Here is a 121,896-nt window from a genome sequence, read left to right on the forward strand (position 1 = left end):
AGAGAGATAGCCAGTGAGACAGGGAACACAAGCAGGGGGAGTGAGAGAGGAAGAAGCAGGCTCCCAGCAGAGGAGCCTGACGTGGGGCTCGATCCTAGAACGCCGGGACCACGGCCTGAGCCGAAGGCAGACGCTTAACAACTGCGCCACCCAGGTGCCCCGGGAGAGGGAGAATCTTAAGCAGTCTCCACACCCAGCATGGAACCCGATGTGGGGCTTGATCTCACAACCCTGAGATCATGACCCAATCAAGAGTCAGACGCTTAACTGACTGCGTCACCCAGACACCCCTGCAATCTATATTTTAAACAAGCTCCCAAGATCTGCTTGCTCATTTACTTACAAATATCTCCTAAGGTCTTGCTATGGGATAGACACCGTTCTGTGGGGGTGTAATGGTGAACAAAACCCACAACATCCCTCTCCTGAAGACACTCACATTTTGGCTCAGCTCTTTGAAGGCTGGGGTTTGACAACAATACCTACTTTAAAATTACGCAGGTTGCTGTAAGACTATAAGGATCGATACAGAAGATGGAAATCTCAAAGAACCCCAGAACAGACACTCCACGGGGTCCAAGTGCACCAGGAAGAAACGCAGTTTGGAAATGGAAGGATGCAAGGTGGAGTCCTCAGTATCAGGACTCCCTGTTGTGGCTGTCCCAGTTATCCATTGCTGGTCACAAACCACTGCCAAGACAGTGGCTCAAAAATGACAATTTTTTTTTTAACATCTCATGATTCTATGTGTTGGCTAAACAGTTCTTTTACTGGTCTTCTCTGAGTTCAGCTGAGACAAGCCTGCTGTAGCGAGCCCTCTCTCCTCTCTCCTGTCCGTCCTGGGCTTCTCAACAGTGTGGTGGTCTCAGGGATCCAAGAGGGCCGCTCCTCATGCACAAATGTCTATTAAACACCTATTGGGTCCTGTTCAGTGATGTTCCATCAGACAAATCAAGTGACTTTGGCTGAGCCTCTGTGTGGGAGCAGACTGCATAGGGGTGTGGACCCCAGGAAGTCAGTTTTGTGCAAGTCATCTGTGTAACATTCAACCACAGTTACTCTGGCTGTCTCTTGATCTTGGGCTTTCTTTGTGTGTCTTCACTTTTTTTTCCTGCTGTGTCCTCCAGTTGAAATTCCTACATGAAGGAATCCAATTGCTCTTACTAAGCACTTCCATGGCTCATGGGCTTCCTAACTCACGGGGATTCTAGGACTCAGAAGGACTCCCAGCAGGGCTTGTATAAAGGAGATGAGGTGACCATGGGTATCGGAGGTACCATAGTTAAACCTCCCACGGAACAGTCATGAAATTCCTGTGGTCACTGCTATAGTCACCCGGATATAAAAATATCTTCCCATACGATTATCTGGGAGCAAAAGTTTTGTGTTTGTATTGGTTACATAGATTTCTTAAAATATTTCCTTCTTATTTTTGAAGTGCTATACGTCTGTTGTAGAAGATTTGAAAAATACGAAGAAAATCACCAGTTGTTATAAACTGAATGTGTCCCCCAAAATGTCTATGTTGAAACCTAATCCCTAATGCATTTGGAGGTGGGGCCTTGGGCAGGTGATTAGCTCATGAGCGTGGAGCCCTCATGAACGGGATCAGTGGCCTTATAAAAGAGACCCCAGAGAGCTCCCTCACCCCATTCCATCATGTGGGAACAAAGTGAGAAGACAGCTGTCTATAAACCTTGGAAACACACCCTCACCTGACACCAAATCTACCAACACCTTGATCTTGGACTTCCCAGCCTCCAGAACTGTAAGAAATAAATGTTTGTCGTTTGCAGGCCACCCAGCGTATGGCATTTTGTTGTAGCAGCCTGAACAAACTAAGACACCGGTCGTATCATTATCTAGGAACAATTACTCTTAACATTTTACTATACTTTCTTTCAGGATTTTTATGTTCACGAATGTGTTTTTCTTTACAAAGTTATGCTACGAATACAGCTTTTATCTTATGCTCTTTACCTAAACTACATCACTAGCATTTTCCCAGGTCATTACAAACTCTTTGTAAAATAATTTTAAGAGTTATACAATAATTGGTGGGACATAGGGTTGTGTATTCATTCGGTCCCTTATCTTTCTTAGCAATTATCAACAGTGCTAAAATAATCCATTTCTGCTCATAAGACTTTATCTACATTTGGATTTTTCCTTTGAATAGATCGGGTCCATATTTTTTCCTTATATAGCACGGTTTTCAAGATTATTTTGGTGTTTCTTAATAAATAGTAAAAGAGAGATTTTTCCTTCTGAATGGGAAGGACACTCTCCTCCGCTCCATATGCCAAGGCTGGCTTTGCAGAGTAGGTCCACTTCCTCTTCCTCTACAGTCCTGTCTATCCTCATTTCCGTGTGGGTGCACAGGATAGCCAGGCTGGGTTGGCTTTTCAATGACTTCACCAGGACCAGAGACAGAGCTGTACATGTTCCCACGGTCACCTCTTTATCCAAACCATGGAAAACTGACTTTTTTTTTCATAACTGGCACAGGCTGTGTTTGGGTCAGGAACCCAACATTAACTACAAAGACTGACCTCAACCCAGGGAACTTGAGAAGAAACTAGATAACACTGTTGGGAAATTGTTCTCTCATGTGAATTGGCATTTGAAATATGTACTAGTATTATGTATGTTTTTTTATGCCAATGAACCAAGTGTAATGGAAAATAATATGCCGGCCTTAGTAAGTCAAAGGACTTGGGCTGACTGAAATGTATCAATAAGGCAATCCAATTTCAACTAATTTTCTCACTCTTCACACCCTGTCTAGGTTTCTAGCATGCAAAGAAATGATGTGAGTTCACAGTGGGGGCAGCTGGCTTGCTCAATTGTACATAATGTGTTAAACGTAAATCTATGGAATCTAAATGCAGAAGGAGGGGCTCCTGGGTCTGCCTATGCAGTCAAAGAAAGCTGATTATTCAGATTGTATAAGACTGAGAGAGAAATGAGGACTGCCCTCGATGCTTTGGACCTTATAATGCAAGGATAAAATATTGTCATGGGTGCTGACAAAATTGGGGCAGCTTCCCATGGTTGAGACGGTACACGATTCTAGATTACAATGAAATTGAAACCACAAGGCACTAAGAAGGTTTTAGGCCCCCCTCTATTCCCCGGTAATTTCTATGATGGATTTCATTCACCCTGTCGTTGCTGGTCCTACTGCCCAAAGATGAAGGTCACGGGACCCCGAGCTGCTTTGGGATGAGCTCACTCAGCAACACAGGTAGACAACAAAGGGGTGTGTCCTTGACCTGTAGACCTTCTGCCAGCACCACCAGGTGACTCCCAGGTGTGGAGAGGCAGGGGCAATGTCCTAATTCCTTTAATTGATGCACACAGAAATCGAGAGTGCATAGTGATATCTAATCACAGATTAATTAGACCTTATTTGGGACACCACTGCTCATGTTTCTCCCTTAGCTTATCTCCTATATCTTCTTATACTCCCTGTGTATCTACATCTGTCTGTACCTCTTTTCCGTCTATTGGTCAATTAATTATTAAGCTTGCAAGCAGAATTCCAGAAGGAACTCCAAAAGGACTTTAGATACAACATAACTTCTTGCTCACTGCAGAAAGGCAGGCAATTTTTGAGAGGAGACTCATGGCCCTTTGCATACCCTGCTCAGAAATAATAGTCACAGCCTACATGGCATCATGGCATCATGACCCCATTCAGGGGATTTTTCTAAGAGCCTTCCAAAAGGGGCATGTACGTTAATAACTACATGGGAGTCAGCATGTGATGAGAAGCATGATAGAACAGACCAAATCCACAGGGGTGCAGGAATCAGACTGCACATAACCAGTTGGGATAATCTAGAAAGAGGTAGCTTGTCAGAGGAGCTTTAAAGGATGGGTAGGATTTCAAAGGCAGCGACGGTCGGAAGATCTGTTTTAGGTTTATGTGGTTCACCTTCATTCTTCATGAGGAAGCAACAAAGAGATTTGTGCCAGTGGTTGGGCTAAATAACCTCGGATGGGCAAGGTGGCAGCAATGAAGAGCAAACAGAGAAACCCAAGAAGACGAAGAAATGGACAGAGGGTAATGTTTTCTGATACAATAGCTGGAGAACTGCACACTGGAACAGGGAGTTTTAGATGAAGAAAAACAGTATCTGGGTAGGCCTTGGTGGCTGCCACATGAAGCCGGTCCCTGATCACTGCTCAGGCATGTTGGCAGAAAATCATATGACTCTCATCAACCCATACCCTGTATGTGGAGATGGCTTGCCTTAGGAACTCTGATGTCCCTGGCCGAACATGGATTCCTTAAACTCTACGTGTGACTCGTGTTTACGGAGGCATCGCTGGACAGTCTGTTTGGACTTCAATGCAGTGACTGTGTGTACTATGGAAAAAATGAGAGCAACATCCTAGCAGGACGCCGGGGCGCAGTTGAGGAAATCCTGTGGTGTGTCATCCACGCAATACTAGAAGGTCACCAGAGCACAGGGCAGGCTGAACGGTGCCCCCTGTTCTTGAAATGTCATCAGGGATTGGAAGCACAGTTCTCTTTTGGGCCCAGATCAGGTTTCCAGTGTCTCAGGGATGGAACGGTGAGCCAAGCTAGGACAGATTTCAGATGATCGCCTTTCCATAGGGCTGTGACTTCCAGTCAAGGCGTGCGTAGCTGAAGTACTCTGACTTCCCGGCCATTTTCTTACCAGCTGTGTCAGGAAAGCATCATTCTTGATCTCAAGATCACTGAAGTGATTTTTCTTACTCCTTTACCCTCATCCGAAGCTCTCTTCCTGTTCCATCCCTCAGCCACACGCATTGCCAGCAGGAGTAAGAGCCCTTGACCTAGGGCTGTTTCTTTAAAGTAAGCTGTACCGTGTTGTGCCCTGGTCTTAGTTATAGCCTTGATTTGTCAAGTAACCTGGGCTTTGTACTTAGTCAGTAAAATTTTGAGGGAGCCAAAATGTAAAACAAAATGGTTTTTTAAAAAAAATATCATGCATACATCATTATATTTTTCTCCCACAGGGAATGTACTTTTAAATAGGTTACGCATCACCTGGTACATAATTCAGAAGGTACAAAAGGGTTTATGGCAAAAGGCAAACACTCATCCCTCCCCTGCCCCCACTTGTCCAATTCCTCTTCAGGAGGTAATGACCTTCTCAGGTTCAGTTTTGTGTGTACTCTACACACGCCAATGTGTTTATTTTAGTGTCTACTCCTCTTAGCAAACATCACCACCACTGTGACTATCCCCATTACCACCTCCTCTCCAGTCACATGGTTAGCTTCCTCCTGGCCCCGGGAGAGCATGGTCAGGTGGATGGAGTCAGAGATCCAAGGTCAAGAACAGAAAGCAGAAAGCCTGATAGCTCACTACTAGGGGTCCCTATTAGCCTGCAGGGGATGCCCTCTCTCCATCTCCTGTCTTCTCCCCTTCTACCCCTCTAAATGGTTAAGAAGCTGATGCTGTGGCTCTTCACCCCATCCATCCAAGCATCAGTAATACCTACAAGTCCATGATTATCTCTTGGTAAAATTTCCCATCCTCTTAGTTTATCAGACTAGGTTCTTAGTGTACATATATTGGAGGCTACAGGACAGAAGTTATAAAACTTCAGTGTACATAAGATTCTTTTTTTTTTATGATTTTATTTCTTCATTTGAGAGATAAAGATTGAGCACACAAGTCGGGGGGGAGGGACAAAAGGAGAGGGAAAAGCAGACTCCCCGCTGAGCAGAGAGCTGGACTGGATCCCAGGACCCTGAGATCAGGAGCTGAGCCAAAGGCAGACACTTAACCAACTGGGCCACCCAGGCGCCCCTTTATAGTTAATTATAAAATGTAGGTTCTTGGGGTCCACAAGCAGAACCAGAAGGTCTGAGCTGAGGCCAGAAGTCTGCTTTTACACAGATCTTGATACATGGTTCCTGGATCAAAGTTTTAAAAATGCTGCTTTCAGTATTTTCCCTGACTCTTCTCCCTAGAATCTTCTATTAGGGTATTCCTTGAATGTGTCCTTTATGGTTGCTGATTTTCCGAAGCCATGACCTCTGTATGACTATCCTACGTTGCCTGGGTATTCTTCTCTCTCTCTTTCTATTGTTGGACATGTGAACCTCAGAGGTGTGGTTGGGAGACTTGACAAACCCATTCTCCCTGGGTTTTGTAAGATGACACCACCCATTGCTTAAACACCATCAGCCAAGTTCAGGATATCAACTCTCATTCCCTGCATTTCCCATCATTTCTCTTTGTTTCTAAAGCCACACCCTTCCGCTGAGTTTCCCCGAGCAGGATCTCAAAATCCCTAGACTTACCTTTCCATTTCTTGTGTAGCAGCAAATCCATGTGGTGATGGGTGGGCCTGTTAGGTTCCTTCTGGTCCTCTGGCATACCTACAGCGTGTGCGCCAGGAAATTGTTTCTCTAACTCAGGTCTGTGTATCCCTAAGGGTTCACTCAAGTGTTCTTGAAGGTCTGAGAACCCTCTGAGATAACTGGTTATGTTATTTTTGCATTTACATGATAATATTAAAAATGTATACATACTCTGGATCATATGACTGACTCCCTTATAAGAGAGGCCTGCTACATGATTTCAGTTCCCTTATTCAAATCTGTGTTTACTGTCAGGTTGCATCTGGTCACCATCTACAAGGACGACATTTAACTTTCGATTATGTTGAGAAGCCCATTTGGCAGCCATCACATTGGCTTGCCTTCTGTCTAGCTCACGCTGAAAGGCTGAGTCCTTCCCGGGACGGACAGGGGAGGACCCTCAAGTTCTTGCCCCTGGTAACTCTTTGGCATTACACTGCCCCACCAACCTCCTTATTCTAGATATGCTTCCCTAAGGGCCTTTGTACTGGCTGTTCCCTCTACCCGGAGTCTTTTCCAGGTATCTACATGAGTAACTCTGTCATTTTCTTCAGGTGTCTGTAAGAATTTGCTTAAGTGACTAAATTTTTCAGTCCTATTTAAAACTGCAATTCCCCACCCACCTCACCTCTAGTACCCTTTCTATGAGCCTTACCCCTGGTCTCTTAACATACAACACAATGCACTCGCATATAATGCTTGCTGTTCCTTGTCTGACTTGTCCTGGTGGAAGGCTCCCATGCCCATGAGAGCAGAAATTGTTCCTTTTGTGCACTTATGTCTCCCAAGCCCTTAGAGCAGTGCCCAACATATAGCAGGTACTTAATAAATATGTGATGAATGAATGAATGAATGAATGAATCCACAACACTGCTCTTGTACCCATGCTAAGTTTGTTCACTGGTTTTACACACAAACCTCTTTTGGCAGTGATAATTTGCAAGGAAAAACATTTTTCGATGCATAAAACTTCAGGCTAAAAATTTGTGTTCCTCGCAGTGAGATCCATGAAGTCCAGGAGCGCTAAGAACACAGGCTGAGGGGATGAACAGGGTCCCAAGTCAGATGAACCCGCCCCCCTACAGGCTCCCGACTAGACCACTGATCAGTTCATCCTCTCCCTCCCTCCTGGGCCAGGAACAGACATTCTGTCATCTTCTGCCAGCGCTGGGACAGGGCAGGGTGGGCTTCACTCTCTGTGAAAGGAACTTCTCCCATTCGTGTATGATTCCAGAGTAGCTGTTTTCCCTGTCTACATCATTTTGTTTGGCTTGCCAACTTTTAAAGTTTGTTTCACTTTTCCTGATCATGAAAGAAATACACCATAAAATAAGATTTAGGGAACTATAAAGACATAGCAAAGAAACAGGTGCCCAAAGACTTGAGGTTCTCTGGATTTATAAAAGATACCTTCCATATCTTGTTTCTCTGCTTGTAAATGCAATGCTCAGATAGTCACCATCAACATTTCGGTGCAGTTCTTTCTAGTCTTTTTTCTATGCATATGCATCACGCTGACAGAGAGGAAGTTGCCAATGTTCAACCATCATTGACCCACATGACGGCAGCTTCGTATGGTGTAACTTAGTAATTCAGAGTAGAAGCCATACTACGTATATAATTTTGCATTGTGTTCTTTTCACTTGTCATTACAACAGCACCACTTGCCCATGGATTTGCTGATATTTGGCCCTTCAGGAGCCTGCATTAACAGTACAAATAATTGATGAGCATTAGCATTGCAGCTGGGAGCCCTGCCCTGTAAATCACTGGAACAGTCCACGTGGTGCCCAGACTTCCTGAGTCTTGATGTGAATGACAATCCTCAGTGATTCTTCCAGGAAACTCTTCCTATAAATGCCCCCAGCCAATTGCTTGTGTATGGTGCTGGGCACCAGACTTTCTGCCGAATGGCAGCTTCTGGGAATATGCTAATAACTGTGTCCAGCTGCCCATCTTGCATTCCTCTTGTACGAATCTGGCCCATTGCCAGTGATGCGTATAGGGTTTGTGGCATACCTTCCTCTCCAACGAAATGACCCTCTTTGGCTTTTTGTGTTTGTTATTGTTTAATGATTTCTGGGCCAAGAAGAGTCTACCAGCTCTACTGAAAGAGAGAGCTGGTTTTTTGGGGGTTTTTTTGTTTGTTTCTGGTTTTGCTTATCAGCAGGAGGGCTGCTATTAGGGCCCTGGCTTTCTCTTGGCAAACATCATCGGGACTATCGGCCCTGTATCTTTTCATCACAGCAAAGTTCTGAGGAGTCTGTGGACCAGGTGGCTCTATTATGTTGTGATTCCAACTCCAAAATGATTATCCAGGGAGAATCATCTATGTCTGGACTGGCCTCATTATCTGAGACTTTGGGATAGCCTTACCCCTAACGAGGCCTCTACTTGCTCTCGATTTGGTGGGGTTCAACTACACAGACTAAGAAGATTATGTGTCCATCCAAATGCTTCATTTCCATAAAGTTTGGGAGCTTATGATATAAGATCAACTGTCACTGCTGATAATAACATCATGTCACTCCAGATGCAACAGCTGAAAAGGACGGACTTTAACATTTTGGCTCCAACAATAAAATAGTAACAGGAGACCAGAACATTTAAAGTCAATCTGCAGCCTACAAACACATCAAACAGTAGAGAAAATAAGGCAAAAAAGACACAAAATGAAATGATATGTGGTTTCTCTTCTCATCAATACATGGTAAGCTACTGCACAGAGAGGCAGTATTATAAAACCTAACACCCTGGGCTTTGAGGTCAGACCAACTGTGTTCAGTCCTGACCCTGACTCTTACTAGTTGTGAATGGCTCCTAGATTGTTTCCTCTTCTGGAAAACTGAGCTAGAAACACCGATTCTGGACAGTGACTGTCAGGATAAAAGACACAATATGTGTAAAATATCGAGCACACTTGAGCTTGATAATAGTAATTATTATGATGATGATTAGCCTTTACAAAACTTCACAGATTTTTAATTTGGTCTTTTAATGTTTATTATTGCAAACACAACAGTGTGACAGTAATAGACTTTTTTTAAAGTAATAAATTTAAAAAGAGAAACCAACCACACTACCCCCCAAAGTTAAAGTATTTACATTTTCCCATATTTCCTTCCAGTCTGGTGAATGTGTAGACATAATCTTTGTGCAGTGTATTTGTGTTTTCAGCCTTTTTTCCCACTTAACATTGTATTGTAAGTTTCCCCCTGTTGCAGTATGGTCTAACTTAGTATAAACTAGTTAATATTTCAACAAATATACCATAACCTAACTAACAAATCATTCCACTAATTGTGGACGTTCATTTGTTTCCAGTTTGGGGAATATTCTTTCCTTTTCTTCCTGCTTCTGTTATGGTGATCGAAATGCATGATTTTGAAAAGATTTAGGTCTTTTCCTTAGGTGTGCAGATATTTTTTAGCTCGAATTTAAGAACACTGTTTAAGTTCATGACTGTTGCATGTGGGGAAAGAAAGGGCAGTTTCAGCCTATTTTGTCACATAAGGCAAATTGAGACAACTCCAAGAATACGCATGTCCATTAACTTACGTTTCCTCATATTAGCACTTGGCAAACTGGTTTGCAGATGACAGATAACTGAGGTAGGCACTCATGAAATGGATCTTTGAAGTGGATTAAACATGCTCACGTTTTTTATTTCATTCAGTCCCCACGTTCTACCTAGATCCAAGTGATGGGTATTCGTGTTATCGGAAGCACAGAGAGGGTAAGGTGCTTGGCCCAGATCACACAGCGGAGAGGGCAGAGAGCGCCCTTCCCGGACTCTGAATCCCCAGCTATCTTACTAAGATTTGAAAACAAATGCCCCCAGACCCTCCAAGAGGCGTCGGGAACAAAGCGGGGGCTGAGCGTCCAGCGGGGCTCTGCGGGGGCGTCGCCGGCCCCACCAGGAGACTCCTCCTCCCGGGGAACTCGGGCGCCGCCCGGCTCCGAGCATGCCCAGTGAACTCCCCGTCCGTCTCAGCGGGGCTGGACCGGCGCCGCCTCCAGGTTTTGCGAGCCACCAAAGGGCGGGGCAGGGCGCAGGGCGGGTCCTGTTCCTGGGACTCCTTGACACCGTCGGAATTCGCCCCCGACGCGACGCTCAGGCGGCGCCCGCTGCAGTGGCGCTACCCGGGGACATGCAATTCGGGGACAACCAAAATGAGGGACCAGGTGCCGCCGGCGGCCACCGAATGGCCCTGGGCAGACCGGCCCCCTGGACCTCGGGCACCTTAGTCCGGACCGGAGGGCTCCAGACATCAGTCCATACCTTCATTCACATATTCATTCAACAAATAGTTTTTGAGCACTTACTGTGTGCCTCGTACAGGACCTGGGACACTGCAGTGAAGACAGGCAGGGCTATACAGCTCCAGCAGTTCCCTAGGTGAATACACAAGAAGTAAGCAAATGAGAGGAAAAGTCACTGGCCGACCTCATCTCCAACTGCTCCGTCCTTCTCAAAGCCCAACTTGTGTTGCACCTTAATGTCTTCGCGCCGGCTGTTCCTTCTAAGGGGCTGAAACGTCACCTTCTCAGTGTCACTCTCACAGGCTGATCAGCCCACTGCATTGAAAACTGTACTCCCTAGACCTTCATCTCCTTACCCTGTCCTTTTTCCCGTTTAGGACTTAAAACCTTCTAATATACTATACAGCTTGCTTATTTACATGTTTATTGTCTGTTGCCTGCCTCTCTTTCCCCAAACTCCACCAGGGGACAGGATTTTTGCCTATTTGTTCACGACGCCTGAAGAACCAAAGTAGATGATCAATAATTACTTGTTGAATGAATTAATGGATAGTGATAAACGTGAAGGAAATAAAACGAGGACATGGAGAATGTCCAGGAACAGGGTGTTAATGTAGTAAGGTGCTGAGGCAAGGCCTCTCAGATAAGGAGGACATAGGTACCATGAGAAGGTGCCAGCCACGTGAAAAACTGGGCAAAGAAGTCCCACACAGCAGGGGGGGGGAAGCATGTGCAAAAGTCCTGAGGCTGGCCAAGTTCTGAGACTTTGGTGGACAGAAAGGTGCCCGTGAGGGTGCAGGAAGGCGGGTGTCCGATGAGGTGGAAGAGGACAGCAAGAGCACAGATGGGAGGAGGGGGATAATGGCGGGTAAGAAATTTGTGGAAGAAGGTTTAGGCCGGTAAGCTTACTATTGGAACGCGATGAGCACTGGACTGAAAGTCGGCAGGACCCCAGCTGGGCAAGACTTGTCCTCATTTCAAAGATTTGTTGAACTTTGCTTGACATTCCTGAGCATAAAATCACTCAGGGCTCGGCACACAGTAGGTACCCAATGAATGGTTATGGAACGAATGCCTGCGTGCCGGCGCGAGGGGACTGGGGGCTGCCAAGAGCTCGGCAGGAGAGCCCCAGTGGCCCTGGGCGGTGCGTCCGAGCGCGCCAGACCAGGGCGGAGCAGGGGCGCCCCGCAGGGCGGCCCGGGCGCCCGCCCCCCGCCCAGCGCGCGGGCCCGTCGTGGCCAGCCCGGCCGGCGGGAGCCGCCCGCGGGCGGCACTGGGCATGCTCAGACGGCGGCCAGGTCGCGCCGCGAGCGAGCTTCCGCGCCGCCCGCTCGCGCGACCTACCTGGGCGCCCTGCGCCCCCGGATGCTGCAGGTACGGGCGGGCGCGACCCCAGCGGGCCGAGGCAGGGCGCGGGGCTACCGGGGGCTGGGGGCGCGCTCGGCGCCGCCCCGCCCCCACCCGTCCCCGAGCGCGCGGCGACCGCGCGGGCGGGCTGGTGGACGCCGCGGCCCCGGGGTCCCGACGCCACGTCGGGGCGGGGAGGGGGCGCCCGGGCCGCGCTCACCTGGCGGGGCCGCGGCGGGAGGGAGCAAGCCGGGCGGGGTGGGGCTCAGTACCGGGCGGGCGTTCGGGACGCGGCGGCGGCGGGGCGTGGGCGTGCGCTCCGACCCGGGCAGGGGTGGACGTGGCCGGCGACCCCGGAGGGCCCAGCGCCGCGGCGACACTAGCCCCGGGCGCCGAGGGGGCGCACGGCCCGCGGGGAGCCAGCCAAGCGCGGCGGCCAGACCTCGGCTCCCAGGGCGAATCCGCCTCTCGGCTTTCAAAGATGGCATTTCCTGGGCCTGGCACGAACTCCAGCGCCAATAAATCCTCCCCGTTCCGCGGGCGATATAGAATGATTTATCAGGTACCTGCGGTGAGACAGCTGCAGTGGGGGAGTGTATGTGAGAACGCCCAGCCCCCCGGAAATTCCCATTTTCAGCAACCTAAACTTGCTGAGAAGTTGCGGTTGCCTTAAAAATTCATGGGAAGTTGAGACAACTTGACACCTGGGTTTTCCGAGCTGGTGGAAAGAGCTTGTGACTTGGAAACTGGAGACCTCCGTTCAAGTTGGGCTCCCCCTGGCCAGCTGGTGACCTTGGGCGAGTTGTTTAACCTCTCTGATCTTCAGTTTCCTACACTGCAAACAGCCGGTAATAATGCCCACCTCACTCGGTGGTTGGGTGGATTAAGTGGGATAAATTATGTGGAGGTGTTTGGCTCCGTGCCCGGCACAAAGCAAGGGAGCAGTTGGCGTGATGTGAATTTAATTCGTTTAGAGACCCTTGTGGCTCCCATCTGACCAGGAAATTAGAATTACGAAAGCATCTTCAGGGCCTAGTGGCAGAGTGACAGACCCTGCCTTTGTGCCCTGGAGAACTGCAGAAGTCAAGGGCTTTGGAAAAACAATTTAGCCGAATTGTAATCGGAGAGCATCTTAGTTGAAAGCAGTTTTATACATTCAGAAACTCCAGAAGTTGGCAGTTGAGCTTTACTTACAAAAGAGCTGTTTTGCAAGATGATCCATCTTGCAAATGTTTAAAGAGATGATGGGAGGAAGTACAGCCTGGTTAGAAGGATTTCTGTTGGAAAAACCTCCCCTACCCAACTTTCCTGATTATTTAGATCAGAGTTTCTTAACCTCAACACTGTTAACATTTGGGGTTGGATCATTTTTTGTTGTGGGGCCTGTCCAACTCATTGCAACATTTAGCTGCATCCCTGGTCTTACCCAGTAGATTGTAGTAGCAGTCCTTCTCCCTCAGTTGTGCCAACCAAAAATGTCTCCTGCTGGGACCAAGTGTCCCCTGTTGGGGGGGGAGGCAAAATATCTCCTCTCCCTTTTAGAGTTATCCTGCTTTCTGTCATTAGCCTACCTGAGTTGTTCAAGAATTTCATCTTGTGTTTAACCTTCGTATAGCCTTCTAGAACTGTGCAGAGTGCATCCACATACATCAACTCACTTAATTCTTACAACTCGCCGCTGAGGCCAGTGTTATTCCCATTTTACAAATGAGAAAACTGAGGCCTTGAACAGCCGAGCCTACGGTATTGGCCTAGGTGCGATAGAACTCAGGTCTTCTGCTTCCTTGGGCGGGTCTTTTTCTTCTGCATCAAACTGCCCTTTATTGTGTGGAGACTTTCAAATAGATGACTTTACTGGCAATTAAATCAACATGTAAAGGAGACTGGAAGCAGGAACCCTTTCTGAGATTGACTAGTTGAAAATTAACAACGGTAAGCTATTATCTGACAGAGAGTAGGTCGTTGTAGTTAAATATTCTAGTTTATAGTGAGCTCCCATAAATCCCACATACACTTAATGGAATACCAATTTGCAGAGAATCAAAGGAGAATAAAACATGCCTACTACTCTGTATTGATCCTGAGTTGTCTCTGGTGACTTGCCATCTCCTAAAACTGGACTCCTATATGCAAATCAGGCATTAGCTGAGGAATATAAAAGGTCAAGTTACTGAAGGCATTTTCCAAGTGGCCTTCTGTTCAGCAAGCACTTAATGACCTGCTTCCGTATATCAGATGCAGTGCTGGGTGGGGATGCTGAGTAGGCCGATGGATCCCAGCAAACCCAGGAGGCCTGGGGGAACTTCCCTGCCAGGAGGGGGCAGGTCCTCAGGGACAGCTGGGAGTGGCAGAACGAACCTAAATTAACACGGTCAATTTCAGGATTCCTCACGGCTTCACCACTCCTGTTTTGGACCTCCTCTTTGACCTTTTTTCATAGAGAAGAATTCTGGTAGCTTTTAACCTCAGGCAGGTGGCAGGAACCTGGTTAGAGACAAATCTTACCCCTGAAAGAAGCTGGGATTCCCAGCGGGTAACTGGCCTCAGGGGATTGGGACCAATTCCTTGACTGTTGACTGTGAACTGGGAGGGTTCCTTTACATTGTTTAATTTCAGTGCTGTTCTCTCCCACTCTTGCAGTTGAGGAAACTGAGCTAGCAAAGGTAGTCTGGGGCCAGGAGCAAGAGTGACCAACTGTGACCTTCTGAACCTTCGGTCCAGGCACAGAAGGAATTCTCTGACATAACCCACCCATAGGGCTCAGCTTTGGGGATTGGAGAGAGCAAGAAGGCCTGGCCCCCTACTTCCCCGCTGAGCCCTCAGGGTTTGTGATAGGTTGGGAGGGGACCTGCAACTTTGACGGTAATCCCGTTGCTCAGCTTCCTTCCACCAGACAGCAGTGGTTCCTGGAAAGCAGGGCCAGTCCCTCTTCATCTGTTCCCAGGTCTGTTGCAGGGGCTGAAATGCCTAAGGCACTCTGCACTTGCCCTGTCCTTAACGGGCTGGTGGTGGAGGCAGGGCAGCCTGATGGTGTTGCTTCCCAAGCTCAGGCTCTTCTTAACCAACTCTCTTAGAGACAGGCCAGGAGCTGTGCAGTGTCCACGCTGCTCGGGTCTCACAGGTGTCTTCTTTCATCCCCCTGAAGGGGGATGAAAGGGAATGCTTTGATAGGCCGCTGTCTAAATCTGATCTAGTCGTGGGTTCCAAGACCCAGAGATCTTGCAGCTACGTAGCTTCTGGTTATGTGTGCACCTGAAGCTACTTTCTGCCTCCTGGTGAAGACCAGCTGAGAGCACAGGTTTTGTTTTTTTTTTTTAAGATTTTATTTATTTATTTGACTGACAGCCAGCCAGCCAGCGAGAGAGGGAACACAAGCAGGGGGAGTGGGAGAGGAAGAAGCAGGCTCCCAGGGGAGGAGCCTGATGCGGGGCTCGATCCCAGAACGCCGGCATCACGCCCTGAGCTGAAGGCAGACGCCCAACGACTGAGCCACCCAGGCCCCCCTGAGAGCACAGGTTTCACAGCAAATTCGGACACTTACTGAGCTGTGTGTCAGGCCCTAGGGTTACAGAGACAAAAGTCAGACCCTTATCTTGGAAGGATGCATGGTGGAATTGGGAAGACAGTGAGGCGTGTGTGTATGTGTGTGTGTGCAGCTCTATATCTACTTATCGGTCTCACAGTTACTTTAAAAGAGGATAAAGCCAGATGCAAGAGAGACCAGTGGAGGCAGCCATTCATGCTGATAGGGATCAAGGAACACCATAAAGAGTAGTTGGCATTTGAATTCAGCCTTGAAGGTAGAAAAAGATGGTATTGGGCGGGTGGACAGAGCCCCAGGCGCTAAGGCCCAGAGACCACGTGTGTATCAGGAGTGGTGACTCTTCCCCAGGTCCAGCCTCCTGACCTTGGTTAATGCAGGACCCACCTCCCGGAGTCAGGGTACTCCCCCATGTCTGTAAGGGGACCCAGCCTCACTCAAGCCGGGGTAAGTGCCCATTCTCCTTGTTCTCCCCTGATAGAAGTGAGGCCTGTGGGTTGTCTTTGAGCCATGAGCACCTTCTGCCAGGGATGCCTTTGGTCTTCGTTAGGAAACACTGTTATGGCCCTTATTGGCTGCCAGGCACTGTTCTGAGTGCTTTCTAAATATTAACTCATTCAGTTACGCCTTGGAGCAACCCTTTGGCCATGCTTCCTACCTGGGTACTGGCAGCTTGCTGGGTAGGTGGGGGCAGAGCTCATCTAACCAGTCTGTGTCCCTCTGTGGGTGATGCCCTGATCATGGGGCGACTTCTCCTGGCTGCAGTTTATACCAGTGTGCTGGGAAGCAGCGGAGTCGGAGTGGGATAGAGTTCCGGCTGCCATGACCCTCTTTCCATCAGGGGGCCAGCCAGGTTGCACTGACTACATTTTCTGAACTTTCAGAAGACTGGGATCTGTCGTCTGAAAAAGAATGTTTGTGCTGCTTTTTCGTGTAAGAGGAAGGCCTGGGAGGTGTTGTTTGGATACTGAGAGAGTGGAATTTTTGAGGCAGTTTGATGCTTTATGTGGAAAGTTAGGACAGAGGATTTGAAATGGGGATAGTCCTGGAAAATTCAGGTCCCATGATTTACTGTCAGGATACACAAGGTTTTAGTAAATATTTAAGTGATGTGTAGTTTGGAGTGGATTTTCTGTACAGAGCCCCTTGGTGCCTCAAAAGGGAATAAATAGTACTGTCTAGTCCCACATTACTGATAGGGTGAGAGAAACCGAGACTCAGAAGGATGGAGTGACCACCCAAAGGGCACGTTGCTCATAAGCAGGAGCCAAGATGCTTTTCCCGTACAAGTCGTTTAACTGTAAAATGAGGATAATAAGGGAACCTGTTTCCTTTAAGTGGACCATTTTAAAGGAGCTAATGAATGAAAACCCACTAGGACAGAACTTGGCATAGCCCCTCCCTTTGTGGTTAGGTCCCTGACCCTCCAGACAAATGCTTTGTTTAGTGTTCAGTGCCAGGAGTCACTGTGGGTGAGTAATGGCTCACTCCAAGGACCAGGCTATGGGGCCTAGCTCTCAGGGCTAAAGGGACATTCCAAGGGGCAGGATCCAGGACCAGAAAGGGGCCATGGCCTACTGGATGCTGTGTGATGGAAGGCACTGGGCTGACTTTGGGAGTAGAGTGTGCAAACCTGACCCCCAGCACCTTGCTTCCCTAAGGTGGAGTCAGCCTCAGTCCAGACCCGGGGTCCTTGTGAGCGAGGCACCAGCCAGCTCCATCAGCCGTCCCTTGACCCTAATCCCTAGTGGGCCTGGAGAGAGGATGTGACAGTCGGAGCCCACTTTGCTCCCGCCAGCCCCCTCCCCTAGTCTGGTTATCAAATTCATACATGGCTGCTGTAGAAATCAGAGTGTGCGGAAACAGAAGAATCCTCAGTGATGCTCCTTCTGGAGGTTACAGTCAGCACCACCGCCACAGTGGACCCCACATGCCTTCTCACCTGCCAGCCTATTCTCTTCAGTCAGGGGGGGTCTTTCAGAAACACCTCCTATGGCTCGGAGAGTCGATGAGACTGATGTTGGCATCTCCCACGCCCCCACCCCCCCCACCCCGTGCGCAGGCTCTGGTCTGCTCACTTCATCTGCCACAGGGGCTGTGAGAGCTCCCCCCCCCCCTTAACTCCTGCTCTGGGTGTTAGCCCTTGATTGCACTTGATTTGGGTAAAACTGCCTGCTGTAAGCGCTCATGCCTCCGGATCTCTCTCCTTTCACAGCGCTTTCACGGTTGCAATTTTGCAGTTAATGAGTGTAATTATTTGTATTAGTACCTGTCTCCCCAGCGACACGGGGAGCTCTCTGAAATCAGGGTCGATCTGGCTTTCTTTTCAAAAGAAAAAAAAGAAAAAAAAAACACCTTTCTTTGAGACTTATTTTTTTTCTTTTAACTTTTTATTTTGACCTAATTCAGACTTAAAGCAAGGTTCTCAGAATAGAACAAAGAACTCTCATATACCCTTCACCCAAATTCAGCAAATGTTACCATTTTATCACATTTTTTTATTCTGCTCTTTATGTATATATATTTTCTCTTGAGTCATTTGAGGGTTATTTATAGTCTTCCTTTCCCTCAAAATACTTCAGTGTTTCCTAAAGGCAATGACATTCTTCTATATGACTACAGCACAATTTTTAGAATCAAAAAGTCTTTACTGAAACAATACTATTCTCTAATCTGTAGATCTTACTCAGGTTTTTGCCCGTTGTCTTGATAGTGTCCTTGGTAGCAAAGAAACCCCCAGATCATGCATTTCATAAGGTCATCCTTTCTCTTTAATCTCCTTTAAACTGGAACTGTTACTCAGCCTTTCTTTGCCCTTTATGACCGTGACATTTTTGGAAAGCACAGGCCCATTATTGTATAGAAATGCCCTTCAATTTGAGTCTCTTTTAACTCACCATTGTGTCCCCAGTACCACTGGAACATCAGATGCACTCAGTAAATATTTATTGAATGGAGAGACATAAGATGGAAGGAGGTGGAAGGGGAAAGCAGGTTTTCTAGTTTTCCCCACTGCCACTCCTTTCCTTGCTAAAGGATCTTGTTAGTTGCAGTCATACTGTCTATAGGTTTGAATCCTACTATTTTTATAACACAGCTTTTCCCAGAAAAGAGAGGCTTCATAGAGCTAGCGAGCCTGCTGTCCCTGGAGGTATACAAGCAGACGCCAGGTGATGGCTTGGCAGGGGTGCTGGAGAGGAAAATGGAGCATTTGAGGAGGGGTGAGACTCAGCCTGGGCGTCCCTCCTCGTTCTCGGCACCTTTCTCTATCTGCGACCCCTACTCTGCAGGCTTAGGGGCCCAAGAATAAAGCGATGAGAATTCATCACCTAAACCAGAACATTTTGAGATAAAAGTGCGGCTATTAACAATTGCATCTCGTGAACTAGCCTCAACTGGGACTGCCCTAGGCAAATCAGGAGGTGTGGTCACCCTACCCAAATGTGACTTCGAGGTTGGAGATCAGCCTGGAAAACCCTCCAGCACTAGGTGTCCTCTGCCTGGATAAAGACAGAACTAACCTAGCACTGCTTGTCCAGCCCCTGTTCGTGGCTCTAGTACCTGCGGTGAGTCACACCTCCCTTGCCCTGCCCAACTTGGCTCCTGCTACACTTTACTTTGGCCCTCCCCTCCCCTCCCCTGCGCCTTCCTGCCACTGGGATTACTGTGAGAGCCTGGAAGGTCATTTACATACCCAGGCTGGAAGGAGGAGGAGGGCCTGGGTCTACGGTAGATGCACAAGGGGGACCAACAAGCCAGCCGTGTTTCCCACTGATAAATTCTGATGGAATTTAAGAGCCAGGGTGTGTTAAGTGAGGTGGGACAGGAGACCAGGGGCTCCCTAGACCTTATCTTTTTTCCCCTGGTGCTCACACTTCCACTGTCCTTCCTGCACAAACACCCACATCCCTCTCCCAACCCTAGTTCTGAGATCAGAACCAAGTGACTGGCCTTTGGCAGAAGCAGGGAAGCAGGTGGCACTGGGGACCCGGGCACAAGAGGATGAGCATTGGATGACCAGTAGGTGTAGACAGGGAGTTGGATGCAGAGAAATCAGGCAGGAAACCAGCGTCTAGGGATTCCGGTAACAAGGTCAATACAAGGCCATTTATCCGGAAGCCTAGACTTGCAGTGCCGCGTCCCCAGATACTCGGGTCAGAGGGGGCAGGCACAGGGGTCTGTATAGTACAGCTCTTTAACTCATTTTCTGCCTCGCAAAAAATAACAAACCCCACCTTCCTGGATTAAAAAGTATCATAGGATAAGAATGTGAAGGTTGGCGATATTTTCTGGGTCATCCCAGTCATGTGGACTTCATGAATGTAGGCCAGTGCAGTATAATATTTTTATAACTCTAGGCATTGGTCGCTTTAATGGCAAAGCCAGTCAGGGAGTGTTCTCGTTCTTCGAATGCAAGATACTAGCACTTACTGAACTTTGGAAAGGTTTTCTAGTTAACTGTGATATGATGTCTTACCAGTTAAAGATAGTCTTTCTCCCCTGCCGAGGCACAGCTATGTAAAAGCACTTAGTCTGAGGTCACTTTTTTTTATGGGACAGAAGGAATCCCACGGTGTCAGAATTGGAAGAGACCTCAGAAGAAGTGTTTCCAGCTCCCTGGTTTTGTAGACGGGTAAACTGAGGCCGTGAAAGGTCTGTGGCATGCTCCATGGCACACACGTAACCAGTTGCAGAGCAGGGACCAGTACCCACATTTCCACCCCCAGATCTTGGGTGTGTCTACCAGATCTCCTCTAAGGATGTTGATGAGATGGACTGCATCTTTCTCTTGTTAACAGCAAGTTTGTTCACTACAGAAATACGTTGTATTGGCGTTGAAGCCAGTTTTGCATTTCTGGCTCTTTTATGTGGAAGTTGCTTGGCTGATTTTCTGTTTTTATACGGAAAATGATACATATCTTCCACTGAATCTCTGTAGTATATACTAGTGTTTCTCAGATTTTATCACACCAGAATCACCTGTTAAAACATGGGCTGTGGGGCCCCACCCCTAGAGTTTCTGATTCAGTGGGTTTGAATCAGACTCAGGCGGGGCCTGTAAACTTGCATGTCTGACAAGGCCCCAGGTGCTGCCGCTGCTCCCCACACCAGGGACCTCACTTTGAGGACCGCTACTGCAGGTCCATGGTAGTTTCAGACAAGTGCTCTGCTCTTTGCAGCCAGCTTGTCTCCCCCGCCTCCCTCCCCTGCCCTCTCCTGCCACCCCCGCCTTCCAACCAGCTCTCCCTTGTTACTCCCACACCAGCCAACCTGACCATCCCACGCTCTCCAGGTCTCCTACCTGTTGTCCTCACTTTGCCTCTCCAGAGGGCCCGTGGCCCCAAGATGCTGGAGCTCCATCCCCTTTCCCTGTCCTGTCCTTCCCTTTCTGGCTCCTCTCCTCTTTCTTCCTGTCCTCCAGTCTGAGAAAGTGAGTGTTCCTTTGGCTCGGGCTTGCCTCTCTGCTTACAGCTGAAGGCTGTCCTCCCGTCACCCAGGGAAAAAAGCCTTCTCCTAGCCCAGCCTCACCTTCAGGTCACCACCCAGCTACTCCCTTCCCTGTCTGTGGCCGCCGAAAAAGATTTACTTTCACCTCTCAACGCAGACCTACTGCTCCGTTGTGGGAGTTCAGATTTTCTCTGTCTGTGATGAAAGACATGATTGTTCTAATTGCAGTAAAATGGACGTAGGGGTACAGCTCAGTGGCATTAGGTGCAGTCACATTGGTGTGATACCGTCACCCCCATGCACTGCAGAACTCATCTTGCAAAACAGAAGCTCCGTACCCATCAAACACTAACTTCTCAGCCCCCCGCAACCCCCCTTCTACTGTCTGTCTCTATGTGTGAGATGATTCTAATAACCTCCCGTACGTGGACTCACACAGTATCTGTCATTTTGTGCCCAGTTTATTTCACTTGGCATGATGTCCTCAGGGTTCAGCCGTGTTGGAGCAGGTGTCAGAATTCCGTTCCTTTTCAGGGAGGAGTGACGTTCCGTCGAATGCATGTGCACCACGTTTTGTTCATCGTGTCATCTGTCAGTGGACCCTTAAATTGCTTCCACCTTTTGACTCTTGCAAGTAATGCTGCTGTGAACATGGGTGTACAGAAAGACATCACTCTGATTGGTTGGGACTTGCAAATGCAGGCGGGGTGTTGAATCATTTGTACAGCAGTCCTGACTTTATCTACCCCAGCACCCCCCCAGCACTCACCTCTTGACCAACACCACCCTCGCCATCATGCTCAGAGACTGCTCACTCATCAAGACCAGTGGCGGGTTCTCATGTCTCAGCCCACTGGGTCTCTGTGCCGAGGGCAGATTGCCCTTCCCTCATACCAGGGCTTTTATGATGTGGCTCCACAACCCCCCACCCCATTTCATCCTCTGCCTTTGTTCTCTGTTCTTACCATTCTGCAGGCTTTACTGGGTAGACTCACCTGATGCCATCATCAGGGACCCACAGGGCCTGGTCATCTCTGGGCAGTTTGGGTCATATGTATATCATATCTGAACATCTCCATGAGTGTCCCCGGCTCCCTCCTCTGCACCTTTTTCCCTAGAAACACCCTCTCCATAAGTGAAAGTCTGCCAGCTTAGAAACCCAGGATCACCCTTCGCTTACCCGCACACCTGCCCTGGACAGTTCCTGCCCCATCACACCTCAGACATTCCTCCTCCAGCCTGCCCTTCCTCCACCCCCCCACCCCCACTAAAACTGGGTTCATCCCTGTGCTGCTACCGTTTGCCTCTACTTTTGCTTCCTCCCCCGCACCCCCGTCAGTAGGCCTCTCACACCTATACCTCCTTCATGGTGCTGCCAAAAACTGTTCCCTACAAAAGCACCTAAGATCACCCTGTTCTCTGCAGATTCCATCTGGCCTTGCTTCCCCGTCTCTAACCCCAACCCCACAAGCCATATGCTCTAAGCCCGGGCTTCCCAAGCTTTAGTGTTAAGTTGCAGATTCTGCTTCTAGGGTGTCTGGGGTGGGCCTACAGTCTGCATTTGTTACAGGCTCCTGGATGGGGTTGAGACTGATCCACAGACCAGACGTGGAGAAGCCAGACTCCAGAATAGATCTGTGTCTCACAAATAAAATCTCTACCAACATGTTTTCAATCTATAAATAATGCAAGAAATTTTTAATGTTGTGGGGTAGTTTTAATGTTTTCTTTTTTTCTACAGTTAATCTTAACTTTTTTCGATCATAAAGGCTGTTGCAGTGAGGACTTGCCACTTAAAGACATTTTAGAAGGTCTTTGAGACATTCTAAACTAAGGCTTCCGTTTTTAAGAATCACCAAACAGGTCAAGGTGTGTGAATGTACAGGGGGTTGTGAAATGTTTTCCTCTTAAAGAGGCACATACTCGAGGTCAGGGCTCCCTCTTAGGAGCAGAATTCTGCAGGGCAGGGACTGTCTCTTAAAGAGCTCCATCCCCAGGGCCTGGCCCGGCTCCCCTTAAGATGTTGGCTGAAGGGGAGGAGGAGTCTGGGTCTTCCTCTAAGAGGAGCTTGGATGTGCCACGCCTGGTTGGAAGGGGAGCCTGTGCCTCCAGCCCTCCTGGGGAAGGCGCTATCCATCCTAGAGGGAGGGAAGGGATTCCTGGCAGCTTGTCGAGGGGCATGTTGGCCCATTTTATGACTCTTAATAAGGCTTTGCGCAGGGGAGCCGGCTGGGAGAAACGTGCTGGTGGAGGTTTTCCAGGAACTGGGCTTTAGCCTGGGAGGGAAGGGAGGAGGTCGTGGAGGGCTGAGGGCTCAGGAGGAGGGCCGAGGGTGAGCAGGCAAGAAGATGCAGCCAGAGTACCTGGGAGAGTCTGACTGTGTTTGCCACACCAGGAGGGTCGGGGAAGCAAGTACCACAAAGCAAAGAATGAGGTTCATGGGGGGTGAGTAGTGGGAGGGATGTCAGGGAAGGATGTAGCCGTTTTTGACCAGCCTGCTCCAAAATTTTGTTACCTTCCTATCTCCCAGTAAGTCTAAGCTCTGTAGTCTGTAAAGGAAGGGTTTCGTGACTTGGCCTCCGCCTGCCTCTCCCACTTGTTCTCCTACTTTCCCTTCTTTCTAGGTCCTGGCCCAGTGCAAATGGGCTGCCTCAGGACTAAACCCCTTTCCAGAGTTTTCTCTGCAAGGCTCCGGGACTCCTTGTTATCTCTTGGTTCAGGTTGTAAGACTGGGGGGGGGGGTCCTCTCTGCTCCCCATCCCCACTAACTCTGTGACCCTTGTTGAGCTCCTGATGTCTAGATTTCCTCATCTCCGCACCGGGAATGACCTGTATCTCCAGCTCACGAGGTCTGGGGAAGTGCTTCTCCCAGTGGCACATGATAATTACTTAGGAGCTGCAGGCCTGCAATCGCTGTCTGCCAGTCTGTCTGTCTCAGTAAGTTTGACAGAAGGCCCATAGTGACGTTCGTCCACAGGTGGAGCCAGAGGTCTCAGCTGGGAGGGCTGTGCCCCGTGCGCTCTGCCCTGGGCAGCCTGGGGCTGAGGTGGTGCTGCCGTGGGGTGGATGCGAAGGTCTGTGCAGCTGACGAGGCAGACGCTCTGGAGGCTGGGTATCTGCTCGTGGTGTGGATGTTAAAAATGGCAGCTGGCCACCGTAAAGAGGAGGAAGCTGAAGACCAGGGCAAGTTGGTTGGGGTGGAAAGCAGGGTCCCTCAGACTTTAATGTGCATATGAGAAGATTCAGATCTCTAGGTCTGGGGTGGGGCCTGAGAGTCCACATTTCTAACAAGCACTCAGGTGATGCTGCTGCCCGCTGTCTGGAAGCCGCACTTGGAGGGGCGTTGGTCTGGAACGTGACCATGGTAGGGAGGAGGCTCGTGGAGAAGAGCTTACAGAAAAAGCAACCTAAGTACAGCTGCAGCCCTTTCTGTTCAGCTCGTGGAGATACCCTGGAGTGGCAGGTGCACTCAGGTGTCTGCAGACTGGCATCTCCTCCTGAGCCAGATCGGAATGGGGTTGTGGGTGATGGTGGAGAAGGGGCAGTGGGGGACCCTGAGAGCTTTGAGATAAGTATTGAGTGATTTGATTTTATTGTTTGATAGTTCATCCTTCAGGGTCTAGCTTTGCCATAAGAATCCCCTTAGAAGCTGTTTCTGTCCCTGGCTGAGCTGTGGTCACCGCCTGGACAAGGCCCCAGCAGCCAGGGGCACCCAGCTGTTTCCAGAGCACTAACCACACCAAAAGGTGATTATTTGATTATTCATGCTTTTCTGCCTCTGACCAGCCTATGAGTTCCAGGAGGAGCTGAGACAGCCTCTTACTCACCTGAACCCCAGCACCTGCCGTGGAGCATGGCTGCAGGTGAGACTCATTAAATGCCTCAGGGATTAGAGAGGGATGAATGCAGAATGTTCACGAGGGAAGAATGTGTAAATCCCTGTGACTGAAAGAGCAGGAGAAGCAAGCACTGAGCTGAGACTTGGAGAATGTTGGTGTGGGTGAGGGAAGAGGATTTAAGGAGTCCTCAAGACCTTAAGTAAAATACCGGGAATATCTTCTGAAGATAGAATGGGGCCTCACGAGGGGCAGCTGCTGGGGATTTGGGCATCAGCTCTGAGAGCTGGATTGTGTGGGAGCAGAGGCTTCAGCCAGGGGAATAGGACTTTCAGCCAAGCATCCATTGTGTTGATTTGAGATCCAAGAGCAGACCTGCTTTTCTTGTCCCTTCAGGAGAGGACAGGTGCCCAGACTTAGGCAGGTAGAGGATAAAGAACTTCGGCTTCATGAGCCTGGGTAGAAGCCGCAGACTGAGACTGCACACGCGGCAGGGCTAGAGCACATTCACAGCCCTTAGCACGTCGACCCTCCCTACAAAAGGGCCCTGCCACGTGGGGGTCCATTAGCTTCCTGGACCTCAGGTGCCCTGCAATGTGGGGGTCCGTTCGCTCCCTAGACCTTCAGAGGCTCCCATGAGTTGGGATCAGACTCATTTTCCTGAGTTGGGAATGCTGTGTCAGAGAGGTTCAGTAACTTGCTCAGAGCCCCAGAGCTGGGAAGTACAGGAGCAAGCCTGGGGTCTGTGAGCCGGGAGGGTGTTGGGTGGGGCGGCTGAGCTTTAGAGCAGGATTTCTGGGGGAGGAGTGGTTGCAGGTGTGGCTGACAAGGCCCAAGCACTGGCTGACGGGGGTTGGGACGGCAGTTGGGCAGAGGAAGAGGAAGAAGCAGGGTGGAGTGAATGCAGAAAGGAGGGGGGGTTGGCCAGACAGAGGTTTAAGTAGTTACACACCCTGGGGGCCAATAAAATATCAGGTGACAGCTTTTTTTTTTTTTTTAAGTTCTATCAGTTTGATTTTCTTCAAACTCATTATTGCTGGTTGTAATTTAGGAAATACAGAAAGGTTGAAAGGATAGGAAAAACTAGCAATTATATTTATGGTCTTGAGTTCCTTTCTAATTATCTTAAATGGTTGTGTTCACTGTAGATACAATTTTATAACCAGCCTTTTTTACTTAATGTTCTAACATTTCCCATTATGTCACGATGTCGTTATGAAGTCTTCATGGCATCCTGTGGCTATTTTGTGATTTACTTCACTAGCCCTCTACAGTTGGAAATCAGCTTTTTTGGTTTGTAATTTTCAACGTGAAGTATTGTTTGGAGGAAAATCTCTGCAGATGGCTTCGTTTCACGTCTGGATACATCCTGACAGTAGGTTCCTAGAAATGGAGTTCGTCAGACCACCTCCCAGCTTTGTTGGGATGATCGTTCCTTACCGCTGACACAAGCCTTCTGAAAGTGCGGGTGTGAGCCCTGTGTACATTAGTTGTTTGTTCATTCATTCCTGTGTGCATTTCACAAGCATTTATTAAGCGCCTGTGGGGAAAGACTCCATTTTCTATGGCCTGGTCAGCAGAGGAACGGCTGCCAGCATCTCTGGCTTGACTGAGATGTGTGGGCGTATTTTATCACACACGGCATCCCAGCCCCGCCTGCCCCAGTAAGCAGGGACAGCCCGTGGGTCCAGAAGTAAACTTGCAGGCTTCTGTGGCTGCAGGGTCCGGTGAGCGCTAACCATGAGTTTGGAGCTGCCTGTGCCTTTCCTTCTGTAATAATGCTTGGCGGTATGGTGAATACAGAGTATGGTGTTCTCCGTTTACCTTCTATTCATGCATCCCACAGACACCTGTTGAGTACCTCATGTGTGCTGGGCATTATCTCAGGATTGAGGGTAACCGTTAACTAACAAAGTGCCTGACTTTTAAGGAACGACCATTCTAGTAGGAGGTGGGGATGTGGGAATAGGGCGGAGACAATAAATACTTAATATGTCCGGCAGCGATAAATGGTAAGGAGAACTATAGAGTGAGGGAGATAGAGTGCCGGGAAGACCTCACTAGATAGGTAAAAGTTGAGCAGACACATGGGGGGGGGGTGGAGGATGTCTGGGGGAAGCAAGCTTCCAGCACTGGGAACGGACTGGGGAGCGGAGTGAGAGCAGTGACGTGCTGCAGTATTAGGGCAGGAGATGGGCCTTGTAGCAAAATGAGATGTAGGACCCAGGGTTCCACTGGAATCCAGACAGCCGCTCCTGCCATTTGAAGCATTTCAGACTAACCTCATACCTTTTTGTTGCTTATCTGCAGTGGGTGATTGCTGAGGCCTCTGTTAGGCAGGGGAAAGCCCTGAAAGTTGAAACCCAGACTTTGGGAAGTCGTGGCTTTTGCTGGCCCTTGGGTCTCCTCTTCTGTGCAATGAGGGACTTGAGCTAGGAGATTGGTAAGGAAATGAGGAGCTTTCCAGGGCTAGGACTCAATTAAGTGCCATTAGTTAAGTATGCTAGTTAAATCCTGGTCATTTAAATTAACTGTTTGGAGTGTGTAAATGAAATTGTTGATAGATACTTAGTTCTAAGATTTATTTTTATTTTTTTAAGATTTATATTTTTGAGAGAGAGAACATGCACAAGTGTGCAAGCGTGAGCAGGGGGAGCGGCAGAGGGAGAGAATCTTGAAGCAGACTCCTCACTGAGCTTGGAGCCCAACACGTGGCTTGATACCATGACCCGTGAGATCATGACCTGAGCCAAAACGAAGAATTGGGTGCCCAACCAACTGAGCCACTCAGGTGCCCCAATAGATACTTAGTTCTTAATAAGTGTAGCCCGTCGGATTTATTTGTTACAAACAGTTGCTCAGCCAGCTGGGTGCTTGCAGTAATGGTAGGCAGGTGGGAATGGGGCATGCCCCCGATAGCTTATCCATTTAGTCATCCATCCATCTGGCAATTACCGAGCACCTAATGAGTACCAGGCACTGGGCTGCCTACGTCACAGTGGTGATTTTTAAGAGACCCAGATTCTGCCTTCATGAAGTTCACGGTGTAGTGCAGCAGTGCTAGCCCTGGCAGAGGATCCTGGTGGGGAGGGACCCTGGTCAGAAAGGCCAGGGCAACCCCTACCTCACACCATATACAAAAATTAACTCAAAATGGACCAGTGACCTAATATACCAGCCAAAGTCATAAAACTCATAGAGATTAAAAAAAAAAAAAAGGAGTAACTCTTCATTCCCTTGAGGTTAGCAGTAGATTCTTAGATATGATAAGAAAGCATGAGCAAAAGAAGACAAATTGTATTCATCCAAATTAAAAACTTTTGTACATCAAAGGACATTATCAAGAAGGAAAAGACAATCTACAGATTAAGAGAAAATACTTGCAAATCTTATGTCTGGTAAAGGTTTATTCAGGGTAAATAACGAACTTCTATATTTCAGTCTAAATTAAGATAACCCAATTAAAAATATGGACAGAGGACTTTGAATAGACGTCTCTGAAGATCTGCACATGGCTAATAAGCACATGAAAAGATGCTCAACATTAGTCATCAGGGAAATGCGAATCAGAGCCACAGTGAGATACCACGTCACACCTGCTGGGATGGCTATTACTGAAAAGGGTAAAAACATGGATGGAGATGTAAAGAAATTGAAACCCTCTTCTATTGCTGTTGGGGATGCAAAATGGTGCAGCCTCCATAGAAAAAGTCTGGTTTCCTCAAAGAGCTAAACATAGAATTACCGCATGTCCCAGCAATTCCACTCCTAGGCATATACCCAAAAGAATTGAAAGCAGGCTCAAATAAACGCTTGTACAGAGATGTTAATTGCAACACTGTTCATAATAGCCACATGGGAAACCGAGTGTCCCACAGATAAATAGATGAACAAAACGTGGTGTCTCTGTACGATTGGATATTATCATTCAGCCTCAAAAAGGAATGGCATTTTGACACATGCCCTGACATGGAGGAACCTGGACGATACCATGCTGAGTGAAGTAGGCCAGACACAAAAGGACAAGTGTTGTCTGATTCCACACGTATGAAATATCTAGAATAGGTAAATTCATAGAGACGAAGTTGAGGTTGCCAAAGTTGGGGGAGGGAAGGAATGACGAGTTATTGCTTAACGGGTACAGAGTTTCTGTTTGGAGTGACAAAAAAGTTTAGGAAATAGTGGTTGGTTGCACAACGTTGTGAATATAATTAATGCCCCTGAATTGTATGCTTTAAAATGGTTAAAGCGGCAAATTTTGTGTTCTGTTTTGCCGCAAGAAAGACTGGAGAGAAGCTGTGTGAGGGTTGATTTCCCTCCGATTGCTCTCCGCACCGGGTCACCTCTGGCTCGAGCCTGGCCGCCTTTAGCCTGATTCTCTTTTGATGTGGAAGTCAAATGAGGTGACAGGTGTGGAGTGTGGGTCGTGGGAGACGCCTTTCCGTCCCCTTCAATTCCATCCATCCCAAGTGTAAAAAGTTTGTTCTGTCTGGTGGAAAAGACAGAAAACAGTACATCTGGTGGTTTTGCCAAAATCGTCATCAATTACCTGCTCATCTGTTTTGCCATTTTCTTCCAGATTGGGGGGGGGGGGCGGGTGTCTGCCCCTTCCTGTCACCTTGCTGCCACACATCTTTGGTGCTTTTGCCCTAAAGCAGGGCTCCCCTGGGCCCCACTCCCCTGACCTTTGTGGCAGCCCTTGGTCATGTGCTCCTTCTTCCCCTTTATATTTACTAGGAGTCTTCCAGAAGTTGGAGCCGCACAGACTAGAGGTCACTCAGACCCCTAGCCATGCTGATGATTTCACCAGGTGGAATATTGTAAACTGTAACCAAAACATGCCAGTGAAGTGTTTGGAATACCTGGACAAATGTTTGACAGTGGGATAATGGGAACAAGGACAACTTAAAAGAAAAAGAAAAAAAAAAAAACCCCGTCAGGACAACACTGTCAGCTGGCTTGTTTTCTCTGATGTGCATGGATCAGAGCTCATCCTGCCTGGCAACAGGTCTGTGTTACTGCCCTCTCCTTCCCCTCCAGGATTAGCTCCCTTTGGGCGATGGGGGCCAGCTTGTCCTTCACAGCCATGGAGCTAGATTCTGCACGGTGTGCGTACCTCCCACAGCTCGCTGAAAGAACAGCAAGGTTTAGATACTGCTGGCACACCTCAGCTGCCCCACCCCATTTCTGTCCTCATGAGATCCTGGGCTTAGGACTCCCCCCCCCCCCACCCCATGCAGGTGAAGGGGAAAGGGTCTAGTTGAGCTCAAGTTGACTAGGAAGCCCTGCCTTCCGAGGGCTGCAGTGAACCTGGGCTTCCATCTGGAGTCCTCCAAGTTCTAGGATCCCTGGAGGCAGGTGTGGTGGAAGAATGGGGGAATGGCTGGGTTTGGGACTGGCCTGTCACTCTCAGGATCTCCCTAGAAGGAGAGCTGTTGGTCACAGGGTCAGAGAGGCCCGAGGCCACACTGAGGGCCTGGCCTCAAGAAATGAGGTGACCTCCTCCTGTTTTCCCACTGCTAATAATTAACCCGGGGTGGCTGCCTGTAGAGCTGGAAGGGCCTGCAGATGTCACGCGCCCACACTCCAGCCCACGCCTTCTGCAGAAATGAGAGGAGGTCCTTTACTATGCTTCCTCAGCCCTGAGAGATGTGTGCCATGTTTTAACTCCTCTCTCATCAGCACGCCCTTGGCAATCCAAGGGTACTTTGTACTTTTCCTTTAATTTTGTTTGAAACACCTCTTAAATCAGTTGTGTCATCTTAGAGGGAATAGGGTAATAAATACCCAAGTCGTTACTCAGGTTTCTGATGCTGCAGAATTAGGGGGAAAAGGTCTTCTGGACCATTTCCTCCTTAAGAGGAAATCTTCGAACATGTGAACTGTGGGGAGTGTTTACCAAGATTATCTCAAAAGGTAAGAACATACCTCTAGTCAGTGAATTACAGAGACCACAGTGCTTAAATGGGGCCTTCCTCCCCCCCACCACAGTGAACCACCTGTAATTCATCTTCCTTCCCCACCATGTGGGCCAGTGGACTCAGTGGGCAGGTGTGTGATGCCCTGCACTGAGCTTGGGATCATGACCCCATTCAGAGGCTGACTGTGACTTGGGCGTGGCTCTTGGAGTTGACTCTACCAATCTGTAAAATGGGAACAGGAGTACTGCCCACCAGGCCCCATCAGAGTGAATGGAGTCAGGAGGAATGGGGGCAAAAGTATTTAGAGAACTCTGAAGCCCTGTGGAACCTTTGGCTGTGATGGCCACGGCCCGGGGACCTGGGGTGAGGTGACAGAATGGATAGGCCCATCGGTACTCCTAGCAGCTGCTGGTGTCTGCTGTGGGCCAGGCAGGAGAGCATTGCTTCTCAGAATCATTTACATATGAGGAGACTTACCAGAGTTCTTCGGACCAAGGTCCCCTCATCTTAGGAGTGGCTGAGGAGAGACTGGAACTCACTGAGGTCTGGCCTGCTCCTTCTGGCCACCAGGAGCCCCGGGGCAGTGGTGTTGCTCTTCCCCTTCCCCAAGCACTCCTTGACAGCAAAGAGTGGATTGTATTTCTGTATTCCCAGCTCCCAGCGCGGGGGAAGCCTCGCACAAATAAATGTAACAATGGCAGCAACAAGATACATTATTTGCATTCAAATATTCCTAAACGCTGTTACCTTAATTAGCATTTTGGCATGCCTTTATAAATCTTTTTTAGAGGCTATGCAGTTTCCTTTCAGTAATCTTCTGACTCCTTCTCACCAAGTGCTAAAGCCCTGGCTTGAGAAAGCTGTGTAAAAATACATTTTATCTTGGTGTCTAGAGTCGCTGGGTTACTGTACCTAATGTAACCCGAGGTGGCCTCTTGGGTTAAAAACCTTACAGGCAGGGGGTTTGAAAGCTGGAAAGAGACTTTGGAGGGCTCTGAGCTGGGAAATCGATGGAAGAAAACCAGTGAAAACTGAAGAAAAATGGAGTAGCAGCTTCCTGGGTCACTTGGCTGATTTAGTGACAAAGGGGGTGATGCTTTTCCGAGGGGAGGGTCGGAGGCTATTTTTCTGTGTTTCCTTGAGATGAAATTATGGCGAGGGCTGCTGGTGGTAAGGATTGGGTTTCTCTGGCCGGGCTGCTGCTGGCCACAGACTCCTTGGCAGGAACAAAGTTGGCAAGACGGCCCTGTTCTGAGAGTCCAGCTTTTCGACTGGGATGAGCTGCGATTAGCACATCTCAAACCTTTCAAAGTGACTTTAGTTGTTTTCTTTTCTGAAGGCTTCTGCTACTTTTGGCTGTAAAGGGGTGGGGGCTGGAGCCCAGGATAGAAATATCAGGGACTGACACTCAAATGGGCATGTCTGTGCCCCGAGGGCAAATATTAGCACAGTATTTTTGTAAAGTTTGTGCAACTTGATTCACGTCCCTGTAGAGTAAATTTATTCCATCCTGTTTTCCAGTCCGTTTGGGGCCTCTTGAAGCTATCCAGAGGAGGAATGGAAAGAGATCGGTAGCTTAATTTTAGGTGGAAACGGCTCAGTATAAAACGTTCTGTCATCTGTGTTTTGAGCTTTATGTGTTGCTTTTTGTCCTTTCATATTCTTCTATCCCCTGTTTCAGTGATGGGCCATTCTAGTTTTTTTCAAGAGTGAGGTATCCTTTTAGAATTCTTTCCCATGAGAAGTCTGTGTAAGGAATCCAGTTTCAACGGTGCTGCTTTGAGAGGGCTTACATGTACAGAAACTTAACCTTGACATTGTTGAAACAGAAGTCATAATGGAACCTTGGTCTTGGAAGCTCGGAGTGCACCCATCCCCCCTCCTTGCGTGCCAGCCTGCCCTCTGCAGCCTTCTCACCAGAGGTCTTGTCCAGCTTCTCTGCTTGATCACCTCTGGTGACGGGGATTTCACTCTCTCCTGACATAGTCCCTTCCATATTTGTGCGGCCTTGACTGTTCAAAAGCTCTTCCTTCTATTGAAGGAAAATCTGTTTCTTTCATCTTCCACCCATGGAACCCTTGGGGTTTAAATAAATCAGTCTAACGGTAGTAGTAATGAGTACCATTGATTGGACCCAGCTAGGTGCCAGTTAATTTGCATACATATTCAGTGCTTAAAACGTCGGAAAGCAAAGAAAATTTCCCCCCTTTTATAGGTAAGGAAACGGGTGAGTGATTTCTAAGTTCACGTAACTACTAAGTGGTTAAGCTGGGGTTCCAGACCACGTCTGATTCCATTGTTGCTGACCTTCCCATAACCTCACACCATACCTTACTGTGGGACGGCCAGTTGGATTTTTGAAACACCTCATCTTCTCCCTGAGATTTCTCTAGGATACCACTTATTCCTTAGACGCTCCTGCTAAATCTCTCTCTTTGGAGTTCTTAACATGTGTTTCCCCTCCTGGCTTTTGCAAATGCACTGTGATGTTGGAACCCATTCTACCTAGTGGACTGTCTTTTATCCTGCAAGATTCCCGATGAGACCTTGGTGAACTGGTCCCACTGCCCACCACAGCCAAGTTAGGAGCCCTCCTCCTGTTCCTCTGGTGTCTTGGGTATTCATCTCCCTTAGAAGCTGAAACTCCAGGCACCTCCGTCTCCCCTCCCCGCCCCTCCAACCCGGCCTGACACAGAGCAGGTGCCCAGTAAATGAATATTGAGAAATGGTCCAGAACTCCTTTGCCAAAGTAGTAATAAAGGCTAAAAGTAATTATAAACAAGATTAAGGGTCTGTGAAATTGTAGTCCTAGTCCAATGTGGGACTTCGGCCAGTTGTTGGGAGGATGTAAGGACAGCTTGTCTGGTGAGGAGTCCTGGAAGTCTTTTTCCTCAACATGGTTTGGGTCAGTCCCTCTAAGGGCTAGCATGTGCCCCCTCTTTCTTCGAGGAGGCAGGCTTGCTGGCCTCTGAAGTTTCTGGGTTCACCGAGGTGGCATCTTCACAGGACACTGTTCAGAGCCGTCCTTGGGGGGAGCCCACATCCCAGCCTTCTCATTTCTCTGTAGCCCACACTGCACAGGCGCCAGATACATCCACACGCATGCTGAAAACAGCCCTGGGAGGGCTGAGTCCTGGGAAATTGGGGACAGGGGTGCAGTTTAACACTGCACCATGATAACCTTTCCCAAACATGTTAAAAAAAAAAAAACAAAAAAAAACTTATAAAAATCTCACTTAAAAAAAAATCTCATAAAGGGGCACATCTCTGGCTTGGTTGGTAGAACATGCCACTCTTAATCTCAGGGTCATGAGTTCGAGCCCCGTGTTGGGAGTCAAGTGTACTTTTAAAGAAATCTTAAGAAGATGGTGTTAAAAGTCAGAAGAGTGTTCACCTCTGGGGGAAGTCATGTTTGCAAGAGGGCAGGGTCGGGGGGCAGCTCGTGCCAGCCCTTCGTGAGAGCTGTGCACTTAGGATTTGTGCTTTTTTCCCCCCTCTGTGATCCTTCAAGAAGAGGAGGGGGGCGGTAATGACTTCATTTAATAGACTCACAAGTCTAACAAGAGTTTTCTCATCGCTTGGGGGCAGGCTTTGTGTTGAGTTCCTTAGCTTCGCAGCGCCGCCCTGAAAACTTTGCCTCATGGAACTTAAGAGGTTGGCTTCTCTTGATAGCCCCATTACCTCTTTCCCGAAGCTGTCTACAGCTCTGACGGAGCTCTTTATCTTGCCCTTCAGGGAGCTTAAAACTACTCCTTGTTATCCTCCCAGTATCAAGTATAACTCTCTTATTTTGTTAATTTTGCAAGTGTCATGGTGTTGAACCTATAAATAAACCCCGACTCCATAATAAGAAAAGTATTTGGCATTTTGAAGTTGCAGGAGAAGGAGGGTGCTAATTACCGGTCTCTGTTTGAATACAACTAATCCTACAAATTACTCCACCCTGCTTCCCGGGGGCTTCAGTTGGGAGATCCAGTCCCTGAACAAATTACAGGATCTACGGAACAAACGATTTGATTCCAAGCCTGTACTTCTGGAGCGTGAGGATTAATAATTGCAAGATAATTTGAGTATTGAGCTGTGCTATTGAAGGGACTCGGATGAGCATTTTCTCCCATGTGGTGGCAAATAATGTGAAATGTGAAAGTTAAGAACTTTCGTAAATGTGTTCACAGAAGCATTTTTTTTAATAAATATGATATTAAATACTCTTATATATGCATGCCCAAAATTAAAAATAAGTCTCGTACACCAATACTTCCATTGTCAGCTGTGATTATTGTTTTCATTAACAGGCTTTAAGCTTTAAAAATGCTGTTGAAAAATTAGTTTGTCCTCAGCCTCTCTGCCGAAAAATTAGTGCATTGGTTGTAACACTGAATTAGCAATATGAAAATGCCATCCTTAATAGACTTTTTTTCTAATTGAGTGACATTCATAGTGATTGTTTACGTTAGAAACTAGTTTTTAAAAGAAGTCTGTGTATTTATCTTCGTATTGTTATGCAGTGTTGTACTTTGGATATTAAAAAAGCCAAGTGGGGGGGGGGGTGGGGAGGTAATTGCCAGAAAGCAGTGTTGATAAATTTATGGAAATTAGCCATGAGGAAAATAAAGTTTCATGTACCAGTTGTAATTTTATCAGCTGCACATAATTTAAAATTAATATAAGTGAGGAGCACCTGGTGGCTGAGTCAGTTAAGCCTCCCACTCTTGCTTTCAGCTCAGGTCGTGATCTCAGGGTCCTGAGATCGAGCCCCAGGTTGGGCTCTGTGCTGGGCATGAAGCTGGGTGTGGAACCTGCTTCAGCTTCTCCCTTTGCACCCCCTCCCTTGCACGCAAACATGCTCGCTTTCAAAAAAAAAAATTAATAAAGTGAAGTAGTATATATGGCAGTGTTTTTTAAGGTATATGGGTATTTTCGGGGCTCTTGGGTGGTGCAGTCATTAAGCGTCTGCCTTCAGCTCAGGGCGTGATCCTGGCGTTCCGGGATCGAGCCCCACATCAGGCTCCTCCGCTGGGAGCCTGCTTCTTCCTCTCCCACTCCCCCTGCTTGTGTTCCCTCTCTCGCTGGCTGTCTCCCTCTGTCAAATAAATAAATCTAAAAAAAAAAAAAAGGTCTATGGGTATTTTAAAAATGAACTGAAATCACTGATAGGTTGGGCTGAGTTCCATTAATAACATTTGCAAAGCCTAATAGATCCCAGATGCGTGCATCTCTTTTCCCTTTGTTTCCTTCCTTCCTTGCCACAATAGTAGTTGACTGTCCCTCATTTCTGAGGAAGAACATTAAAGAAGGCACTGCTGTCTTTTTTATAACTTGGATATTAGGAATTGTTAAGAGTCACTGTGTGAAAGATGTGAACTAATTTGAGGAAATGAGCCAAGACATCTGGTTACGTAATATCAAGTGACAGGATTCTTTCTGAACTAACATTATTTTCGTGTTGCTTTCTTCCTCTGTTATGACAACAGTGCTAATCCCAGCACTGACATATAGACTGGAAAGTCTGTGTTGCTTCAACGGTGCCTTACAAAGGGCTTCCCCAGACTGAGTAAGGGGACAGCTGCTAAGCTGCAGAAACTCCTTTTAGCTCTGGGAAGTGATCTGTAATGTAGGAAAGCTGACGTAGGGTACAGTCCTAACCAAGCCCCTGGCTGTAGACACACAGTGAAAACCGAAGGGATCCCTGGGATCATCGGGTTGAGTATTTTCTACTGCAGGGTGCTCAGACCCACTGTATCTGAGTCCCCTGGGGATGCTTACGAAAAATGCAACTTCTGTCTGACCACTAAAGCAAGGCAAGGGCCTGGTTTGGATCTTGGATCAGGAGGAAAGAAATAAAGGACATCATTAAATAATTTGCAAATCTTTAATATGGGTTGTGTATTACATAAGTGCTTTATCAATGTTAAATTATCTCAGTGCAATAATTGTACTGTGGTTTGAAAGGTCCTTGTTCTTGAGAGACATACTAAAATATTCAGAGGTAAAGGGGCGTGGTATCTACACCTTGCAAGTGTTCAGTAAAAAGCATGAAGCGGGGTGTGTGTGTGTGTGTGTGCATGCGTGCATGCGTACAGGAGAGAAAGCGTATGTGGCAAACTGTTAATTAAATCCAGGCCAATGAGGGTGTATGGGAGTTATGTTTTCCTTGCCATTTTTCTATAAGTTGGAAAAAATTAACTTTTAAAATGCAGTTTCCTCGGTCCTTACCAAACCATAGTTCCTGTGGGTGGTGCCCAAGAATCTATTTTAACAGGTTCTCCAGATGATTAAATCAAGCACATTCAGGTTTTATTTAAGTCTTTGGTTTAAAAAGTCTCATTTTAATCGATGTTTCTTTCTTAGCAGCTTAATTACTAAGCATACATTCTTAAACAGTTTGATCTGATCTTAATCTAGTGCTTAATCCATAAATCCCCATCCAGATGTTTATAAATCTTGAGAAGGGAATACGCCACTTCAGAGGAGTTTAAGGAACACGTAAGCCTGGCCGTAAAACAGACCAGAGCTAGAAGCTGTCCTACGTGAGCTGCAGTGGGCAGTCAGAAGGTGGTTTATGTTCTCCTATGGGTATGCAGTGGGGTTGTGAGTGACGTGCGTGTGTCCCCTGAAGACTTGGTTAAGCCCTGAATGCAGCCTGACTGCTGTGTATTTACAGTGAAAAGGAGGAGATAGCAGTATTGGTATTTGGTGAGTCATGTCTCTAGCATGGCTGATTATACATGAGTGTTTATTACTTCTCCGTGCTGGAGACGTTCCACTCTAGCTGATCAGACATCTGTTGGGACTTATAAATATCCTCCCCACGCCCCAGAAGAACCTCTCCTGAGTTCACTAGGGAAGAAGAGTTAGGAGAAGGAGGGAATTGGGATACAAAGAAGGCCTTCTATATTGTGAGAGATTTTTTGAAGTTGAACTGGGATAAGAAGGGAGCTTGGCTTGCAGGAAGGAAGTAGGAAGTCATAGGTAGGAGGTGAAGTGTTTTCCTCTGGCGGCCACTAGGTGGTAGCATCAGCCTGAGTCAGCTTGTTGATTATTCAGGTTGATTCCCTTATCAAGCTACCTGTGGTTCATTTGTAGGGTTTATTTACAGATAGGTGTTAATAAATCAGGATTGCTTTCCTTTTCTTTTTTTTTTTAACTGAAACTTGCAGTCTTGAATTAGAGGTCTAAATTCTTATTTTTGAAAAAAGGATATGAAATAACTTTAACACTTTCGTTTAAAATGACCAGAATGGAATTGAGTTGCTTTCTGACTTTGTCTAATGGAGAAGAGTATAGTTCCCTCCTTCCTTTGTGTCTGTGGTTCATGGGCTTGTGAAAGAACAGAGCTCTCCAGGTCTGCGTGTAGACTCTTAGGAAATAAAGCATTACCTCTTCCCTGTCCCAAGCTCCAGGGCAGACAGGGAGCTCAGAAGGGATAGTGGTTGAAGCCTCGTTATCCAGGCCTACCCATGAGGGCTCTGGTGTCCCACAGGCCCCAGATTGCCACACCCCAGGCAGTGTGCTCCTGGGACCCGAGTTTGTAGAGCAGCTGATAGGTATGTCACACGTCCGTTGTATCTTTTAACCTTACAAGCTGTCTTTATTAAAAATTTAAGAAACAGAATATTTACATATCTATAAGGTATTTGAAATCAGGATTGCCTACAAAATCCAGAATCTAATCGGCACCTGATGGATTAGAAGTTTAGCATTATAAATAAAATGCCTTTTTTATTGTTATGACATAAACACTGATTAATGTCTCTGCCATGTCATAAAAGGCACTTTAATATTAAAATCTCAATCCACTGAAACACTGGTATGTAGCAACAAGGGATAATTAAAATAAATATTTGATAGGAAAAAATAAAAAAATAAAATGCCTTTTATTGGGCACCTACTACGTCTCTCACATTGTGTAGACACTTTACCCGTGCTAACCCTAACCCTCATGGTATGTACTGGACCCCTCCTGTGCATCCAGTGAGGCGCGGCCTCTTTCCTTATGTCCAGCAAGTACAGTCTGATAAGAACTATAGTCACAGTAGAACCTCTGTTGTGCAGAGTAGATACTGAAGCTATTAACTGATTGCTTTTGTTTTTAAAAATGAAGAAGGAGCCTGGCTTCCATATTATAAAATGCATCAGTTGCCGCTGTAATCACTTGTGGTTGGGGAGGCGGGTGTGTTCCTGGTTGGGTTGCGGCTTTGTTCAGCATGAAGAGGCTTATAAAGGAAGCCATAGAAAGCCTGAGTTCTCCAATTGCTGTGGTACAGGAAACAGTGCAATCAGTCAGTATCCATTGTCTTGACCCGATTGTTTAAGATAGAATTTCAAGACAATCTGAAAACACATGGTTCAATTACATGGTTATTCATCATGAGGCTTGCTCTTATCAAGGCTTGCTTAGGAACAATGGTGGGAAGAACATTTCTGCGACTTCCATGAGATTCCTCTTTATGACATTGTCGCTAGGTGTCAGACCTTTTTATGGAGCAGAGATGGCTGTGCGGAGGAAGAAGTCTCTCTTCTGGGCTGCTGATGTCCTTTGTCAGCTGGTTCCCTGACTGTGCCGGGGGGTAACATTCATCATGGTCAAGTTAATAAGTCCCACTGGTACCCACGCTTGTGCCAACTACGCCGGAGCTGCTCAGGTGAGGAGCAGTCTGAAGATCAGTGCCTGTGAAGAGCTCATCAGCCCGTGGTACTTTCACTTGGCAGCTCTTGTCTGAAGTCACCTTTGGCTTTTTCCGTCCAGTGTCATGGCATGACGAGCTCTTCATTTTAGCTGTTTCACGCGTGCGCCCTCAGTGAATGGCTCAGACTCCGTGGGACCTATATTCTGAGCATGACCGTCCGAAACACATCCTGAGGTTCCCTGAAAACCCACTCCTCTGGCCATTGACTGCCTGGCCCTTCCTTTGAGGGCTTCCCAAAGGGACAGTCATTCTGTGCCACACCCCAGGATGCTGAATCACCATCTCTGGGTGTGGCCAGGACAGGCCCTTTTTTTTTTTTTTTTTTGGAAGGCTCCCCAGGTAATTCTGCTGTGCACATCCCACTAAGAACCACCCTTAGAATGATTCTGTTGTATCTCAAAAAAAAATTAGAGCCCGCCTGAAATTCTTAGACAAAGATTAAACAAGAAGTTTGACATTTTAAATGCAGTGTGGTTCAGGGATTACTGAATGCATTTGTTGTCTTTTGATAACCTTCGGCATTCCTCAGAAAATGCATCCCTGCTTCTGATGACATTTTTGTTGGAAAGGGCAAGGTGGAGGTGGTGGGGTGGGTGGAATTGGATAAGCGACAGAGTAAGTTTTCCTCCCCTGCCAGTCCCAGGGATTTGTTTTATTAATATTTGAGACTTCCCCGTCCCTGACTGCGGGAGAATGGAAGTGTGTCCGGAGCTCCTTCAGTAGGTGAGGGGCCACGTGCCCTGCTGTTCAGCTGTGCCTCCGTGGTTCCCTGCGGCTTGATTCTCAAGCTCCAGTCCGCTTTGTCCTCACCCCTTCCATGCTGCTGATCCCCAGATCTGGATCTCTGGCCCTGCCTGACTTTGAGTGCTGCTTTTCCAGTTATCTGTGACTTGTTCCTCACTGTGGGGACCCCACATCAGAGGCTCCTGGGAACCCGAGAAATGCAGGCTCCAGGGCCTCACTCAGCCCTGCTTGAATCCTAGTTTGCATCTGCTCAAGATCCCCAAGGGGTCTGTCGTGTGCACCTTACAGTATGAGGAGCCCTGGTCTACAGGATGTCCCCACCCTCGTTCCATCCTCCTGCCTGCTCCCACCAACCCAAGTTCGTCTGTCAGGTAGCACTGGTGTTTTGGATTTTGTTTTGTCTTTCTGTTTTGTTTTGTTTTTAAGATTTTATTTATTTGTCAGAGAGAGAGAGAGCACAAGCAGGGGGAGCAGCAGAGGCAGAGGGAGAAGCAGGCTTCCCACTGAAAAGGGGAAGAGGAGATCCTTAACCAACTGAGCCACCCAGGTGTCCCAGGTAGCACTGTTTTTCCCATGCTTCATTTTTCACTTCATTCTTCCTTGTGCTCGTTGATTTGTTCAGCTGTTTATTGCCTGCCTCCTACAACCAGGTGTTGGGAGATGCAATGAGCACAACCAGACCTGGGTCCTACCCCTGTGAAGCTCAGCTTCTAGGGGCAGAAGCAGGTCTTAGATACATCATCAGCTTCACTGTGGAATGCCGACCAGCATCATAGAGGAGAGCTTGTAGCCATCAGGGAAATTCAAATCAAAACCACTGAGATACTACCTTATGCCAGTTAGAATGGCAAAAATTGACAAGGCAGGAAACAATAATTGTTGGTGGGAATGCAAGTTGGTACAGCCACTCTGGAAAACAGTGCGGAGGTCACTTAAAAAGTTAAAAATTGAGCTACCCTATGATCCAGCAATTGCGCTACTGGGTATTTACCCCAAAGATACAGATGTAGTGAAGAGAAGGGCCTTATGCACCCCAACGTTCATAGCAGCACTGTCCACAATAGCTAAATTGTGGAAGGAGCCAAGATGCCCTTCAACAGATGACTGGATTAAGAAGATGTGGTCCATATATACAATGGAATATTACTCAGCCATCAAAAAGAACGATTTCTCAGCATTTGCTGCAACATGGACGGGACTAGAGGAGACAATGCTAAGCAAAATAAGTCAAGCAGAGAAAGACAATTATATGGTTCCATTCATTTATGGAACATAAGAAGTAGGAAGATCGGTAGGAGAAGAAAGGGAAGAAGAAGGGGGGGTAAACAGAAGGGGAAATGAACCACGAGAGACTATGGACTCTGGGAAACAAACTGAGGGCTTCGGGGTGGGTGGCGGGGGAATGGGATAGGCTGGTGATGGGTATTAAGGAGGGCACGTATTGCGTGGAGCACTGGCTGTTATACGCAAGTAATGAATCATGGAACTTTACATCAAAAACCAGGGATGTACTGTATGGTGACTGACATAATATAATAAAAAAGTAAAAAAAATAAAAAGAATTATATAAAAAAAAAAAAAGAAGAGAGCTTGTAATGCAAATAGAGAGTAGTTGGGGCACCAGGGAAGGCTTTGCCAAGTAAGTGACGCCTGTGCTGGGTCCTGAGTCCTGAAGAGGAGCAGAAAGAACTTTCTTTTTTTTTTTTTAAGATTTTATTTATTTATTCGACAGAGATAGAGACAGCCAGCGAGAGAGGGAACACAAGCAGGGGGAGTGGGAGAGGAAGAAGCAGGCTCATAGCGGAGGAGCCCGATGTGGGGCTCGATCCCACAACACCAGGATCACGCCCTGAGCCAAAGGCAGACGCTCAACCACTGTGCCACCCAGGCACCCCCAGAAAGAACTTTCTAGGCAGAGAGAATAGCACACACAAAGGCCCAGCTCATCATAGAAAGTTTACAGAGAATTAATTAAAAAAGAACATTAAATTGCACCCAAGTCCTTCATCTTTATCTGTTTTTCCATCCAACTTCGTCAGATTTACACCTTTTCAATTGCCTAAGCCGAGGACCCTTGGCTTTCCTGCGTGCACGCTGCGACCGTGTGCTTGGTTGCACGCTTCCTCAGTCTTTGCTGGTCTACTGTTCTACAGTTATATTCGCTAGGAAAACCTCTTTCCTCGCTGTTCCCTGAATACACCGTAGTCAGATTTTAAACCAACTCCCTCTGCATACATGTGTTATTTTAAGTGAACTTGATATTGAAATATACAGAAAAGTACACAAATAAGTATAGAGCTTGGTGAAGCTTCACAAAGTAAATACACCAGTATCATCAAAACCCAGATCAATAGAGTATTATAAGCATCCCGGAAGACTCCTGTCTCTCTCTCTCTCTCTCTCTCTCACACACACACACACACACACACACCCATCACTTCGCACAGCAGTAACCACACTTCTGTCCTCCTTTAGCATTGATCTGTTTTGCCTTTTTCTGAACTTTATGTAAATGGGTTCATGCTGTCAATAATCTGTTGTATCTGGCTGCTTTTGCTTAGCATAACATGAGAAGAATTCATTCGTTTTTGCCTAATGGTAGTTCATTTATTTCCTTTGCTGTATAGTCGTGTGTGGTTGGACTCTGCCATAATTTCCCCGTTCTGTTGATGGGCATTGGAGTCTTTTCCAGTTTGGGGCTGTTATAAAAATTCTCATGCATGTCTTTTAATGGATAAATCTACATTTTTCTGTTGGGAATATGCCTAGGAGTGGAATTATGTCACAGAGTATACATATGTTCAGTTCTAGTAAACACGGCCAAACGGTTTTCCAAAGTAATTGTGCTAATTTCCATTCTTACCAACAGTGCTTCAGAGTTCCAGTTGCTACACACTGTGGTCAACACTTGGTTTTGTCAGGTTTTGTTGTAGCTACTGTGGTGGGTATGTGGTACTATTACTTTGTGATTTTAATTTGTATTTCTTTGACAACTCATGTGGTTCCCATTTTCTACCAGATTCCTTGTTTTTTCTCATATTGATTTGTAGGAGCTCTTTATATATTCTATAGTATTTCTGTGGGTTGTCTTTACTTTTAAATGGTGTCTTTTAGTGAATATAAGTTATTTAATGTAGTTTATTTTACCAATAAGCGTCTTCATATTTTAGATCATTTTTACACCACATTTAGTTCTGTAAAAAAAATTAAAAATAGGATAATACACAAATATACTTTTTCAAAAAACATAAAAAATTAAAAGCCTGGGAAATATAAATTAGATTTAGACCAGGGAGATAAGACACACAAATAACCCATATAATTCTATTAATAAATTAATAAATTAAGCAATAAATTTTGCTTAGAGGCACTTAGAAGTCGGAACTCAAATGGAAACATGGTGGGTTACCTGGTTCTCGTTTATCTGTGAGTTCTTCGGTTTATGAGGGTCAGAGCAGACAAGGGATGGGTGGACTGTGAGGAGTAGCCACGTGTAATGGATAATTTGCATGTCAGAGAGCTAACAGGTCTACCTTCTGTTACAGGTTATTCAGCGATAGTTATGACCTCCCGGTTACGTGCGTTGGGTGGAAGAATTAATAATATACGCACCTCAGAATTACCCAAAGAGAAAACTCGATCTGAAGTCGTCTGCAGTATCCGCTTTCTAGATGGCTTGGTACAGACCTTTAAAGCTAATGTAAGTTCTCCAAATTTAATTTTTTCTGAATTAATGCCACTAAGAAATAATTTTTCTTCATTTTATAAACCAAGAGATGAAAACTATTTTAAAATGAGAGCTTGGGGGTTGTCTGGGTGGCTCAGTTGATTAAGCGTCCGACTCTTGATCTCGGCTCAGGTCGTGATTTCAGGGTCCTGGGATAGAGCCCCGCCTCGGCCCCGTGCTCAGCACGGAGTCTGTTTGTCTCTCTCCCTCTGCTCCTCCCCCTGCTCATGTTCTCTCTCTCTCATAAATAAAATCTTTAAAAAGTAAAATAAAACAGGGGGCGCCTGGGTGGCTCAGTCGTTAAGCGTCTGCCTTTGGCTCAGGGCGTGATCCCGGAGTTCTGGGATCGAGCCCTATGTCAGGCTCCTCCGCTGGGAGCCTGCTTCTTCCTCTCCCACTTCTCCTCCTTGTGTTCCCTCTCTTGCTGACTGTCTCTCTCTCTGTCAAATAAATAAATAAAATATTTTTTAAAAAAGTAAAATAAAAGCTTGCAGTCTCAGACCTTGTATGTTGAAATTGGACTGGAAATAACCCTGAAAACTTTGCTCACATTCTTGTTCACCTGGAGTGTCTTTCCCCCTCTTCTTGGTGACATGAACTGACTCTTTGGTGTTACTACTTCTGTGACATTTTCGTCAGCTTCCTGAATTAGTTCTCCCATAATGGTCCCCTCTATGCTTTGTTAGCGCCCATGTCACATTTCATTAATAGTAGTTATAATTCCTAGGTTATATGTTCTTTAAACTGAGCTCCTTGAGGACAGGAATAGTGTCGTTTCCCCTGGTCTTGATGCTGAGCCAGGCACACAGCAGGTGCTTATGACGTGTGTGAGTGGATGGCTGCAATCTAGAGGGTGGTGAGACGGTTCCTCTCATAGATGGCAGGGCTCAGGGAGGGCCTGGCTTCTCCCACCTCAAGCCCACAACAGAGGCAGGACTGGAAACATAGCCTCCATGCTGGACGAAGATGCCTGAACTCTAGCAGTCCATGCTTCCCCGCCCTGCCCGTCACTGCTTAGGCCAGTGCCCTCTGCCTGTCTCTCCCAGCCTCTGTACTGGCTGCCAGCACCTGCCCCAGCCTGGAAAGTTCAGTGTGCAAGGAAAGGGTCAGAAGGAGAAGGCTGGGTACAGGAAACAACTACGGGTAATAGAAGGCCACAGGACTGGAAAGGGTAATCATAACTGGCCCCTGGGTCTTCCACCCCACCCCTAAGTTTGCCTCCCACTGACCCCAGGTCATTATGGACCTTGATGGCTGAGAGGACAGGAGGAGAGGGCAGTTTGCATGAAGTCACAGCATGGTGGGTGCTCTAAAAAGGTCACAAGTGTCTCTTCCAGAAGCTGTAAACTGACAGTATGTGTCCAGCTCCTTTGCTAAAATGTATGTTGTCGGTTTGGGAGCTATTCCTTTGCTATTTATCTTCTTCCTGGCAAGAACATGAATGTTTATCCAACAAATGCTCCCTGAGCCCCTACTGTGTGCCAGGCTTCATGCTGGGTATAATGAATATAGCAGTCAACAAAACGGCAAGGTATCTGGCCTTTTAAAGCTTACATCCTAGTGTGAAGAAATGGACCATAAAGAAATGTATACTTTGTCAGGTGGTATGTGCTTAGAAGAAAAATAAAGTGGGATGAGGAGGGTAGAGAGGCCCAGAGCAGGACAGGGGTGGGGTTGTCAATCTACAGAAGTGATCAGGGAAGACGTCACCTAAAAGAAGTGAGAACCATGTGATTCCCTGCAGGGGAAGCACATTCCTGGTTAAAAATAGCAGTGCAAAGGTCCTGAGGCAGGATCCCACTCAGTGTAGTTGCAGAACAGTATGGAAGTTAGCGTGTCTGGAGTGGAACGAGCAAGAGGGGTCAGAGGTAATTGGTGCGAGGGTGGTCAGGGGGACTGTGGAGAGCCTTTTAGGTCACCCTGAGGGCTCTGGACACTGGCTTTATTCTGGAGGAGGAAGAAAGCATTGGTAGGTCTGGGCAGAGACCTTACATGATCTGACTCAAGTATCACTCTGGATACTCTGTCAACAGTAGACTGGGTAGTGAGGGAGGCGGGGGGTGGGGGCAAGGGCTAAGAGACTATTATAACAGTCCGGGGGAGAGGAGGAGGAGGGTTGGACAGCATGGTGGTGATGGGAAGGTAGCTTAGAGTAAACCAACTCAAACTATTTTTGAAGATGGAGCCTGCGGGGTTTGCTGATAGATGAAATTTGGGGTGTGCAAGAGGCCTCGCAGTGACTGTCAAGGTTTTGGCCTGGGCAACTGGCAAGATGAAGTTGCAGTTGATAGAGATGGGAAAGGCTGTAAGCAGGGCAGGATTAGGGTTCTGTCGTGGACATGTTGAGTTTGAGGTGCCTGTTACCCACATAGAGACGGTGGTCACTGTACGAATGAGAAGGTTCAGGGACGGGTCTGGGCTGGGATACAGATGGGGGGCTTACTAGGGTAGAGGTGGTATTGCAAGCTACGAAACTAGATGAGGCCACCTGAGAAGCGAGGACAGAGAGGGTACGAACAAGGTTCAGCGTTGAAAGGTCTGAGAGACGAGGAGTAGGCAGTACAGGAGATGAGGACGGACTGTCCTGGGAGGGAGAAAGAGAGCAAGAGCCGATGTCCGAGAATCCCAGGTAGGAACTTCTTGAAGGAGGAGTGATGAGCCCCATAAATGGGGATAAGGAAAGCGCCTGCCCAGAGTGGGGATCCTAGAACACAGCCTGGCACTCAGCAGACAGCCTGTCATTCCTAGTCACGAACACTGTTGGTCACGTGTTGCTTCGCCAAGCCTCCAGCAGTCGGGTCAAAGCTGACTCACATTGAACTTGAATCTGAGGGTCTGGTGGCAGCTTAAATCCCATTCACTTGAGATTTTCTACTTGTAGGTATCATTGGCACTGACTCTGGAGCCTGCACTACCGCCTCGTGGGCCGGAGCGGGCCTCAGCAGGAAGCTGGCCTGGACATCGGTTGCTCTCAGCCTGGCTCAGGGAGCGAGCCGGTCCCGGGAAGTGACCTGGCGTAGCAAAGATGACCTCTTGTAGGGTGGGGAGCTGGGCTGGAAGCCTTGTTCTTTATAAACGTGTCCTTTAGTATATTTCAGTTCCTTTTGAGAACTGGGAAAAGTTGAGCAGAATATACTAGAATGGGTGAATTACACACTCTACAGGGGAGATGCCACGCAGTGGGGCCATGCAGGCTTTGGCAGCCAGTGGACTGGAGTCAGACAGGCAGACCATCCATCATCAGCTGCGGGCATACAGCATAGAGCCTCACGGCCAAGGGGATGCTGCTGATGACTTCACAAGTAGCTATAGAGATTAGAGGGCATATATAAAAAGTGCACAGAGTTTCACATCTGGTTTGTTGTGGATGTTCAATAGTAATTTACCTTTTAAATATAAAATCCTGTAGAAATGTTAACGAGGGGAACTGATCGCTCTTTGATGCACCGGAAGAGTATCTGCTAACTTGGAATATGTGGCCCAGGCCATCTTTTCCACACTGTGGTGATGCCCCTGTGAAGGAAGCTGTCCTGGGTAGAGAAAGCAGCAGGTGCAGGGCCCTAAGGCAGGAAGGGGGAATGTGTTCAGGGGAAATGGGCGTGTCACATGTTCCCACACTTATGACCAAACAGTACGAGATCATACCAAAGAAGAGGCTGCAGGAGGGGGCCTGACAGCTCCCTAATTCTCTTCTTTCTGGTCCCTGTGGCCTGTTTCCAGGTGTATTATATGCTCTCAAGCACTCAAAAAAGGAGCTGTCTTTTGCTTGTTCTGTATAGTCTATTTCTGAGTCTTATTGTTCTTACGTCAAATGGTTCGGTTCAAAGGATTCCTGAGAAGTCGGCCTGATAAAGGAGAATTTGTGAGTTCCCAGAGGCACCATGCTGTCTCCCTCCTTTATGTCTTTGTGCCAGGCTCTCGGCTTAAAATGCCTTTTCTTAATTTCACCTGGAGGGGAGCGGTGACACTCAGCCCTGCTGCCCTCCCAGACCAGGTCAGGAGCTGCTTCCACTTGTCCCCAGGTTGAGTGACCATCTGTGTTGTCCTCTGTGTGTTTATCATGCCCTGAGTGTTTCAGCATTTGACACACCACCTTCCGGTCCCTGCTTCCACGCCTGGCCTCTCTGGGACATGTACGGTGGCTCTGTCCCCACACCTAGCACTGTGCCTGCTCTGTAAAGTCTGAGTGGCGATGGTGGCTGAGTCCTGCTCTGGATGTGAAGTGTGGTCGAGTGTCTCCACTGGCTTCTCACTTCAGATGGCGGGGAGCAGAGAGGCAGATAATCCCTCTGGTTGTCACCTACCAGGTCACTTTGACGGTGTTTAGGATGGCATTTTCGTGTTCTTAGCCATCTTCCTTCACGCTGTGAGTAGAGTTTTGTTCCCTGTACACACTTCCGTGGCTCCCACGGAGTCAACTAACTGCCGTGGGATTAGCATTTTGCTGTGGATAATCCACGGGTAGGTCATGGAGAGTTTACTCTCATTGTGGTATCTCGTTTTCCAATTCAGACATCACTTGGGAATCTCAGCTAAGGAGAAGGAAGAAGCCTTAGAAAGTTAAACTATGCTGTCTTAAATCCTATGTATGTGGTTTTTCGTAGCCCTACTTCCCATATGTACCATTGTGACTTCTTGACAGGATACTTATTAAAGCATTTCTTATTAGCATTTCTTATTATGAGATATGAGTGTGCATAAAATCTCTAAATGTTTTAACACCTTTTCTGTCTACAATAAAGACTTTTTAAAAAAGATTTATTTATTGGAGACAGAGAGAGAGCATGCATGTTCAAGCAGGGGGAGGAGCAGAGGGAAAGGGAGGATTCTCGAGTGGACTCCACACTGAGTGTGGAGCCTGATGCAGGGCTCAGTCCCAGGATCCTGAGATCGAGACCTGAGCCAAAATCAAGAGTTGGCTGCCTAGCCGACTGAGCCAGCCAGGCGCCCCTGCAATAAAGATGTTTAACCATCGGTTCTTGGTTCGTTTTAAAAGTTTGCCCACTAGACACTTTTTCTTGTAGAAACAAGATACCGGTCAAGTTCTTCTGGATATGGCCTACAACCACCTGGGTGTGACTGAAAAGGAGTTTTTTGGTTTGCAGCATGGAGATGACTCAGTCGACTCTCTCGTGAGTACCATCCCTTTAAGACATGCTGGCCTCCTACGTGGTTTGGTTTTATAGCTTCTGTTTTCTTACCCGACAGAGATGGCTGGAATCAAGCAAACCCATCAGGAAGCAGTTGAAAGGTGAGTGTGACCTCTCATTTCAGTTGAACATGGGGTGTTAGTGTATCGTAGCCCATTTCTGTCCTCCAACCATCAGCGTGCTTGTAACATCTGGGACCTGGAGTCTAGGTGGTCAGGCGATGTGAGTGAGCCGACTTCTCCCTGACTTCTCAGTGAGCAGAGATGCTTCCAGATCAGCCCTCACCAGCAGCGAGCAGGGAAGGGAAAGGGAAAGGTGAAAGAAGGCAGCCAAGAGCCCAGGAACTTACTTTCTTACAAGGGAAGGAGGATAGCCTTTCTTAGCCCAGTGTGAGAGCCAGGGTGGGAAAGACACATGTGTATGCACACGCGCACGCCCGCGCGTGCGCACACACACGCACACACACTCCCTCCCACTGGAACCGAAGACATAGGTAGGTAATATCACAGATAGAACATAGTGCTCCCCAGCCAGCCGTGAGTGGGCCCCACACTTCACAGTGTGCCCTGCCCCACCCTCCACCCAGATCTGTTCTCAGCCTGGTTTTCTAGCATTGCACTGTCTGTTCCCCTTTATGCTGCTTCTGCCCCAGACAAACCTGACTGACCTGCCAGGCCGCACACATTCATTCCTCTGTGCCTTCCCTCAGTCTGTTCCCTCTGTTTAGAATGCTTTTCCCTCTTCTCTATATCCAAATCTTGCTGTTCTTCCAAGCCACTCAGACTCCCATCTCTTCTATTAGAAGCCATGCCTCCCACGACCCTCCCTTACATTTGTCATAACTCTCCATCATCTCATAGTTGCCTGCCTTAATCTTCCTTGGAGACTGCAGGCTCCTTTGGGGAACGGTGCTTGCCACATTTTCTCTGCATTTCTCCCTATGCACCCCCTCCACAGGAGGTGGCCAGGGAATGGCTGAGGGGTAAACAGCAGGTGGATTTCATACAAGTGGACACACACGTATGCCACCTGCCCGAGCACCTTGATGGGAAGGAGTAGAGACAAGGAACCATGGCTGTGATCCCACCGCTGCTCTCGCCTAGAGCCTGGGCCTCCAAGCCCTTACCTCCCTTAGCATTCAGAACTGCCTACCCACGGGGAGCCGCAGAGCCACTGTGCAGATAAATACCTGCCCCCTATTTGAATTATCAGAGCACCAGAGTCCATAGACGCATGAAGTCCATAGAGTTCATAGACACATGGAAAGGTGCTATCATTCATTCTCTCACTAACTCGTTCATTCTGGAGGCGTGTCCTGAGCTCAGATTTTGGCAGCACACTGGGCTAAGCTCTGGGAATCTGGACCAAATCAGATTTGGACCCTGCCCTCAAGGAGCTGACAGCCAAGCGTGGGGATGTAGACAAGGAGAGTGACGGTTCTAGGATAGTTCTGAGCACATGATAGGATGCTCTGGGTGCACAAAGGCGTCCTGAGACACACAGTGACAAGTTATGGTGAGGAGGGGAGCTGAAAGGAAGTCCCAAGGCAGTGGGAAGACTGAGCTATCCCCTGGTGCGCAGGTGGTCAGACCGTACCAAGTTACAGGCCACCCACTGGTACCCAGGCACCTGTACAGAGGTCCCTTCATAGGCGTACACACACCGCTCATATCTTTGACACAAGCCGGAGAGATACTAACAGAAGGTATGAAAGAGAGGGAGGGTGGGGTGGACAGCTCCGTGGCAGGATCAGTGAGAGGAGCAGGCTGGAGAAGGCTTGAGTTTCAGAAGCAGCAAAGTGCTGAGCACATAGATAGGGTCAGCGAACATTTACTGAGTAATGGGCGAAGTTGACCTGAAGAAGAGCACGGAATCTTAGCAACACAGTCCGATCTTCTCCGCTTGCCATAGCCAGCAAAAGAAATGGGCTAATTTTATCTGTACAAGCAAATCGACTCTTGGTATCATTGCATAAAGCCATATTTGAGTATGTTAATGTGTAATATGTGCTAGTATGTTCATCACTTTGGGAATTCACTTTGCTTTGAAAGCATGAACGGTTTCCCAGTATCAAATGATTGAGGTGTGGCATAGCTGAATCAGAAACCTAAGTGCTTGAGTTCTAGTTTTTGTCATCAGCTGTGTGACTGAAGGCAAGGCTCTGTGCCTGTTGGTTTATCTGTAAAACAATGCCATCAACATCATCGTAGTCATGGCAATGTTTAAGTTCAAGAACGTACATGAAAATGTTTGGGAAAAGTATAAAATCGCTATCTGTGTGAGATTATGTCCTTATGAATGTTGTATAATCTGTTGATTTAAGGATTTTTAAAATTCCTGCTACGGTAACGGAGTGCATTGTTTTGAACATAGCCCTAAGTTAAACCTGTAGTAGGGAGGGGATAGTACTGCATTCTGTGCTCATGTTGCAAAATACTTGACTCTTTGCAGACTTGGAGATCTCTAAACAATTATCTTGTGCACTCCTTTTTTGAAATTAGTGCTTTTATTGATGAAAAAAGCTGTGGTCTAGTGAAAAAAAAAATGCATCACTTATGGAAGAGTTGCCGCTTACCTGCGTTGACTTTTTCAAAGGGAAAACTTAAATTTGTTTTTGAAAAATGTTGTAGGAGGTTTCCCCTGTACTCTGCATTTTCGAGTAAGATTTTTTATACCTGATCCCAACACACTACAGGAAGAACAAACCAGGTAATCACATTTTTTTTAAGTTTCCTTTGTAGTATATAAAAATGAGTAACCACTAAAAATGTACTCTTTTATCTTATCACTGTGGCCATACACTTCCTGTGGGTATAACCACACCAGCGGTTATGAACCAAGTAAAAATCGGAGGGGTACATATTGAAATTTTCATCCGCTAATTAGCTGTGTCTGGGGCCTGCTTAGTTCCTTATTTGGTGCCATTTGGAGTCCACTGCCATCCACTGCCTCCTACCTCTCCCGCCACCCCAGCCCCTCCCGCCATCCCAGCCCCTCCTGCCCGTGGAGCCTGCAGGCGCTCAAAGAAAGCACTCCGTTCATTGGCTAATGCAGGCAGGGGTTTGGAAGACCAGTTTGCTGAGACAGTCTACACTCCAAATAACACGGTATCTCTGCGGGGCTAGAACAGAGGCCCTTTAGGATAACAAGAGGTATCTGAACTGAGCGTTCTCTGCCAGATCCCCAGTTGGTAGAAATAGAAAGGAATGCAAGCTGGACCAGCTTCTCTCCTGGGTGAATCAGACTGTGCAGGCAAAATGTGAGCCAGATAAGGGAAAGAGAGCTGAGATAGGATTGTTTACCCCTCAGGGCTTGGTGTAGGTCCTGGCCCTTGTTTTGTACTGGCACGTGGGTTTTCTGGGTGGGGAACAGGGTTTGGAATGGAGGGGGCGGGCACAGGAAGGTTGTTGCTGTTTGAACGGTGACCCTGCCTCTACTTCCCCTCCCCCATGGCAACGTTGAGCCCTTTTATTAATGATATGTTTATTTTTCATAGGGAGGGAAATTTCCAGAGGTTTGTTTTTTTTTTTTTTTTTAAACTACGGGGTTGGGGGGCCTTCATGGATTTTCAGGAACATAGACTCCTATTCTGTGTTCATTGTGCCCATGAGACCATCACCAAGAAGGTGACATTAGCTCAGGCATTGAGTATTGTTTTTTGTTTTGTTTTTGAAGGTAATCACATGATGACATTTTAACTTTTAGTATGTTTAAAGGTAAATACTAGTCTATTATTCTGTTTTGCCTTCTTTGTGCACCTTTTCCCTCGCAAGAGCAGACATCTCAGATTTGACTGTTTACTGGTAAGTTGAATTTTAAGCCAGAGTAAGAGATGTCCAGGAGGGCTCATTGGGTCACCATGGGAAGTTCACAGGTGCTTTGAGTTTGCCCCATAATGGCTCCTTATGCTGGTGGACTAAGGGGTTAGTGCAGCAGCTCAGTTCATGAGCCGATGGACACAGAAGGGTAACATAGCTATAAGACCAGGTGTTTGAAGTCACCTTACCAGGCTTCCCCCAGGCCATTACTAAATACCAAGTTCTGTTCAAGGGATGCTTTAAAAACGTTATGATGGATTATATATGCGTGTGTCTATACACGTGTGTGGTTTTAACCAGTGGATTTTAAAATCACAACCACACAGTAAAAATATATTTTGCTTCACAGTGCAGTCCAGACAGATGTTACGGAAGCACATGTTTAATAAACCAAGAGCAAGTGCCGAGCACTCTCACGTTCTCTGTTCTCAGTTTCCTTCCTTTAAAATGCCAACTGTGACCCATTAAATGTATGAGCAACTGATAGGTTCCAACACCAAGTATGAACCGCTCTGCCTAAGCTAGTAATTGTCACCCTTGGTTCTGTCTGACCCCTGTGATGCTGGGGCTGCAGGGTGTGGTGGCCAGCGGGCATGGCAGAGTTCTCCAAACAAAGAACTTAAGTTGTGGGGATTGCTAGGGCTGGCCTAACCCAAGAGTCCCTCTCCAGGGCTCCTCTTGGTCATTGGGCATCCACTTCCCTACCCTCCCCCTAGCCCCCCAGAGAGAAGCTCACTTCTCCTGCAGAGGCTCCCTGTCATTTGAGGGGCATTTGAGGAAATGTAGGAAGTCTGGGATGGAGGGAGGACTTGGGGAGAAACAGGTTGCCTTGGGATCTGTAAGGGTTGTCATGGGTAAGGGGAATTAGACACACTCGGTGAGGGGAGGATGCCAAGAGGCAGATTTGGGCACAAGATGAGTAGTAGACGAATTTTTGTTCTTCCTTAAGTCCAAGATACAATTCAGTTTGTTTGTATCCCTGCTAGAATCCACTGCTTTAGGACTGATACCTGACCCTACCACCCCACCTCCCAATTTAAGATGGGTGGTATCCCCAGGGTTGGAGTAGAGTGTAGCTGTCACCTCCTGGGATTTTGGGCACCAGCTTTCAATGCAACAGGAGCCATAGCAGCCACCCACATGGCTCCTATGGAGCTGGTGGGCAGCCAGGACTGCCAGATCTTTTTCTTATGCCAAGCTAGACTGCCACCATTAATTCACATGTCTTTTTTTTTTTTAACTTAGAGTTTTGCCTATATTCCTGACACACAGTATCCTATTAAGCCCCAGTTCTGTTTTAAATTTTAAAGAAATTTAGCTCTCAAGTGTCAGAGAAAATGGTATTTGTTGTTTTCTCTTTGTTTTCTAAAATTCCAGGGAGGCATTCGTTGCTTTTTTTTGTGAAGTTGAGGTCACAAATGGGATACACTCTAGGAGTGATCTTTATATTTCTGAAGTCAGGTGTGCTGACGTCTCTTCTCTATGATTTTTTTTTCTAATTGTTAGACCTCTCCTTGCCTGGGAGCCTCCACAATGGCTGTTCCTGATAAATCTAGGTCATTGTACACAGAATTGCATTTACTGGCGGTCTCAAAATGAGGCTCCTTCAGGATTCCCAGGAGACCCCCTAAATTTGGCCTCCTTCCACTGTTACAGCCTCTTTGTATGATGTCATGAGGTTGACTCAGGCAAGGTAGCCTTTGATGAATGGTGATGTCCAGGTTCATATTCTCATTTCTATCCCTAGGAAGATACACTGATTAGCCAGGCTCATCCCTGGAGAGCCAGATTTACCATCGGATTATCTAGCATTCCCTCCCTTTGTTTTTTCCCAGTAGCATTGTAGGAGGAGAGAACACTTAATTCTGGTTGAATGTCAGCTTGGATAAACATGGGAACAAACTAGAAAGGACTAATGATGTTCTCCTAGGTGAAAAAGACAGTCTCCAGTACAGAGTAAGGGTGAATCAGCAAATGTGTGCTACGTGGTATCTCAAGGCTGATCTTCAACAGTGATAACTACAGTCTACGTAAGAATATCAGAGTTAGGAAATTGACCCTAAGCCTGAAGTCATTAGATACATTAGATATATTAGATACATAAGAAATTTGTAGCATAGTCAGGTTTTTTCATAGCGTGAGCGTCCAGGTTAAAATAAGATCTAACTGACCCCATGTTACCTATCTGAATGTCTGTTTCCTCAGAAAGAGGAGGTGGCGTTATCTACTTCAGAGCTGGTAGGAGGCTGAAATGAGGCAGAACGTTATGAATTCCCCGCTCCCGCCCATGTGAAGCATTCATGTCTTGGAACACCAGCACCTTGACCTTTGAACGTATAAACCTGAAGGACTAAGGAGACCCCGTGTGTTTCAAATTGCCAAAATGATTGCTCTCCTGCCCCAGAACACTTCTGCTGCATCTGTATTATATTTCAAGAAGTTTCCCTTTTGTCCTCTTGGCCAGACACTGGAATGTCTATCCCATTTGAATCTGGGCTTTAAAAAAGAGTGGGAGCTAGCAGCCAAGTGGGTGTATGCTGCATCCCTAAATATAAAGCTTTCCATGGCCCTCGGTGGCTGGCGCAGCACTCTTGCTGCTGTCTCTTACCCAGTCCCTGGATGGGGGGCAGATTCACAGGGTGTGGGGCCCAGGATGGGTTCCCAAGCACCGCCCACAAATCAGGTCCAGGGTTTTGACATTGCTGGTGGCTCACAGGCAAGTGCCGAATTCAGCTCGGAGGTCCTGGCAGCTGGGAGCTGACTGATGTTTATGCTTTTGCTCGAGTACCCACAGTTCCCGGGACATAGGAAAAAACTGAGCTGGGTGTTTGCACCCAGCCAAGGAGGTGTCCTCACAGACCCACCTCCTCTCTGCAGCTTCATGCAGAGGGAATGTGGGTGTGTTCTGAACCACTGCCCCCCAGCAGTGGGGGCTGCCTGTGCATGATGCCCGTGGGGCCTGGTGCTCTCGGATGCCCTGAGTTTGATGGGGAATGTCCAGGGTGGGGGTGCCCACTGGCAAGAGCCCCGGCTGATCGTTGGCGGGCTCAACCATCCCTGGGACGGCATGTGCTGGCGTGAGGCTGGTTGGAAATCAGCAGCCACACGGAACCTTTGTTACCAAAGGGGCAACTTTGCAATGTACAGAAGAGCGCCTGAGACTTCAGACGAAAATGTGTGTTTGTGTATTTTGTTTTCCAAATGTACAGATCTTGTCTTTGACTTATCACCTTTCTTTTTTGTATTTCAATTTGAGTACTATGCATTAACAAAAACAATTGTTTCGTAGGCATTTGTATTTCTTACAACTGAAGACGGATATTTGTGAAGGAAGGTAATGAGAATTTCACGTTCTTTCCCTGTCAGTTGCCAGACACTAAAATTCCTGGTTTTAATCTAATGAGCGTGTATTTCTGGAAACAGTATTAAATCTAAACAAAGGGTGGATATTGAAAGCAGCATCCTGTATGACATTATGCTCTGGACATCTGTTTTTAACTCAGTCTTGATTTGGAGAAGCTGAGGACAGATAACTTCATGTTTCAGTTTTACTAGCAAAGGGACAGTTATCTTTCTGGTAAAGACCTGAGAAATGTCACAGGGAGAATGTGAGCCACGCTTCATTCAGGAAGGCAGATCAGGCCTCATTTAGGTCCACTTCCAAGCCCCTTAGTACCTATAGATGATTCATTTTCTCTCCGGGAGACTTTGTGCTGGAAGACGTGAGCGTCTGCCTGTGATGCGGCGCGTCTTGAGTGGCAGGACCATTGCAGGGGCTCGGGAAGGGAGGAGAAATGCCAAGCCTCTCGTCCCTGAGCGCCACCTCCAAAGCCTGACTTTGCCCTGACTTAAAGGAGAACCTGCCGCCCGTGAACTGGTAGAAACAGTCACAGCCTCTTCCCATTCTCCTCGTTCCCTCCTTCCTCCCGCCAGCTCCCCCGAGGAGGGTCTTCAGGAGCGTCTGTGAGGAAGCCCGCCATGTGCTTGGGGGCAGTGGGACAGGAGCCCGTGAGACAACTGGGACCAGTCTGGGCTGTGCAGACTGCAGTTGCCACGAGGGTTTAGAAGGAGGAGTGCAGGCTGGAAGGCTTTGCCCTGCCCCACCCCCTTGGTCCCAGCTGAAAAGCACATGTGGGAGGCTTCCAGGAGAATAGGGGAAGGGGGGGGCGGGTGTCTTCATTCAAAGCTAGACAGGCGTCTTGTGTCCGGCAGGCAGAGGAGAGCTGTGGAGGTTTTTAAGCAGGAGGCCTGTGGCCGGAGCAGCGTCTACAAAGACAGTGCCATGCAAGGACAAGAAGGCTGGAAGAGGCTGGGGGGCTTCTTCTGGACGGAAGGGAGATTCGTGGGCAGGGCCGTGAAGATCCTGGGGTGAGGGAGGGGGAGGAACATTGAGAAACAAGTCACATGTTGAGTTCTGGACTGTCAGAACTGGTGACTGTTCAGAGCTCCTAGAATTAGAGAAATTGTGTGATTTAGCTCCTTGTCTCACTCGGAGGAGGGGGGACCCCCTTCTCTAGCACAGCCACAGGCCTTGGGCCTCTGCTTAAGTGCCCCCATAAACGAGCCCCCCCCCTTGTGAGATAGACTTCTCACATGTGAGGGTGACTCTAGAGCGAAATTACTCACCCCTCTCCTGGGTCCAGGCTGTCCTCTGCAGCAGTAGAAACTTGTCTCTCTCTCCTACGTGCTCATTTCTTTTCCCAGTGAGCATTTTGCAAGCACCTGTTAGGCGATGGGCTCTGTGCTGTGCTGGTCAGATAAGGCAAGGCCTTCACCCCCCAGGAGCTCTAAGTCCAGTGCTCCCCATAGTGAGAATTGGCTGTCTTCATTATTTCTTCTCCCAACACAATACCCCTTGTTAGTTTTGGGTGACACCTGTTGAGGGGCATATCCTGCCTTAAATCCCTGGCATTCCTCGTCAGGTCTGCTGGTGGCCTTCACCACCTCTCTCAGGAGAGGGTCTCATGCTACCAGACACTTCCTGGGTGCATCAGAGTGGGTCTGGCCATTTGTACCTGTGGCTCTTTTGACAGACCGGATGGATCTGGTTAGCCTTCTTCCTGGGTGCCCTGACTTGTTCGAACCATCAGTGGTAGGCAGTTCCCAAGGCATCCTCTCCTTCCAGCTGAGATAGGTGACCTTGGCCATCAGACGGAGACCTTAAAGCCTAGAGGAAAGAAAGGGATCTCTCTAGGGGCCACATTGAATGGCCACGCAGGCTTTCAGCATTCTTTTTTAGTTTGTATTTATACTATTCTTTGGAAATGTTCATTTCTGACATATTCATAGGATTGTTCCTTCCATGTAGATGGAACCTCCTTAGCCTGTCTCCTCAGGTATTCCCCAAATCCCATTCACCTGCTCAGCCTCTAGCAGGGACACTGACTTAGGTTTCCTTGGAGCCCATCTTGGTAGGAGAGCGAGTGGCTGGTGTTTGCTCTCCCCACGGGCACTCTGGGTCTCCAGATGAACAAACAGATGGTGAGTGTCCCTGGACATATCTCCCAACTTGGAGAGGTCATTTAGAAGTTCTGGCATGGAACACCTAGTAACTTGAGGAAAGTTGGGGGCCCCTCACATAGGGAAGGCTACCTTTTTGTGTGGCCTTAGGACAGCACGTAGCACAGCAGACAGGAAGGGGAACCCTGCGCTGGCCAACCTGATTAGTCAGAGACATGGGGGTGACTCACATCTTGGGAATTTCATGAGCTACCATGGAAACAGCACTTTTTCTCCACTTCCCCTGGGGCTGCTGGGAAGAATGCTCTTAAAATCTGTGTCTCCCCACCCTGCAAGCCTTCATTCTCGCTGCTTCTAGTCAGCCCCTCCACAGTGTGTTTCTCCACCTGGCAGGGATCCCTGGCCCAGGTCTGCTGGCCGAGCTCCTAGGCAGATGGTGAAGTTCATGGTTGAACAGAGAGAAGGGAGCAACCAAAGGATTCAAAGTCCGAGTAAGCTGGAGATAGTGTCGTTGGCAGAAACAGGGTGCTTGGAGGGCAGTGAGCCCGAGAAGAAGAGAGCTCAAGTCTAACTAACGTCCAGTCCATGGGTTTCTGGCAGGTGGAAGGCAAACTGGGAGGCGGACAGACCATTCCCTGTAGATCGGAAGCTTCTGGAGGGTAAATAGATTTAGGAATTCTAAGTAACTGTTACTAAGTAATTTAGAACTCAAAGGAGTTTTGAAATTTTAAGATCCTTTTCTATTTTTCCCATCCAAGAGGATGTCACCTTTCTAGAAAGTGGATAATCAAGATTCACGGAGTCTACAGAAGTCAGGGTTTAGTTAGCCCTACGAAAAGTCTCACGTCTTTACTAAAAAGATACGAAGGCTGCCCATTGATCAAAGAGTATAGTTTTTCTCACTTTTCTCTTAGTGATATGAGCCTGACGTTTCTTGACCAGCCAAAACCTCGGCCAACATTAGGCCTCTAGCTTCATGGTATTTGTATTAATGTGTATTACTTTAAACATGACAAAGTTCTCTTTTAATTGTGAATCTTTAGCGTTAACTTATCTTTACTATTTGAGGTATACCCTAAAATTATCTTTATTATGACTTATGATGTTTTTTAATGGTTAATCCAAGAAAGAAGACAGGCGTTCCCCATCATGGCTCTTTCAGGCTGTTGTTGGCTCTTGCGACTTTGCTAATATGTTTTTCTCCTGACAGGTTAACCTGCCCTCTTAACTCGGCAGTGGTTCTAGCATCCTATGCAGTACAATGTAAGTCACCCAGAGAGCGTTTCACAGATGGACAGACTGTTCTGACCCATGTACTAAGAAAGTCACTGGCTTTTCCGTTGGACCAGGTCGCTTCCCCTCTTCCCAGGAATCCTGTTGAGCAAGCTTCTCTCCGGTTGTCTGGATAGTCCCACTTTCACCCTGACTGACACACTCCACCAGCACAGGGATGGTGGTTAGGGAAGGTGTGGATGAGCCCATACAACAGAAGTCACCTATCGCACACTGCATCATGCAGACCCTCGCTTACGTGTTGGATCTCGTAACAAACCCCAGTGGGGCAGATATTTCTACCCGTCACCTCTTAGAGACATGGAGACCAGGTCCCACGGTTAAGGAATTTGCTGGAGGCCCCTCACGCTACTTTCATAGGATCTTAGGGATTTATTTGTAGAGTTTCAGTAGAGCTAATGGGTCATTTGTGGGTCTGTAGCAGCAGTGTCCAATAGAAATATAATGTGAGCCACAGGTAGCATTTTAAGTTTTCTAGTACCCAGTATTTAAAAAGGTAAACGAAATAGGGGGGATTGGCTTTAGTATTTTAACTAATCCAGTATATCCCAAATATCATCATTTTCATATGTAGGCAATGTAAGAAACTAACAAGATATTTTACATTTTGTTTTCATATGAAGTCTTTGAAAACCAGTCCCGATGTTATACTTACAGCACATCTCAATTTGGACCAGCCACATTTCAAGGGCTCAGTAGCCGCATGTTGCTAGCGGCTGCCACATTGGATGGAAAGCCCATATGGAATTTCCCAGCAAGGCCTGTTTAAGCTTAAGAATTCTCTCATTCAGCAAAACTTTGTGGAGAATATATACCACATCAGGCCCCATGGTAGATGCCAGGTGTGCACAATGCCAGAAGGAGGGTGAAGTACCACTGCATGTGGTACCATGTGACGCCAGTGCAGCATACTGACCTAGAAGTTGGGCAGACTTAATGGGAGCCCAGGACTTAAGAAGGCCCCTCTACCTTTCTGTGAGCTCCACACCGTCTTGGCCTGTCCACCTTCTTGGCTGACTATGTGGTAGGGGGCTAAGCGGGCAAGATGGTCAGAGCAGGTGCTGGCTGAATTACTCACTCTACTTTGGTCTCAGAAGCAAAATAGCAGGAGGAGGCTGACAGGGACTCCTGAGGTAGCCTTCAGTCTGTCCACACCCCCGGCTTCAAGGAACAGGAATAGGAGAGGTGAAGAGCAGGGTGGCTGGGCCTGCAGCTCGTCTGCCCACCTGCATGATACCAGGAAGTGGAAGACAGACTTTTAACAGTGACCCTACTCATTAGTCAGTTAAGACCTAGTGTCAGTCTCCCCAGTGAGCCTGCATCTCCTCCCCAGTGGGAAACTGAGAAGAGGTTGCACCAGGGTGGGCCTGGGTAGATTGGAAAGTTCCCCTCTCCCTACAATGCCTCGGAGACAGACCCAGCCACATTGCATCCAGGTGGGAAGTGACACAGCCACAGTCAACCTGTATCCTTGCTGATCTCTAGACCTCATGGCCTCCATCTCCGCCAGACTGATCGGCTGAAGAAACAAGCTTTGCCACATCCCAGAGGGCCGGGAACACTTCTAGAAAGGACATAGCTGTGGGTGCAGTCAGGCTCAATTTAAAGCCTGGCTTCTCCATTTGCCACTTATGTGGTATTACCTCCCTGAATTTCCATTTTTTCATCGGTAAAACAGAGGTGAGGACGGTGACTGTGACAACTCAGAATTGACTATTTGAGTCAGACCACACGTGTGAGGTAATCTGTAACTAGAAACTGTACAGTTGGACCCTTGCCGTTAACTGAGTTGATGAGAGCACACCTGAAGCCATGTTACCTGGGTTTTGGCTCTTCCCCTCATACGTGCATGACCCTGAGCCTCCCCAGGGCTCAGCTTCTTCATCTGTCCAGTGGGGAGGATAACAATGTTTACTTCATGGGGTAGTAGTGAAGATGGAATGAGTTATTCTATGGAAAGCTCTCAGAATCGTGCCTGGCACATGGCGAGTGTTAACTCTCACTCTGTTTTCATGTCTGCCCAGAAGAAAGCTTTCTAAAGAACTGCTGTTGTAAACAGCTCTACTTAGAGGAAAATGTAAGAACCAAATAAGAAAAAACCATTCTAAGCTTCAGTGGTCAGGTTCCCCTTCGCAAACGAATGCTAGACAGGGGGCTAAAGGAATTTATTAGCACCTAAAAAGTACAAACTAGTTTCAGTGGAAATATTAGCATAATTATCATGCTAATAAAATCATGGGTTGTCAGACAAGCATTTTTAAGTATAAGCTCTTTATTCCTTCACGCTCAGGAAGTACATATGTATTTTTCCTCATACTTCTGTGCGTGCATTCCTGCAAGATTAATTCTTGGGTGGGATACTGCTGGATGTCAAACTTGTATCTACTGCATTTCACCAGATTGTCCCAACAGGGATGTGTCATGGGGAGATAAGCCCTACCAGTGATGAGCAAACAAAAAGCACATTTTCTTACTAGGTAAAAAGTAATATAGGCAAATACCTAGAAAGACTTTAGGTTGCCTGTGGCCTCAAGTATTGATGAGGCTCAAAGAATGAAATTTTTAGGAATACGTATTTACCCCATATTGTCCATTGACCTCTGTCACGTGCACCCGCCTCAGGGTTGCACAGACAGACAAAGCACCGCCTCTCTCTGCAAGGGGTCTCCTGCCCGGTGGGGAGGCACAGGTGGGCCAGCGGGTGCTGGCAGTGAGGGTGAGCACCGAGGATGCACTCCATCCTGCGTGGGAGAGAAGCGAGCGAGCCCAGGAAAGCTGCTTAGTCATGACCCCTGAGGAAAGCCTCCAGGGTCAAGTGGGAGATGGATAAATGACATGTAAGGGGCTTATATTACGTTAAGGACTTTCCCGAACAGAACAGTTTAACCGCTTGAAATGCTGCACGTCTGAGTGCCTGGAATATACTCTCTCTTTCCCGCAGAGTATAAAATATTAGCCAGAAGAATGCATGGAACTCAAGACAATGTATTTCCCACATAAACACTCATTTCCTTTTCTTCCTGCTATAATTAGCTTTTGCGTGTGTTGCTTCTCCACAGGGAGGAAAGTGTATTACTCTGGAGGTTGGGGCATGTGGCATAGGAAGCAGATGAAGAATATGGACTGCGGTCAGATGTAGGCTCCAGGTTGCCAGCTGAGCAAAGTGGGCAGGTCCCTTCCTTGAGTCTCCCTTCCCTTAACTGTTTCATGGGGATAAAAGCAATGTCTGTCACTGGGTTGTCATGTGCATCTAATGGGTCCATGGCTTTGAAACCATCATGGGAACCTCCCTGCGCTTTCCGGGTGTTTGCTGATGACTGTTTGACTTTGTTTCCCCCTAGTGGTTAGTATAGCACTTTGCAGAGAGTAGCCCACTAAGATTTTAAGGGAAAACCACCCCACAGGGAGGTTCATTATTCATTTAAGTTCAGATGTTTGTCAATGACTTGACTAAAGACAACCTTGCTCTTCATGTTTGTGGAAAGGCCCAGGGGCTGGGACTTGTTAGCTAATGTGGATGACCAAATCAGGATCCAAGAGGATCTCTATGAGCTAATGAAACCAACAGTAAAATTCAACAGGACTCTGCCTTGAGGCTCAGGAAAATCTCTTGCAGCATTTGGCTGCTTTCTGGGGACATGACCGCTGTTCTCAGCAAATAGCCGGCCAGTAGCCGCTCGGACCTGGCAGGCAGGCTGGTGGGGATGGTGGGAGTGCTTGGCTGGGGCATGGATCACCCAGGTTCTGGTCTTGACTGCAGAAAGTGGCTTCTGTGATGGGGAAGGCCCTTCTCTGGACCAGTTTCTTCCCTTACTTTTATCTGTTTGTTTCTTCCCTTTTAAAATGAATTTACACAAGGTAATTTTAAGGCATTCTCAGACTTTCCTCATTGGGGACTCTGTGTCTGGGCATCTCAATTATTTCCTATAAACATACTGTTGTACACTTCACCGTGTACAGACTCACCTGTAAGCCCCACGTGTGCTCGCCTAATCCAACCTTGACATTTCTGTCCCTAGCTTAGCTGCATTTGGCTGGCCTGAGCAGCCTGTGGTCTCCCCTTGACCACGTCTGCCTGTGTAGATCACTTGGCTTCCTGCCCTCTTCCCCTTCCAAAATTGAACTTGGAGTAGCCTTTTTGGTGTTCGTTCCAAGCACTGCATCCATGAGCATCTGCTGTGCACCATGCATAGGAGCTGGGCCCCTCAGATGAGTCTGCCTCACTCCCAGCCCTCAGGAAGACTAGAAGGAGGAAACAGATCCCTCCGTTACAGTGTGGATCTCAAAGGGCAGCTGTTACGTATGATGTCAGTTGAGGGGGCATGGGGCCACACGGATGTAAAGAAAGACATGCTTGTGCCTCTCCTCTCATCTTTGTGATGAAATCCCCTTAAGCAGCTCCCCGGCTCCTCTCCTTCCCTTCTGAGATTGGCCATGAAGCATCACCGCAGCTTCTCCCAGTCCCCATCCTTGTGACACAGAAGGAGCTATTTGAGTTAGAAATCTGTGTCGAATGGGTACTGTGAAACGTCAGTCCTCAGAAGCCCCCTGGCACTGAAAGCAGCTGCAGGAAGAAATCATCGAAACCTTTGGAAAGATCAAGGTTAATATTTTTAAGAAAAAGATGAAAGTGTCTCATTAAGAAAATGAAATACTAGATCATTTGCCCATCAGAACTAGAACTTGCTTTTCTCCTGTTTTCATAAAGCAGGAAAAACAATCTTGGAGAAGGGAAGCAGGTGTCCTTGGGTCCCCCAGCCGGATCCTTGGCTGCTCCACCCAGGGTCTTTTTCCCAGTCTCAACAGTCCAGACACCCAGATTGTTTGAATCCTCAGGGCAGCCATGTACACTTGAACAAGTTGGCTACTACGCCACTCGTAGGCATACCTGTAGCACCATAGACAACAATAGGTCATGTTTGTAGAATGGTAGTCAAGGCTCTTGAGGGAGAGGTGCTGTTTGGACCAGGATGTATCTGGTAATCCCTCTAGAAGGCCCCCTTCCTCTTCCCTTTGCAGTTGCAGGTTCCCAGTGTTACCCTGACTCTCCTAAGAAGGTTTCCTTCTTCCCAAGAACTCTGCTCTCAGCCTTGCCAGGGCCCAGATCCATCAGCCCCACCCACTCCCATCCTGCATGCCACCCCCCACCCTCCCACTGTGCCACCAGACACATCCTGGTTCTATTTCTTTCACACGTTTCCAAATTCCAGGAAGCTCGTCAAGGTGCAGAGAGTAGACAGGTCAGCATGACCTCTCTTCTGCCCACACCCATTGTTTTAGAGCAGGTTGGTCCAGTGTCGTAATCACCTTGGGGTATTAGAGAGTCTGTCTGCACAGTGCCTGGCGTGGAGGGCGTGGCGTTGTTGAGTGGGCTCCCTTCCGGGTCTGTGTCCAGTGGTAGGGTACAAACTCCTGAGCTCACACAGACTGTGGGTTGAGAACAGGACCTAGCTTAGACTGTTCAAACGTCTGGCCTCAGGGAGAGAGCATTCAGCTGAAGCGTGTACAGCAGTACCTAGCCCATGTAGGGTTCCCATAAAAATGTAGAATCTGGAGAAATGAGCAGCTCTACTGCATGTGGTGGTAGAGCCTCTTAGAAGATGCTCCCAGTGCTTTTCTTGTGATGCCGTCGATGCTTGTAAATACAGACCATACTGAAAAGGCGATTTCCTCCTCATTCTGTCTTGATAGCTCATTTTGGAGACTATGATTCTTCCATTCATCATCCGGGCTATCTTTCCGATAGTCAATTTATCCCAGATCAGAACGATGACTTTTTAACGAAGGTGGAATCCCTCCATGAACAGCACAGGTGAGAGGAGGGGTGGGGTGGCCTACTTTGGGAGCCCGGGTCGGGCATTTCAGACCAGTTCCCTTAGGTTTGATGTGTTGGCTTCCTTTTGCTCACGAGTCCTCTTTTAAGCTGTTGGGGGTTTGTGAACCTTTGCGCTGTTAGGAGGGCAGATATATTTGGCATAACTAGCATTTCTGTAAAGTGCAAAATCCAGTAAGAGTTTAGGGGGATTTACAGTGTTCTTTTTATAGGATGTCGTTAAAATCCGTTAACTCCTAGGGGAAATGCCCTTTTTAAATCTGACTGCCCCACAAATTGACCTGCCCGGCAGACCTTTGAACGGTTGACCACACTTAATAAAACGGGCGGCTCCTTCAGGCGGTCGCAGAACAGAGAGGCAGATGGACAAATGCCGCCAGGCTCTGTGAATCCCATGTCCTCTCTGGGCTCAGGTCACGAAATGGCCTTCGTTCCAGAAGGGAGCCCCAGTCTTCTGCAGCTGCCTCAGGCCCAGCCTGCACTCCAGCAGACGTGCCTGCTTCCGGCCCCTCGTCCTTTGCCTCGTTTTATCAAAGCTGCAGTGGCATCTGTTCGGTCCAGGTCAGATAAGGGCCCTCCGACCGGGAAGGCCAGGGCTCAAGGGACCTGCCATTGTTGGGAAGGCTGGAAAAACCAAGGGCAAGCAACCAGCGTCCCTTCTAAAAGGCACTGCCAGTCCTCCCTCCCGGAATTGCTTCCCAGGCAGAAGCCAGCGCCCTAAAATAGGACAGTGATGTTTGGGTGTTTGAGGCTGCCGGAAGAATAGATAAAGGTGGAAAGACCTGAAGAGCGCCTGTCAAGTAAGCAGCTTGGAACAAGGAGGGTGGGAATTTCAAAAAGTGGCCGTCTTCTGAATCTGAGGGCTGAGAGCCTACCGAGTAAGAAGTAGGATTTAGTAAAGGACTGAGCGGGCTAGATGAGGTCCTCTTCAGTGGACGAGAGAAAGACCTGGTGTAGTAGAATTCAGGGTTAGATCGTTTAAGATTAATAATACAAGGCATTTAAGGACCTGACAGAAATGTTACCAACTTGGAGGGGATTTTTATTTTAAAAATTGGAGTTCTATACTCTCTTGATTGGCAAACTCTGCATCTTCTCTCCTCTTCTGTAGTGGGCTAAAACAATCAGAGGCTGAATCTTGCTTTATCAACATAGCCCGGACCCTCGACTTCTATGGCGTGGAGCTGCACAGTGGTAGGGTAGGTACCCTTGGCCCACTCGGGTTCAGAAATTAACTTCCCAAAGTTCGAAAACCTCTTACAACTGCCTTTGCTAGTGTAATAAAAAAAAAAAGACCTTTTTAAACAATATTGAGAAAATATATAAAGTAATGTCGAGTTTGGTTGGTTATTTATCCAGTGGCTTTTTTCACGTTTCATGTTTCCAGGGGGTGGGGGGATTAGAAACGAGTAGTTTTTGTAAGATGATTTCATGTTTTGGTTAAAGAAACAAAAAAATGTATATATCCATTTTCCAAGTGATACTTTAGTGAGCCAAGGTTTTTGTTGTTTCATCTCAGTGCTGCTCAAAATACAGCTAATAGCTCAAGTATGACAGCTTTTAAAAATCATAATAGTATGATCATGCAAATCAATAAATATTTTAAATTGATTGTGACCTTTTAAATAAAATTGACTAATATCCATCATCTACTGAGAAATTTCTATCTGCCTGACACAGTGGCTTGCTTATTTCCCACAGTAATGCCATGAGGTGAGTATTACCATTACCCCCATTTTACAGATGGAGAAACTGATACTCAGGGACTTCTCAAAGGTCACATAGCAGCTTCAGTACATGACCCCGGCACTGTCTAAGTGGCATCTGACCTTTATATTTTCTACCAGTAAATGGCCCACATCATATCCAAAAGGAAGCAAATACTGGTTGAATACCTAGTAGGTACTAGCCATTGTTCGAGATGCTTTTCTCAAGACCCCAAGGTCTCGTTTAAAGATTATAGTAACCTTGTTAAGTTGGTATGCTAATCATCCCATTTTACAGTGAGAAGATGGAGGCTCAGGGAAGTTGAGCAAATAGAATATTTTTGCAATTCATAGACACACTTTCATCTCTTTTGTGTCCCTTCAATCCTATAACTGTGTGATAGGCAAGTTATGACCTAAGTAATAAGGTAGGGAAAATATATGGGATCTTAGAAAATACCAACATTGGGGGGCGCCTGGGGGGCGCAGTCGTTAAGCGTCTGCCTTCGGCTCAGGGCATGATCCCGGAGTCTTGGGATCGAGCCCCACATCGGGCTCCTCCCCTGGGAGCCTGCTTCTTCCTGTCCCACTCCCCCTGCTTGTGTTCCCTCTCTTGCTGGCTGTCTCTATCTCTTCAAATAAATAAAAATAAAATCTTTAAAAAAAAAGAAAAAGAAAATACCAACTTTGGGACTTGATGGTTAATTTTTATTACATTTGCAAACAATAATTTGTCGTAGAATGTTGTGGAGAACTTTCTGCGGTGGTGAAGTGGGCTTTCTGTGTCTCTGAGTTGATCTGTGCTCTCCCCACCACCTGTGTCCCATGAGAGACCTCAGGCCAGATGATTACCTGCCTGGCTGACACCTCCCAAGGTATCAGAGGGAGTTGGGTTACCTTTGGCTATGCTGGGTCTACCGAAAACCCCCTAAATATCAATAACTTGATACCACAAAGTTCATTCCTCAGTAGGTCAAAAGCTGTGATGGGTCCCAGCCACACTCCAGGGCAGCCTTCCTCCATGTCGCAACTCGGCAGCCAGACTACTTCCTTCCGTCTTGTGGCTTCACCAGCTCCACACGTGGCCTCATGCCTGTGGCGAGCGAAGAGGAAGCTGGAGGGTCGCACAGCAGTTCTTAAATGATTCAGCCCAGAAGAGGCCCATCACTTCTCCTAGAACATTGACCACGACTGGTCACGTGGCCCTGCCTTCTGCACGAACAGCTGGGAAATGTGGGGACAGCATGGGAATTTAGTGAGCAGTGACCGTCCGGGGATGAGTTGCATGGGATTTCAGCTGGGTACAGTAGTGAGTGTTCTCTGGCCTGTCGCCGGCATCAGCACTGTGTTCTTTGGCCAGTTTCTCTAATTCCCCGCGTTCACATCACTGTTCACAAGTGATTTGCCCCACCACCTCTTGGAAGGCAAAAGGGAATGAAAGTTTATTACACCTGCCGCATGTTCTGTAATTTCAGCCCGATAAAAACCCTTGGAGAGGTGGCTTTGGTAATTCTTATTGTACAAAAGGAAAAAAATGAGGCTCAGTAGCCCAAAGTAACACAGCTAGTAAGCGGCAAACCTAACATTCACGCTCAGTGCTAAGTCCGACGGTGCCCCCCCCCTTTTAATATAATTACAAGTATCTGATTGGGTAAATGGGGATATAGATGACTCAAGGGAAGAACCATTTTATTTTTAAATTTTACTGTACTCACCTTGTTCTCAGATGAATTAAAATACCTTATAGTCGCTCTGTCTTCCTGTATTTTCATTGTCTGTGGCAATGCGTAGCACACAGGCTCTTAATGTCGAGTGTATTGGATTTATAGGCAATACTTCTTTATTCGCTGGATTTAAAGTCAGCAGTCTATGCTTCACGACAGCAGATAGCTAACACCTTTTCAGTGATGGGAGTTGAGATGGGTGGAAAACTGTGCAAAGGGCAAGGCCTTTCTGGCGCTAGCATGGTATCTAATTGTTGAAAATGTACAATTGGATGCTTGTGGCAAGAGTCTGTGGCATGATGAGTGGGCCTACCTGGTAACTGTCTAAGCTGGTGGGCCCCAGTTATTGCTCTCAGGCCACATGTGTTCATTTAGAAGAGTCTGCTAAGAGTAGCTAAGTACTTGGGTCTGAAGTATCCTGTGCCTGTTTTCCATAACATTTTCCCTTTGGAGCATATACATACTGCTATTTATAAAAGCGTGGGTGTTTGAGTTACCGGAGGGCATCAGCATGACTGTGCCATGCTGTGAATCTGAGCTCTTCCCTTTTTACAGGATCTGCACAATTTAGAGCTAATGATTGGGATTGCTTCTGCGGGCATTGCCGTGTACCGAAAATATATTTGCACAAGTTTCTATCCTTGGTAAGTGCAAACCAGTTCTAATTATTTTCTGAATCATGCTTTAAAAATATGCTGAACAAAAGAAATGTTATCTCTAATTTTAAACTTTTATTTCTGAAGGAGGATGTGGAGACTTTACCCCTAGGTTTTTACCTCTGACCTCTGGGGTTGACCCAGATTCAGTACTTGGGAAAAGTAGCTGGGTTTTCACCGGCAGCCCCTTCCCCCCCCAGTCACCCTGTGGTCTGGGATACTCTGTGGAAACATGGATAAAATGGTGCAAGGCGGGTTTTGGAGTTAAGGAGTCCTGGGCAGTGCATTGGCCAGAAGTCAGAGAACTTCCTCTGGGCAGAAACTGTATTGTCATTGTGGTTCCTTGGTTATTAGTTGGACTTTTACCAGCTGTTCAGACTTGGATCCTCACAAGACCACTCTGAAAAAAGGCAGTGCTTTCCAAGGACTGCATGGCGCAGGACTTGAAAGCACAGGCTCAGATCTTCGCATTCCTAGTTGAATGATCTTGAGCACTTAGGTGAGGTCACTGAGCCTCAGTTTTGCCATCTGAAAACTGGTTATAATCATACATTTCAGGACTGTTGCAAGGCTTCGTTGAGGGACTGCTAGTAAAGCTTTTAGTGGGGGACCTGGTATATAAAAATGCTGTCTGTAAGGGGCTATAATCGTATTCCTGTGCAAACAATAGAGGAGCTACTTGACACATGGCTAGTAAGTATCGGAGCTGGGATGTGGTCACCCAGGTCCGGCTGGCTGCTGTCTGTCCTCCTGCCGTTCCGCGCTGCCCTCAGCCGCCCTCCCCAGGCATACACCAGCTCAGACAGAGCTGCAGCCTCACCAGAGCAGCTGACCACAAAGAGAGCACGTTGCCCATGGCTCTTATTATTTAAAAGTTACATTGTAGGGGCGCCTGGGTGGCGCAGTCGTTAAGCGTCTGCCTTTGGCTCAGGGCGTGATCCCGGTGTTCTGGAATCGAGCCCCACATCAGGCTCCTCTGCTATGAGCCTGCTTCTTCCTCTCCCACTCCCCCTGTTTTTGTGTTCCCTCTCTCGCTGGCTGTCTCTGTCAAATAAATAAATAAAATCTTCAAAAAAAAAAAAAAGTTACATTGTAATCCAGCGGCCCTCATGTGATGCTCCACTTCGGTCAGCTCCTTGACATCTGGCTGAGGCAACGAGGCCGCCATCATTCCTACCCTGAGGTAAAGTCTAGGAAGGCGCGAGCCCGCGCTCCTCGTGCTCACGGAGCAGAGGGCACACGTTGCGAGGCATCAGCGGTCACGCGGCTCATCTCCAAGTTGCATTTTGTGTGCTTTCTTCCTTGCAGGGTGAACATTCTAAAAATTTCTTTCAAAAGGAAAAAGTTCTTCATACATCAGCGACAAAAACAGGTGAGTTATGTCCACACTTGCTTTGTCTCTTGGGTTTGTAGCCACTTCGGCCATTAGTTCTGCAGCCGGGGAGGGCAGCTGGCCGTCTGTGTGACTGGGGAGAAAGAGCTTGGCATGTGCTGGACAGAAAATGGAAGCCGGAGCCCAGAGTTCCCTGTTGAATTCACTGTGCTTATCAGGTTGGAGACGTAACTTGCTTGGGAGTCAGTGACGATGCGTTTGGATCCTCGCTGTTCCACCTCCACTGACTAGCTGGGCCGGTTCCTTAACGTCCCCTCGCCCAAGCTTCCTCGTTCCGGGAATGCAGTAGTACCTGCCTCTCGGGGACTCCAGAAGATTCAATAAAAGAGCATTGGTCAGAGCACTTGGCATGAGCCCACGCAGAGTAGCAGTAAATGTCAGCAAGATCACTTCCTTCCCTTGATGTGTTTAAAATGCACAGTAAGGCCTGGTGGCTCAGTTGGTGGAGTGTCTGACCTCGGTTCAGGCCATGATCTTGGGGTCCTGGAATCGAGCCCCGTGGTGGGCTCTGCGCTTTTTCTCTCTCTCTCTCAAATAAAATCTTTTAAAAAATGAAATAACATAATAAAATGCACAGTCACCTTCACATGTGTCTCCTAAGAGGAGACCACCGCTCTCCAGATGACTCTGAGTGAAGAAGAGGACCTGAAGGTTTGGAAGCTGAGGTTCCCACAGCCACCAAGGGAGGAGCTGGAATTTGAATCGGAGATGCCCGCTCTTTCCACGACAGCACGCTCTGTCCTGTTAGGCTCTGTATTTTTCCACTTACTGTCACTATGTTCATTTCCCAGGGTTTCAGAGATAATATGTTCTTAAAATGGCTTCACCTAGCCTGGAATGAGGACACTAAAGTACACATGGAAATGAGGCCACTAAAGCTCAGAACAAACTGGGACTAGAATCTGGGTCTCCTGACCCCCCGTTGCAAGATCGAAGGTGGCCCCAAAATGCACAAGGTGGTAATTTAACATGAAAACAGAAAACTTAGGTAGGAAGAAGGTCAAGGAAGTAATTAAAGTGATGATATGTGAGCACTTAATTTAACTCCATGCTTGGGGAACAAAGAGAAATCCAAAGGCTTTTATAAAAATCTCCAGTTTCAGATAAATGGAAGAGTATTTCTTCAGGAGAGATTTTCCCAGAGCTAAATTTTAAAAGAAATACATCACACAGCCTTTTTCTGGTTGCTCCAAATATATCCGACCCAGGAATGTAAGCACATTGGAAATCAGAGTCTTCCTGAAGGATCCCAAGTGATAATAAAGAATAGAGTCAGGTCATCTTTACCACGTTAATAAGGTGGGTAGCAGATCCTGCTCCTGACTATTCCTGTAACACTGGTTTGTGGCCTCAGGCATTTCAAAGCTGGTTTTCTGCTGTCCGTCGCATCTTACCCGACGACCACTGATGTGGGTGTAGAATGCCTGTGAGCCTTTGCTCCTTCGTCTGTGCAGATAAAACCTCTACTATGTTTTTCCTCCCAGACTGAATCCAGGGAACATATCGTGGCCTTCAACATGTTAAATTACCGATCTTGCAAAAACTTGTGGAAATCCTGTGTCGAGCATCATACGTTCTTTCAGGCAAAGAAGCTACTACCTCAGGAAAAGAATGTTCTGTCTCAGTACTGGACTATGGGCTCTAGGAACCCCAAAAAGTGAGTATTCTTTAGGGACGCCGTCCACATCGGACTGAGATGTAAATATGTCCTGGTCACCACCGGGTAGGGGACATCCTTGCGGGAAGGGGATGCTGTCATCCAGGGGCCCCAGGCATGGGAGCCGGAGCTGTGTGGCTGAAAGTGTCTCCAGAGGCAGCCGCATCTCCTTCCGTGCATGTTCAGCCACTGCTCATGTTCCCATCCTTCCTTTCTGCGTCTGCAACTCGGCTGCCCTGGGAGCGCCCGCCCAAGCAGCCCGAATTAAAACTGCTCCCACACCATGTCACAATAAGGGAAGCATGTGGCCGTGACTCAGGGTCGTCGTGCTCCTAGGATAGCCTCTCCCGCAGAATGTTAGTTCCATACAGTGCTCCCAAATAATGAATGAGCAGGAATAAAGCTTCCCAGAGTCCAGTGACTTTGGGATACACTACATGTCACTATTAAAAAATAACAGTAATCACAGAAACTGGCAGTTGAGCACGCACTTCGTACCACGCACATACTTAATTATATTTACATTATATTTAAATCCCATGTGTACTAGTATCTACAGGAATGATAATCGTAATATTTGATGAGTAGTGCAGTGAAGGAAATCACTCTTCTAAAATTTTAACTTTTTAGATGAAGGTGCATTTCCTAAACTAATCCTGCAGTTTATCTTTCTGTGTATTTATTCTAAAACTGCCCTCTGAGTCCAAGATCTAGCAGAAATTATCAAGTAACTATAAACTGTTGGTTGGTCTGAAAAATGGTTTTCCTAATTTTGCATTGTTGTTGGTGTGGCTGTTACTAACGAAACAGTGCCCCTGTCTGAGCCATTACCTGATATGGGGACTGTATCAGACTGTTCAGTGACGTTCCTATTATGTTAATAATCATTAGGTAGCTTTTTATAGATTCAATAAGCAGTGAATTTCTGTTAGTATCAGTGATAGTATTTTGGTGCTAAGTGTTCTCTCAGCTTCTGATGAACCAAGGACAAATACATTTTCTAAGTTTCCAGCTCCTGTAATATTTATCTAGGATTTTATACATTCAGTGGCTCTTACTGAACATGTCACAGACACAACTTTATGGGAATTTACTATTCACTTTAGTCGAACCTAAGCCTTCGGACCAGCTGACAGGATTGGATAGTGAGCCTTTGAAAGCATGGACTTTGTTGAGAAGACTGAGTTCAGATCTTGCCTGTGTCACTTTTCATTTGAATTTACTATTTGAATGTCCTCATTTCTGTTAAATACAGCCAACACAGAGTTGGGGGTGAGGTGGGCAGGTTGTGGTTATCCGTTGTGACAGAATAAAGTACCCCTATTTTGGTACCGTGAAACAACCGTCTTGGGGCGCCTGGGTGGCTCAGTCGGTTAGGTGTCCAACTCTTGATTTCAGTTCACGTCATGATCTCAGGGTCATGGGATCGTGTCCCGGGTGGGGCTCCACGCTCAGTGCAGAGTCTGCTTGTCCTTCTCCCTCTGCTCCTTCCCTGCATGCGCGCTGTCTCTCTCTCTCAGATAAATAAAATCTTTAAAAAATAAAACAAAACCGTTCTTTCTTGAGATTTTGTGGATCGAGAATTTGGGAAGGGCTTGGCCAGCCACCTGTTCTGCTCCATGCAGTATAGACTGGGGTTTCTTAGCAATGGGCAGCTGGTGGCTGGGCTGGGCTGCAGATCCAAGACGACTTGGCTCCCATGCCTGATGGAGTGATTGGAAGGCTGGACTCACCTGGACCCCTTACTTCTCTCTGTTCTCAGAGCCTCTTCATGATGGCTCTCCAGCAGGGTATTTGGGTGTCTTATGCAGAAATTCAGGGCTCTGAAGGCCTAAGGCAGGAGTAGCCAGTCATCTTCCAGGCCAGGCCCAGAACTGGCATAGCTACTCTTGGTCAGAGCAGTCACAGGCCAACCTACCTTCAGGAGTCCAAGAACTTGAGCCATTTTTAATCTGCCGCTGGGGGGTTGAATGGGATATCGGTGACTGGGGGGCATGGGTCAACAGTTCTTTACTACTAAGACCAACTTCATTGTATTGCAAATTTTCACCCTCACTGTGTCCATTTTATAGATGAGAAAATTGAGGATAGTTGCCCAACCCTAGAGTTACACCTACGTATTTGCATATGGGGCCTCCTGATAGATGTTCCACATAAAAGGAACTCATTCAGTATTTTGCAAGCTTAAGGAACAATAGAACACTCCCCCCCCCCAGAGTATCTATTAATAACCTATGACACATACTTTGGGGAGCTACAACATTAAACGTTTAAATCCTCTCACTTGGTCTCCTTCTCTGGGGCAGTGTTCTCAATCAATGCCAATTTGCTTTCTGATGTAGATTCTCTTAGTGATGCTGCTATGAACGTTTTGATCACGTGACAGAGGTATTTCTTACTGTGGATTAGTACATTGATATTCTAGGGAGAGTTTCATGTTCTGGGTTTTATGTCCTGTTCTTTTTGTTTATTTGTTTGTTTGTTTTAGGCTACAAGGAAATGCGTGGAATGTTTTGATAAGACGTTAAAACATTGTTTAAAATGCAGGAATGGCAGAACTGAGTTTCCTTTCAACTGACTTCAAACCCCATCCTTTCAAAGAATTCATTCCTTCAGGGGTCTAGATAGCTAAGATTTAAATTCTCTAGGTATAAATAAAATACGAAGGTTAGCTTCAGGGAGGCCCATTCATAAAGCACATGGCGTGAAACTCCACCGCCAAAGCATCTTCTCAGGGCTTCTTTCAGAGAGTTTTCTGTGATTTATAGCTAATGGCTTCTGCCAGCTGGGATGACGAAGAGCACCTTCCTGGAAGGATAGTTAATGTTTGTATTCATGCCATTGTGAGTGACGTGAAAATTCCTTGAAGTTACTTGAACTGTATTTCTGTGTTATCCTGAAAATGCCTTCTCATCTCGTGGAAAGTTTGGTTATATTCTGAGAGCAACTTCATCGCTCGCACTAGTAGGGCCCAAGAAAATATTTTCACCAGAAAAGAAGAAACAACAAGGAAAGGCCAGGGTAGAAGGGAACCACTTTGGGCCTCATACCTGTATTCCTTGTAACCTTGGCTGGTGTCACCCAGGTGCTAACCAGCCCTCCACCGGGGAGGGAGTGTGGAGAGACTGTTTCTTTTATGGCGTAATGTCTTGTTGAACACATCTGTCTGTGTAGAAAGTGAATCTTGCTTCTGGTTTTTCAGGTCTCTAAATAACCAGTATTGCAAAAAGGTGATTGGAGGGATGGTGTGGAACCCAGCCATGCGGAGATCATTATCAGTGGAGCACTTAGAAACCAAGAGCCTGCCTTCTCGGTCCCCTCCCATCACTCCCAACTGGTACGTCCTCCTTTTTTGTTGGTATTACCCACCAGTAAACACTTTATCTCTCCTAAAAACTCAGCTTCGTGAGTTTTCCCAATATAGGTGGCCTGCAATCAGAATTTATCTTTGCGTGCTTGGCTCTTTCAGAATGAACAGTTTACTGTTTCCATGACATGCCCAAGCCCAGCTAAACATTTTCCTTAGTGTGTGATGCTGAGATGTTACTTGGTCTGAATTTGAGAACTACAGCCTCCTGAAGTGCCCCTCTTGGAATTAGAGTACTCACTGGCATGTTAATGTTCTGGGAAGTCCTGTGATAAGGAAGCACACTGAGTTTTACTTCATCTGGGTTCCGTTAACATCGCACAAAATAAACTCGGGGAAAACCTAGTGAAGGTGTGCGGTGTAGGATGCGTGGCCCTCGGCAACAGTAGCAGGTACAGAGTGGGGTGTATGTAGCCTGCCGGCATTTAAGAGGATGGCTTAAAAGGAAGAAAGTGGTTGTTGGCAAAGTGGGTTGGACAGTGTGGAGCTCTATCACCGGGACTCGGATTTTGGCTCTTTTCTTTACCTCTCTGGTCTCAGTCTTCCCATCTGTCAAAGGGTTCAAAAAATCACCACAAATGATTTAACAGTGTACAAATGTTTGGTAAGTGGGGGGAAAAATCAGGTGGAATTCTTATTGTTATTGCATTAGAATGTTCCTCAGGAACATCAGGCCAGTTTTGTGAATGGGTCCAAAATGACCAGGCATCGTCTGCAGGAGGGGAAACCAAGCCAGAAGCATTGCCCCGGCTCCACACTGGACTGGAGAGCATGACTTTGTATTCATTTCATAAAAGATGCGTGTGGACCTATAAATTACCAGGGAGGGATCGACTAGGACTTAGGGAGAGTCTAACAGGCGCAAAACGGAGCTGCTCCACAGGGCCAATGGGTGAGGACCACCCCACCATCCCCCCGCCCCGGGCCAAATGCTCTAGGCAGAGGTGCTGATGGTATTTAGGGTTGGAAATCATAGCACGACTGAGTAGATCTGTTTCTTAGTTTCCCAAGATTTAGGCCCTTCATCCTAGAGTGGTAAATCTATACTGTAAAGTAGCAGCTTCGTTTGTCTGAAAGCCTTTGAGGCAGCGATGCCAGGGCCCTGGAGCCGAGGCCCAGGACAGCATCCAGGAGAACAGCAGGGTTTGATGTCGCCACACCCGTGGCCTGGAGCTCTGACTGCTATTTATAGGTCCCCTCCTGAGGAGTCACAAGCCTTTCTCCGCTACTCTGGACACAGTATTATTGATTATCTGGGCCCGGGGGGAATGGGAATAGTGGAGGCCCTGACAGTGTCCGGGAGAAATGGCTAAGGAAGAAGAAGGTGGAAAAACGGAGAGAAAATAGAAGTAAGAAGGCTCAGCAGCCTGGGGTCACCACTGCAGGAGCCAATGCCCAGGGGCTGCGCCAAGCGTCCAGAGAACACTGCTTCATTTGGTTCATTCTCAGGAGCAGGTAGGTACAGCTGAGGCCCAGAGAGGTGTTGTGACTTGCCTAAAGCCACACAGCTGCTGCTGCTATCGGAAGAATGGGGTGGTGCTGCCGTGCCGTCTAATAGGGCATAACGGATATTATTTTTAAAAGCAAACATTTCGGGGCCCCTGGGTGGCTCAGTCGGTGAAGCGTCTATCTTCGGCTCAGGTCGTGATCTCAGGGTCCTGGGATCAAGCCCCACGTTGGGGTCCCTCTCCTGCTGCTACTCCTCTTGCTTATGCTCTCTTGCTCTCTGTCTCTCTCTCTCTCTCCATCAAATAAGTAAAAATCTTTTAAAAAAAGCAAACATTTCTTCTTGGATTAAGTGAAATTCACATGAAGAGATGTAAGTAAAGTAAGGTTTCAGTTTTGCCAGAAACTGTACTTTGGCTTCTAAACCCTTTACTTAATACTGGTGTTTAAATGAATCCGAAGAATTGATCAGTAGTCAGTACGGTCTATTATTTGTGCATTGAGAGCTTGAGTCTTCCTAGAAGAATAACTCACCCTAAATCAACACTTACCACTTACCAAAGAGCATAAATTAATCTCATCTGCCTGTTTTTATAGCCGAGGCTGCCGTTCTGGAGGCTACAGCGCCGGGCTGAGAGTACCAAGGACTCGTGCAGCTCTGGGTGGATTCCCGTGTAGTAATGGGTTAACTGGTTCTTATTTTCCAACAGCTCAGCCAAGGCATCCTTAGAAAGGTCAGGGCACAAAGTTAGATCCCTAATGCCTGATAAAGTTTTTAAGTGGAATTTGCTTTCAACACTTCACACTCAACCTTTCCCCCACACAGGCGAAGTCCTCGGCTCCGGCACGAAATCCGAAAGCCTCGGCACTCTTCTGCAGATAACCTTGCGAACGAGATGACCTACATTACCGAAACCGAAGATGTATTTTACACGTACAAGGGCTCCCTGTCCCCAAAAGACAGTGAATCCGAGGTTTCTCAGAACCGAAGCCCGCACCGAGAGTAAGCAACATGTTCTCTTCTTTGTATCTGCTTGTTTTGGCTGTTGAGGAATTTGCTCAGGCCCAGAGATGGCCATTTAAGTCAAGGGCTGGAGTCTGCAGCCAGCTCCCTAGGCTGCTCTCTGCCAGGATGACAGCAAACATCAGACTGACCCTTCCGCCACGGGGGGGGACAAGAGCTTACACTCTGTTTTGTGTATGACAAAGACCTACTCTCCGCAGACGTGTGAGCTCTCTTGAATGTCTCCAGTTCATGAGCAAAGCCCCTTTTAAATCAGTTTACATTCCAGAGCTATAGATATGTTAACCTTAATAGTAGTATTTCTCTAGATTGCCAAAGTTTTTAATCCATGCGAGATTTCTAGATCGTTGGAGATAGGCTTACTTGTACCCGTCCGCAGAAAGCCTTCTCAGACCCACAGTGTGCCCTCAGGTTTTATGGGGAGAGGAGGTGGTTTTTAGTGAATTGTTAGTGTAAAGCAAAAACATCCGTGGACCATCTCCTCCATTTTTGTTACATTTTTGTCAACAGTTTGCGTTAAATTCTTTTATGTCCGCACTTTACTTTTTTTAAATGTGAAACTCCCTTTGCATCTCAAGGAGGGGAAATGTCTTTCCAAAAGTACTGTCTTGAGTTCTTTTATTATTCAGTAAGCTGTATCGAATTCACTGTTCACTAGTTCTCAGAATTCTGTCTTGGTTAGCAGGGAACTCAGAGCTCCGTGGTGGCTCCATTGCATTGGCTTCCCTTACTCCAGTTTCTAAGAGAGTCCTTACTCTTCCTTGCCTTATTCATGGGTCTTATTTTTCTCTCTTAATGAATTCACAGTCCTACCCAAGCCATACATTTTAGAGTAAGCGATCTTAAATCAAGTTTTTGAAGTGGGCAAGACGTAATCGTAAATAAAATGACATTTTAAGCTGAAATATGAGAGGACCAGATCAACCATTAGGAATTCAACCGTAGGCGTTGGGTATCGATTCTGTTTAAGTGCCATACTATACCCGGAATATAGAAACATAATGCCTCCCTTAACGGCACAGGATTAGCGAGAAGGCACTTTAGTTAATCTGTAAATTTTTACCACTCTAGCTGCTAGGCTTAACACATTCAACGCACCCTGATTGTATTCTAGACATCGCAGGTGAATTGCAAATCTGGCTTCCCCCTTCCTTGTGAGGTTATTACCTCTCTGTTGTCTCTGACCGCAGCAAACATGGTTTCCAGCTTATCTCTGTTCTTAACACCTCTGGTTAAATAATCCTCTGGTCACTGTTTCCTTGTGGCCTGAGCTCAGATGATGCTTTTGCTGAAATGATCACTATCTCTTGCTCCAACTTACAGCCCTGTTGAAGTGACTGTGGAAGGGTGTGAGTTCCTTTGTGCGACACCATAGTTTTGCAAGTCTAGGTAGCCAAGGCAGGAATGCAGGCATGCATGACTTGAGCCAGTTCGAGTCTGTGATGGGGTTCTGTGGCTTTGGGGAAAGGAGCAAGAGGGTTTGGGAAATGGACCAAGGACTCTGGGAAGCCCAGTCTCACACCCTCCATGTCAGCCCTTCCTCTTGTGGTTTGCAGTCTCATCATGGATTTGTGGACCATCCAGACTCCTGTGGTCCAGTGCAGTAGCCACGAAGCATGAGTGGCTATTCAGATGTAGGTTACTTAACATTTAAAGCCCATTTCTCAGTCATCTGAGCCTCATTTCAAGTGCTCAGGAGCCACATGGAGGTGGTGACTACCGTACTGGACAGAACAGCTAGAGTACATGTCCACCATCACAGAAAGTGCTCTTGGTAGCACTGACCAGTGCCGGGTAGAGAGAGGTGGATTCTGTCCAGTGGGGTGTGGATGCTTTCCGGGGCTACGTGCGTGGCTGAGTACAGCAGCATACCGTATGCACCCGTTGCTGCTCGCGGAGGGAACATCAAGGCAAATGAGACCGGTCTTTGCCTTAAGGGGCCGCCGGGCCAGCCAGGCAAATAGCACATTGTCAGCCTGCTCATCACTGCATCTTCTGCCACTTTGGTAAAAGGAAAGAGTTCGGGGAACGTTCTGAGGGTCCTGAGAAGCCCAGTTACATGTCCCATATGAGATTTTCCTACTGTGGTCTGCCGCCCACATGATGGCATCAAGCAGCAGCGAGACCTTCACAGTCCAACACAGAAGCCACTAGCCACATAGGGCTATTTAAATTTACATTCGGGGCAGTCTAGGTGACTCAGCTGGTTAAGCAGCTGACTCTTGCTCTCAGCTCAGGTCTTGATCTCAGCTCAGGTCTTGATCTCAGGGTCATAAGTTCAAGCCCCACGTTGGGCGCCACTCTAGGTGGGGAGCTGACTTAAAAATTACATTCATTAAAATTATATTCAAAATTCTCTTCCTTAAGTCTTGTTTGATTCAAGTAATTTTGGGCCCTGCACACCCCTGCGCATAGCACATCCATTCTTTCTGAAACTCCTCTGTGAGACCTTGTAAGATGTGTCATTCTGGGGCACTTTTTATCTTGCAGCTAAATGTTAAAAGTAGCAAATAATGGTGATTCGAAGGCAGCCTTCCTTGTGGCTCTGCAGGTGCTCCAGTAGACATCTCACGGAGTCACGTTAGCGGCCGTGCATGGCAGGTGGGGTAAGCAGGTGAAAAATGGCCGGCCCTACCACCTCAGGTGGGGGACCCCTTCCTGTTGGTGGGAAGCTGCCTCCCTCTGGGTCTTCAGAGGCAGCTGCCCCCCCCCCTAGAGTCCGGGGGCCCTCCACTGCCCAAGGCAAGCAAGAAAGATTGGTCTGTGCTTGGTGAAAGAAACTTGGGGTGGTTACTTGAGTGAGTATTTATTTGCAAGGCGTTGAAGAAACGTCTGGCATGTTTTATACAGCCCGTTTGTGCTAAGAGGCAAAAAGAAGTATTCTGTCAGAGAAATCAAATGAATAATATCACAGTCTGGAGAGTTCCTTGTAGAAAGGAGAATTAAGTTTAACATTCTGTACCCATGTAAACAAGAAGAAGAAAGAGAAAGGAAGAAAAAGAGCAGATAGACTTTGGCTCTCAACCCAGAGTGGCGCGGCCCAGGCTCTCTGAACATCATCTTAGCGGGTGAGTCACCGGCCGGGTTGTTCCGTATTTATAGCAGCACAGCGAAGTTTATGATTAGGGTTATGAATCCTTGGCAGTTTGCTTTGTGCCTGAGTCAGCTGTACTCCTTTGTTACTCCCAGGGTTCTCTCAGCCCTTCCGTGTTCCTTTGCTTGCTTCAGAGCAAAGGCCGAACTCTGCAGGAAAGGAAGTTTCCTTCATGGCAAAAAAAAAAAAAAAATTTTAAACCCACCACCCAGAAAACGTGGGAAGGGAAGTTCCCTAAAGGAAGTGACTTTGCAGAGCAGAGACTGGGAGAAACCCCACTTTGGTGCAGGGAAGGGTCATACTTGAAGACCTTTGTTGTTGTTGCTTTTTCACAGTGTCCTGAAGGGTCCTCAGAGGGAGTGGGGCTTTGTGTTGTGATGCTTCGATATTTGCTTGCCTCTCTCTTAGAGCCTGCCTTGTTCCAGGGGGGACACGGGGCGGCTGTCACTTTTTATCTCAAAACTCTGCAGGTGACAGTGGGAATGCGCTTAATGCTACTGAACTGTACACTTCAGAAAGGTTGGAACGGTAAATTTGATAGTGTGTGTGTTTACGCACCGCTATTAAACACTTCTAGAAAGAACTTTAGGGACTCTGGGAACGCCCTCTGGAGCCACATCGGGTATGCGGGAAGGCCCCCGGCCCTGCCACCCAGGTGCCCTGCTGGCAGCCAGGAGCTCTCCTGCGGTGTGGCAGCCTGTCCTGGTGGTGGGCAGCCCCGTTGTCCAGCAGGTGCAGGAAGCCTTGTCCTGGACGCCGGCCCAGCACGGGCCCTGCCGTCCACAGATCCCTGCCCGGAGCCCCTAGAGCGACACAGGTAGCGTCCGTTTCTCATTCTCCCCAACAACCCCAACTACTCTCCTTTAAAGTACTTCCCGTTCCGTCGGCCATTGTCCACCTTTCAGCCTGCTAGTCACCGTTCTCTGCACGTCAGCCCTGGACTGGAGGGTGACACCCGGATTGGGACATGGTGACAGGATCAACGTACATCTAAGGGTCTCTGTCAGAGGAGGCCAGCCCGCCATGGGGCTGCCTTAGCAGTTCTGTGTTCGTTTTCTCTGTGCCTCACCTGTCCTCCCCCAGGCATCTGACCACTTGCACATGGACATGTGACCAGTACTTTAAACCCAGGGACCCCAGTCTCCACTCATCGTCTCCCTGTCCCACCTGTGGCTCCTGCTGGGTCTTGGTGGGTAGGGACCATGTTTCGCTACCACCCTGTTTGCACCCACTGGGAACTTCAGTCATCCTAGGCTCCTTTTCTTTTGCCTTCCGTGAGGTCCTCACCTCGGTAATCTTCCTCCCAGACCACTCTTGAATGAGACCCCTGCACCATGCCACTGTGCGGCCCGAGGTCAGCCACCGTCGTCGGTCACGGGGACAGTCACGATCGTGCCCTTAGTCTTGGGTCTCTCCTCCTCCCAAACCATCCCTCACAAGCCGACAGCTTTTCTTGTGAGATCTGTGCCCCAGCACGTCATGCCCCTGTGCTTTTTCAGAGTTTCATGCCTCTGCATATGCTGCTGTTTTGTCTTTTTGATTATTAGTATTTTTCCTAGACCACCTCTCCTTCCCTCTCAACTGCCCGTTCAGACTCCTGCGAGTTCATCTCTCAAAACTCCAGGTCTAGGCCCCCCTCCTCTCTGAAGGCCCTCCTGGCTTCCCACTGCATCCCAGACATCTGAGCATCTCCATTGCAACACGATGATATTCTTTGATTATTGTTATACTTTCATGTCTTCTCTTAAACTAGAGTGTGAGCTCTCTGAGGGCAGGGATAGTGCCCTATGCACCTCTCCTTCCCCGGACCTGGCATGGCGCCTGGCACTTAGTACCTATTCAGTGAGTACTTGCATGTTTGGACAGACGGACGGACAGATGGTTACAGAACAAGCTCCCACACTTTGACAGTGGGCTGTCCCTTCTGCCACCTCCACGTTAGGTACCCATATCCTATGAACAGCATCACACGGGATTTATATGCACACAAAGAAATCAAGCAGACCTCCTTTGGCGAGGTTGGCTTAACTGTCACCTGTGAGCAGAGCCATGTGGTAGGTGCTTCTACAGGGCATATGGCAGGAAGCTGTCATCAGAGACCTAAAGCATGAAGTGACTGAAATGTATGAGCTTTCTTGCTTTGAGGTGTCTTCATGTCTGAGGGGGCAGCCGGTGGTGGGGGTGGATGCACGACCATGATTCCGTTAGTGTAGAAAGCCCAGAAAGCAATGCGTCTGCGCCATACTCCCTGAGCCACTTCAGCAACTTAAGTTTTGATCTTGGGCCCTTGGCATTTATGACAGAGATCAGAGTATCACGTGAAGAACGTCTCCATGTCCCAAAAACCCACACTTGAAAAGAGTATTCTGTTTTTCATTCAGTGACCTTGATGTGAAGATAAGATCCGTATGAAAAATTTCTCCAGGAATCTCATGCAAAAGAAACATTGCTCTGGGAGTGAGCTGGTATCCTTTCTTCTAGCTCCTCACACTCCCGTTTCGGCCACAGCTGGGGAACATCAGCATCTCTTGAGAGCTTGCTGGAAATGTGAACCTCAGGCCCACCCCATGCCTGCTGGCTCAGAGTCTGCCTCTTAACAAGATCCTCAGGGACCTATATGAACGTGACGATCTCAGTAGCTCTGAGCTTGCAGAAGCGGAGAACTATGTAGCCCACCTTTTCCCCTCCGCTTCCAGGTGACCGAGTGAATTCTGTGCTCTTCCAGAGTAATTCAGCCAAGCCCAGCTACTTCAGTAAGGTGGTTTTCTTCTTCATTCACTCAGCACCTTGCTTGAGCTCTCGTGGCGTGCCTGGCTGGGTGTTACATGCACTAGGATAGGAGAAAAGAGAGGAAGAGGGCGAAGGTCTCTCCCAACCTGAAGAGAAGCTCATAGACTCGAGAGAGAAACAGGACAGCAAATGGCCCCTGTTCTGTCATACCACACAGCAAACGCCTCCTCACAGGGCACCCAGTTAGAGCCGGGATGCCCTCCGTGGAGCACCGCTTTGCTCCCTTTAACAACCTTGAGGGTGCAGGTCATTGTCCTTTTGTAGGGTTTCGGGAAGCATGGCATAAAAGCATCACGATGCAGGAGTCTTTCCTTCATGGGCAGTCCTACCATTTATAATTTCCTTAGCATTGCTTCTCTTCTGAGAAATGAATTCTGGCATGGCTTTGTTTCTCATACCTGTAGTCGGTGGCCCAGTCCGGAAGCATCTGTTTCCTGAAGGTGAACACCCTTTGGTCTGCCTGTCAGTCTGTCCTTGCCCCTGTCTCCTCAGGGAGCTGGAGGTGGGCAATCCTTCCCTGGCTGCTCTGGCTCCCAGACAGCAGTGACAGTCCCCCCCCACACTGCATCCCCCCTCCTCTGACAGGTGCCCCCTTCCTGCCTCGGGGACAGACCCTCTTCCCAGTTATTGGCTTTGTCAGCCCGCACTGGCTTCTTGCTTTGGCTCATCCTGCCCTTTCTTCACTCCTTTCCCTGGAATCCAGGTACCCCTGGGAGCTCCCCTCGTCCCTGCTCACCCACGAGGCTCTCTCTCAGGAGCACCTCACATTCTGCCCCAAGGAGGGAGGAAGCCCACTCGGTTTGGCGTCTTGGCTCCTGGTATCTTTGTGCTGCATCCAGCTGCCACGTTCTTGTTGCTTCTCGTTAGATGTCCTCCTCACCATCTGTCTGTCCATCCTCCACGCTGAGCAGAACGTTACTGCAGCCTACAGGGAACGTCTGTACATAGTTGATCAGCCAAAAAAAAAAAAATCGTCATATGTTTAATAAATTGCTCTCTAAAAGTAACCTCTCCATCCCTACTTAGAAAATAGGTTTGGGCACATAATGACTTGGAATATATTATTTTTAGCACTGTGGGCTGTGTTAGATAGACCGTTACATTTTATACTGAAAAAGAAAAATACTTTAAAACTTTATGTAATGTAAGCCACACATCCAAAGTGTAGAAATTAAATATAATGAATACAGAATTAGACTTTTCCTGAAATTAGTCTGTTCTCTTCTGCTTTGTCACTTTGTTCTTCTGTTTTTTTGTTTATATGCCCTTCACCCTTTCTGTCGCCATCACCCTCCAGAGTCGTCCAAACATTTGAAGTGTGTTTGCTATTTGCAACTTCATATTAAAGGTTCAGCTCCACCCCTAGAACTGGAAATAGTGTTTCCTAAACTGGGTTTGGCTTGATTTTTGTCTGGCGACTGCCAACAGTTGCCCCTCCTGCCACTAGGGGGCGCTCATATAAACATGAACCGGGCCGAGTTACCCTATGTGGGGTAATTTTTTTAAAGCTTTGAGTAAATTAAAGATTCGTTCATTTTCACTCTGAAAATTTACCACTGGTATACAGCTTCACTTCAAAAATATCCTGTCTCTGAAATTCGTTCCCATCCGTAGCACCACCCTTCCCTCACCAGCAGCTCGAAAGCCATAAGGCCAAACTCTTGTCTTGCATATTGCTGTTATTTCTACACTGGTCTGTCACTGAATTTTTATATTCACATAAATTGAGATTGTGAATTATTGTGTGAATATGATACAGATTTTATATTTAGAGTAAGATAATTCGAACTTGCTAGGAAATAGAGAAGCCCCAGTTTAATGAAAAATCCACAGAGAAGGGTTCGAGATAAAAATTTAATGAGGCAGCAGCAACCGTCTCTTGTCTATTATGTGTCACTGAATGCCTTGTCTCCTCTCCTCTGTCATCTTTTAAGTCCATTTGAGGTTAGAATGTGGCAGAGTCTGTAGAAGGTAAGGAAAACCCTGTATTCTTTAGGCATTTTAAGGCATCTTTTGCTAGGCCTGTGACTCTGGAGGGGGTGTGGTGTGGGTGTGTGTGATGCAGAGAAGTCAAGTGTCCTACACAGTGACAGCCAACATGGTTAATCCCTGTGGCCCTCTGTGGTGGGGAGGAGGGGGTCTTAAGAACACACTTGGTGTGGCCTGGAGAAGAAAGAGATGCTCAGGGACCCAGGTCCATCAGATTCTGTATGTTAAGTGACTTCCCCCTTGGGCAAGTCACTCAGCTTCTCTAGACCCTAGTTTCTTCATCTGTAAAATGGAAGTTGGACCAGAGGACTTGAGAGGTCTGTTCAGTTCTCATAATCTGTACGAAGACAGCACTGTCTAGTAGAACTTCCTGTGCTGGGGACGCCTAGGTGGCTCAGTTGGTTAAGCGTCTGCCATCAGCTCAGGCCATGATCCCAGGGTCCTGGGATCGAGTCCCACATTGGACTCCTTGCTTGGAGGGAGCCTGCTTCTCCCTCTGCCTGTCGCTCCCACTGCGTCTGTTCTCTCTCTCTCTTTCTGACACATAAATACATAAATCTTAAAAAAAAAAAAAAAAAAAAACTTCCTGTGCTGATGGAAATGTTCTGGGGGCGCCTGGGGTCTTCAGTTGCTTAAGCATCTGCCTTTGGCTCAGGTCATGATCTCAGGGTCCTGGGATCGAATTCTGCATCAGGCTCCCTGCTCAACAGTGAGTCTGCTTCTCCCTCTCTCTCTCCCTCTGCGCGCTCTCTCTCTGTCTCGAATAAATGAATAAAATCTTTAAAAATAATAAAAGGTAAATAAATAAAATCTTTAAAAAAAAAATGTTCTGTAACCGTGCTGTCCAGAACAGGAGCCACAAGCCTCGTGTGGCTTTGAGATGTGACTGATGAACCAAGGAGCTTCCTAATCTTCGTTTAAATGTGAATGGCCGCAGGAGGACATGTATTAGAGGGAAAAAAGTATAATCTCATTGGAGGCAATTAATGGGGATCACAGGCAAATAATGCAAACTAGGATTAATGTGAACTGTCTTGGATGTGGAACATTAGTCCCATTTGGCAGGGGGTGGGGGTGTTAGCCAAGAGTCCTCCTGACACAGAGCTGCCAGCAGGAATGGGATGGAAGGAGAAAGCTTTCAGAAAGGATGGAGGCATGCATCTGAGTGAGCTTCAGTAATTAAGCCACTAGAGTAGCTGGCACATCTGTCACCTTCAGACCAGCTGGGAAGGGAGCTGAGTTTTCAGCAGCTCCTGGATCCTTCTTGCCCTCCTGCCCATTTTCCCCAAAACTAAAGGTGATGATACTGAGGTCGGGCAAGGGCGGCCCGTGGACCCCAGGTGTGCCAGAGCCCTGGGATTGGAGCTCTCCTAAGGTCACAGGGCTTCATGACAGCCTTGGGATGCCAGGCCCCGACAGTCAATAATGCTTGCTCTGCTAAAATGTTAATCCAGTTATTAAGATATCTCCTCCTTCCCCATAATGAAGGAGTATATCCGAGAACAATCCAGCACAAAGCTGCCTGACCCAGAAGTCATCCAGTTCTGTGTCTCCATCTTCAAATGCTCCAGGCTCCTGCTCACCAGACGGCGTCGATCAGCAGTTCTTAGAGGATTTCCACAGGGTGACCAAAGGGGGCTCCACCGAGGACTCCAGCCAGTACTACTGTGACAAGGTGGGCGAGCTCGGGTCCTGGGGCACCGGGGTGGCCAGGCGACCAGCCAGGCTTCCCTGCGCCAAGGCGCCTTATGGACAATTTAAGTAATTAGAACCAAGAGAAAATACCTCCTCACCACCCACAGGAGAGAGAAGTAACATAATTAATCATTTTTTGCCATGTTTTCCAGAATGATAATGGTGATGGCTACTTAGTTTTGATCCGTATTACACCAGATGAAGATGGAAAATTTGGATTTAATCTGAAGGTATGTTGTGTGTCTTTATAAGGAAGCCGTCTTTAGATGGCTTTTAAGTTTCCATTAGGAGTGTGCTGCATGTGTAAGACTACATTAGGAAACTGGCTCAGCCCTCAGAATCGGGCTTTTTTAATGTGGCCACAGCACTGCCTCACACCAAGGGCCTCCTCTGTGCTTGGTGCTCTCTGTGCCTGTCTTTATGTTACCTCACTGAGTGCTTATAATGGGTGAACGCGGTTTTTTTTTTTTAAGATTTTATTTATTTATTTGACAGAGACAGCCAGCGAGAGAGGGAACACAAGCAGGGGGAGTGGGAGAGGAAGAAGCAGGCTCACAGCGGAAGAGCCTGATGTGGGGCTCGATCCCAGGACTCCGGGATCACGCCCTGAGCCGAAGGCAGATGCTTTACGACTGCGCCACCCATGAATTTGATATTTTTAAACCCATTTTATAAATGCATGAATTTGATATTTTTAAACCCATTTGATAAATGTGTACTAAGACTCAGAGAGATGACACACAGTTGGCCAAGTAGATCTACCTCCAGAAGAAGGGTTTTTGAGGGAACCCATCAGCATCACTAAAGCCAATGAGAGAGAATAGCAGCGCAAGTTACAGGGCCATTTATAGAGCCTTCACCCACCTCTGCCTGCTTTGGCCCACAAGTCCTGTCCCATGTTTGTGCAAATAAAGTTTTATTGGAATGTGGCCACACCCATTCATTTACAAATGGTTTACAGCTACCTTGACACTTTGGTGGCAGAGTTGGGCTGTTGGAACAGAGCCCTCTCTGCCATACCTAAAATACTTAGCCTCGGGCCCTTTGCAAAGTTGACTAACCCCTCTCTAGAACAGAATGAGGGCAGGTGGTCTCCGCTGCCCATCCCCACAGCTGCCGCCATGGACTCCCCTTCCTGTACCCCAGCACCCCGCTGAGGACCTGCCCTCGCATCCTGTGACTTTTCCTACAGCTTCTCTCTCCGATGCTGAAAACTCCCTTTCCAGCAGCACTGTGCTTTTGGAGTCCTCTGGGGATGTTTGCATTTTTAAAAAGAAGCTTGACCCTCCAAGCATATCTTTAGTTCATGGAACGTGGGGATGGCAGTGAGAGGCTTCTGAGCAGTCCTCTGGTTATCCCACTAGACCCCACGGGGTCAGAACCCTTGTAATCCCGAAAGGATGCCAACCCCTGCGGTTAGATTAGGTTAAAGTGAAGTTTGAGCCCCCCCGTATCAGCGATATCTGCGTGTCTTTGTTGCTATGAGCTATTCAAGTGTTCTGTTTTTTAATTTAACATGTTTATAGGGAGGAGTGGATCAGAAGATGCCTCTTGTGGTGTCAAGGATAAACCCGGAGTCACCTGTAAGTGAGCACATTTTGTTCTCTCCTACGTTTGTTTTCTGTTAAATCTAATGTTTCTATTTCTGTGTGCTATTTCTTGATCAGCAACAAAGAGTGTGTGTCAGTGCATGCATATAGATGGAAAGAAAGAATGGAACCCATGTTTTTTCCAGAATTTTGCTGGTCATTGTAGCACCAACATCACCTGAGAACTCATTAGAAATGCAGAATCTCAGGGTCCGCCCCAGACCTCCTAAACCAGAATTTGCATTTTTAACAAGATTCCTGGGTGATTGGTGTGCACATTAAAATTTAGAAGTACTCTCAAGAAAAGGAAACTGAGGCCCAAAGAATGTTGCTCTGCTCGCTCTGTGCAATGGACCCACCATCCTACCACCAGGTGGGATGCCCTCTGACCTCTGTCTAGGCCTCCTCAGAAGAGGATTTGCTTTTCTAGAGCAGTGAGCAGCAAAGAGTCACTGCGTCTCCTAAGAAGGAACCAGGTTGGAGGTTACTCGTAAGTGGTCCTTAAGCACGTAGTTTACTTTTTCTTACTGCTTATGGCCTCTTCAAATTAAGAGGCTTCTGTTCCTACACTGTTCAGTGCATTGCTTTTCTCCATGCTCGTTTCTGCCTTTGGTGTTATGCTGACAAAGGCTTTCTCCATTGCAAGGTAGACAAACACTCACGTTTGGCTGACAAATCATTTTCTAACAGCACATCCAGAAAACAAAAGCTCAGAAGCCTCACAGTTACTATGTTACAGTAATACGTGAAGGTTGGCTATCTTAGAGAAGTGGCTTCGGTAAGTTTCATAGCTTTGTTTTGAAATGCTGCATGACCTACGTCGTAACCGTTTACAATCCCACAACCGGCGACCATGTCAGCACAGCAGCGGATATAAAAGTAATGGCGCGGTCGCACCCGAGGGAGAAGAGAATTTGAACATGGTCTCAAGTGTCTGGGCTCTGAGAGCATCCGTGTCCTGCCCTTGAGGATTGTGTTATGGTAACCGAAGAAACTCGCTTTTCCTCTCTACCCAGGCAGACACCTGCATTCCTAAGCTGAACGAAGGGGATCAAATCGTGTTAATCAATGGCCGGGACATCTCAGAACACACCCATGACCAAGTGGTGATGTTCATCAAAGCCAGCCGGGAGTCCCACACGCGGGAGCTGGCCCTGGTGATCAGGAGGAAAGGTAACCGCCACCGCAGGGGAGGAGCCACGGGGCCGTGGCGAGGTGGGGCCCTGTCTGGCCCGTTCCGTGGTTTTGAAAATGTTGAGCTTGTAGCCAACATTGGAAAATCCAGAACTTTCGCCTCACAACCAGGATGTGGGACTCCTCACTTGAAAAATGTGAAGATCTGCCCACGCGGGGCCCAGCCCCTCGTGGCCAGCCCTCTGGAGGTAGGCAGCACCCACCCACCCCCTTTATGCGGGACATGAGCCCTGATCCCTGCCAGGCCGGCCCCCCAGCATCATGTCCCTCTCTCAGCTGCCCGGCCCTGCAGACTTTGGCGTTTTCGGCCCCTTCACAAAGGGTCGGGTTCTGCTGAAGTCAGTAGAGCAGAGTAGGGCGGGAGTCTGGCTGTGCCCCGGTTATCCTACCTCCACTGCTACTGGGTTGAGGGACCTCGAGCAAGTTTCTTGCCCAGCCAGTGCTTTGGCTCCCTCTGATGCAGAGTGAAGGTGCAACGACAACTCCGTCACGGGGTTCTTGTGAGGACGAGCTGATGCTTACACTTGGAAAGCACCTAGAATGCTTCCTGATACCTGGCGGGCGTTTGAAGGACGGCTTCTCTTAAATACCATTGTTGTTGTTGTAAAACAAGCCAAGTCTTTGAATCCTTCTGCCCAGGTTTAAAATACTGAAGGGAGATGAAGTGTGTGACTCGAGGCCCAGCTGCGCATCTGGGTTCCGCTGCACAGGTGTCTCCGCCCAGCCCCCAGACCCCGGCATGCCTGCTGTCCCTCTGTCCCCATACACGTCCGAGCCCAGAGCTGGCCTGCGTCTCTGAGGCCTCACCCGATCTCTCCAGATCCCTCCCGCCCCACCCCCGCCAACTGCCAGTGCCACGCCTGGCCACGGCCGGTGTTCAGGAGCCATAGCTGCTGATGGCTGTGCAGCACTGGCCAAAGGGCCTTGCGCCCTGCGCGTTGCTTTACACCACACTCTTAGAAGGTCAGGACGTGTCCCCAAGGGAGGGAATAAGGAAACCAAGTCACAGCCTGGTTAATTTGCCCTGCTGCCAGGTGACGGGAAACAGAGGAATGGGGAGCAGGCCTCCTCACAGGGTGCACCCCAGGCGTGTGGGCCATCCTAGGGGCCAGGACTGCAGTCCTCGGGCCAGGCCAGCGATGGGAGTCCTCCACCGGCCCGTGACAAGGGGCTGGCACTGGTCTGAGAGGAAAAAATGGATGTTTGCAAACTGTTAGAGCTAAAAGGGCAGTGCCACTGGCTGTCTAGAACTAATGATAATAAGTTCATTCTTTAAATAAACATTTAAGTAAAAATGAATTGATTGAAAGAAAGATAAGTCAACAGCATAGCGAGTAGCAGACATAACAAATCATATCCTCACAAAACAGCAGAAGATATGTGCATCCAGGGTCTGTGGAAAGAATGTGGTCTTTTGGGTCAGAGACATGTGGACTGACTGGACTCCTGTGTGTGTCCCCCTCAGCCCCCTCATAGTCTGGGTCACTTTGGACACTTCAGACAACTTCTTCACCCTGATAGTCCATTTTCCTCATCTGTAAAATGGGGACAATGGCAGCTAGTTCAGCATTCAGTTCAACCATGTAGGGAAAATGCCATGGTTGTTATTTTCCTTCTCCTTTCTTGTTGTTCTGAAGGCAGTAGGGAGCCATTGAAGGCTTTTGAGTAAGAGAGTGACTTCCCTTCCTGGGTAGAAAGGGAAAATTCAGAGAGGATCCCAAAGTTTCCGGTTTGGGAGATTGGAGAAGAGAGTGGCAGTGGCCAGAAAGAGACATGTGACTCTGGGGAGGAAGTTAGTGCAGGGGATGGGGGAGATCCCAGGTTTGTCTTTACCCAGAGGAGTCTGATGTGAAGGGAGAATGTATACTGACGAGGTAGGACTGAACCCAGAGGAGGTGTTAGGACTTGATACATTGACTTGGGAGCCTCCCACCTAAAGATGGCGTCAAGGGAGAGGTTGACTGGGCTCTGTGGGGCAATGGGGTCATAGAGTGCCCATGAGAAATCCTTGTTTTAAGGGAGCAAATGAAAGGGACCTGAGAAAGAAGCGGGGAGGGGGAGACAGTTGGGTAGAAGAATAACCTGGTCAGAGAGGACAAAGGTGGAGAAAGTTAGGTTTCTTTAAAAACATGCTTTCCCTTCCTCCCACCTTTGTCAAAAGGCTCTGAGTACAAAACGCCGTCATTTAAAACTAACCAAAGAGATTAGTATGTCATTTTGTATAATTAGCACTCACGGAATCATTGAAGAAGTAGTGTCTTTGGTGAAAGTGATTACCGTGAGCTTAATCGTTTAATAAGCTGTTTTAAACCATCTGCATTCAGGTGCTGTAAGTATAATTTTTTTTTTTTGAGGAAACGGATCAACCAGAACCTTCCTACCCCTGCCACACACACTCTTTCTTGTTCACTGCAGCTGTGCACTCATTCGCTGACATCAAATCTGAAGATGAACTGAACCAGCTTTTCCCAGAGGCCATTTTCCCCATTTGTCCAGAGGGTGGGGACACCTTGGAGGGATCCATGGAACAGCTAAAGAAGGGCCTTGAAAGCGGGACAGTGCTGATCCAGTTCGAGGTAAGAGACCTCGAGGGCCACGTCCTGGGCCTGTGGGGAAGCCACAGCAGCCTCAGTGCCTCAGTGGGCTGCTCAGTTGCTGGTGCGTGACCAGAGTCACCAGGCAGCCCGTGCTCGTCGTGGGAACACAGTGCGGGCCCCGAGCATAGGGCAGCGCAGCGGGCCTGGAAAGCCGGGGAGGGGACCACAGCCTGGTGCTGAACTCTGCCTCACCCTCTTGTCTAGTAATGCTCGGTAGTCATGGAGAAACATGTCAGAAATCAAGGAGGAGGGACTCTTGAGTGTATTTAGCTGCCAACACAGAAGCTCGAAATGCTCAGCTGTAGAAGGTGCTGGAGAGGCAGTGTGGGTGAGGCCCCACCAGACACCCTCTGTAGTTCGGAGCAGGCAGCGTCATGGATGAGGGCAGAGTGGCTGGCCTGCCCAGGTTCCCCCAGAACCGTGTGACCAGGAGTAGAATCCAGAGTCTGACCCTGTCTTCCTTCCCCAGGAGGGGCCTCTAATCACGGGATTGAGACTGTGACAGAGGCAGATGCAGGGCCCTCGCAGAACGAAGCAGGAACAAAGCCAATTCTGTTTTTAAGTCCGTTGTGTTGATCACTAACAGAGTGAATGGAGTGTGTTTATCTCCCAAATTTTTTAAAGGTAGAAGAAGTGTCGTTCACACAATAAAAGATAACAGAAGAGCGCAAAGAAGCCTAACGTAGACCGTTAAAATAGATCATGATTAACGACAGCATACACAGCCTGGATTCATAAATTAGGAAAGAGTCCAGGTTCGATTCAAAAACACATGTCCGCAATGCCATTTTTAATTGGAAAGCTGTAGAAAGGGAAAAGTCACAGGAGAAAAACTAAGAAGTTTGTCAAATGCACGTGGTCACATATTGATTCAGAAAAGCATGAGTGATGTAACTATCAAACAGGAAACACTGTAAACAAAGAATCTTAAGGGAGAGAAGAGTTTATAATGGCATAAGGAATAGAATGTAAATAATATATGTTATTAGAGCGGTGTGTGTCTGAACAACAGTAGAAAGTGTAAAAACCCGCAAGTAAAAGGCGAAGATAATAAACCCCACCCCGAAAAACAAAAAATAACTTCGTATCTCGTGGAAATGAAATCAGGGTAGGAGGGGAGGAAAAATACAATTACTTGGTAGAATTGATAGACATATACTGAGTATCTACAGAGAGAAATAGCCCTTTCTTCCGGCGTCCTGCAGGAGGCTGTGTTGACTTAAGGTTTTGAATGAAGAAAATGTAGAGGTTGTCTGGCCGTGAAATTGCAAAAAAAGTTCAAAATTGAAATATATATTTTAAACACTGTAAAGCTCAACATTTTTAACACTCTCCAAAGTAATGGAAACAAGGAGAAGGTAAAAGGCAGTTACAGAATATGAATAAATGTTTAGCATCAGAGGGGACAGGAAAGGCAGGGAGGCACTGTGGAGACACCCGTTCAGCGAGTGTGTATTGGGTATTTACCGTGTGCCAAACACTGGGTCAGGAACATAATTAGGGAAAGAGAATTTCTGGCTCCAAGCAGCCAAAGGTCTGATATTGGTATATTTGGAGGACGTATCATGAGTCCCAGAAACAGCTGAAGACCAAGGTAGGGGGGCGCCTGGATGGCTCAGTCAGTTAAGCATCTGCCTTCGGCTCAGGTTCGAGCCCGGCATCGAGCTCCCTGCTCAGCAGAGAGCCGCTACTCCCTCTCCCTCCGCCTGCTGCGCTGCCTACTTGCACTCACTCTCTCTCCGTCAAATAAAGAAATAAAATCTTAAAAAAAAAAAAAAAAGGCCAAGGTAGGGCAAGATTTCCTTACATAGTAGATGTATGTTCCGTAGGAAATGGAGGTGAGGGGCTTCGAGGAGGTCGTCTGGGGTGAGATGTATTAAGATGGACGGGATTAAGTGTGGAGAGAAGGTCATTCCAGGAAGGTCACAGCATGAATGCCGACTAAGCTCCTACAGTGTCAGGTAGCACAGGGAAACACGCCTACCTGGGTTGAGCAATGCCCCAGGAGTCCTGGAGAGTCTCCAGGTGTTGGGAGTCCTGCCATCACACACTGTTTGTCCTTGATCGGATTGTCCACAAGGAGGCACTGTGGGCTCTCAAAGAGGGAAAATGCTTAACTGTGGTCTTACACTGTGCTCCAGAAAACCCCCTCCACTCAGCTGGCTCCACTTTGGTTTCACATGTGGGAATCCCACATGAGATTTTCCTTGAACACTGTCCACTGACCTTCATTGAGAAGTTTAAAAATACTTGCGAGAGGAGTACCCACTACGCCCTGTGGCTTTGAGTAGCATCTCTCAAAGGCTGACCCACGGACCAGTATGGGCATCGCCTGAGGAGCCTGTGAAACGGGGCCCAGCCCGCAGCTGCTGGGTGAGCCGCATGGGGACAGGGCCTGGCTGTTGGTCGTCCTCACAGGGAGGGCAGGAGGTTCCGAAGCACAGGCTGACCCGGGGAACTGCCGCGTGGAGATTGCACCACCACTGTCCACGCAGAGTCTCGTCTTTAGAGCTTAGAGTTGGACTGCAGCATAAGGAGCGGAGAACATAGAAATGTTAGGGTTAAATTTTAGTGTGCGCACGTTTCATTTAGTCTGTACGTTTCCTAGAGATGGAGTAGGAAGACCCTCTCTTTGACCACTCTCGTTTGCGGAAGACAGAACGCCAGACCCGCTCTGTGCTGGAGCTGGTGGGGTGCATGGAGCCCTGCCTCCCCAGTCTCCCCACACGGCCCCACAAGGAGCCCTAGAGTGTGGAACGTAATGTAACGACCCCCCCATTACAGAAGGGGAAGGACGTCTCCCCCGGGTGCTAGAGGGGAGCAACGCAGGATCAAACAGGAGACTACGACAGAGGGAAACCTTGTATTGGGCACTTGGTATGTGCCAGGTGTTTTATGGGCAGAACTGTCGTCCCCGCAGTATAGATGGAGAGTCAGAGTCTCAGAGAGTGTGTTGCACGGGAAATGGTTCGGCCCGATTGGAACCAGACAGGCTAACTCAGAAGCCTGTTCTCTTAACAAGTATACAACTTTTGGAAACAACAAAGTGCTGTTTATGTGTGGGAGTTGTGATTAGAATAGTACAGCGTGAGAGCTAGAAAAGATCTGAGAAGCAATCTACACAGGGCCAGACTTTAAATCCTGTGTGACCTCAGGCAGCATGTCCCTTTCACCTGTCTGTACCCCCTGCTTGCCCATCTGTAAATTAGGTATCTCATGGGTTGGTTGTAAGGGTTAGATGAGATAAATAGTGCATTGCTTAGCGTGTGGTAGGAATGCCATAAAGAGTAACGACTGTAATTATTTATGGGGGAAAAAAAATAGGCTCAGTCTCCGTACAAGAAGTGGTCACGTCTGCTGGGTTTGGAACCCTGGGCCGTCTGACTCCGGAATCTTGGCTGTTCTGGTTTTCCACCTGCTCCCCGGTGCCATGGGCAGATGGCAGCATATCTGACAGGGACTGTACCCTGGACAGGAGCAGAAGGAAGGGGCTGGTCCCTAGCAGGTGCCCTTGCCACCCACGTCACTACACCAAGAGCCTGCCCTGGGGTAGCTGGGCGGTGGATGGAATTCCCCCACCCCACCCCCGCGGTGGCCAAGCTGGTTTTCAGCGAAGCTTGTTTTAAAGTATTTTTTCGTTAGGGGAATTCCCCGTCCCTCCCGTGGCTTTTGGTAAACAATTACTAATGTGTTCCAGAAAGCATTTGGTCCCAGCTGTAATAAAATCACACTTAATAATTATTAGCATTTGTGTAGCACTTTGGAATCTGCCAAGTATGTTTCACATATGTTGTCTCTGTTGATTCTCGCAACTTTAGTATGGCGCCTTTATAGATGGAGAAAATGAGGCTCGGGGGTTGGGGACTTGTTTGTGTTAAATAGCTGGTAGGATAGAGGTGGGATTAGCGTCTGTGTCAAAATCTAGTCAGTGTCAGAACTCACCGTCGCCGGGTGCCCCCCAGTTCCTCACCCAGCCTCCAACCTGAGCCCTTCCCTCCTGGAGCCACCCCGCATGAGCTACCCCATGTGAGCAGAGTGGCATCAAACTGCCTGACTCCTCTACGTGGTTCAGCCAAGCTTGGGCGTCGCTCTGTCTCATGTCAAGGGGAAGATTTAGGGTTTGCATGGTTCCAAGTCTTACCATCTCCGGGATGCTGTTTTGTTAAGGAAATCGTTAAGTTGGCTCCAAGTTCATGCTTCCTGAAGGAAACCTGTGGCTCATTTCATGCTTTCCCTTTGTTGACCATTCTATTTAAGCAAGGGAAGGGTTCCTTTGAGAACCAGTTTTCCCAGCAAAGCACCTTTGTGCCCATCTCCATCCAGTGACCAGGTGGCTTGCAACTTCCCTGCCTCCTTGTCCAGTGAAGACAGGCTTTTGGAGTGAGATTGATAGGAAGTGAACCTCTCTCCTCCCTCTCCGCACTGACAGGAGCAGAGGCTACAGGACTCCACCAGAGACCACGTCCAGCTCAGAAACTGCCACCCACTCCACTCCAGCATCTTCCTCCTTTACAAAACTAGAAGCCCGTCTTTTTCTCTCTTCTGATCCATCTTCCCTGAAGTCCCTCCTATATCACTCTTATAGGAAACATCCATTAGTGTCAAAACAAGTGACTCACTGGCTCCTACGATTACTATAAAAGTTGATGTGGAAGGACTAAGATAGCTGAAGACTTAATGAGAGGTTTAAATTGACACACGTAGAAATTAGTGAAGGCAATTATACCTTCAAGATTAGAATTCATACCTTAAAAACATTTAAGAATTTTTCCAGATTTTTTTTTCTTTAAGGAAAACAGTCTGTAATGTGTGGAATACCTGGAGCAAGTGTGAGGGCTTTACATTTCAAATTCCGGAAGCCCATTTTAAGGGAGGTGTCCCCCCAACTCATTATCATGTATTTACCTGTGAAAGGGACTGGAAAGAATACTTAATTCTGCAGTGGGATCTACATCGGGGACTGTGCGTTTCAAATAGCACTTTTGAAGGTCCCCAAATTCCTAGCAATAGCGCTAGTTTATTTCAGCAGACCTTTATGGGAATGTAGGGGGAGGCTCCAGGTCCCCTCCAGACAGTGTCCCTTGCCCTTTGGCTGGGTCAGGTACAAGTGAAAGGGGGAGTCCCCAGTGTAGACAAAGACCCCTGAGTAGTGAATTACATCTACAGAGTACTACTAGGGAAACAGCCTTTCAGGGTCTTCATGAGAAAGGAGTTACCCCTGAACGGCCCCAAGGCACCTCTAGTCGTGCTTTTCTCAGTGGTCTGCACCCTCTGTTCAAAGCTGCAGGGCCCGCTCTTCCTTCACTCTGCACTTTTGGATTGGGCACATACCGTGTGCCAGGTGCAGTGCTGGCCCAGGGTTTAGGGTGATGAAGCAAGATGCCTGCCTTCATGGAGCCCGCCGTTGGGTGCTTGATACAGGAAGTAGGTCGTAAGCAGCTGTTTGAAAAATCATTGCCCTGCAGTCGATCCTAGTCATTGCTGAGGGCGTGAAAGGGAGTCTTTCTTCTGTTTGATCTCTCCTTGCCCATTGCCGCTTCATCTCCCACTCCTTTTCTTTTTTTTCCTTCGTCTTTTCCCTTCTTCTCCCTACTGCTGCCCCGCACCTTGGGTTCTCAGCCTTCAAGAATTGTCCGTTTCTCTGGTCATAGAGTTGACAGGATGATCGATTCCCCTGTTCAAGGCCGTGCCAGCATCCCCTGGTCAGAGCCCGCTGGGTGTCGGAAGCCTCCGTCTGAGGATGGTGACCAGATTGCACACCTTTTCTTGGACCCGTAGTCTGAGGGGATCAGAGTCCTCTCCTGATGCCCTCTCTCCAAAATTAGAAGACTTTTTCAAAGATGAAGCTTAGACTGGAAAACCACATCGCCTTACCCATCCCAGTCAGCCTGCATTGGGAGGGTCTAGCTTCTGCTGTTCAGCTGTCTTCGGAAGCCAGAGCTAGTGATATCCGTGCTCATTTAAATATGGTTGTTCCGTAACAACCCATTCTCTGCTGGTCTTTTTATAATTTACCCTTAGTTCATAGCTTCTTAGAACTACACACCAATAAGATGAGAACGAACCACTTTAAGATTTAAAAATCAATAGTTTTTAATAAAAATGTTTTTAAAAATATTAAAACTTCTAACCCTCTGCCCCTGGGACTCCCTCACCAGGCTCCTGGTTGCTCCCGTTTTAGGGCAGAATTGAAGGGATCTCTGGAGCTCTTGCTCGCCTCACACACCTTTCGCCTTGGAATAACCCAAGCCAAGTGTCCTTTTACGATGAGTAGTTCTTGCAAGAGCCTTGTCTGAATTCTGGATTTTGGTCTTAGTTCCTTTCCCTCCATTCCTGACCCTTCTGGAAACACATACCTGGGTATCCAGCACCTCACTCTCCACCCTAGACCACCGTTCGTATTTTCATAGCCTGCTGAGCAGCTCACAGGGTCTGGAGAAAAAGTCAGTAAATTAAAGGAAGTTGAAAACCAGCTCTTAACACCTTCAGAAGCGAAGTGGATGACTTGAAGCAGTTCAGCAGAAATAGGGCTCAGTGTTCACCTTGGCAAGGCAGACATGAGTATGAGCTTGTTGTCCTACTTTCTGAAGGCCCCCCAAATCATCTTCCTGTTCACCCAGCTTTTTGTAGAAGTTTGAAATTTTATATATAGATTTATTCTAGCTTTCCTTTTCTCATTCAGTCATTTGAATTTAAGAAATAATTTGACTGGGGCTCCTGGGTGGCTCAGTCGGTTGGGCGTCCGACTCTTGGTTTTGGCTCAGGTCATGATCTCAGGGTGGTAGGATTGAGCCAGTGTCAGGCTCCATGCTCAGCAGGGAGTCTGGTTGGGATTCTCCCTGATCGCTCGCTCTTACGTGCTCTTTCGCTGTCTCTCAAATAAATAAATCTTAAATCATTTGGCTGGAGGGGATGTGGGCAGGGGATGGGGTAAATGGGTGCATTAAGGAGGGCACTTGTGATGAGCACTGGGTGTTATACGTTTAGTGATGAATCACTAAACTCTACCAATATTGTACTGTATGTTAATGAAAGTTTAAAAAAAAATTATTTGCATTGTAATAATTCAGGTAATTCGGAAATAGCCAAAGTAGCGTTGTCTCCTCTCATCTTTAGCTTCTTTCTCTTTCTTACAATTTACAAATAGCAGCTTGGTGCCTGTCCTTCCACAGTTGTTCTGGTGCTCATGCAGATATATTTTATACACAAAAGTGCACACACATATACATTATACACCCATTGTGTGTGTGTGCTGTTAAATATAAAAAGGATCACCACTTTATTCTGTAACTTGCATTCTTTGCTTAAAAATAGATGAATGAATATCCTTCCAAATCTGTACTTTAATCTTATTCTCTTCATTGCACATAATTTTGTGGTATGACTGTACCATAATTTAAGGCAACACTTCTCCTTGTTGGGAAATTTTCAGGCTGTTTCCAGTATTCTGCTAATGAAGAAATATTTTGCTGTGGGGAAATGTCTTTGATATGAATCTTTATGCATTCCTGTCAGATACAGCCCAGGGTGTGCACATTTAAAAATGTTTAAACACTGCTATTTTATTTTTATTTTAGTACCTTAACAATCTTATCAACAGATCATTACTGCCAAGATATATTTATATACTTACTGTAATTAAAGCCTTTTGCTGGATCTGTGTTTTTCTGCTAGACCATCTCAAGTTGATTACATTTACGATTTTATTGGGGGGGGGAGGGAAATCTTTGAACCTCCGGCTTAGCTTTACTGATTATATTCACTTAATTGGATTTTACCTCCATGCAGTTAGTTAGTTGGAACCAAAAGGTCATTTGGGGAACTTTGACTCAGATAGTCTTCTTACAGTATCAAACCAAACCTTCCAATAAGTCATGAATTTATTTCTGGAATGGTCTCCATCTATGAAAGCTGGCAGACATTTAAGAAGTTGTTTAGTGGCTACTTGATTGTTATGAACTGAAATTGTGAAGTTCAGTAGCTGAGCTGGGGGAGAGATTGCAAATTCTAAACATCTGGTAAATGTATAAGACATGACACAATTATTCTTGCCAAAAATCTCAGTGCTAATTCTCTCCTGGTGACTTCTGTGCAGCTTGCTTATTTAATGAAAAAAGAACTAATAAGAGAAACAGACTAACAGAGGTCAGTTTGCAGAACAAGAAATACGATTTGCAAAAATACTGGCAGAAAATACTGTGCAACCTTCTTTTTCAAAGTGCAAACACATTGACGATGTTGGCCACAATTTGATGGACCAACCATTCTCATACACCTTGGTAGGGCAACTTAGTTATATGTATCAGAGTCCGTAAAAATATGTTTTGATGCAGTAATTCTCCTGGAAATTTATAAGAGTAAAAACATTGAAAACAGCCTAATCAAAAAGTAGAGTAAAAGTTAAATTATGTGGAACTTATAAATTAATCCAGTAAAAATCACTTTTTTAATGTAAAGAATATTTAGATTTAATGTCATGGGGAACTAGGCACTATAATAAGCAGGGGAAAACAGGCTTCAAAATTATCGTAGTATTTCCCAGAATACTTCTTCTGAGATGTGAGATCGTCCATGGCCTGCAAATGAGCTTGAGAAATGCTTAGCTAATCAGAATTAAATTAAGCTGAAGTACTGCAGGGCTGCTTCTTGGAGATTCATAGAACATAAGATGACTTGTATTTTCCAAATTTCTTTGACCTTGAAACTTTCTAAGGAATTCCTGTTAGCATCTTTCAAAACACTTGGGTTCCATAGAACATCGTATAGGAAGTGCTAATATGTAGTTGAGTCTCATTTTTAATTTTTAAAAGTGTATCTCTGTCTTATGTGTATACGTATGTACTTATGTTTATTTGTATACATGGATGCATAGAAAACTAGAGAAAACCTATGAAAAGGGTCATCTTGGGGGTTGTGAAATTACTGGTATTTTTTTTTCTCTCTCTACTAGTCTGAATTTCCCAGACTTTCTAGGGGAAGAAAAGAACACTTTCAATATTGAAGAAAAGTTGTGTTGTTTTTTTGTTTGTTTGTTTTACTTTATTTTTTTAATAAGAATTTTTTATTATGTTAGTCACCATACCATACATCATTAGTTTTTGATGTAGCATTCCATGATTCATTATTTGCATATAATACCCAGTGCTCCATGCAATACGTGCCCTCCTTAATACCCATCACCTGCCTATCCCAATGCCCCACCCCCCTCCCCTCTGAAGCCCTCAGTTTGTTTCCCAGAGTCCATAGTCTCTTGTGGTTCATTCTCCCTTCTGTCTACTCCCCCTTCATTCTTCCCTTCCTTCTCCTACCGATCTTCCTAGTTCTTATGTTCCATAAATGAGTGAAACCATATAATTGTCTTTCTCTGCTTGACTTATTTCACTTAGCATAATCTCCTCCAGTCCTGTCCATGTTGCTACAAATGTTGGGTAATTGTTCTTTCTGATGGCTGAATAATATTCCATTGTATATATGGACCATATCTTCTTAGTCCAGTCATCTATTGAAGGGCATCTCGGCTCCTTCCACAGTTTAGCTATTGTGGACAATGCTGCTATGAACGTTGCGGTGCATATGGCCCTTCTCTTCACTATGTCTGTATCTTTGGGGTAAATACCCAGTAGTGCAATTGCTGGATCATAGGATAGCTCTGTTTTTAACTTTTTAAGGGACCTCCACACTGTTTTCCAAAGTGGCTGTACCAACTTGCATTCCCACCAACAGGGTACAAGGGAACCCTTTTCTACACATCCTCTCCAACATTTGTTGTTTCTTGTCTTGTCTATGTTTGCCATTCTAACTGGCGGAAGGTGGTATCTTAGTGTGATTTTGATTTGAATTTCCCTGATGGCTAATGATTTTGAACATTTTTCATGTGTCTGTTAGCCATTTGTATGTCTTCTTTGGAAAAGTGTCTGTTCATATCTTCTGCCCATTTTTTGATTTGATTATTTGTTTCTCGTGTATTGAGTTTGAGAAGTTCTTTGTAGATCTTGGATACCAGTCTTTTATCTGTAGTGTCATTTGCAAATGTCTTCTCCCATTCCATGGGCTGCCTCTTAGTTTTTTTGACTATTTCCTTGGCTGTGCAGTAGCTTTTTATCTTGATGAAGTCCCACAAGTTCATTTTTTCTTTTGTTTCTCTTGCCTCTGGAGATGTGTCATGAAAAAAGTTGCTGTGGCCGATGTCCAAGAGGTTGCAGCCTATGTTTTCTCCTCTAGGACTTTGATGGATTCCTGTCTCACATTGAGGTCTTCCATCCATTTGGAGTTTATCTTTGTGTATGGTGTGAGAGAGTGGTCAAGTTTCATTCTTTTGCATATAGCTGTCCAATTTTCCCAGCACCATTTATTGAAGAGACTCTTTTTTCCACTGGATGTTTTTTCCTGCTTCATCAAAGATAAGTTGCCCATAGAGCCGAGGGTTCATTTCTGGGTTCTCTGTTCTGTTCCATTGGTCTATGTGTCTGTTTTTGCCAGTACCATGCTGTCTTTGTGATCACAGCTTTGTAGTATAGCTTGAAATCAGGCAACGTGATGCCCCCAGCTTTTTTTGGATACTCCCTATGGAAAACCCAAAAGACTCCACCCCCAAATTACTAGAACTTATAGAGTAATTCAGTAGTGTGGCAGGATACAAAATCAATGCTCAGAAATCAGTTGTATTTCTATACACGAACAATGAGACTGAAGAAAGAGAAATTAGGGAATCCATTCCATTTACAATAACACCAAAAATCATACGTTATCTCGGAATTAACTTAATCAGAGATGTAAAGGATCTGTATTCTAGAAACTACAGATCACTCTTGAAAGACATTGAAGAAGACACAAAAAGATGGAAAAATATTCCATGCTCACGGATCGGAAGAATAAACATAGTTAAAATGTCCATGCTACCCAGAGCAATCTACACTTTCGACGCCATCCCCATCAAAATACCAATGACATTTTTCAAGAGCTGGAGCAAACAGCCCTTAAATTTGTGTGGAACCAGAAAAGGCCCCGAATCGCCAAGGAATTGTTGAAAAGGAAACAGTAGTGTTGTTTTTAAAACTTTCATAAAGTTAATTTAAAAAAAAAACCACTGGTGAGGGGTGTCTTGGGTGGTCAGTTTTGGGGAAACCACACAATGTGTCCAGTAGGGGCTCGTAGATGTGCAAAGATGGTTTTAATTGCATTTTTTTGCTAATAATTATACACACAGGGACATACCTCTTTAAATAAAGTTTACTGTTTTTACTGTGGAAACAGACTTCTTAATGATGAATGAAATGCTCTTGTTCTTTAGTTAAGAAGCCAGTTCTCTCCATCGAGCTGGATGGAAATGTTTCTAGGCTAATGTAAATGGTTTCCATGTAACTTTGAGTTACGATCCTTTCCTTTCTCTACTTGCTTCTACCATTTGTCAAATGACTGTCATAAAGACGAGGTTTTGCTTACCATGATCCATTATCTGGTGACTCAGACCCCTTCCTATGACTTCCTTTTCCCCAAAGATCCTCATGTTTAAAAAAAAAAAAAAAAAAAAAGAAGTGAATATAGTCAGTTTCTCATGAGAGTGTAAAGTTGCTTCTTAGGAAGAGTGTTCTTTTAAAATATAGCACCTGGGGGCACCTGGGTGGCTCAGTTGAGCATCTGACTCTTGATTTGGGCTCAGGTCATGATCTCAGGGTCGTGAGATCAAGCCCCACCTCAATCTCTGCACTGGGTGGGGAGTCTGCTTGAGATTATCTTTCGCTCTCTCCCTCCCTCTCTCTCTCAAAAAATAAATAAAATATAGCACCTAATCACTTTTAAATGTTAAGATCTAATAACAAACTAACGCTGTTGTTAAAGTATGTTTCCATACTCCCTCCATAGCTGTTTTTTGCAATGTGTGGGTTTTTTTCTTCTCTTTTCTGTATTTGTTATGTAGCAACTCTACAGAAAGAAGCCCGGTCTGGCCATCACGTTTGCAAAGCTGCCTCAAAATTTGGACAAAAACCGATATAAAGATGTGCTGCCTTGTGAGTATCCGGTGTGAATGCCTCCCTCCCCCTCCTGCCCTCCCCCAACACGCTGAGATAATGTTTCCCTTTTTAAAACAGATTGTCTGGTATTCTGGAACAATTTTCAGTGTGTCTGTAAACACCACCGTCTTTATTGCCGCCATGTCAGACTGGGAACAGTTGGGGAATAGTGTTTATGCTAATGAGGCGAGAGCTGCAGATGGGGCTGGGGACTGAACTGTGGTTTCCTTGGCATGATAAAAATAACGCTCGGGATAATCGGTAAATTTTTTTTTCTCCCCCATAGATGACACCACCCGGGTCTTATTGCAGGGAAATGAAGATTATATTAATGCGAGTTATGTGAACGTAAGTCAAGAATCTGGATACTAAGAGCACATTGATCACTGCCCCAAGCATGATCGTGGCATGGGTGGTGCTTTGCAGTGGACGAAGTGCTTCCCTGCTCGCCCCCTCATTTCAGCACCTCAGCAGCCCCTGAGGGAAGGCACAGTAGTCTCATTTTACAGAGGACAAAACTAAGGTTCAGAGAGATTAAATAATTTGAAAAGTCACAAAGCTAACAGAAGGTGAGACCAAAACTCAGATTCCGTGTCTCTGACTCCCATCGTCCACATGCCTTCTGTCCTCAACTGCTGACATTTTTGTGGGTTTTTTTGGTGTTGGTTTTTTTTTTTTCTTGCCAGTGGTACGCTTGTAACTTTCTGTGTTTCTCCCCTCCGCCATGTTATTACTGTACATCCCACCTAAAAATAAGGGGAAGAAAACCACTTGTGCACATAACCCAAAAAGAAAAGGTGAAAGATTTCACATGTGGGAAAGGCATTCATTCCACTCTGAAAATGCATCTTGGGCAACGTACTTGGCCTCTCTGAACCTCATTTTCTTCATTTAAACCAGGGGTCAGCACGCTTTTTCCGTAGAGGGCCAGGTGATAAACATTTTGGTCTTTGCAAGCTGAGGCAAAATGGAGGGTATCACTTAGGTACTTACACAACCATTTAAAATACAACCATGTAAAAATATTTTTAAAACACTCTTAGCTTGCAGGGCACCCGGGTGGCTCAGTTAAGCATCTGACTCTTGATTACGGTTCAGGTCATGATCTCCAGGGTCGTGAGATTGAGCCCCAAGTTGGGCTCCACACTCTAAGTGGGGTCTGCTTGAGATTCTCTCTCCCTCTGCTCCCTCCCCCTGCTCACGCTCTCTAAATAAACAAATAAATAGAATCTTTTAAAAAAAACAAACTCTTGGGGCCTTGGTGGCTCAGTCAGTTGAGCATCTGCCTTTGGCTCAGGTCATAATCCCGGGGTCCTGGGATTGAACCCTGCGTGGGAGCCTGCGTCTCCCTCTCCCTCTGCAGCTTCTCCTGCTTGTGCTCTCTCTCTCACTCTCTCAAATAAATAAAATCTTTTTTAAAAAAAAAATCTCAAAAAAACCCCACAAAACACTCTTAGCTTGCAAAGTGACTGTCAGATTTGGCCCTCAGGCCACAGTTTGCCAACCCCTGGTCTAAATGAGCAGATGATTCCTCAAGTTCTCAAGCTATAATGAAATATCAAGAACTACTTAATAAAAATGGGTCCTATCAGTGATTCCATTTATTCTAAAACATCTGTGGAATTCGTTGACCCTCACTTCACCATTCCTGGTGTCTTAAGAGCAGGGCATCAGAATTGGTGGGGTCAGCAAGGTGACTCAATCCAGTCTCCTTGACTGTGAGGCTATGAGGGAACTAAGACCAGGGTTGAAGAAGCTATTAACCCAAGCATCAACCAAACCATGAATTAGGCGCCTCTGTTTGCCTTCCCCACCTAAGAATGAGTGAGTCCCAGTGTCACCTCAAAGCTCCACAGGTTCTGAGTGTTTGTCATAGAAACGACTCAGTTCAGAGGGAGGAGGTGAGGGCAGAGCAGGATGGGGGAGGGACACTGAGGACAGTTGAAAACATCTTGACGTTTAACGTTAATCAACTCGAGTGGTAACTGGGTGAGGTGACGGATGTGTTCACGAACTTGATTGTGGCGGTCATTTCACAACATGTGCGTATATCACACCATCATGTTGTACACCTTAAATACATGCAAGTCTTATTTGTTGATTATACATCGGTAAGGCTGGGTGGGGGAGAGGATCGGCCGACTCAATGACACGAGCATCGGCAGCCCTGCAGAAAGCAAAGAGTGGCATTTGTGGTGGCATAAGCCTGTATGGTCTGCGTCAGAAAAGTCAGTGGATTTTGATAGAAAGCTCTGTGTGGGGAAAGATTGGGCATGAGGACTGGTATGTATTACTGAAAATACAGGTGGCCAGTATTGATTATATATAGGCTAAGCGGTAAAGGTCATTGAAACTCTTCTGCCATCTTGTAGGTACACTGCTGATTATTACCTACTGCGTGTCGTGCAGCTTTACCTCAGGTAGTTAATGCTAGCGTCGTTGTCAAGTGTCTTTCAAAGATTTTTAAAAATCGCTTTTGCTTTGATTTTCTTTGTGGGCTGTACACTGATGGGATATTCTGGTGTGATGTCAGGCACCTGCTAGAAGAGTTTAAGATCCGTTCCGTGTCCACCTTGTCGCAGTGACAAGTACTAATGCCTGAACAATCTCTCGCCAGATGGAAATTCCTGCTGCTAACCTTGTGAACAAGTACATTGCTGCTCAGGGTCCCCTGCCACACACCTGTGCACAATTTTGGCAAGTCGTCTGGGATCAGAAGTTATCACTCATTGTCATGTTGACGACTCTCACAGAGCGAGGGCGGGTAAGTGGCTTGATTTCCAGTTCAGACATGGGCATGTCACACTGTGCTCTGTGGAGCATGAATCTCAGACCTGGAAAGGGTCTTTAATGCCCCCTGGTCCGGCCCCTGCGTGACCCATAAGTCTCCTTTAGAGAGCTCCTGATAGGCACCTCGAGTGACAGGCAGCTCGGCACTCCTGTCCGCTCCCTGGCCTTCCCGGAGCTAACAAGTGATGAGACAGCCCCTCCTGCTCCTGGCTCGGATCCGTTATAACAAGCCAGAAGGCCATTCCCCTTGCCTCACCTCACCTGGCCCACAGAACCCCCATGTTGATTGTAGCCTCAGCCACCCAGGACAAGAGCTGGTCCTGAGAAGAGTGGTGTGGGTGCCAAAGTGGCCATAAAAAGTTGGAGAAACGACAACCTCTGTCAGCCGTCACTTGTGATGCGGGAAAACCTGATGCAGAAAGAGGCAGAAGGGCTTGATGAGAAGAGCGATGGGCACCGCACTGCTTAGCGGGGCGTGCCGTTTCCAGAGGACAGAAGTCGCTGTGCAAGGGATACCTGTATTGTGCATTCTCTAACTTGTGCGTACTGCAAGATAGCTTCGTCGGGAAACATTTATTCAGAAACCCTTTCCAAAATTGGATATAAATTAACTTTGAGCCACCTGCTTTGAATGATTCGTGTGCTGCTTCTTCCCAGCCTCTCTCCTTGGTACATCACTCAGAATACCAAATTGATCCATGCTGAAAATCAGAATATGCAGATTAGAATGAATAGTGTGTTTGAGAACAGTCTACCCTCTCACCTGAAACACCGGAGTAAGAATTCCTAACTAATTCTGCAGAGCCCAGTCAATTGCAGAGGACTTCTGTGTGTTGTCCGAGGCAGAGGGCTCTCCACTTCTGCAAAAACATCTCCAGGGTCCATCCTGTGCGTGTTCAGCTCCAATATTTTTTTTAAAAATTCCTCCTTACAACTAGCTGAAATCCACATGGCTTTGAACCTCCCCCCACCTGCTTCTCCCACCTGGAAGACACAGATAAGTTACCCCGCTCTTCTAGGCACTAAATAACCTCAGACTTTATAAAAGGTTAGAAGCTTGGCTTCTATTAATCCTGTGACCAGCAGAAAGAGTGTGGACTCCGTCTTGGTGTTGCTTTCCGGCCAGTTGCTTGGTTTTGTACTCTGCCCTTGACTCTCGAAAGCTACATCCAGAATGCAGCCACAGCTCTGGAGCCGGACAATCCGGGTTCACAACAGAATTTCCCGTGAGCAAGTTACTTCCTCTCTCTGGCCCTCAGCTTCCCCGTATATGAAGTGGAGGTGATAATAGTGCCTGTCTTGGACGGTTTGTAAAAGACGGAGACAGTATCTGTAAAAGGCTTTGAGAACCACATGTGGCAAGTATCCAGCAAATGTTAGCGTTGTTTTGTGTGCCGTCATCACTGGTTGAATTTGGCACTGGATCTGGCCCGTCACGTGCTCTCTGGGGCTTTTTGGGCTTTCCTTCCATCGTTCTTTGTGTCGGCATTACTCTTAGCTTCTTGTCACTCACAGTTTTGATCAGAATCTCTTCTCTTCACGTAAGTGACAGTTAACAAACATGAAGGTCCTCAAGAGGCAGTAGAAACCTCCTTCTAGAATGCCATGAGTCAGAGGCATCAAGGGTACCCTTTGGGGAGCAGTTGTAATTCTCCCAGCTCTGCTCCCAGCTCCTGCATTTCTCCACCTTATCTTACCCCGTTACCCTGAGACACTGTCCAAGGCTTTCCTGAAATCACAAGGCACCACCTGATCTCCTTGTCCAGAAGTCTTGGTTTTGTGTATTTTTAAATTTTGTTTATATTTTGTTTTATATTTTGTGATTTTCTAATCGTGTTTTGCATTGAAAATGAAGTGACCTGGACCTTTTTTTGAACTTAGGGAACCCTGACTGACTCACAGTCCTGCCCTCTCCCTTTTTCTGGGGCACTCACAGCCCTTTTGTTCCGCGCTGTGGTGGGTAAGAAGGCAGACTCAGATTCAGATCCCGGCTCTGGCATTTCCTACCTGTGTGACTCAGGAAAGCTACAAAACCTCTGGGTAAAATGGAATAATAATAGCACCTATCTTGTGGGATAACAGATATCGTTGGGGGTTAATGCAGGTAGGTTTCTTGGAAGAGTGCTTGACACATAATAAATATTACATAAATGTCAGCTAGCCGTGGAAGTAGTTTGGGGACCACCTTAACAATTATTGCTGGGACTAGACTGTATTTATTTTACCGTAGTATTATTTTTTCTTTAAATTGACTTCTTTTTTTTTGCTTTAATAAATTTATTTTGAAAGATATACCTTAAATGGAAGTAAACTCTCACATGCCATAAAGAGAAGGTATGCATAACAGTACAAAGACCATGCGGGTGCCTGAGTGGCTCAGTTGGTTAAACATCTGACTCTTGATCTCAGCTCAGGTCTTGATCTCAGGGTTGTGAGTTCAAGCCCTATGTTGGGCTCCATGCTGGGGGTGGATTCTACTTGAAAAAAAAATATATATATTTATATATATATATATATATATATATATATATATATATATATATATATATATATATATATATATATATATATATATATAAATACATATATGCCATAGAACAGTGATATTAAATTCTAAGTAAGATATTCTTTCCTTGCCCCACAGGCCCTGAACCCAAAGTCTGGCACATATGAATGTGTGCACACACGCTCTCTTTCTCTGTCTCCCATAAAAAGGGAGTTACTGTATTAGGGAAGTGATGTTAAAGCCATCCTCAACACAATTCAGATCGTCCTTGGTCCCTGTGAAAAAATTTGCTTGGGGAACCTGGGTGGCCCAGTCGGTTAAGTATCCAACTCTTAGTTTCAGCTCAGGTCATGATCTCAGGTTCGTGAGATCGAGCCCCACATCAGGCTCTGCAGTGAGCATGGACCCTGTTTAAGATTCTCTCTACCTCTCCCATTGCCGCTCCTGCCCCCGTTCGAGCACTCTCTCTCTCTCTCAAAATAAATTAAAAAAAAAAAAAAAGTTCACTTTACCACTATGCATGCAGTGCCATGTTACTGAATCCCACAATTGTACCAGCAGCTCCCATACTCTGCAGGCCCTGCTCTGGGCCATGTCTGCTATCTTGTAGTTGACTAACGTCACCTTTGTCGCTATCTCACTTCCACAGCCTGCCAGGCTCCCCATTTGAAACCTATGCTATGCCTGCCTCTATTGTTCTGTGACTTTGGGTGCCTGGAAGTTTCAAGTACTCATGGAGGTGCCCCTCTCCCGTGTCACGCGGTCTTTCGGGGCAGCGGGGCGCAGTGTCCTCCCCTGGGTTGGGCTTCTCTTTCCCCTGTAAGGTTGGCTCTGCCCTTCCCAGCTCTGAGCTGCATTCATTCGCCAGCTGCAGTAGGTGTGGTGAGTGACAGACGATCTGCCCTGGATAGCAGCCCCTCTTCCCTGTCCTGTTTGTTCCAGCCCAGACAGAAAGGCCCTTTCTTCCCCACAGGCTCTCCTTCCTCCACCTGCTCTTACAGGTCTGGCTGCTCCTGCTCCGTCCTGGTGACATCGCACCTCTCTGAACCTGAACTCCTCCAAGGTCTCCGTGTGACCCAGGGGCTTTCTTTGTTTCCCCACCTGTCTTCCTGATGGAGCCCATCCCAGCCGACCCCTTCTCCTGAATCAGTATTGCCTTCACTATCTCAGGCCCTGGGGACTTATCCCTCTTGTGTATCGATCGTTAGAAACCCGTTCTTTTAAAAAACCCAGGCTGCGTATTTCCTCCCTCTCCTGTTGTGAACTCTCAGCTGACCCGAGCCCTTTATCCTAAGGTCCCTTATCTGCTCGTCCCCACCATCCCTGGGTTCTCTCCAGGCCAGCAGCTTCGCCCCTTCCTTGTTCTGAGAGTTGAGGTTTTCAGCATGCCCCATTTGCTTTCTCCCCTACTGTGTGTTTAGTAGAGTGGGCCTCCCCTCGGACGTGTGGCTGGCCCGAGCCCCCGATCAGGGCTGTGCCCAGCAGGTGCGTCCGTGAGCGCGGAATCTCCCGCTCCAGTGTCTGCATTGTCCTGTAGCCTGTGAGGTGCTCCCACTGCAGCATCGCTCTGATTTCTGCCTTGTTTCATTCCCACCCAGAATGTTTGTCATCATATTCTCCCTTCAGGTTCACAGGTTTCCTCATAGAGAGAGAAGACCTCTAGAGGTATCACTTTTCAATTGAAAAAGCATTCTCCTGCACCTTCCATGAGGGACGCTCCCTCTGGGTGAAAAATTACCTTTTACATCTTTGTACGCGCCTCTTCTGATATGTGTGATCTGCAGTAGGTTCACACTCAGGGCCTCAGTTTACTCGTATGCAAAATAGAGACACTAATAATACCTATCTCGTAGGGTTTTTTGAAGCCAAGCTACTGTCCATAAAGAGTGCCATTCGGTGCTGGGCATACCCTGCTCCCTAGATAGTCAGCCTTAGTTGTTAGCATCCTCACCCCCACAGCCGGCGTGAGTGTGGACACAGAGACTCCGAGAAGTCTGGTAACGTGGCCAGGATCCCACAGTTGGTTAGTGGAGCTACGAACCAGGATTAAAACTCAGGGTTTCCACAGCTCCCTTGCTCTTTCTACTTACACCCTCAGTGCTTTGAGATCCAAATAGACCTAAAACCTAAATTTCATCAAGGGGTAGAGAGTCCAGTTCTGGTCAGAGTCACTGGGAGTCTCTGGAAATAGGTGTCTCTGGCTCTGCCTTGTACGGGGCTGATCGCTTCAGAGACCCTTCGCGTCAGCAGCTGGGAGTCCGTAGCAGAGAGCCGTCCCCGGGGACTGCCCAGGTGTGATCTGAAGCCAGCCCCCGGCCCCCAAATGCAGAGGGCAAGGAGAGACTGAAGCAAGAGTCGGGCCGCTCCACGTTGGGAGGAGACTGTTAATAAGCAAAGGGAGCTTACAAGGCTTGTTTTGGGTAGCCGCAAGACAAATGGATCCCTGCACCTTCCCGTCAAATCTTTAAAGTTTATGAAGAGGCCCTAACTGGGCTCAGCTATGTCTGTGGTATAGGTGTTTCCAGCACCACATTACAGTCTTAAGGCTGTGTCCTCAGAGCAGCCTCTGGGAGCAGGAAAGACAAGCAGAACCTACGTTCGAAGGACAGGTGAGGGGCCTCTGAGTGCCCAGGTCCAGCTCACGGGCCAGTGTGTGCTCACGTCTTTTTGATGATGTTCCCCAACCTGTGAGGGTGAGACAGGTGTAGACCGGTGGGTGTCAACTCTGCCTTGGGTTCTGGGGACAGGAGCCCCTTCATGTCTAAGGGAAGGTGGGAAATGGCCACTAACCCAAACACCCATATTTAAGGTTTACAAGTAAATTCTTAACTCCAACTTCCCAGCCGCATACTTTACTTTCAAATAATCGCTGTGACGTTTGAAAAATAAGAATAGAAAAGCTGTTCTAGACAAATTACGTGCATCTGTTGGTTTATAGCCCCTTTTAGCTGTACACAAATACAATTTTTATGTAAGATGTTGCAGCTATAGGCTTGGAGAAAAAAAAAAATTGAATGAGTCAGAATTTGATGGCACTGTGATGGGATGGACAGCTTGGCCCTGAGTTTTGCTTTGAAGCCGGAGGCAAGAGCTAAGACAGCTGTGGCCCAAGCTACAGGATTTGGAAGGGAGGATAAAAAACAGGGAGAGATGGTGGGCTCTCGGTGAGCATGCAGGGAAGCCACAGCAGCCCCACGACTTTGGGCAAGTGGCTTAACCCCTCTGAGGCCAGGGCTCCCCACGTGCCATCTGGGGAGTGTGTCAGCTCCGTGAGTCATGGACAAAAGCCTCTGAGGGCCTAGGGGATTCTGCTTGAATGTAAAGGGATGTTCGTCTCCGTTTGGGGACTTCTTTCACTGGAATGTCTGTGCAATTTCTGATCACTCTTACTGAAGTCGATGGGGGGCTCACAGCAACAGTGGTAACCTGACCCCCCGCCGTGAGCCTGGCACTGGACACCATTACCTCCAGCCTCTGTCACCATCTGGGAAGCAGGTGCTGTCCCCATTTATCTGGTGAAGGCAGTGAAAATCCAAGAGGTTGAGAGGCAGGTTCAAAGTCATAAGGGTAACAGGTAGAGGAGAAAATGAGTCCAGTGAAGTTCTGACTTCCCACTGTGTGCTCTTAACCGCTATGCTTTGAGGCCTTCTACTCGAGTGGGTAGGGGATGGATGGTGAAGGAGGGTGAAGTGGAAGGGGGGCCTGAGGGCCTGGAGTGGGCTTGATGGGGGATGAATAGGGGGAGAGGTTGCTCCTGGGGCAAGGCACTGTGTCTGAGGCCTCTCCTGTTCTTGCAGCAAGCAGACCCTGGTGATAAGGAGGATGACCTCTGTACTCATCCTCCAGGCCGGGTGGAGAGCTGTGGCCTGGCCTCTGGCAGGCCCACCCCCACCCTACTCTCCAGGAGAGGAGGGGAGGCTCAGGGAACAGACACCAAGCAGATGGGCTTTGCCTGAGTCTCCCTTCTGCCAGCAGCTCTCAGAGTACCTGGCGTGAGTGTGAGGGTTCTGGCCAGACGCCCCACCTGGCCGTCCAGGTGTCTGCTCGTGTGCACCACCCCCATGGCGGAGGTGAGCTCACACCGGTGGTTCCCTTGCAGACCAAATGTCACCAGTACTGGCCTGATCCTCCCGATGTCATGGAACACGGCCACTTTCACATCCGATGTCAGTCCGAGGACTGTACCCTTGCTTATGTGTTCCGAGAAATGCTGGTCACCAACACTGAGGTAAGCCGTGCCCCCGCAGGGATGGGGGGGAGGGCAGAGCTTAGAGGCAGGTGCTAAAGCAGTATCCTCCGTGGTCCTGGCTAGGGCGGTGCTTCCAGGTCTCTTCTACATTTTCACCTGGTGAGCATTTCGGCAAGCGTACAAGCCGACTTGTGAAAGAACCGGCCCGCTTGTTCGCAGCACCACTGTTCACAGTAGCCTGCAGGTGGGAACATCCAAGTGCCCATTGACGGATCAGTGGGGAAACAGGATGTGGTCTGTTGTGCAGCGGAGTACTACTCAGCCTTTCAAAGGAAGGAAATGCTGATGCATGTTATAGCAAGAATGAACCTTGACGACACTCTTCTAGGTCAAATCAGCCAGTCACGAAAGGATCGTACAAGTGTGTGCAATACGTGGAGTAGTCGGAATCCGAGAGACAGAGAGTGGAAGGGTGGTTGGCGGGGAGGGGGAGTGGATTGAAGACTTAGTGCTTCATGGGTACAGAGTTTCAGCTTGGGAAGATGAAAAACTTCTGGAAGTAGCTCGTGGTGATGGGTGCACAACACCGGGAATGTAGTTAATGCCACTGAACTGTATGCTTAATGCTTAAAATGCTAAACTTCATGTTACGTATATTTTGCCCCCCTGAAAAAAGGAAAAGCCAGTGTGTGTGGCCCTGATGGCAAGTACCATCAGGGCGAGAGGGAGGAATCACGGTGGGTAGAAGCGGGGAAGGAAGCCGTCCTGAGTGGGTGGGGGTGGCCTGAGCCGTGTCCCGGAGGATGGCTGTGTGGGACAGTAGCCGGTAGCCGTGGAGGGTGAGCGGGGGCTTCCACGGGCCTCGGCAGGGCTGTGCGCGCCGGGTGAAAGGGCAGCAGGAGACAGGACCCCCGCAACTGAGCCCGGGGTCCCCCCACCCACCTTCTGGATGGACTGACCAAGGCCACCCTGCATCTCCCACAGACCGGGGAAGAGCACACTGTGACCCATCTGCAGTACGTTGCGTGGCCTGACCATGGTGTTCCTGATGATTCCTCAGACTTTCTGGAGTTTGTGAACTCTGTGAGATCCCTGCGAGTGGATGGTGAACCCGTGTTAGTTCATTGCAGGTACTGTGGCTCTCCAGTTCTGTGTGTTTTCATACACATACTCCAGAGGAAAAGACCTGGAGAAAATTGTCAGAGAGCACCCTAAATCCCACGAGACAAGATGCTTTTACAAGAAGGCTCTGTTTACTCTATTTCTTCACAATTTCAAAAGATTTAGAGTTTTATGAAAGCCTAAATCTCTGAATGTAGACCAGAAGAAGAAAGCCCCACCCTCAGCTTTTCCTCTGTCCTTGAGTCGCTGACCTTCACAGTAGATGTGAATGAGAGCGGGGTGCAGCCCACTCTTAAAGGTTGGTTTCTTTTCAGTGGTGTTGAAGCCCCTGGCCTCAGAATAATGAGGAGAGGCCTTTTCAGCCCATTCGAGAGCACGCCCTGAATGTGTTTGGTGCTCTTGAAGGTCAGGGGGGGAAAGCTCTGAGTAAACGTGGGAGCTAGCTAGGAGTTAAGCTGGGCCATGCAGAAATACTGCCGGAGCAAATCCCAAGTCTCTGCTTCTGTCCCCACAGTGCTGGAATAGGCCGCACCGGTGTGCTGGTCACCATGGAAACAGCCATGTGCCTAACTGAGAGAAACCTGCCTGTTTACCCACTGGATATTGTCCGGAAAATGCGAGACCAGCGTGCCATGATGGTGCAGACATCAGTAAGTAGAAATCCACTGATAACAGTAGTAACGATGGCCAACACCTTCTGGGCACCTGCCCTGGGCCAGGCCTTTGGAAGGGCTTTGCAGGTTAAGAGGCCAAGGCTCACCTCATAGATATATATAGAACACTACTCCCCAGAACCAAAGAATACTCATTCTATTCTAATGCCCACGGAACATTCTCAAGAATAGACCATGTTCTGGGACACAAAACAGGTCTCAACCGATACCAAAAGATTGAAATTATCCCCTGCATATTCTCAGACCACAACGCTCTGAAATTGGAACTCAAGAGGCCAAGGCTCAAGGGCTCTGCATCGCTTGCCCAAGGTCACAGAACTTGCCAGAGGCGGAGCGATTTCAAAGCCCACCCCACGTGACCTCTGTCTTTCACTGCCCTTCCCCTTTGCTGCCTTCATGCTGTCTTTCCTGCCAGCCACGCAGCCAGGAAGCAGCCCTGGTTGTCTTCTGCATGGTTGAGCCACTGGCCCATCATTTGTCCATCAGGAGTAAGCAAAGTCCCCCGAGGGTTTTACCCCACCTGCCTGTCTGTGGGTGCGCCTTCTGGCTCAGTGGACGTTTCACACAGCCCTACTCTCATCTTCTTGGGCTGTCTCCCGTGTGTGTCACATCTGGGTCGTTGATGCTGCAAGTGTCCCCCAGAGGAAATCTCGTGGGTTTTTCCCCTAGAAGTTCAAGAGAGGCAGGTGGGGTGTGGAGAAAAAAGAACATGATTTAGGCTACCCTACATACTGGGTGACCTTTGGCTAGTCCCTTAACCTCTCAGCCTCAGTTTCCCCATCTGCAAAATGGGGACCATCCCACATTCACTTAGATAATTGCACACACCAGAGAGACCCAAGCCTGTATGTGGTGGGAAAACCGGATCAGTCCGTTAAAAATCTCAACAGTAATGGAGGAAGTCCAGGGGGAGCCTAAGAACTCAATGGAAGATTATCAAAAATAGACTTTGGAAAGTCAAGAAAGGCTCTCTGGAGGAGGTGGAGTAAGCAAAGAAAGGAGTGGGAGTTCCATGTTGCCGCCAGCTCTGTGTCCTCACAAGCTCATGGACAAAGTTTCTAACATTCCTCTAATGGTGGTGAGCTCTGTATTATACTCGGGAAGTACAATTAAGAGAAGGTCAGGTTATTAAGCCTCTCGCTCTCTGCCCTGTTTCCTGTTACGGAAGACTTCCCTGCCGGTTCAGTGTCTACCGTGCACCTTCAGGGTAGACTTTCCTAGCTGCTGAAGCACCGTCTGAGCGCTTCCTTTCACCCTGTACCCGTCACTAAGTCCTTAGGTTTTGGTTAATAAAAAGAACCACGTCCTGCAGAGCAGCGTTCAGTGGCCCTGCTGAAGACAAAGTCCAGACTCCTTACTGTGGCACAAGGCCCCGCACACCCAGGGCCCGGCCGCCTGTGCAGCCACTCCTTCCGGGCCCACGTGTTCCCGGCCGGGGCTCTGAGCCCTGACTGCCACGCAGAATGGCCCGGTTCCTCCGTCGGCTGTGGCTTCCATGACACTTTGCCCATTGCTCTCTGGGAGCTGCCCCCAGCCCTCACGAGGCAGGAATAATGGCTGCGCAGGGGGGTCTCTGTCCTGCTGTGCGTCCCCGGCAGCTACGCAGGGTCTGGCCTGGTCCAGAGCTGGAGCTCACAGTACTCATGAGCTATGGGAAAGAGTGAGCATAGATGTGGTACGAGGCCGTGTTGACGGAGCTGCGGGTGGACTGACAGCTTTCTTTTCTTTTCCAGAGCCAGTACAAGTTTGTATGTGAAGCGATTCTTCGTGTTTATGAAGAGGGCTTAGTCCAAATGCTGGATCCCAGTTAAGACAACTGTGAAAATGTTCATTCCTCTTTCCCAAGGACATCCTCCTTAAGGACAGACCTTCTCTCTGGAAGCAGCAAGAGGAAGTTTGTAGGCTGCGGGGAAGGAATGAGCACATTTGAACCCAGGCACTTTAAAGTTCTCTAGAAGAGGTATCATGTACATAGGAACTGTGTAGATACGCATGCGGTTACAGCTACATTTAGGCCCGTTCGTCCTCAGAAATAAGCAAAAAGGGATCTCAGTTTGGGGCCTGTCCGATTGCCTTCCTCCCATGTTCCTGTAAACCATCCTTGGGCAGTTGAGAGGGGTGGCCAGCGGTGCTGTTGGCCTCCCAGAAACAAGAGGGTGTGGCTGTTTCGAGTTGCTTGGCTGTTTGTGTGTATATGTGTATAGGACTCTAAGGGCTGAGCTTTCTGAGTTTTCTGTGCTTCAAGGCAGAGCTGGAACCATTAGCGTTCACCCGCCAATGCTAAGGGAACCCTGATGAATGTACTCAGTGGCAGGGGGGTGGGATTTCAGGCTGAAGGGCGGGCAGCACCTTTTCTGCCCTGCCTTCCTCTGCCCCATCCCCCTCCCACTTCCCATATTCGTGTTTCTGAGAATCATGTCCAAAATGCCCCGCTTGCTCCCTGCATCAGTGACCCTCTTCAGGGGCTCACACGGTGCCTGGCCCGGGTTAGTACCGTAGGTTCAGGTGAGTTTTCAGCTGAGACTCTGAGAACGAAGACTCCCGGTGTGTCTTGTCATCTGTCGTCAGGAGTAGGGTGCTTCTCGCCTCTGCTTGCCTCTTGCTATACCTGCAGAACCCAAGACTGGAATTATCGACTACTGAATCTACTACATGGATTGCTGCTACTTCAAGCTATTAAACTTGAAACACTACGATTTTCCTGAGGGGAGATGGGATATCATCTAAATATTCAGAATCTTTGGCCCTTCTGAGGAAAGATCTAGTCATGGAACCATGGGAAACCCAGCTTCTAGAGGGTTGTCCGTGGATGTGTGTGTGTGCACACCCATGGTAAGTGTTTCTCAGGATTCCTGACTTGATTCAAATTACAGTTGAGTTTCTATAAAGAATGAGTCTCTGTATAGAAGAACAAATGTGTGCATTCACCCTCAGTTAGAATGGTCTCCATTTCATTTCAAAGGAGAGGATCAGGCTATCTGAATATAAACACAATTTGATGTTAATTTATTCTAAGTGCACCCTGATTTTGATTGTCCTCAAGAATTCTGCCTGTGTTCATACTGTGTTAAATTTTTTAAAAATTTTGTGACAGGATGGTAGCAAATTATTATTTAAGGAAAATAAATTACATAAAAATTTTAATGTGGTATTTTTAAATAGCGGCTTTTATGTATCCTGAAGGCAGAGGAAGCTAAGCCATTTTCTTAGTGGGAATTGTAGAAAAAGGATGCTTTTATATCATAGTGTACAGAAGTGAAGCCATTTTGATGGTTAGCAAACTCTGGACCAATCAAGTCGTTTCCTGGTTGCAAGCTGGATAAAGACCTAGATGGTGGGAGCCAGGTTTCTAAAAGGTTCTTTATCTCCAGACTTTAGCATATTTAGTTGCATACTTCCCACCTTTCCCCCACCAATATTTTACTGCTAAATGGTGGGGGGTGGGGGGGGTGTCGCGCAGTGCCATAGGCCACTATGATGAGACAGGAAACCACTGAAGCCCCATGTTTGTCGGATTCGTGCTAAGCTAGCAGAATGAAGCAGGAAAGGTTGGAATTTCACAGCTGGAAATTGGGTTCCTGGCCCAACGCACCAACAACTATCTCTTGGCCTGGTTACTTCGGAGCACTACATCTCTTTCCTCTATTTCCTGTAAAACAGGAGAAATAATACTGAGGCTGTGGGTCGACTATGAGGATGGAATAAAATGCTCTCAGCGGGAGTTTTCATCAGCTGGTAGCTGACACTGCTTACAAGGTGCGTTACTTGGAAAAGTTAATTTATCAGCCATTAGCCCAAAAACCCATGAAACAGAAGTAGAAGCGTATGGATCTTTCCACAAAAGAAAATTTCTTTTGCTGAGAATAAGAATAAAAGCACAGAAGAATATCCTCATGCCAGTGTCTTTCCTCAGTCTGGACTCAGAAAACATTCTACCAGTTAAGTCCCCAAAAAGAGGGGAAGGTGGAAAGCTGACCTGAATGTAAATGCCTTCAGGATATCTAACGTGTCTTTGCTATTTGATAAAAATGCATCAGCACCCTGTGCGCAAGAACTTGAGAAGTCTAAATGTGTTTGGAGAGTTGTGGTTTATTTTTTTTTTTTCTAAAAAAGGCAAATTGTTTAATACAGTTGCAGGAATGCTGTCGTTATTGTACATAAATTTCTAAAAAGCTTACTAAAGGTTGCAACTCGCCTTTTTCTGCCACTATGCAAGCCCGTAGTTCAGACCCAGCAGATATTACTAGCAACAAAATTCATGAAATACTGGGGAAGAACAGGACAGGAGAATTATCTAAAGGAGCAGAATACACGAGCAAATATTACTGCGGATACAGCTGATTAAATTCTGTGCCTCCACATTCCTGCTTCAGTACTTTGTACATTTAAGCAATTATACTTAAGCCTCTTTGAGTCGTAAGTGAAAAGCATCAAAATGGAATATTTTGCCTGGAAAATTTGGCTGGATGTGAACAGAGAAAACATTTTACATCTGTGTTTTGTTCTCTGGAAGATCTGATCAGACCCACTGATGTGCTGACTTAAGATGGGGCATCCCTCCCTGCGTCCTTACTGAAACTGCACTTGGTGTTTTGGTTTCACAGGGAAAAAAAGATGGAACTCAGTTTGGCTGGGGGAGGTCAGGATGCGGGGTGTTCTGTCACAAACATGCTGGTCTAGGATTCCTACCACAGTAATTTATACTTAAAAATGTTTTTTATGAAGTTTTTTAATTTTAATTCCAGATAGTTAACATTAAAAATGCTTTTAGATTAATGTCGGTGCTCTTGCTCCTGTGTTGCTACCTGATATATTTTTTTTTTGTTCCTCAGAAATTATCATTTTAGTGAAAGCAACAAGCCACTCCATCCCTCAGAGACAACCAAGAGGCAGCATCAATAGGAAATGCTCCTAGGAGCTCAGATGAGGGAGAGCTCACTGGTGTCTAGACCTAGACTTGGGTGAGATGGGTCACCCTCAGGCCTCAATTTCCTTATGTGTGAAAAGGAGAAGGTAGGGCTGGACCAGATAAGTTTCTGGGGTCTCTCAACGTTTACCATTCTGGGAGTCAGTGTTCCAGAGAATTGAAATTAACCCCAAATCAAAGCCATATAGCTACTGGAGAGAGATGTATCACGTTTCCATGACTTGTCTCCAAGAGATTGTCCCTCAAACCTTAGCAGGGTCGAATGCTGAGACAACTGGTTCTTGCCACAGAATCCATAAAGATGGCAAAGACTCTG

At 47.3% G+C, this 121,896-nt stretch overlaps 1 protein-coding gene across 2 annotated transcripts; it reads left to right on the plus strand.

Annotated features, from left to right (window-relative positions):
- Positions 1 to 11,872: 11,872 nt before the first annotated feature.
- PTPN3 (protein tyrosine phosphatase non-receptor type 3) lies at positions 11,873 to 119,797 on the plus strand. 2 transcript variants are annotated; one of them, XM_045780695.2, is made up of 26 exons: positions 11,873 to 12,006; positions 43,705 to 43,859; positions 48,911 to 49,018; positions 49,095 to 49,137; positions 51,667 to 51,745; positions 56,144 to 56,188; positions 59,525 to 59,577; positions 65,299 to 65,419; positions 66,552 to 66,639; positions 69,426 to 69,514; positions 70,835 to 70,898; positions 72,404 to 72,576; positions 75,779 to 75,913; positions 78,216 to 78,392; positions 87,775 to 87,961; positions 88,134 to 88,211; positions 89,508 to 89,564; positions 90,587 to 90,743; positions 93,180 to 93,340; positions 105,279 to 105,369; positions 105,659 to 105,720; positions 107,990 to 108,136; positions 114,768 to 114,896; positions 115,842 to 115,987; positions 116,494 to 116,629; positions 118,387 to 119,797. In XM_045780695.2, exons 2-26 carry the CDS (start codon positions 43,722 to 43,724, stop codon positions 118,462 to 118,464), a joined length of 2,742 nt encoding a protein of 913 aa, XP_045636651.1. In that variant the 5' UTR covers positions 11,873 to 12,006; positions 43,705 to 43,721; the 3' UTR covers positions 118,465 to 119,797. The 2 variants fall into 2 exon arrangements, with proteins under 2 accessions (XP_045636651.1, XP_087725616.1); XM_087869490.1 differs by lacking the exons at positions 11,873 to 12,006; positions 43,705 to 43,859; positions 51,667 to 51,745.
- The last annotated feature ends 2,099 nt before the right edge of the window (positions 119,798 to 121,896 follow it).

The sequence above is a fragment of the Ursus americanus genome, chromosome 18 (assembly GCF_024610735.1).
Source record: "Ursus americanus isolate L20-20 chromosome 18, mUrsAme1.1.p, whole genome shotgun sequence".
NCBI classification, from domain to species: Eukaryota; Metazoa; Chordata; class Mammalia; order Carnivora; family Ursidae; genus Ursus; species Ursus americanus.

Coding starts and splice junctions, on each gene's coding strand:
- PTPN3 (XM_045780695.2), top strand. CDS start 43,722: ATGACCTCCCGGTTACGTGCGTTGGGTGGAAGAATTAATAATATACGC. Junction 70,899..72,403: donor TACATCAGCGACAAAAACAG/GTGAGTTATGTC, acceptor TTTTCCTCCCAG/ACTGAATCCAGGGAACATAT. Junction 75,914..78,215: donor CCTCCCATCACTCCCAACTG/GTACGTCCTCCT, acceptor TCCCCCACACAG/GCGAAGTCCTCGGCTCCGGC.